General features: G+C 46.4%; 9 protein-coding genes and 2 non-coding genes across 24 annotated transcripts in view; 3 read left to right on the top strand and 8 right to left on the bottom strand.

The window, feature by feature from the left end:
• Window positions 1–3,567: 3,567 nt before the first annotated feature.
• On the bottom strand, window positions 3,568–20,319 carry LOC135249986 (CAAX prenyl protease 2-like). Of its 4 annotated transcripts, none has more exons than XM_064325737.1 (8): window positions 16,959–17,456; window positions 15,943–16,045; window positions 15,453–15,536; window positions 14,662–14,740; window positions 13,821–13,988; window positions 13,226–13,297; window positions 12,780–12,842; window positions 3,568–3,632 (listed from the first exon to the last, which is right to left on the bottom strand). In XM_064325737.1, the coding sequence occupies exons 1-8, from the start codon at window positions 17,111–17,113 to the stop codon at window positions 3,583–3,585; spliced, it is 774 nt and encodes a 257-aa protein (XP_064181807.1). In that variant the 5' UTR covers window positions 17,114–17,456; the 3' UTR covers window positions 3,568–3,582. The 4 variants fall into 4 exon arrangements, with proteins under 4 accessions (XP_064181807.1, XP_064181808.1, XP_064181806.1 ...); XM_064325738.1 differs by lacking the exons at window positions 3,568–3,632; window positions 16,959–17,456 and adding exons at window positions 7,893–11,931; window positions 20,123–20,319; XM_064325736.1 differs by lacking the exon at window positions 3,568–3,632 and adding an exon at window positions 7,893–11,931 and having other exon boundaries at window positions 16,959–17,455.
• Window positions 20,320–21,307: 988 nt separating this feature from the next.
• LOC135249985 (E3 ubiquitin-protein ligase pellino homolog 3-like) lies at window positions 21,308–34,998 on the top strand. Its single transcript, XM_064325735.1, is given in 8 exon segments — window positions 21,308–21,389; window positions 29,150–29,350; window positions 30,703–30,832; window positions 31,290–31,391; window positions 31,713–31,770; window positions 31,773–31,939; window positions 33,073–33,261; window positions 34,385–34,998. Coding segments are annotated over 7 exon segments (1,410 nt in total). The 5' UTR covers window positions 21,308–21,389; window positions 29,150–29,177; the 3' UTR covers window positions 34,976–34,998.
• Window positions 34,999–41,404: 6,406 nt separating this feature from the next.
• On the bottom strand, window positions 41,405–46,729 carry LOC135249984 (ras-related protein Rab-1B-like). The gene is made up of 6 exons (XM_064325733.1): window positions 46,405–46,729; window positions 44,402–44,474; window positions 44,107–44,202; window positions 43,592–43,687; window positions 43,027–43,158; window positions 41,405–42,336 (listed from the first exon to the last, which is right to left on the bottom strand). The coding sequence occupies exons 1-6, from the start codon at window positions 46,416–46,418 to the stop codon at window positions 42,142–42,144; spliced, it is 606 nt and encodes a 201-aa protein (XP_064181803.1). The 5' UTR covers window positions 46,419–46,729; the 3' UTR covers window positions 41,405–42,141.
• Window positions 46,730–47,607: 878 nt separating this feature from the next.
• On the bottom strand, window positions 47,608–59,316 carry si:ch73-40a2.1 (tyrosine-protein kinase receptor Tie-1). The gene is made up of 15 exons (XM_064325732.1): window positions 58,960–59,316; window positions 57,483–57,544; window positions 56,328–56,958; window positions 55,836–55,991; window positions 54,881–55,213; window positions 54,012–54,168; window positions 53,125–53,222; window positions 52,278–52,376; window positions 51,905–51,985; window positions 51,616–51,708; window positions 50,963–51,090; window positions 50,249–50,358; window positions 49,874–50,033; window positions 49,533–49,666; window positions 47,608–49,134 (listed from the first exon to the last, which is right to left on the bottom strand). The coding sequence occupies exons 1-15, from the start codon at window positions 59,075–59,077 to the stop codon at window positions 48,831–48,833; spliced, it is 2,664 nt and encodes an 887-aa protein (XP_064181802.1). The 5' UTR covers window positions 59,078–59,316; the 3' UTR covers window positions 47,608–48,830.
• trnar-ucu (transfer RNA arginine (anticodon UCU)) lies at window positions 57,887–57,979 on the top strand. The gene is made up of 2 exons: window positions 57,887–57,923; window positions 57,944–57,979. It is a non-coding gene; the product is annotated as a tRNA-Arg (tRNA).
• A 3,272-nt stretch (window positions 59,317–62,588) lies between the features above and the next one.
• On the bottom strand, window positions 62,589–108,623 carry ehbp1l1a (EH domain binding protein 1-like 1a). Of its 7 annotated transcripts, XM_064325725.1 has the most exons (31): window positions 107,837–108,623; window positions 101,428–101,485; window positions 100,147–100,242; window positions 99,693–99,746; window positions 99,088–99,266; window positions 98,176–98,315; window positions 97,328–97,414; window positions 95,194–95,427; window positions 92,626–92,820; window positions 91,795–92,022; window positions 90,347–90,925; window positions 88,932–88,991; window positions 87,948–88,164; window positions 81,574–85,653; window positions 80,960–81,028; window positions 80,277–80,714; window positions 76,594–79,671; window positions 75,688–76,107; window positions 74,586–75,203; window positions 72,354–74,051; window positions 71,514–71,625; window positions 70,663–70,844; window positions 70,331–70,379; window positions 69,615–70,136; window positions 69,145–69,214; window positions 68,674–68,732; window positions 68,260–68,371; window positions 67,894–67,993; window positions 67,697–67,770; window positions 65,338–65,452; window positions 62,589–64,576 (listed from the first exon to the last, which is right to left on the bottom strand). In XM_064325725.1, the coding sequence occupies exons 1-31, from the start codon at window positions 107,938–107,940 to the stop codon at window positions 64,489–64,491; spliced, it is 14,115 nt and encodes a 4,704-aa protein (XP_064181795.1). In that variant the 5' UTR covers window positions 107,941–108,623; the 3' UTR covers window positions 62,589–64,488. The 7 variants fall into 7 exon arrangements, with proteins under 7 accessions (XP_064181795.1, XP_064181796.1, XP_064181798.1 ...); XM_064325726.1 differs by lacking the exon at window positions 80,960–81,028 and having other exon boundaries at window positions 107,837–108,622; XM_064325728.1 differs by lacking the exon at window positions 81,574–85,653 and having other exon boundaries at window positions 107,837–108,612.
• trnag-gcc (transfer RNA glycine (anticodon GCC)) lies at window positions 66,607–66,677 on the top strand. Its single transcript has one exon. It is a non-coding gene; the product is annotated as a tRNA-Gly (tRNA).
• Window positions 108,624–114,817: 6,194 nt separating the features above from the next.
• Window positions 114,818–117,413, bottom strand: kcnk7 (potassium channel, subfamily K, member 7). Of its 2 annotated transcripts, XM_064325722.1 has the most exons (4): window positions 117,225–117,413; window positions 116,853–117,072; window positions 115,931–116,326; window positions 114,818–115,259 (listed from the first exon to the last, which is right to left on the bottom strand). In XM_064325722.1, the coding sequence occupies exons 1-4, from the start codon at window positions 117,273–117,275 to the stop codon at window positions 114,940–114,942; spliced, it is 987 nt and encodes a 328-aa protein (XP_064181792.1). In that variant the 5' UTR covers window positions 117,276–117,413; the 3' UTR covers window positions 114,818–114,939. The 2 variants fall into 2 exon arrangements, with proteins under 2 accessions (XP_064181792.1, XP_064181791.1); XM_064325721.1 differs by having other exon boundaries at window positions 116,853–117,403.
• A 119-nt stretch (window positions 117,414–117,532) lies between these two features.
• Window positions 117,533–125,415, bottom strand: taf6l (TAF6-like RNA polymerase II, p300/CBP-associated factor (PCAF)-associated factor). 4 transcript variants are annotated; one of them, XM_064325717.1, is made up of 13 exons: window positions 125,308–125,324; window positions 124,937–124,984; window positions 123,530–123,703; window positions 123,345–123,431; window positions 122,789–122,939; window positions 122,367–122,417; window positions 122,062–122,156; window positions 121,654–121,728; window positions 120,993–121,213; window positions 120,355–120,487; window positions 119,818–119,946; window positions 119,156–119,670; window positions 117,533–118,646 (listed from the first exon to the last, which is right to left on the bottom strand). In XM_064325717.1, exons 3-13 carry the CDS (start codon window positions 123,674–123,676, stop codon window positions 118,295–118,297), a joined length of 1,956 nt encoding a protein of 651 aa, XP_064181787.1. In that variant the 5' UTR covers window positions 123,677–123,703; window positions 124,937–124,984; window positions 125,308–125,324; the 3' UTR covers window positions 117,533–118,294. The 4 variants fall into 4 exon arrangements, with proteins under 4 accessions (XP_064181787.1, XP_064181786.1, XP_064181785.1 ...); XM_064325716.1 differs by lacking the exon at window positions 124,937–124,984 and having other exon boundaries at window positions 125,308–125,415; XM_064325715.1 differs by lacking the exon at window positions 125,308–125,324 and having other exon boundaries at window positions 124,814–124,951.
• Window positions 125,416–125,615: 200 nt separating this feature from the next.
• On the bottom strand, window positions 125,616–127,934 carry cth1 (cysteine three histidine 1). Its single transcript, XM_064325719.1, has 2 exons — window positions 127,666–127,934; window positions 125,616–127,209 (listed from the first exon to the last, which is right to left on the bottom strand). Exons 1-2 carry the CDS (start codon window positions 127,678–127,680, stop codon window positions 126,172–126,174), a joined length of 1,053 nt encoding a protein of 350 aa, XP_064181789.1. The 5' UTR covers window positions 127,681–127,934; the 3' UTR covers window positions 125,616–126,171.
• Window positions 127,935–129,329: 1,395 nt separating this feature from the next.
• mta2 (metastasis associated 1 family, member 2) overlaps window positions 129,330–141,400 on the bottom strand; it is a 33,418-nt gene continuing 21,347 nt past the window's right edge. Inside the window, exons 9-19 of the mRNA XM_064325723.1 lie at window positions 140,031–140,119; window positions 138,927–139,115; window positions 138,606–138,680; window positions 138,163–138,221; window positions 137,418–137,518; window positions 136,393–136,532; window positions 135,633–135,861; window positions 134,852–134,941; window positions 134,364–134,482; window positions 133,978–134,120; window positions 129,330–131,913 (exon numbers count right to left, since the gene is read on the bottom strand). Of these exons, the coding sequence (XP_064181793.1) occupies window positions 131,760–131,913; window positions 133,978–134,120; window positions 134,364–134,482; window positions 134,852–134,941; window positions 135,633–135,861; window positions 136,393–136,532; window positions 137,418–137,518; window positions 138,163–138,221; window positions 138,606–138,680; window positions 138,927–139,115; window positions 140,031–140,119 (1,388 nt within the window). The 3' untranslated portion in view covers window positions 129,330–131,759. The remainder of the gene's footprint in view (window positions 131,914–133,977; window positions 134,121–134,363; window positions 134,483–134,851; window positions 134,942–135,632; window positions 135,862–136,392; window positions 136,533–137,417; window positions 137,519–138,162; window positions 138,222–138,605; window positions 138,681–138,926; window positions 139,116–140,030; window positions 140,120–141,400) is intronic.

Here is a 141,400-nt window from a genome sequence, read left to right as displayed (position 1 = left end):
ATCTGAAACATATCGCCTCTTTGTCGCTGTAACCCTTAAATTCCCTGTTGTGTGAGGCATCAACAGCACATCACTCTACACCTGGAGTGCTAGTCATGCCTCGCTCTGAGGCTCAATCAAGACAAAGGCTCTTAGAATCAGGTTGTTCCTCAAGTTTATGCTTGTGCAAAAGTGACAAGTAGCCCCTAGACCTCTTCTTTTTTTAATTTATTTTACCCACAATCCTGTCCTGAGTTGTGATCTGTGCCATTATTTGCAGTTTGCTCTCTAGCCAGAGAGATTGGTTCCCTGATTCCTCCAGTTTAATTACTGTTAATTCACCAGTTCATGTAATTCACGGCACCCTGCTGTTGGTGAATGGGGTTCTTAATAAAGGCGTCTGTGTACACCGGTGAGACCTGGGAGACTGCGGCATGTCGGAGCCTTTCAGCGAGCACTCCTTTTATTATTCGTAAAATTAATATGCAGAGTTTAACAATCACCGTACTGTTCCCACTTCCTGCCTCTCTCTGCTTCCTTCCTCTGTCTCATTTTCTCCTGCCGTCTTTCATACCTCACACACACACAGACACACACACACACACACAGGCACACATGCACACACACAGGCACACACACCACACCACACACACACAGACACACACACACAGGCACACACACACACAGACACACCACACACACAGGCACACACACACACACACAGGCACACAGGCACACACACACAGGCACACACACAGGCACGCAGACATACACTCACAAACACACACACATATGCTCCTGTTGTATTGGACCTCAGATCACCAGTTACTCTTTACATCAACAGCAATTAATCTGTGTGTCTGTGGTCTGTTTTCAGAGATGGGAAGGTGTTTTTGAAGCAGTGTTGTCTGCACTTCCTGGCCACATCAAGGCCAAAAACAACACACCCCAGATCCCCCCGGACACCAGCAGCAGGCACAATAACTGCAGCTGCATGTGCAATGACTGCAGCGGGGCATGGGTAATGTGCAACGGAATGCACAATGACTGCAGTGGCATGCACAATGACTGCAGTGGGGAATGTGCAATGATTGCAGCGGCATGCACAAGGACTGCAGCGACTTGTGCAATGACTGCAGGGGCATGCACAAGGACTGCAGCGGCATGCACAATGACTGCAGAGGCATGCGTAATGTCTGCAGCGACATGCACAACGACTGCAGCAGCATCCACAGTAATGACACAGCGACAGTATCTTCTCAGTGAGACAGCTGCAAAGTAAGGCAACACTCATCCACACAACACGGCAACACGTCCCTCATGCATTCTGCGTAGAATCGGCCTCACTGAATCCGCTTATCTTCCAAGAACCAGCCAGCTGGAAGCTCTGATCTTACATAATGTCATGTTATTTCAAATGCCTTTTGCTTTTTATTTCCCATTTTATTTTTATTTCACATTATGGATTGGTGTTGGGGGGGGCGGGGCGGGGGGGCAGCCGGACAATACACAAATCTGGAATTCGTCATGAATTATTACGCACACAGTAGCAAAGTCAACACAAAGCCCAAAAAGAGAGGAAGAGAGAGAGAGAGACTAATAGATGGCTGGAGGAGATTGCTGGGGAGAGTGGAGCAGGGAGAGAGAAAAACTGAGAGCGGAGAAAAACACGTTGAGGAAAGAGAGATAAAGGAGAGGGGGGGGGGAGGGAGGGAGAGAGAGAGAGAGAGAGAGAGAGAGAGAGAGAGAGAGAGAGAGAGACAGAGAGGGAGAGAGAGGGAGAGGGAGAGAGAGGGAGAGAGAGAGAGGGGGGGAGAGAAGGAGGGAGAGAGAGAGAGAGAGAGAGAGAGAGAGAGCCTCCCGCTCTAAAAACAGGGTTGAAGTTGGCTGTGTCAGACTACTGCACAGCATCCTCTCAGAGGCTAATTTAATCAGGGCTGAAACACGCATTGATTTAAAAGCTGCTGTACGAGGAACTGAACTGATGTTCTTCTGGGGTCTGTTTTGGGGCCTGTTCTCTAAGAGATTTGTTTCTCTGCCAGATTGCAGAGAAATCCTTATTTTGTTTTTAATTTTAAAGTTATTCTCTGAGAAACTTTACAATAATAATAATAATAATAATCATCATCATCATCATCATCATCATCATGCTCATATTTAATAAATAATAATCGCTGAATTGAATAATAAATATCACCGTTGGCTTCTGCCTCGTGACGCGCTCCAGAAAGAAATCGCACAGAATTTACACGCCCAGCACACCAATGAGGTGCCGAGCACACGCATGACCAGATCGGAGCAGCGTGGCGAATGCCCCCCCCGCCACCCCCGCCCCCCCAACCCCCCCGAAAAGAAACATGTCTGGCGCGGGACCCGAGAGCGCGAGGCTCTTTTAGCACGGGACACGCCGGCTTGGCCTCCCCAGGGCACACGGGACACACCGGACACACGGGACACACGGGACACACGGGACACACGGGACACACAGGACACACGGGACACACGGGACACACGGGACACAGGGGACACACGGGACACACGGGACACACGGGACACACAGGACACACAGGACAGACGGGACACACGGGACACACGGGACACACAGGACACACGGGACACACAGGAAGCGTCCGCCTCACACGGTCACGGATAAGCCTCCGTCCGTCCTAATCTTCTCCTCTCCTCTCCTCTCCTCCAGCCTGGTTTGAAAGCCAGCCGCTGGGGTCGACAGCAGGTTTAAGAAAACAATTGCACTTCCCTCCAAGTAGGTGCCGATATATTACATATTATCTTTCGGTGGAGTGTTGGGTTAGGACGGAGTGACCTCTATTAGGGGAAGAACTAATTCCACAGGCGGAAAAGCACTTCTGCGTGTGTGGCAGACTGCCGGATGATATGGCCCAATCGGAATGGCTGTGTACAGTGTAGAATTCGGAATGTTCTGGAACACGGAAAGGTTCCAGAATACCCCAGAAAGAATCATTTCCTTTGAACAATGAGACGGTTGCTGTCCTACGCAGCAGTGCTTGCAGAAAAAACCAAAACAAACAATAGCCAACAATAACCATAATTCACAATATGACAGAATTAAGCAGAGCAGAACTGAACAGGCCACAGTTTTAATCATTCCCCTCTAAGGTATGACATCAGGAGCCAAACAAACGAAGCATGACATATAAGATGGTCAATGAATAATTTCTTCATTTCAAAGTACGTGATTGGGTGCGGTCGCACTGTCGCCTCGCAGCAAGAAGGTCCTGGGTTCGAATCCGGCCTGGGCCTTTCTGTGTGGAGTGTTGTGTTGCATGTTCTTCCTGTGTCCACACGGGCTTACCACAGGCCAAAGACATGCAGGTAGGCTAATTGGAGACTCTACTGTGAGTTGATCATAAGTACGAATGTGTGATTGAATGGTGGGTGTGCCCTGTGAGGGATTGGAGACCTGTCCAGGGTGTATTCCTGCCTCTTGCCCATGCTAGGATAGGCTCCAGCAACCCCCAACCCCCAACTCCCAACCCCCCCCACCCGTGACCCTGCTCAGGACAAGCGGGTAGAGATAATAGATGGACAAAAACTACATGGTAAATGATTGAATAAATATTCTTACCAGGAGTCGTGATATTTTCTGTCCGATATGAAGAAAACCATGGTCTCTGCCAACAGCCAGATAAGAAGCCGATCATTTAAAGGTGAAAAGCAATTAAAAATCTGAAAAGTACCAAACCTGTTTGAATAGAATAAATCAATTTACCCCATGAGTCATTTCTGGGGTTTTCTTTGCGCATTTTAAAGACTGTCTGCAATAACTTTTTTCTTGCATTTATAATTTAGCCAAAAATATAAATGAATAAAAACACTCACATAAAAAAGTATAAACAGGAAAATGTTAAAATTTAATTTTGATGCAAAGTATGGCATTTCATGATAGGAGATCTGGAAGACTGACAAAGCATATGCATTATGTACAGATATTGATTTCAAGTTCCCTTTTGATTGACAGCTCATTAAACGGGTGCTAATTAGTTAAATGCCTTGTTAGTTATGCTAGGAATATGGGCTCAAAATCATCAACACCAGCTCCTGTTGTTGGCTGTATTATAAAAACTTTGGTGCTTTTGGGATAAAAAAAAAAACATTTTAAAATATCATAATAGCATTAATAGCTATGTATTTTTTGTGCATAACGTAACCATTAAAAACAATGGTCTTGATTGAACAGGGCCTTTAACATTATTGTTGGCTTGGCTTGAGCTAAGTAGAATTTCCAAGAGGAACAAACTTTGGTCTCTGTTCTGTCTGTTTGATACGCACAATAGAATTTACGATTGGTTTTTGTCCGTAAGGAGTATATGGAGAAGAGCTTACTCAAACACACACACACACTCAAACACACACACACACACAGTCTACCCTGCCATCGCTAAAAGGCTTCTAACGGGCTGAAGCGAAGGAGACAGAGGACACAGGTGACCTGTTTAAAGGGGTCACTTGCACAGTCGCGCCGGAGGTGAAGGGCTGAGTGAGGTCAGCTGTGGATCCCTGTGTTTTGCTACCCAGCAGGCACCGGGAAGGTTCACACCGCGACTGTTTTGCTCATTAACGGGGAAGGGTCCACCTTCTTAAGGGACTGCCCAGATCATCTGCTTGCTGAGAGCTTTAATGATTTTACAACACACAGGTCGGACGCACAGCCAATAATGCCCAGAGCAGGGAGAGAGGTTTCCCTGAAGTTCTGGGAAGTTACATGTGGAAAAACTACTGTAATCTGGATGAGCTCCACGGTCTTGGATCGAATCCGGACCAGACCAGTGCTGACCGAGGGCAGTAGCACTGTGGGGGGTGGGGGGGGGGGCGACTGTGTTGTCCAGTGTCTGGGAGGGTTCAGTCAGCTAGGGGTCTGCATTTCATCGTTACCTAGTGACCCCCCGTTGGTCGATTGGACGCCCCTGGACTGCATGCGGAAGCTGAGTCTGGAAGGTCCTCCTCCGACTCCACTCTATGCTGGCTAAGATGCGGTATGAAAAGAGGCAGCCGGCGACGCCGCGTATTTCGGAGAAGAACCGCAGATGCCTCCACAGTCCACACTCACCTGAATCGGCACTGACTGCAGCTGCTGTAGATAACTGCACATTCCAAATTAGGATGGGAACTGTATATGTACACTGAACAATTGTATTTAAAAATAAAAATAAATTTTAAAAAAACGAATGTGATCAGAGTTCAGATTTAGTTCATGAGGACACTTGGGGAGCGTATCGCCTGGCGATTCGATACGGAGCGACCGATGCCCAGCGTGCCAGAGTCGGGCCCCACGGCGTCAGCTCCCCTGTTACATCAGTCTCTTCAGTCGGCTGCATTCGCCAATAACACTTCAGCATCGTCCAATAACGCCTCCCAATCACGCCTCTGTATCCTCAATAAAGCTTCCTGCGGGAGGACTGGTGATGAGAGACGGCCCTGTTCTAAACTGAGGTCCATAACCGTTCAATTACCGCTGATATTGGTCATCTTCAGTCTCCTTCACTTCATCAAGCACGCCATACAAACCATTACTGAAACCACAGAATACACCGATGGGCAAACTCCCGAATCATTGCTAATTCTTGGCGTATACTTGCAAAGTCCAATATTGCAGTGATTCTCTTAGAATGGTGTCAATTCTAATCTCCCATTGCTCGTAGTAAGCAATTATACAGCAGGTGTAATCATATTTAATCAATGTACCCTCGCTGCCTTAAGTTCATACAAGGTTACACACACAAAAAAAAGCAAAGAATGGAGAAACTGACTACATCTCGAATGCAATACACGCCTACACGCACGATTTTTGATACCTTGCATAGAAATATTGCGAGTAATATTTTTTCCTTTGTGGGTGCAGTTCGGTTCCTGCCTGTTTGCACAAGGCCAGCCTTCTGAGAAAGACATTAAAACAAAGACGGCGCTTGGGGGCCCATTACCGTAAATGGAAACTCTGCGCAATTCAGCAGAGGTGGGGATAAAAGGAAATTACTGGTCACAAAAACCTACATTTAACTGCATTAGAGCAGCTCTGGATGACTTTGCTACGTCACTGGGGGCTCGTTATTTTCCATGGCAACGGGTTATCTTAGAATAGCCCCCTGCGGGACTGTGGTAAATATAGTTTTAAATATTAATTAAAAAGTAAATTAATTTTAATACGTGTACCTGAACATGTTCAAAGATCATTTTATTTGCTATTTTAAATATTGGAATTATCTTTTTATTTATTGCTTGTATACACACCCCAGAAAGCAACTCTTGATTCAAAACTATTCTACTGAACATTACACAAGTATTTCAACATAATACATTACGATACAGTTACTGTACTGTTAACTGAAAGCTGCTTATGAAGAATATATGCAAGTATTTTGCATTTGAACCTATTCATTTAAACATCGTTTTGAACCAAAACATTACTATTAAAACAAAAAATGAGCTTTCATTGGGTTTAATTACATTATGCAACCGCTGGTACACGTCCACTGGGTCGACAGTCGCAAGTCACAAAATGTCAAACAGATCTATATTTGCCCACACCTCATCCCCTTATTGACACAGTCAGGTACAATCTGGCAGTGTGCTAGTGTGTTGGAACTTCATTATTAAACCATAAAACTGAATCATACTCTCTTAGGGAGTCTGTCAGTCATGTATAATTTTGAGTTAACAGCATAAAAACTGAACTTTACAAAATAAATAAGGCATTGTCCCCAGCGCACGCAGATTTAGAAGGAAATTTAGCATTGGCAATCATAGGAAACATCACCATCTAGTGGCTACAAGCAATTGCACAGTCTCTCATCCAGGGGTTTCCAGTCTTACCCGAAAAGGGCCGGTGTGGGTGCAGGCTTTTTTGTTTCAGCCCCAACACTATGACACCTAGGCTATGTCACAGTACTTAAGCACATAATTCAGCGTCGCTGCTCTGTCCCGCACACGGAATGTTTACCAAAGTCTGTGCCTGAGCTGAGCGTTCTAAGGATGTGCCAGAGAGCCACAGATGCACCCGTTATACCCAGCACTAACATTCCGCAGAGAGACCCTGCTTTTCAGGGCCCCCCTGTAATATTTTAATTTACTCGCACTCTGGACCACTCAGTCATGTTTTATCAGCCTGCACGGATGAATGATGAAAGAATGAGAGGGCTATTAAGCTTCAACGGGCTAGTACGGGTGGGGGGTGGTCCACACACTCTAGATTAATCGATGAGGCTTAGATATGGATGTACTTTTTCATTAGCTGCTTGACTGCACCCGTTATATCCAGAACTGGCATTCTTCACAGATGCACTGTTTTTGTTTCTAAGCCCCTCGCTGTTTTCATTTTCTTCCAATTTGGAAGGCCCGGCCGAGTCTCAGAACCTCGTCTGGTCCCTAACCCGCAGCGTCCTCCATCGACCCGACAGAGCTCGTCAAACGAGCGCGTCACGTCCTCTTAGTGAGCCGGCCGCCTGCCACTGCCTGCGTCCACCCTGCGGCCCGCCGCTCCAGCTGCGCAGTCGCTGCATGGGGACAGCTGCACAGCTGCGCAGTCGCGGCATTGGGACAGCTGCACAGCTGCGCAGTCGCGGCATTGGGACAGCTGCACAGCTGCGCAGTCGCGGCATTGGGACAGCTGCACAGCTGCGCAGTCGTCACATTGGCACAGCTGCACAGCTGCCAGTTCAGTATAAACTTCCCTCAAAAAAAATGGGAATAGGTTGAACCTCCTATACATATTTCAGCACTGTATATTATTATTATTATTATTATTATTATTATTTCACAGTGGCAATAGTTTTGGCAAAAGCCAGAAGCAGGAAACGGCTTTCCAGTCCTCAGGCATAAAGCTGCTGCATATTCTCACACACACACATTCATAAATAACAACGCACACAAACCATAAATATCACACCATTTACAAAAATTTAATCATATAATTTATTTATGCAAACTACAGCAACTTGGCAGTCCAATTTAATAATCGTAATTCTATAAAGAGAACCTGTACCAGATTGTCAAAAAACAAAAAAGAAGTGATGCCGTAAATTCAATATTTAGTTTCCAAAACTTGCATTGTAACCAAGGGGAAAACATGCACATTCCACAGTATGTCAGTTCAATAAAATAGATCCACTTATCAAATATAGTGCTTGCTAATATAAATATCTTTAATAAACTTCATATACAAGGTCAGTGGTATGGATATACACATGGAATTGTTTGTGTAAAACTTCTCCTTGATATTCCAACGTTGAGCAGAATACACATCAGCATACTTCAGTAAAATATACTTTGATGCATTGTCATTTGCAAAAATATATTCCTATTTCCGTTAAATATATGTTCTTTTATATGCAACTTTCATCTGGACAAAACGTTTTTTTGGTTTTGGCAAGAGGCGTGGAAAAAAAGACCTAAAAGCGTTTCAGAAGCACCTTCGGAAAGGCGGAAGGTTAAAAAAAACGCTCCTTTTCTCGCCAGTCAGGCTCACGACCGGCACTTACGCCCACTTCAGGAGAGGAACGGGCGAGAGAGAGAGCGAGACAAATTTAGACCGTGGCCACGCGCACTCGCTGCACTTCTCAGCAAACAATACAGCGGAGGTGTCAAAGCGTCTGTCGCCAGAACTGCAGTCTGACACCCCCTGAAAACAGACGCCTGGTCTGAAATGGCAGAGGGCGGCGGGGGGCGCTCGTGAGCGAGCAGTTCGGCTGATGAAGATCCCGGCCTGATCAATAACGACATTACCGGGGCCCTTGACAGAGCAACGGCAAACGCAAGTGCTCCTGGGCAGCTTAAGAGACAACAAGCGGGAGCGGGGTACACTTCGGCAGTGCGTTATGCCATTGATTACGGTCGAAAAACACGGGTGGGTGGGTGGTGCCGGACGCGATTCGAGGAGGAAACCATCGACCGGTTAACACGGCGGCCCACCCCTCAGAGCAGCGGACCGCCGCCGCCGGTCCCAGACATCGATCGGCGACGAAGCGCGGCGCGGTCAAATGGCGCCCCCTAGTGTAAACAATCGATACCGCCAAATGTCGATCAGCAGTGGAAGTGCCTCGAAAATCGATGAAGCGCTTCCTGACGGGGGCAGAACGGCGCCCCTGTGCCACGGCACGATGAACCCGTCTACCAGCTCGGGCGGTGCTACAGTACGTACCCCTTTTTTAAAAAGAAACACTAGTGGCAAAACGTTGCTTCAGCCCGAGGGAAAGGCCTTAAGAGTCATGTGTGCAGGCAGGACGTTTAAAAACTAACATTTCTGTTCAACAAAATGCCTGGAAAATGGTCTTTGTGGGCTGACATTGCATTGCAATCTCTTAGAAGTTTTCCCCCACCTCTATGTTTTCTTTTCTGTGCGACGTGTATGACAAAAGGTGCAGGGCCCTGTAGTCACTGCATAGAGCAATGTCACCTAACTGGAATAAAAGCGGTTTTGTGCAAGGAAGAATGTTCCGGAACATGTAGGGAACAATCCTAATACATAAATCTGTAGCTCTCTACTCTTTGTTAAGTGCTTTCTACTATTCTCAGCAAAAACAATCCCTGATTTTAAGCCTCTAGGCAATTTAACCACAATGCATTCTTTTCGTAACTTTTAGTGAGGACCTTTTTTTTTAGAGCAGTAACTTATTTCATGCTCAAAATACTAAGGACTTGGGGTGACAAAAACGGGATTCAAAAAACGCGTAACGAAGCTTTGCTGTGGAAAGGTACCGAAAGTTGAAGACGAAGCACATTGTGGCTAGACTGAACAGGGCCCTGGGCTATTATTGCTGTGGTTTTCAGTGCTATTTAACCCTGCTGTCCTCTCTGCAGTGACTTTCCCTGTGCAGCTTTACGGCGTTCACTCTGCGATGGCAAGAATCATCCTGCCATCGTCTGGAGTGTCGATGCCGAAGGTTTCAGCGAGCAGTAACTTTCGCACGTTCGCGCTCAGAGAGGATGTCGTAACAAAGGGCAGACTGCCACCTACTGCTTCGCTGCCCAAAAAACAAAAACGAAGAAACAACCCAGTCCCTTCAACTCAAGACGTACGAGCTGCCTGCAGACTGTCCTCTCCCCTTTTAACGTTATTTACGGTCTTCCTGCTCCACTTTTTGCGTCCACCGAAAGTGAAAACCATACCACGGCTAGAGTTGCCATGAATTTTCAGATGCTAATATACTGGAATGTAATTGTGAGGGCTGAGATTTATATGGCACAAAAAAAAAGAAGCCAAAGCGGTCCCCCTACTCAGTGGGGTGCATCAATAAAGAATCAATACTGAAATTTTAATATCTGCATCAAAATACCTCAAAATACTTCAGTGTGTAATGGAGTGAGGGTCCAGAGTCAAACTGAACAAACGAAATGAAAAACGTTTCAAACTGAACAGCGCGAGTTGCTTCCCATTTTGCGTTAGCAGGGTCATCCCTGTTCAAAAAACGGAGATCCTTTCATTAAGTTTAAACATTCTACCTGTGCTGTGGGGGGGTAAAATGAGGGCAGCTGGCTTTCCACAGCGAAGGCAAAAATACAGACCACTCAAAAAGCTTCCGCCACAGCTGAGGATACGCATAGCAACCCGTCTGGGAGCACATAACAGCCCTCCAGGTATCATTTTGTGGCAGTGTCTGACCTATAGGGTCACGGGTTCAAATCCCCTGTGGAACATTGCGGCTGTGCTCAAGAGAAAGCTGCCCTACCTCAATTTACATATGTTGTGACAGGCGCACAGATGTGCAACAAAAATGTAACCATTTAACATTGCAAAGTTGCCCTGTCCTCTAAGATAATAAATAATACTACTCAATGGCAGAAACCAGACTGTGAAGGAAAAAAATCAATATGCTAAAAAATATATACTTTTTTTTTTTTTTTTGTGATAAAGCAACAACAGATTAATGATTATCACTGCACGTCACCACTGCTGAGAAGGACAGGAGAAGCAATCACAGGCTTTCCGAAGATAAAGGGAGTAACGTCAGGTGTACGAGTCGCCCCCCTCCTCTTTCAGGGCACCCTGAGCATGTACCTGCACGTATACACCGGATATTACGGTACCATCCCTGAACAGGAAAAGCAGGAAATGAGGGTAAGGGTTGGCATGGTTACCAAGAGAGGGAGATGGAATGCTGGGAAAGTGAGGGTTTTAAGCTGGTCTGCGCTGGTTAGCCTACACACTCAGCCTGGTCAGTGGCTGGCCAGCCTACCCCCCCCGACAGTGAGCACCTAAAGCTTTTTAACAGCACACTGAGGCCTCTGCTTCACTGCATGCTGGAACTGGTACTGGCTTTGGTACTGTAGGCCTGCTGAAGTCCCTGTATTTATGCGCGTGTTCGCGTGTCTGCTTTTGCGTGTGTGTTAGATCTGTGCACACGTCTGGGTGCATGCATGCATGCTTGTGCGTATGTGATTATATATGCGTGTGTGTGCCTGTGAGTTTGTACGTGAGTATCAGCTGTGTGTGTGTGTGAGAGTATGTGCGTGCACATTTGTGTGCGTGTGTGAGTACATAAGTGAGTATGTGTGTGCGTAAGTGTATGTGTTTATGAGTAGCTGTGTATGTGTGAGTAAATGTGTGTGTATAAGTATGCATGAGAAAGTGGGTGTGTATCAGTAAGTGTACGCATGTGTGTCTGTGTGAGTAAGTGTGTGTATGTGCATGAGTAAGTGTGTATGGGTGTGTGTGTGTGTGTGTGTGTGTCTCAGTGGGGTGGGGCGGGGCGGGTCAGGAGCAGACGGACCCCAGCACGGTGCTCAGGCTGCACGCGGGTGTGGGGGGGCTGTAGAAGGTGGGGTCGGTCATGGGGAACAGCAGCAGCAGGAACAGCAGCGCCCCCAGCAGGTAGGAGGACAGCAGGGTGAGGCGGCGGGGGTGCTCCAAAGCCGTCGCCACGGCCGGGAAGCCCATGAGGTTACAGAAGGAGTGGCACAGGACCGGCCCCAACAGGTGACCTGCGCGCACACACACGGGTCAGAGACATGGGTCAGAGAGACGGGTCAGAGGGTCAGAGACATGGGCCAGAGGGTCAGAGACATGGGTCAGAGGGTCAGAGATATGGGGCAGAGACATGGGTCAGAGGGTCAGAGGCACAGGGCAGAGAGACGGGTTAGAGAAACGGGTCAGAGAGAGGGGTCAGAGAGACGGGTCAGAGGCACGGGTCAGAGGGTCAGAGGACAGCAGAGGTCAGAGACATGGGTCAGAGGGTCAGAGAGATGGGTCAGAGGCACGGGTCAGAGAGACAAGGCAAAGACACGGGTCAGAGACATCGTGCTACCGTGTAAAATGTCTTTGCGACACTTTAAAAAAAGCGCCATACAAACAAAATTGAATTGTGGCAGTGCAGCACAGTGGGTATGGAATTCCCGGGTAGGACACTGCCGTTGCACCCTTGAGCAAGGTACCTAACCTGCATTGCTTCAGTATACATCCAGCTGTATAAATGGATGCACTGTAAATGCTATGTAAGAAGTTGTGTAAGTCGCTCTGGATAAGAGCGTCTGCTAAATGCCTGTAATGTAATGTAATGTAATGTACTCACTACTCACAAACAATTTAGAGCTCGCAACCGACAGTACACTCTCACATACACACGCACATACAAACGCATGCACGCTTGCATGCACACACATACAGTAACAGCCCCCGATAGGTGGCCTGTAAAAAGAGAAACAATCACACACCACACACACACACATAGTTTCTGCCTCTCTCTCTCACTTAGTCACACACATGCACACACACAGACTCTCTATCTCACTGAGTCACTCGCGCACACACACACACACACACACACACTCACCTGTTCTGATGAAGATGAAGGCAGTGTAGGCTCCAAAGACGCCAGTGTAGGAGAACTGGAAAACTGCAACACAGACACACACACTTCCTCATCACTTACCACACACTCGCTAATAATGCCACACCCATACCCCACACCTGGGGCCCAGTTCAAATCTGGCACTCAAAGGATAAGAATAAGTACATCCTTCCTGTGCCACGCAGCTGAGGATATGCAGATGTACACCTATCCGGATTATAAATTAGACTGGAGACTTGTTTGGAAAACTAATGAAAACTGGCTCAACATCTGGCCAACCGAACCTGAATGGCTACACAACCGTTTGCATTCTCTACAGGCACAGACTCCCCAGGTCACTGCCAGAGAGAGCCAGAGTGTTCTCAGCTGAGCTCTGAGGTTAAATGAAGTGATAAAACAGAAAACAGTGAATGTGGGGGGGGACTCACTTGCGGAGAGGAAGATGGCCGACACAGTGCCCTGTCTGAACCGCAGCAGCTCGATCACATGATGGAAGTGCGCTGCAGGGACACAGATGCGCTGTCAGTAAGGACACACACACACACACACACACACACAGATACGCACACACGCACACGAACACACATGCACACATACAAACACACACACATACACCTGCATGCACACACAGACACGCACGCACACGCTTACAGGAACTCCAGGACCAGCACTGAGAACTCCTGGCGTACGGGACTAAGACATTTTAAAATGCTGAAAGCATTTCTCAGCGAGATAAGCATTCACACTCTGACATGTAACTCAGACAGCCAGGCAGACGCAGTACTGACACAGACACAGAGAGCCGGACGCAGTACTGACACAGACACAGAGAGCCGGACGCAGTACTGACACAGACACAGAGAGCCGGACGCAGTACTGACACAGACACAGAGAGCGGGACGCAGTACTGACACAGACAGAGAGAGCCAGGCAGACGCAGCACTGACACAGACAGAGAAAGCCGGACGCAGTACTGACACAGACACGGAGAGCGGACGGCGGACGGAGCAGACCGCGACTCACCGACGCCGAAGAAGAGCGGGCAGACGAAGATGGCGGCGTTCGGACCCGCGCAGGGCACCAGCATGGGCAGCATGCCGGCGCGGAACACCAGCTCCTCGGTGAGCGGCGCCACCACCTGGTTCCGCAGCCAGCGCATGTCGCTCACGCACAGCGCCCAGAACGACGGGTCTGCGGGCAGAGAGAGAGGGAGAGACGCCGACCGTCACGCCAACCCCGGGCGGGCGCGAGCTCGCCGCGGCGGCCACGGGGAAAACGCTGCACCGTGTCGCGATTCACACGCCACAGTTCGGCTTCTGCCCGCCTCTGGCATGGGTTACATGCTTTCGTTCGTCTAAACTGAAAATGGCTTGAATTGGCGAGCACACGTATTGGCTTGACAAACATTCATTCACAAAAAAAAGTCAAATCATCCATGTAAAATCGTTTCTGTTCTAAAATTACAAGTGAGAGGGAAATTTGCAAATACTTTTAATTCATCAGACGAAAAACACTACACAACAACAACACAACGCCATTTGACATCAGCTCAGCTGTTTAATGCAATTTACAACATTTAACTGATTTTTTAAAAATCCTAAACACTTACCAAAGATTGCAATTCAAATTAAAATTGAAAATCGGCTAAATATACTAATCAAGAATGCAGGCTAACACAAAAAAACAGGGCAGAAAGACCTGCCCACAAGGACAAAATAAACACACAAACGTGTGCGTCCTCACAAACACACATCTACAACCGCACATAGTGCGTACACACAGGCCCACGCAGGGAAAGAGACTGTCGCTGATACACACACACACACAAGCATGTATTAATCTCACACTGTACAAACTGACTCACCGATCCCCACTTTGATTCCATCAATAAAACTCCAGGGACAGTCGATCGCTAACTGGATCAGAGGGCCAAGGAACAGCACCTGGCAGGTTGGAAGAAGTTGTGAAATAGACATCACTCCTGCATAGATCACTATGGGAAATACATAATTCATGCTCCACTCAGACCTCAAAGCACATTTTAATTCTTTTATGATTGATCACAGCAAATTATGTCCCTCAGTAACAAAATCAATGTTTCGTTTTTGAATGCCGTTGTAGAAGGCGAGAACATGCACCTAACATCGACCCACAGCGCTGATTCACTTTCTTTTAATAACTACATGAAACCAGACACAAACCTTCACAGCTTCTGCAGCTGCCCTGATCTCACGCATACAGTGTCCATAATGTGATACATTACAGGGACCGATAACTGCAGTCCGCTAAAATCTTCCAGCAAACACTCCAGTGCAGTTATCCAACTAACTAAGTAATCCTGCTTTGTGAAATGCCCCCGAGAACAACTAGCTGTTTAGACATGAGAAAATGTTGGACGGAGTGTAGCACAGTGGGTAAGGAACTGGGCTTGTAACCGAAAGGTCGCAGGTTCGATTCCCGGGTAGGACACTGCCGTTGTACCCTTGAGCAAGGTACTTAACCGAAATTGTTTCAGTATATATCCAGCTGTATAAATGGATACAATGTAAAAAAAAAAATGCTATGTAAAAGTTGTGTAAGTCGCTCTGGATAAGAGCGTACGCTAAATGCCTGTAATGTAATGTAATGTAAAAAATATGAGAGATGTGTATTTACCATGGTGAGCAGCAGGGGGAGGATGGCAGCGGGCACCATTCCCTCCAGCCGAATACCCATCAGCGCCAGCAAGGAGTGCCCGCTCTATGGATGCAACGATACAGGGAGTTTATCTCAAAGTCCCGGGACGTGAATAATATTTGTGCTGCAAGGCGTACGCATATTATTTCTGACTAAATGTGGCGTCAAAAGAGTAAATCATCCTTCAGCAAACAGTAAACGTGTCATTAGGAGTACATTTAACTGCTCGTTACAAATGTGTGGTAGCAAATGTAGCAGGAACAATAGCTCTGTATAAGGCTATTGTGAAGTGGTAAAATTATTCTAATCACTACTGCAACACAGTAGGATGCAATCAGTAAAGTCTGTGTTGTGCAGTGACTAGTAGTACGGTGTCTGGTAGATATTCTTACTGCACACTAATACCATTCAATTCTGCACCCTGCCATGCCACCCCATACCAGGAAAGACTTTAGTGTGCTACACTCACCCTCACGCCAGTGACCTCCTTCCATGCCCACACGAAGACAGGCGACAAAGCAGAGACAACTAGCACACTGGTGAAGCGCCGCTTTATCACAGACGGGTGATCCCTGGAGCAGATTGACACACACAGACACACGCGCACACACATCAATAAAAAAGCTCATGCAAAACAACGGGTTTTGGAGTCCTGCCAACTGAATCTGTTCTGAACATCAGGTGCTCAAGGACCTCAGAATATAGCACATATGTTGCACACTATGCTGCAAGATTGATCCGTCTCGCTAGCTGTGTTTAGGAAAATTATGTGCAGATTTGCTGATCTTAACTTGTGGATCGGACAATATTAAGGCACAGATTAAGACGAGATATCCACAAGTTAAATGCACCTGCATCACATAAACGTGGATGATTGTTACATTTTTTTCTGGCGTTTCTTCATAACTGTACTTCCGTTATTGTCGAATACCGTTCAGAAATCAACTGATATATCTTAACAGCTCTGTTTTAAGAGAACAGCCTGTACAGTTGCTCTGCTACTCGAAACTGAAACAAACCCTTAGTCAGTGAAAGAGTAGGCTACAACTGATGGGAAGGCGCAGAAAGTTGTAAACAAGAACATTTTGTGTCTTGACTTCTAATTCCTCAATACAAAAGGGAACAAAAACTTACAAGACATTATATTCCACTGTTAGCGAGGCTTAGAAAGTATTATTTAATCAAATAAATTGAGGAACCTGCTAGCTAGCCGTCTATTCGTCGGTTACAGTTCGAAACGCCTATTCGCGAGAATATGAGGAGTAGCCTATAACGAAAAAGCATTGCCATATTTCATACTGAGGCTGTATTTTATCTTAATAGTTACTCATGGTGTTGGCTCACTAACTGGTTAAACATTGGCTCTTACTATACAATTAATTTAAATCTCATTAGAAGGATACTGACTTTCTTAATGATTTAAATTAAGATATCATGAGATATCAGTAGCTAGTCGTAATCCACTGAACCAAAAGATGTCGCTACCTTGGTAAATCGCTGCGCCAAACGTATAAACTTCCGACGTAAGAGCAGGCAAGTACTAAACAGGACAGAACAGACAACCAGCAAAGTCCGTCCGGAGGCACGAAAGCGCTATTGCGATTTATTTCGTGGGAAAATGTTAACTCGTCATCTGACATGGCGCGGGGGGGCAGGGACGAGGGCTGCGTTTAACGGGGAAACCAAATTTTAACTCTTATCCTACTTTTACAACTTAACTCTTGATAATTAGAAAGAGAGCATGTTGCGATTATATTCCAAGTAAACATAAAGTCCCGGCGCCGAAATTTAACGTCATCGTCTGTGGTGTTCGCCCCCGATGGGCATGTATAACACGTACAAATCTTAGCCTACAGATTATTATTTAAGTCCCAACATAAAGTAGGCCTACGTGTTGATTATATAACACTAACGAAGCAACGTAAACTTTGGCGCTAAAATATCCTGGCTCCGTCAATAGTGCTCTCCAAAAAAATAATAATAACTTAATGACGCCATCAATTTGCGCTTCAGCTACTGAAAGCCCCCTATGTTTAGGTTTTCAGAGTAAGCCAGTAATGATAGATTGTAAAGTACTGCCATCTACAGTGCAGGAGTATTTTAGACATGCTTGTGTACATTCTCAATTTCGTTACAGGTCTTTTTCTACCAATAGTAGAGTTACAGTATTTTAATTTATTATACAGGATTCATATAAAACATACACAACATTCGACGAGACATAATTACAAATAGTCCCTTTCAGTGAAATGCAGCGAGGTCCAATGTCACGTCTTTACATATATTTGGGATTGGGATTGGGATTATGGCTAAATAAAAGGTAAGTTTTTTCAAGTCATGACAAGTCATCGTGTAAGGCACTCGGAATGTTTACAACAGGAGGTTTCACAATGCATGGTTGTGTTTTGTTATTTGTCATCAAGGCAGGCAAGGTACTGGGAAGGGCAAATAGGGAACATTTTGTTACACAAGCACCTTTAAAGCAAGGATTATTCAAAATTTCATAATGCACATATTTCAAAATATTATCTTTTCATGCTTTACAGTACAGGATATGAGAGATTCAGTCAAGGCCAGCTATTGCAGAGGGTAATTGTTGAAAAGTTTTTTGTCAATATTGACATTTGTGTCTCTCTTAACACAGCTCTGTGACTTTAATTAGCACAGATCACACAATTCTCTAGCTCCAAAGTTCTCAACCCCGGCCCTGAAAGGTCACATGGTTTACTGGTTTTCATTACCCAGCACTTAATTAAATATTTAATTTTTTGTTGTTACTCAGCGCATAATTAAATAGATGCATCATCCATTAAAGTAGCTTATTACACTTGACTCAACTCACCTGAGTCTGAACCAGTCTCTGTTCTGAACTTGCTGAGCTTTTAGGCAAAAAAAGAAAATAATTGAAAAAAAAACGAGCAGACTTTAGGATCGGAGCTCAGAAATCCCTGCTCTGTCTGAACCAGATTTAAAATTCCCCTGTCTGGACCAGAACCAGATTTAAAATTCCCCTGTCTGGACCAGAACCAGATTTAAAATTCCCCTGTCTGGACCAGAACCAGGTGTGGCAATACCAGTCCCATGTTTTCTCAGCTCAGTCTGTGGAATGGGTGAACATGTACAGTCTCTACTTCATTGCCCTCAGCTGGAGGCCATAAGCCAGTGGTCCCGAGACAAAACAGAGGGCCCTGTGAATCCCAGACGACCGTCCAACTGCCAACTGAGAGCTACAAGCACTTTCCTTTTTTAATTATTAATCCTGATTTAATCAAGCCTGATTCATTATTAAGGACTTACCCAGCCTCACCATGTCAAAGGTTGCCGCAGTCTTCACACCCTCTAGGATTGCAATATTAGAAAGCTACATTTTCCTCTCTTTCTCCTCCTTGTCACTTATAGCAAACTATTGTATATCCAAGATACTCAAGAGGACCAGAAGAACTTTGGAACAGTACTTCTAGCACAGAGAGCATTAAGTGAATCAAAGCTAAGTGACATCTATTTTTGATAAATGTCTTGGTATGCTGGCACAAATACTGGTGTTGTTGCAGCCAATTACCCTTGGTTTATATCTTCCACCAATTCACACGCATGAAACAGTGAGGATTTCATTTCACAGGTTAGCATATTTGTCACTTTTCACTTAGTGTCAATTTTTACTTTTAGTTTTTTATGTTTTGGGATATGTTTTAAGGGTTTGCCATATAAAATGCCATATAAATTGTATTATTTTAAAAATATTGTAAGGGTTTAATATGCAAACTCTACAAGTGCGTTGTGAACAATGTTGTGCTCTATATACATATTCATTTTTCCAATTGTACGGGAGTAAGAACAGCGTTAGATGAGGACTAGATCGTTTATGCACGAAACAAATGCCGTTTTAGAGCAATCCATATTTCTCTTTTCTCCTTTAAGGTTAATTTCACTGTTAAAGAGAGTTGGCTACCTTAAAGAGAGGGAGAGATGGGGAGATGGGCGTGACGGGCGTGACGACAGATTGCCTGAACCACTACTCGTCTCCTGGAAAAGGAACGAACGTGCTGTTTCCAATATAAGCGATGACAACGCAGAGGCAATGCAGAAGGTGTTGTTCCTAACGATACCGCAATCAGACTCAACACAGCCGAGGGAACAGTAACATCACAACGCCCGCATCGTACACCACAACAGGGGGGTGGACATCAAACGGAATTAAAGGCAGACGGTTCTCCATCGTCAGACGTCACCGGGTATTTATTTATAGATTAATCTACCTGTTATATTGTTCATCCCATGATATGGCCAACACATACCTACAGCGCTTCGGTGATGTGCGTCAGCTATGTTGTGGGCAAGTTATTCTCGCATTGCAGTCTGGGTGCCATAAAAACAAGATGTAGCCTATTCCGCTCTGTATTTATTAGCTATTGTCGCCCCTCTTCAGTTCGGCGTGTCTGCGCGCGTGACGACGATCTTCTTTTAGTCTAACTGTAGAATTTGTTATCATGCCTTTTCTTAGCTCGGAGATTCTTGTGCTGTTAAGCCGAAAGCATCTGAGGAAGTTAAATAAAAAATGAAAATATAAAAAAAACATACGGACGCTGATGTTTCTATGTAAAATAGATGCCACGCATATTTACATTTCAACATGAATAACATTTACTCACCGTCATGAGTAAAAAATCAGTGTCAATCCCAATTCCTGCATCAATCGAAATGTTCCTGTAGGCTATATCTGGCATTATCGATATGTTATTTAGTTCAATGTGACGTAAAGAATAAGGTGTCTCTTGTGTGCCTACCCAGCTTTCTTTTATTGTTATTCGATGCCAATGACAAGGCCAGTTTGCGATTTCGCAGGCGACTGCAACCGTATCCCGTGGGATGGAGCACTAGTAGCCGACAGTTTGAGTGTGACAGCGGGACACGCAATCCGCTGCAATATAGCAGGTGAAGGGACTGAGGACAGCGGAACAGGCATAATATTTAGATGTTATGGGGGAAAAATACTCGACCTAAAACATATAAACTGCCTAAAGTAATTTCTCTCGATTTTTTATTTCATTCTTTTTTTGTGGGGCCAAAGTATTAAACCACATAACCGCCTTTCTGTATGGTCAATATTCTCACATAGACTACTCACAAAACATTTTATAAAACTTATGTCAGTGTGGAAAGATGTTGTCAGATTTGTGTAGGGCTAGCGTGATATCAGCAGGTTCAATTTGTTGCTTCTAAACTCCTGTTCAAACAACGTACTTCAAAATAACAATCTCGTATTTGAGTGGGTGCTTATGAAGTGAACGCGAATGTACAAATGCGTCAGCAGCCGAATATATTTGCAAAATATGAGTGCATTGTTGTTTGATCGTATCCTTATATTAATACCTCCTCTATCGCCCTTCGTGTTAAGTGTCAGCATCCTCCGATCCCACTGAAACTTTCATCTCTCCGGTCTCTGCTGTGTCATTGCATTGCCCTATCTATGGTTGTGAATAGGTCATACTGTCAACCTGCTGTGTCATAACTGCCAACTGCTCGGGTTTTTTTTCCTGTGATGCTTATCATATCTATTTTTAAAATTATTACTATGATCCCTATTCTAATGTTCATTGGTATTATTATAATGATAATCATTATCATTGTCACCGTTACGCGCAGAAATAGCACATCTGCAAAGCAGAATCAACTATTAAATATTTAGCAAACCTCAAGTCAATTATGACTTGAGGTTTCCTAAACTTAAGTGAAGTAAGTTTTACACGACTGGCAGACGTAATGTAGAATTTCTTAGCAGTTTGAAAATTTTTTGAAATCTTTTTCTTTTTTTGGGGGGGGGGGGGGGATTCTGAAAAATCAGGAAACAACATCATCAGCGTTACTCAGCGGGGGCCAATCGTCTGTGACAGTGACGCGTGGGTTGAGCTGGAATGGGTGAGTCAGCGAAGCTGCTCCGTAGGCGGAGGAGCTGAAGTTTACTGGACTGCCCACGTGCACGCGCTCCGAGGGTCCCAGGTGGAGGTGGGGGTGCAGCGGGCGGCTGTGCGCGGGAAGGTTTCGTAATAATAGCGGAAGGACGAGAAATTTGCTCGTTTTCCTCCACTTCCTGTTCGCTTTTAACCAGGGGAGAGTGTCGCAATGCGAGCGTTGACTTGCGTAGTTATAGCTCAGTTTCCCATTTAAGATTTTGAAAGGTCCAAGTCAGGTGGACATTAGAACAAAGCTTGGGAGTGATGGGCTTGAAAGTTCTGTGTCTGAGACTTAAAAGTTCAGGGGAAAGGTCAATGAATGAAGTCTAAGACAAGACTGTTTGTGTTATCTTTATCTGAGAATATGCATGAGGGGAACATTCATTTGTCTAAAAGACAAATGATGAAAGATATATTTTCATATGCACCTATAAGTACAGTATGACTGCATTTACTCTCCAGTCTACCAGTTATGTGCACAGTAAGATATCAAGTGTTAATTCAATGCTAAATTGAATCTATATGTGTCCGGTAGGGATCACATGTACTCCCGTTAGAGCGAAACTTTGCCTGTGATTTAACACCGAACAGTTCACTGTGCTCACTATTTACGTGCAAGGCCTAAAGCTGTTCAAAAGAGACAGGACTACAGAGTGTACCTTTTGAAAAGGCTTCTTGTCTATTCATTGAGGGGCAAGAAGTGTACCTCCTGATTGTATTTGCATGACTCCCGAAGGGAGTCTTTTTTCTGCTTTGAGAAATCGGATCCTAGCTTTCATGTGGGTTCAGAATGGGACTCATGCAGATCCTTTTGTATTTGTTGTGTTTTGTTATGGTCTGTGTCGCTTGAGCAAAAAATTTCCCATCCTTGTGCAAAGATAACATACATTAGTCTTGGATTGGTGCTTGAATAATGAGGAAAATTGCTTCAACCACTTATTCCTGGCCGAGGTCATGGGGGAGGGGGCTGGTGCCTATCCCAGCATGCATTGGGTAGGAAGCAGGAATACATCTTGGACAGGTCACCAATCCATCGCAGGACACACACACTGTTCACTCATACCTACAGGCAATTTAGACTCTCCAATTAGTCTAGCCTGCATGTCTTTGGGCTGTGGGAGGAATCCGGAGTACCCGGGGGAAACCCATGTGGACACGGGGAGAACCTGCACACCCAACGCAGAAAAGATTGGAGCTGAGGACCTTCTTGTTGTGAGTCGACAGTGCTATCCATTGCACCACTGTGCGACCCTAATGAGGTGGTTCCTTGTCATTTCTCACATCCAAAAGAAAGAGATGGGAAGGCACTCTTTGGTCAGAAGTTAACAGCAGGTAGAATTTTGTACATGAACGTGACCGTAGAGTGAACACCTTCAGGTTAAATTTAAACTACCTTCCTAAGCACAAACTCATTTCCTCATGATCAACGGGACCAATGATGCCACCAAAAACTGCCTCGTTACAAGTTGGGATGTTAAAGATTTGCTATTAACCGTCACTGTCGGGAGGGGGAGGGGGAGAACGCAGAAAACAGAATGCTTTGTTTTGAACAGGAAGCAGTTCCTGTACGAGGAAGAGGGTCAGAAAGGTGCACTTCCGGGGTAGAATGCCAAAAAGGGCCAAAGAAGGAATGGAGGACGTCAGAAGTGACGTTCAGATATCGGCTATTATTTAACTGCTATATAGTAATGAATCGTTGTAGAATATCGCCTCCTATTTTCAGGTTAGTTCACCTCACACTGAACTCTGCAGCGGAGGAGAGTGCCGCCGCAGCCATGTAGATTTATGCTAATTCCGGATGGGGGGGGGACGACAGAGAGATGTAATAATTATAGTAATTAATTGTTTTACTGCAGCAAATGTCTTGTTCCTGTCTGATGTACCATGGAGTGCGGTGTGCCCGTGTAGTGCAGTGCAGTCGAGAGAAGGGTACTGTGGTGTAATAATGTAGTTTTACTTACTGTAATGCTGGGCGATGTAGTTTATGAAGTGTCATTATATGGAGAGAGATCTCATGCTTTCCCCTCAGGTGCTTGTACTTACTGCTGCGCAGAGCTCTGTTGAATCTCATTTTTTCTCTGTTTATACTCCCTCTGTTCGGGCGGTCTTTTTTTCCCTTCATAACCTTATTTTAAAAATGATCCGTTATCTTCACTAGCATGCTACTGTATAGCATGCAAACCGATCGCCGCCAAGTCTGATGTAGGCTCTGTTTGTGCGGTTATGCTAGCATGTTTCTTTTGACCTCATTAAAACACTGTCCCCAAATAACTGCCATTTCCACGTCAGTGGTGCTGGAATTGTATTGAGTGAATGCCCCTCTTCCTCAAAATTGGCAGTGGATGAATCTGTGCCAGTAATTCATAAATTTTGATCACTTCGATTGATTGATTGATTGATTGATTGATGGGTTGGTTCACGTTTGTGGATGATGTCCATATTCAGCCTCCTCACGCACGCACCCAGCCGGGTTCTGCTATGCCCCATCACGCCGTCTCTGTCCACCTCTCCACACCCTGCAGCCCTGAGGACCAAGGCCTGTCTCAGCCTCACCGAAACGCGAATGCCGTTCCCCTCATTTTTCATCAGGCTCCGAAATTAGATTCCCGTCCGCCTGCGTTTCTCAGCGATGGCTCGAGCCGCCCGCTGGCTTTGAGGTAGACGGGGCAAATCCGACCAAAATAAATAAATAAATAAATAAATCGGAAAAGAAATTAAAGGTGAATATGATGTGGTTTCCGACGTCTTGAGGTGTTTTTGTTAGGGTAGCACAATCCCGCAAAATGGTAGAAATGCATCTTCTGTGTCCAGTGGCGGTAAAGGGCGGGAAGCAGGGGTTGATGGGAAGGGAGCGTAGAGTAAAGTAATGGACTGTCTCTCCGGGTGGTGGGGTGATTAAATGGCTTGTCATCCCTTCTCCCACATTCACACTGGACCAGCGAGGCCAGACTAGGCCCGTGGACACTGACTATTCATTGCTGACCTACGCTGGCACAGGAAGATTACCCATTCTACTGCAAGGCTGGAAAGCAGTCATTGAAACACAACGCAGCCTGTTCTTCACTAGTATCCCCTATAGTCGCAGCTTTCTTAATATTTCGTAAACTGTTGAGTATTTTAATGGTTCAAATAAGTAATGGCTCCTGAGATACTGTTCCATGAGGAGCCAGAAAGATGACAGGGCCAATGTGACTTTGTGCCCAATGACAGCATGCATGTCTTCAACCACTGAGGTCACATGACATCCAGCATTGATATTGTCAATCACTGGGGTCACATGACCTCCACTGGGATGATTGACAGCAGGCAGCTCGCCCTCGCCCAGCCCTTTAACCAGGTGCGTGCTGATTAATCCCATGATGCACTACGCCATGGCGCACGCGAGCATCCTGCGCTCAGCCGCGTACGAAAGGGGATACCGTGGCGAAAGTCTGCTTTTAAATCGGCCCCAAGGCACCAAGCTGCCAAATGAAGACGTTTAATGCAACTTCTGCTGATAGATATGCTTCTTATTATACCACAGGCAGACTGCCAGTCTCGTATCCCTGACCGAGCATGTGAGGGGAGGGGTATTTGTAAGGAGATGGCGGAGGGTCTGAGTATATCCCCAAAACGGTTAGAGCCTCCCGTGCATTTTCTGAATGGGCAGGGCTGCCTTTGCCTGGTTCTCGATACCCCGGACCTTTGGCCTGATTTTTCTGTTGCGTTTGAAATTTTGTGACGGGGACAAAAATGTGCACGCTGCCCGGTACGTCAGGAGTAATCTGTGCCGGAATGTTGCCGCGGACACAGCCTCGATGGGTCAACTCTTACCGAAATGGAACATGATACTATACACAGCACTGCGCATTCTGTGAAAATATTATCTGGTGTGATATACGGCAAAAATGCAATGGATGGGTGACCTGTCCAGGGTTTATTCCTGTCTCTCACCCAGTGAATGCTGGGATAGGCTCCAACCCCCTGCAACCCCAGAACAAGAATAAGCGGGTTAAATAATGGATGGATGATGGATGGATGGATATTGCAATAACTTAATGTGGCAATGATTTGTATATTTGTTTAAATATATTGTGGCGTGTTGCAGTACATCGGTAGGATATTTCCCAGCATGTTTTCAAATGTGTTGCCTGGGGAGAGTTTCACAGACCTGTTTTAAGTTTCGTGCAAACTGGGTCTGGTCCAGTGGTCCCAGTGCTTCCCACGTATTCCAGTCACTAGACCACATCCTGGGCAGGATGTGCACAGGTTCCTGCTCTGCAATGGGGGACGTACTCAAACTCCCAACACTGGACTGCTGTTACGTGTATCACTAGGGAAGAGATGTAGGGCAGAGGTTTTGCTTTAAACAAAAGAGAGTCGTGCCCAATATTCAGAGCACTGTCTGCAGCTCATGCAGGAAGTCCATTGTTTGATTGCCTGTTCAAAGTTCACCATTTGAATATCATTTGAATGTTATGCTTTGGAAAATCTCAGAGAGAGAGAGAGAGAGAGCAAAAGAGAGAGAGAGAGAGAGTCACCAAAACATTTTCATTTGTTACAGGAGAAATCTATGCGGGTGATTCTTTGTCTCACACATATCTACATATGTATAAAGAAGGGACCCACGTGGACAGTCTCTCTCTCTCTCACACACACACACACACACACACACACACACACACACAAACAACCACACGTAAACACACACACACACACAAACAACCACACGTAAACACACACACACACAAACAAATACATGCAGACCATTGCACACACCCTCCGGTGGGAAGGCAGAGAGAAGGCATGTAGAGAGTGATGAAGAAAAGGAGGAGAGGAGAGGTGTGAAAAAAGGAGAGAGGCCAGAGCAGCAGGCAGAAAACAGGAAACGGTGGAGAGATGTTACATCCGGTGCTGAACAATTACGTTCAGTATTTCACAGGTTTTACTTTCATTATTGTGTATCTCTCCATCTCTCTGTGCTCTCTCACTCCCTCCCTCCCTCCTCTCCCTCCCTCTTCTCTCACTCCCTCTCCCTCTCTCGCTCGCTCTCTCTCTCTCTCTCTCTCCGCCTCGCCTCCCCCTGGTTGATTAGAAAGTGCCAGGCACAGAGCAAGTGATCCATCACCCTGTCAAACGCTTGCACATGCGCACACACACATGCGCGCGCAGACACACATGGGCATATGCATGCACACACACATGCACACCCAGAGACACACAGGCATATGCATGCATACACACACACACACACGGTGATGCACACATGCCCGCACATACACATGCACACACGCACACAAACACACTCACGCACATACACATGCACACACACATGCACACACACACAGATTCAGACACACAGGTGCAGACATGCACACAAGTAGACACACCATGCACATGCGCACACACACATATAGACACACAGATGCTCAAATGCACACATATAGACACACACACACACACAAGCACACGCCCCTAACACACGTGATCTCCTTATATTGACTTCCTCTCTTTGTCTCTTTGTCCTGCTCTGGCTGGCTCTTTGGCGGCTTCACACTCTTCCACCCCCCCACCCCCCACACACACACCCCCCTCCCTTTGTGTCTGTTCCCCTCTTCTCCACCTTCCTTTGTTTTCTCCTTTCCTCACCTCCCCCTACTCTCTTTCTCCTCCTCATCCCCCTCTTATCCCCAAGCCGCCATGCCTTCTGTCCCCTCCCTTCCCTCTCTCCCTCCCTCCCTCCCCCACACGCTGCCCCTGTGTTCTCCATTACAGCATAACACATCCCCGATAACTGACATCTGATGGAGTCCATTTGTTCTCTATACTCATTCGTTTAATAATCAGAGACTGGAAGGATGGTACCTGATAGTGATTAATAATGGAATAAGCTTGGCTGGTTAATGCAGAATGTAGACCACATTATATGCACATATATTTACACTGTATTCATGAGAGAGATGGATTTTGATTGCAGTATATAGCATGATGTGTGTACATGTATATTATATATTCAAACCAATATTCATATGCAAATACTTCAAAATTAAGTCTTTGGTCTGGTCTGTAATTCAGTTTAGTGATTTCTGTAAGTTAACTGTCTGTCTGTTGTCGTGCACATAGAGACAATATGTAGATATGCATTTGCAAGCATTTTACAGTAAGTTGTGCGCTAACGTTGTTCGCGTACTTTCTTTAGCTCTGACACGTCGGTTAACACACCAGTGTATTTTCTCGGCACCGTTTGTGTGATCGTCAAAGCCTCGGTAAATAATCTGTGGCAGCGAAAGTGAAATCCGCTCCTTCGGCAGCACGTGCCGAAACTAAATCTCACCCACTTTTTAAAAATTAATTTTAGTGTTTTACATCAAATATTGGCCGAGGGCCCCTGCATGTGTCACTGCCCACACGGCCACATATCTGGGGAGTTAGCTTTTATTAGCATTTCTAAATATTAAACGCACGCGTTTCTCTCTCTCTCTCTCTCTCTCTCTCTCTCTCTCTCTCATGGCTGCGTCCTCTAAAAAAAAATGAAAAGCTTGAAACGTGAATTTATTACGAGTTTATTAGGTTTGAGTTTTGAAATGAAATCAGCCCTTCGCCCTCGGGATGAACCGCAGCACGTTCTGCTGCTCTGGATTCACAGTGGGCTAATGACCCCAGAATTCATCGGCTTTTTGGGGGTTCCCGCCTTTGTGGTGACAGGCAGATGTGGCCGTTGAAAAGCTTCTTTCAGCTCCTTTTTCCCCCCCTACAGCCCTCCAGGATTACAGTACATATTTAATATTCTGCATTACACACAGAGTATATTCGTCAAGGAAAGGGATTCATTTTCCCAGATGAAATGGGAGGCTATGTGTTACAGTAGCTCTCTGCTCACACTGTGTTTGTTGGGGTTAGGACGGAGTCCAGGCAGGAAATCGTTTCAGTTTGCTTTGCTGAGAAGCAAACCACCCCTCCAGTGTGATGTAGGCTAATCTCACGGTCCGGTTTTTTGATTCCTCGAAATGACCACTGCCAAAGCCTTTGGAGAAGAGAAAATCACTAAAAGCTGAAATTTACGTCGCGGCAAGCGTCTAACGTGTGTGTGGGCTGGCCCTGATTCTTATTGGAAAATCGCAAATACCAACGTGGCATTTCCTAACGAGACGCACTGTAAAGTCAATCGGTTGCCTAGTGATCCCCTTTTAATATTATGGGCTTGCCTGGAATAGGCCTCTGCGGCAACAGATCATTTTGGAAGTCAGATTAGTGCAAATGCACATTAGCAGAGCATAGAGCAACCGTGTGACTGAAGCAAGTGAGCGTGGTGTGGGTGAGCCCTAATTCTCTAATTCTCTAGTCTCAGTATGGGTTTCCTTCCCTCTCTGACTCTTGCGCTACGTTTATCTTTTTCTCATACTCTTTTCTCTCTCTCTCTTTCTCTGGTTGGGCATCAGTTTTTGGGGGGTGGGGTGGATAGGGGTCGGTTTTTTTGGGTTTGTAAATAGATGGTTGGCATTGGTTTTAATTTCAATAAAGGAACATCAAAAGTCAAAAGTCTCTTCCTTTCTCTGTCTCTTCCCCTCCCTCTTTCCATCTCTCCCTCGCTCTCTCATACCTTCTCTCCCTTTCTCTCCCCCCTGTCTGTCTCTCACCCTCTCCCCCCTCTCCCTCTCTCCCCCATCCCCCCCTCTCTCTCCCCCTCCTCCCCCTCTCTCTCCCTTGCTCCCCTCCCCCCTCTCCCCTCCCCCCCCCCCCCCCCAGCTGTGTGCCTGTGTCCCGGCCGCTGGGCATGGTTTTGGAGGGAAGCACGGAGGCCCTGTGTCCCCCCTCGTCTCTGGAGCTGCGCCCCTCTTGCAACAAGAGCCAGCACTCCTCCCCCGTGTGCCCGAGCCCGCAGTCCCAGGACGGCCTCTGCCCCGGGGAGAAGGAGCCCGTGGTGTACGGGGAGCTCATCGTTTTGGGGTGAGTCGGGCCCTCCCGCGGGGGGCCTTTCAGCCCGGGGATTTGGGGTCACTGTCAATCACAGTCACGCTCGCTGTGGCCCGGGACCCCAACCTGGACTTCATGACCATATAAGGGTCGCCCCCCCCCCTTTTTCCCCCTGGCTCCATTTAATACAACATGGCGGCACAAACACTGCACTTCCCTGGCATCAGAACACTTTTCCCAAGCTTTTCTTTCCCGGAATGGCAGGCACGTGGACGGACACATGGGCCGAACAGGGATGTTAGGAATTTGCCCTGGAATTTCCAATTCCCGGTGGAAATTCCCAGTGAGATTTCAATGGGGGAGGGGGGAGGGGGGGGGGCCTTGACGGTTCACAGCCAGAAATATTCTGTGTACTTTCACTTTCTGACCCCCCTGGAACTGGATCTGGCCAGTCTAACACAGGACGGCAGTCCATTATAACAGCTACTCAACTGGGTTTGTAACCCAGGGGTTGCTGGTTCCATTCCCAGGTGGGGGCACTGCTGAGCCACCCTTGAGCACGGCACTTAACCCAAAATGGCTCAGTAAAATATCCGACTGCATAAATGGATATTATGCAAAAATGTAACCTTTGTAAATCGCTCTGGATAAGCCTGCCTGCTGAATGGCTGCAATGTAAATGCGATGTAAAATGTGGTTGATAGCCATCAGGCCAACAGAAGGGTAATATTTACAGCTGAGAGACAGTGTGCTGGTGACAGACCAAAGGGGCCAAGACCGGCCTTCCGTTTTGAAGCTCACTTCCTGGTCTTCCTCCATGTGCTGATTTTTAAAATATTCTGTGGACTATTCAGGCCATTCAGAGATGGTTTGTGTCACTCAGGCGGGGGGGGACTGATGACAGACAGAGAAAGGGTGAAGTGTGTGGGTAATTGTAAGATGGAAGTGTACTGTGGACAGACAGACAGACAGAGGGGTGAAGTGTGTGGGTAATTGTAAGATTGAAGTGTACTCTGGACAGATAGACAAGCAGACAGACAGACAGACAGAGGGGTGAAGTGTGTGGGTAATTGAACAGTAAATGCTCACTCTGGACAGATGGACAAGCAGACAGACAGACAGACAGAGGGGTGAAGTGTGTGGGTAATTGTAAGATGGAAGTGTACTGTGGACAGATAGACAAGCAGACAGACAGACAGACAGAGGGGTGAAGTGTGTGGGTAATTGAACAGTAAATGCTCACTCTGGACAGATGGACAAGCAGACAGACAGACAGACAGACAGACAGAGGGGTGAGGTGTGTGGGTAATTGTGCAGTGAAAGCTCACCCTGGTCAGACGGACACAGGGACTGTGAGGTGGACACGGTGTCTCTGTGCTCCTCAGGTACAACGGCTCGTTGGCCAATGGGGACAAAGGGCGGCGGAGGAGCCGCCTGGCGTTGCACAGGAGGCCCAAAGCCAACGGAGTCAAGCCCGACGTCATCCACAACATCTCGACCCCCCTGGTGTCCAAGGTCAGAGGTCACGCCTTCAAGAGCACCCTGGCTTTTTTCAAAAAAAAAAAAAAAACTTTTTATATATATCAATATTTAACTTTTTCAGCTTAACGTGCAGATGCGCTTGAAGCTTGAGATGAGACCTGAATTCTTTGGAATTAAAAAAAAAATGGACAAATTATTTGATGTAGTGACCAAATAGCCGGGCTATTTTCAGAGGCTGATGCTATCAATCTCCTGTAGCCTGTAGCTCATTAGCGTCCCTCTGTAGCTGGGCCTCAGAATGTGTCATTAAATGCAAGCTCAGGGGTTCACTTGGTGCAGCTCATCAATGAATGTCTGGCCCAAAATAAAAGATGCTTCCTTTGCTTAGAGCCCCAGCCAAGTCAATCACAATTTGAACATGAGTACATCACAGTCTCTGATTTTGTGTGTGTGTGTGTGTGTGTGTGTGTGTGTGCGTGTATGTTGACAGGCCCTAAGCAACAAAAGCCAGCACAGCATCTCCTACACCCTCTCCAGGAGTCACTCAGTTATTGTGGAGTATACACATGATACCAACACAGATATGTTCCAGGTGAGCTTCACACGCTTTCTCGTCGCACACACACACACACACACGCACAGACACACACACACTGTCACACACACACACACACACACACACACACACACACACACACACACAGACACACACACTGTCACACACACACACACACACACACACACACTTTCTCGTGCACACACAGACACACGCACACACAGACACACACACTGTCACACACACACACACACACTCATACACACACATGCAGCACAGACACGATGATTCAGATTACGCGGCGCGTGGATGCCGTCTGTCCCTCCACCCTGTCCGTCTGTCCCCCCCCCCCCACAGATCGGCCGCTCCACGGAGAGCATGATCGACTTCGTGGTGACGGACACGTCCCCCAGCGCGGGGGGGGCCACGGGGGCGGGGGCGGGGGCGGGGGCGGCGAGGGGGGCCAGTCGGCGCAGAGCACCATCTCCCGCTACGCCTGTCGCATCCTGTGCGAGCGCGCCCCCCCCTACACCGCGCGCATCTACGCCGCCGGCTTCGACTCCTCCAAGAACATCTTCCTGGGGGTGAGTGGCCCTGAAAGGGGGGGGGAGGGGGGGGGGTCCGTACACTCTCAGAAAAACAGCTACGAAAACAGGCCTGAGAGGCACAGACACTGGCCACCGGGGTGGGACCCTGTGGGTGCATTTAACTGTACCCCCAAGCCAGCAACGACCGGGCTCTATACGGTGCAACCGGACTTGATACGGTGTGACCAACCGTCATGTTACACTGCCCCCCCACCCAAATAGCCGTACAGCACATGCCCTGCAGTAGGCCTGCTTCCCCATGTAACTGGCACACGTGCCACGCCCTGGCACCAACAGCTTGTTCCGGTGGCATCCGTATGACAAAGGGAAGATAAAGATAGACGTGTAGATCCCTCCTTCACAATAAAGAGAAAGGAGGAGTAAGTTGCGCTCACTCGCACCCAAACTCTGAAGGTGTAGGTAGCGCCTGTCTCAGGTGACCAGGATCAGACGGGGGTCAGTTAGACTCAGGTTTTGGGGGTCGAGGGGCTTCTGTTATTCATCATAGCGCTCATTAAAGCTCTTCATTAGCCTGTCAAATCCGCTGGTTTTGTGTTGTAAAAAATCACAAAAAAAAATTATTGTTGCTTCTAAGAACTGGAAATGCCTGCAAAACCAGTTGCAGACCATAACAGTGGGAGATGGAAATAAATTAAAACTTCCTAAGTACCTGTGCGCATGTGTGTGCATGTATATGCATGTATGCACGTATTTATAGGTATGAACAGGGAGGGGTGTGTGTGTGTGTGTGTGTGTGTGTGTAAGAATGAAACTTAAATGTATGCAAGAGGGAGGAAAGATTGCGTAAACTCCGTATTGGCTGCCAGTCACACACTTGTCATAACGAGTCTTTTCGTTTTTGCGGTAGACAGTAAAACTGGTTAAAGCAGGAACTCACTGAACACTAGCACAGGATGTCCCAACCCATGGGTACATCCAGGGGTGAATTTATTCCATCGGAAATTTTCAGGGAAATTAACATGCATTTGGTGTGCTGAAAATAAAGAATAGAGTGGACCTTTCCTGCTTTTCTCACTCTCCCCCGTCTTTGTTGCACGTGTGTGTGTGTGTGTGTGTGTGTGTGTGCGTGTGCACGCGTTCACCTGTGTGGTTGTGGGCGGGTCCATCAGGAGCGGGCGGCCAAATGGCGGACGTCCGACGGCTTGATGGACGGGCTGACCACCAATGGGGTGCTGGTGATGCACCCGGCGGGGGAGTTCGTGTCGGAGCCGGCGCCAGGTCTGTGGCGGGAGATTTCGGTGTGCGGGAACGTCTACGCCCTGCGCGAGACGCGGTCCGCCCAGCAGCGAGGGAAGCTGGTAAGAGGGGACGGGGGGATGGCGGGAAGGGGGGGGGTGGTTGCCAGGTCCGCGCCTCAGGGAGACAAGAGAGAAACCTCCGCCAAAAACTCATCAGCGCGTCCGAAACCTCATTTCCGAACGGCCCTCTGGCTGCTCTGAAACAGATTTCAAAACAAATGCGCAGTGACCAGAGTCGATGGAGGCAGGGTGAAGCTAGATGAGAACAAGATCAAATAACTGCGAAATCTTGGGGGTGTTTTACCTATTTTACCTAGAAGTGGGGAGGTCTGAGGAAGGAGGGGGGGGGGGGGTGGCGGGGTGGCTTCGGGGCTGAAGGGCCTGTCCTGTTAAGTCAATCTGGTATCTTATTCTTAAATGAAATCATGATTGGGGGGAGAGTAAATAAGTCCAAATAAGGGATAAGACTGGGTAGGCGTTCTGATAGAGCCACCTAGTGGTCACAGGCGGGACTAATGGTTTTTCCCTGCCACAACAACAAAGGCTTCAGCATCAGCTAGTGATGGGGAAACAGAAAGGATGCTGGGAAACAGATGAATCATTCTAGATCAGTGCTTAACCAGCATTACTCAACCTAGCGTAGTTCTAACGGCAGGCTCCACCGCTGCCTCTTCCTCCTCAGCCCTCCCTCTCTCCACTCCTCCCTTCAGTAGCATCAGCTCCCCTTTACTCTGTTTCCAGAACCTTCCCATGTCATAAAATAGGGCAGTTGTCTGGTCTGTTACATGTACTGGGTTCCCTCCTTGCTGTTTTAATAAAGGGGTATCAAAGGTCAAAGGTCAAATGTTTGATGCCCTTTCTCCATGCAGTACCATCAGGCCCTTCTTCTCCCGTTTCCAGAACCTTCCCATCTTACAATATGGGAATCGTCTGTTGCATTTACTGGGTTCCCTGCTTCCTGTTTTAATAAAGGGGTATCAAAGGTCAAAGGTCAAATGTTTGATGCCCTTTCTCTCTGCAGTAGCATCAGGCCCCCTTTTCCTCCAATGTCGTTTCCAGAACCTTCCCATGTTGTAAATATGGCGTTGCGTGTAATGGGTTCTACCCTAAAAGGAGGGCCAAAGGTGAAAGGTCTCCCTCTCATGTGGGTCCCCCTCTGTACCCCCCTCCCCCCCCTCCCCAGGTGGAGAACGAGTCCAACGCGCTGCAGGACGGCTCGCTGATCGACCTGTGCGGGGCGACGCTGCTGTGGCGGACGCCGGCGGGCCTGCGGCGCACGCCCACGCTGAAGCAGCTGGAGTCGCTGCGGCAGGAGCTGAACGCGGCGCGGCCGCAGTGCCCCGTGGGCCTGAACACGCTGGCCTTCCCCAGCCTGGCGCAGCGCCCCACCGGCGTGGACAAGAAGCAGCCCTGGGTCTACGTCAACTGCGGCCACGTGCACGGCTACCACAACTGGGGCTTCCGCCGGGACAGGGCGCCGGGGACGTCCCCGGCCGCCACGGGCGACAGGGAGTGCCCCATGTGCCGGCGGGTGGGGCCCTACGTCCCGCTCTGGCTGGGCTGCGAGGGGGGGCTCTACCTGGACGCGGGGGCCCCCACGCACGCCTTCTGCCCCTGCGGCCACGTGTGCTCGGAAAAGACAGTGCGGGGGTGGAGCCAGATCCCGCTGCCGCACGGCACGCACGCCTTCCACGCCGCCTGCCCCTTCTGCGGCACCTGGCTGACCGGGGAGATGGGCTACATCAAACTCATCTTCCAGGGGCCGCTGGACTGAGGGGGTGGGGGGGGGTGTGTCTGTGTGTGTGTGTGGGGGTGGGGGTATGGGCTACATCAAACTCATCTTCCAGGGGCCGCTGGACTGAGGGGGAGGGGGGGTGGTTGTGTGTGTGTGTGTGTGGTGGGGGGTATGGGCTACATGAAACTCATCTTCCAGGGGCCGCTGGACTGAGGGGGGGGGGGAGTGGTGTGTGTGTGTGTGTGTCTGTGTGGGGGGGGGGGCAGATGGCAAATGGGGAAAGCTGGACTGAAGGGGAGGGTGGGTGTTTCTGTGTGTGTGTGTGTGTGTGTGCATGGAGGGGGGAGATTGGCTACGTCGAACTCATCTTTCGGGGTCGCTGGACTGAGGGGGGAGGGGGAGGGGGGAGGGAGGAGGGGAGTGGGCAGGGTAGGGCAGGGAAGGGGGGCCAGGAGAAGGAAGTGGGTGTTGTGTGTGTGTGTGTGTGTGTGTATGGGGATGGGGATGTCGGTGGATGAGGGGTGGTGTTGATGCTGAAGATGAATTGGTGGGGTTTGTGGGTGGGGGGAGGGGGGTGAGGGTGGGTGGGTGGGTAGGGGTTGTAAATAAAAAAAGAAAATTGGGAAAACAAAATGAAGCCACTGGGCGTTTCTTCTTGGGGGGGGGGTCTCTGTTTTAGGTATAAAAACTGGGTCAGTCAGTCATATGGGCGTCTGGTTATAGCACTGGCACTTTGAAGGAATTCTAACCTACCTTTTGTTTATTTGCTTGCTCGAGCATCATTGGCCAGGGTCACCGGGCACGTTTGTACTCGCAGAGCTGGTTTTCAGCTTCTCGCTCAGGGGCGTGAAATCCTTTGCCTCACGGGGGTTCGTACGGGTTCGAATCCGGGCCAGACGCCCGCCGTGACCCGTGCCGGTCGGCGTTAAACGCGGCCGACAAGCCGTGAGGATTTGGCGCACCTCCGAAGCGTCACTTTAAAGGTCCTAAACGCGCCACAGCCTCACGTGACTCCCAAGAAGGAAATGACCCCGGGCCGGCCCGTGGCATAAACGCCCTATGCGGTTGTTTAGGGCCACGACTGCCAGGGGGGGCCCTGAACATGACCACAACGGGGGGGGGGGAACGATCCATGTTTATCTAAGGTAAATAACGTTATTTTCGTAAGTACATTATTAATCCCCTATCGCGAACTAGCGGTATACATTTTGAATGCCCCATCACCCCCCCCCACCCCCTGCTGGACAGACTCCAACAACCCTAACCCAAACCCACAGATTAGTTTAAGGCCACCAAAGTCCTAGGGCCAGCACCGAAATGACCAGATGAGCGTGCTCTGAAGGTGACCCCGCCAGGATAAGGGCAGCCTCCATCTTTTATCTTTTTTTTATTTTTAATGCCCCCGAGTGCACCGTCTGCCCCTTCCCCGAGCGAGCGAGCGAGTGAGCGAGAACGGGCCTGGTGCTCATCGGCGGCTGCCTGGGCTTGTGGCGGGTGATTACGGTGCGCCCGGCGTCTGGTTCAGTAATTAAGGTCCCGGGACGACTTCAGAAAAAAAAGGAAACTCTTTCCACCCAGGAGGATAACAGGTCTCTCTGCCCCAGTCTTCAGCCTATATACCACAGCATGTGTTTCTGTGTGTGTGTGCGCGTATGTGTGTGTGTGAGTGTGTGTGTGAATGTAAGAGTTTTTGTGAGAAAGCGTGTGTGTGTGTGAGCCCGAGGGTGCGTGTATGTGTGTGAGGATGAGTTTGTGAGGAAGAAGGTGTGTGTGTGTGCGTGTGCCCACGCAAGAAAGTTTGTGTGAGGGCATGATTGCGTGTGTGTGTGTGTGCGTGTGTGTGTGTGCACAAAGCACACAGGTTTTTACACACACACATACACACACACACGGCTCACACCCCCGTGTCTGCAGCGCACGCTCACGCCAGCCTGCCACCAGAGCTGGAGCTATAAATAGCTGAAGGTGACCCTGCGCCTCGCCACCAGACACCCAGGAGACCCGGCGGCACGATGGCGGAGGAGCGGAGGAGCGGAGGGGCGGAGGACAGAGAGGCCGTCTCCACACGCGCGCGGCAGCTCAGACTGCGCAGTCCCTGCGGCCTGCGTCGCTACGGCTGCACACTCAGAGCCTCACCGTTTAGCATTTCGGCGCTGAAATTAGCCAAGTATGAAGACTGCGGTTTGAGATTACGCGCCTCGCGAGCGATCCTGAACTGCAGTTTTTAAACGGGGAGGGGCTTGAACGTGCGGCTGTAATGAGGTTTATGTAAATCCTACAATTCCGTTTTTTTTGTTTTTTTCTCTCCCAGGGTTTCCCCGCATGAATTTAGCCGAGCACCAAAATGAAAAAAATGTCCTCTGGAAAACTCATAGCCAGCCACCGCGTATTTACAACACACTACTTATTGCAGTTGGTGCAGGCAGGCTGCAGTTTCCAAGCTTGCCAGAGGGGTCACTGTTGCACAACGTGGGAAACTGGAGCACCCTGGAGACCACAGTCCTCCCTCTCTGAGACATACGTGCACGCACACACACACACACACACACACACACACACACCTCCCTAAGTGGCTCTATAGTCAATACGATATATACATACACACACACACAGGCGTGCGTACGCACACACAAACAGCACACGCAAACACACACACGCATACACGCAGAAGCAAAACCAACACAAACACACCAACCAAGGGACACTACACACACCAAAAGATTGAACATCAAAAAATAATAATAATAATAATAATCACCCAGTGTGGCTTTTGTAGATCAACATTGATATCGTTTTTATTTTAATTATATATAATATTTATAATATATACAGAGAACAATCAGGATCAAATTCAGCAGTGACTGCAAGAGCAGCAGTACGAACAGGCAAAGAGGACAAAAGTCTTAAAAAAAAAAAAAACAATAGGAAGGAGAAAGTACCAGCTTGGTGCTCAGTATTGAAGAACTTGTGTCTGTCTTTATTTTGCAAAGAAAAAGCAATAAAGATGGGCACAAACATGAGTAGACATGAAACCCCCCCCACCCCACCCCTCTCCTCTTCCACAATCAAATTTAAAACAGGGCAAAATAAAGAGATTATAGCAAAGGTTTAATTTTCATAATCATAATGACAGTACTGACCCCCACCCACCCGGTCCACTCAGTCCCCCGTACCAGCGACCGACCAAACCCCCCCCCCCCCCCCCACCTTCCTTAATTGGCCAGGACACAAGGTTACCACAGAATATATTAATATATTAAAATTAGCATAATATCGAGACGTCTGTGTGGACAGGAACAGCGTTCGGAGTCGTTCGGCTCGGAGACGCGCGTCACGGTGAGGCGTCCACGCTCCGCGGGTGAGCGTCTGTGACAGGAAGTGCGCGTCCGGCGACAAAAATCCAAACCAGACCTCTCCTTCCGGGACTCAAGTGACACGAAGGACAAACCCAGAAAGCCAGTCTGCACTGAATACATAGGAATGTTCGAATCAACACCGTCACCAACCCCTTCCACCCCCTCCCGACCCCCCCCTCCACTACATTAACCAGCTACTGTTCCCTCTGCTCAAAGGCAGCCGGCTAAAAACTAAACTACATTTCCCATAAACCTCTGAGGGAACTGGCAATCATAATCCCCACTAAACACACTTAGGCAAACAAGTGGCCTCACATGGCCGACATAAACCACTCCTTTCCATCGGAGGCCAGAGGCTGCTGCCCCACATAAAGGACTGCAGGCCTAACTGGCCGTACGTACTTTCCAAAGTTTCAAACAAACGGTGGACCAGTGCGCACGTTCTAAACAGGTAACATTAAATCGGTGAATCATCTGCTTTTCATTTTGTGCAATTTCCATGACCGCGGTGAACGGCACAACCGGGTACCACTGAGCATCTTCAGCCCGTTTGAGGACAATCCTGCTGAGTCCACCAGCAGCGCGGCAGAAAAGCGCACAGACGCCACATTTTCAGGTCCGCCCCGAAGGCTAGCGTGGGATTCCGACTGAATCACTTCTGGGTGTAAGCATCACCAGCACAGCTTGTCACCAGGTCTGCATGATCTAAACATTGTGTGTTGCGTGCGTGTGGGGGCACGCACGTGTGTGTGTGCGTGTGTGCGTGCGTGCGTGCGTGCGTGCGTGCATGCATGCGTGCAGTGCATGTGGGGGTGCGCATGCGTGTGAGCACGTGTGTGCACGTGTGGGTGTGCGCACGTGTGTCCGCGCATGTGTGTGTATGTATGTAATAGACTGGCCCAAAAAAAGGCTGCAAGCGCCTGCATCACAGGCCGTCGTGCCCTTCAACCCCTGGGTCTACACCGAGAGCAAGAGTCTCATATCAGAACAACACTTCCCAAGAGCCTCTGTGGTCGCCGTGGAGACGTCCGACGTCAAAAAAAAAGTTTGTTTTGTTTTTTGGAGAGGGGTGTGTGGGAGATCATTTCCGGCCTCCTTGTTCAGACCAGTCCATCCCTGCAACCCCTCCCCAACATTCCCAAATGTGTCCCCCCCCCCCCACTGTTAGGAACGTTCTAATCTGCCCTGTCGTTTCTGATAAGGCATGCTGCTGTAAGCAAGTTTTTAAGGAGAAAATACGGCTTTTGTGTCTGGTTTTGGCAGGCTAGCCGCACGTAGCGTTACAGTACTACTGCTGAGAAAAAGTGCTCGCAGAACAGACCAACGCACGTTCAGGAGGGGTAACATAAAAATAAGAATAACAGTCTTCTAAAACTGAGCAGGGCCATTTGGGAAGAAAAAAAAGAAAAAAAAAAGCCACCCCCGATGATCTCTGATGTCACTGTGAAGAGATAGGTCTATCCTAATGCCACTCCCAGTCCAGGCTGGTGTTACTGGGATTAGCAGACTGGAGCCTGCTCTTATGCCAGTGTAGGACGCTGCTGACCAGATCCTTCTTCCTCGCCACATCTCTCTAGTGTTCACAGAGACTACACTGGCTACTCGAGGGTCTGCTCTTCTTCCTGCAGTGACCAGGACCAGTGACCAGTGACCAGTGACCTCCAGTGATTACCACCCAGAAGAGAGTGTGAGGTCTGCAAGTGAAAGGCTACTTTCTTGCACTGTCTTGATGAAGACCCTGATTAACACCCCCTTTCACAAAGAGCGGAGAAGTCGATGCGTGAGAATGAGATTCAAGGTGGCATCGCCCGTCACGACTGTGCGGCTTTTAAATTTACGATTGCGGAACGGAGTGATTTCGCCGGACCTGGTTTTCGATAAGCATTTCATTAGAGCGAGAGCGAGAGAGAGAGAGCGAGAGAGAGAGAGAGAGAGAGAGAGAGAGAGAGAGAGAGAGAGCGAGAGCGAGAGCGAGAGCGAGAGAGAGAGAGAGAGCGAGAGAGAGAGAGAGAGAGAGAGAGAGAGAGAGAGACATGATGATGCATTCTGTGAGCAGCCCCTGTGAACGAGCTCTCGCTACGTCACCCAGCAGCAGCAATGAAGTCTAAAAGGGCGGGGCTTGCAAGCGGAGGCCACAGATTCCCCACCCGCCCGTCAAACCGGGGGAATGCTTTCGAGAAAAATGACAGGAGGTCGCGAGAGCCGGAGAGGGGGTCGACATGAGAGGAACTCCGCCCAGAAAGAAGAGAGACGGTGAACACACACACACTCACACTCACACACCACCTCAACCCCTACACTCACAAAAACTCAAGACTTTAGACTGGTGACTAAAAAAAGAGAAAAGCTAACGGGTTCAACGAGTGCCGAGAAAATACCACAAAAAGGCTGAAAAAAATTTTGAAATCAAAAAAAAAAAACACGAGCTCACTTAAAAAGCCTAGGATGCCAGCCATCGGTTTGAGCAGAACAGATCTGAAGAACTGCCGTCTACATCTTGAAGGTAAATTCCAGTGCATTTTCAGCTGGACTCAGTGGAGCGAGAGGGGAGCGTACGTGCTGGCCGGAGGCAGAATACCCAGAATTCAGTGCAGCCCTTGAAAACCCGGAAACCCCTTCAGGAGCGCGTGGCTCGGCTCCACCTCCGCAGCAACAAACACTTCGCCCCACGATTGAGCGGGTGGGGGGGGGGGGGGAGCGCGCACGGGCGCAAAGGACGAGCGACATCGCGCGAGAGAAAACCCAAAAACCCAAAAAGCCACAGATGCCGGCAGATCCAACCGCACCGTCTAAATGCGGTTTAAACCGGATCTATGCGGTATAAACCGGATCGATGCGGTATAAACCGGATCTATAGGCAGGTCGGCGCTCTGTGAGCCGTTCCCCTGCGACTCGGTGGAGGGTCCAGATCCTTCCGGAAACCGGAGTGGCGTAGCGCCGACGGGAGCAGGGTAACGGACACGCTATCTGCGGGGGACTCGCTCTGGGCGGTACCGGAGAGAACAGCACCCGTCACTCACAACTCGCGTCTCCACGGAAACAAAAAAAACAAAAAAAAAACAAAAAGAAAAGACAAAACAAAAAAAGCCTGAAGAATCAAAACCTCCAAATGCCAGGTTATGCAAGCTTATTTGTGAGCAGTACAAGCATTCCAGATTTAAAAACAAATCAGAAAAATCAGAAATAAAAAAAAACATCACAACTGCAATAATAATAATAATAATGATAAAAACCTGACGGTCATGATGAGAACGCTGAATATTGCCGATTTCTTCTGCAACCGTTTTCTTTGAGCTGAATGACATGTACGCTAATTTGCTGTCACCCAAAAATGTATGCATGTCAGTTAGCAGGCTGTGTGTGTGTGTGTACAAGTGTGCATGATATGTAAAACGGAATTTGAAACTAATATATGGCATCACCCCTCTCCCAAGTCCAATGCATTTCTTCTCTTCCCTCGGTAAAAAAGAGGAGGGCTAGACCAAAATGGGGTGGGGGAGCTAGACAAAAATGGCTGAAATGTGCACCCTCCCATGTCTCTCTCTCACTCCCTCCCTCCCTCCCTTTCTCTCACTCCCTCCCTCCCTCCCTCTCTCTCTCAGTCTGTATAGGGGGACAAAATGGAGATGGCAGGCCGGTAAGTCAGGAGCCCTTACCCATGACCTTTCCCACTCATACTCCTCTCTCCAATCTCTCCAGGAGAGGAAAGGGGGCGGAGGAGGGAGAGAAGAGGAGGAGGAGTAGGAGGAGGAGGAGGAGGGGGGGGAGCGGAGAGGACGGGCCAGGGCAGACGAAGGGGGGGGGGGGTGGTGGTGGTGGTGGTGGTTGTGCTGGTGAGGGGCAGAGTCTCTAGCAGCAGCCCCCCCCGGACTGCCTGACGGGGGTGCTGTCGAATTTCAGGTTGGGCTTGTCCCCGCCGGCCGTGGCCCCCGGCCCCATGCGCTTCTTGATCTCCGCCGCCATGGTCATGAAGGCCTGCTCCACGTTGGTGGCGTTCTTGGCGCTGGTCTCCAGGAAGGGGATGGACAGGGAGTCGGCAAACTCCTGCGCGGGAGAGGAGGAGAGGGGAGGGGCGAGGCCAAGGGAGGGGAGGGGAGGCGTGAGACCAGGTGGTACCAGGTACAGCCCGGCACTCAGAGCTTCAAAGCCACTTTTTTTTTGGCTGGACCGCAACAGCGGGGCCAGCCCTACAAACGCTAATGTCTGTGACTGACTGACTGACTGACTGACTGAGTGATGAAGTTACACCACTGGTCGGCCGAGTTATGAAGTTACACCATTGGTCGGCCGGATCACGTGTGTTAGGTCCAGCCATATACTAGGTTTTAACCTGGTCTTGTGTTTGTAAATAATGAGTTTGAGTTCAGACTTATATTCCCAGTACCACTGACATAAAGAAATGCCTTGCTTTTATGCAGCTTTCTGGGCAAATAGTGTAATAAAAATAAACAGTACCAATTTTACACTAAATAATGTGGTAAATTACTCAGTGCCAGTTTTTATTTTTATTTAACGTCATTTTATTTTAAAATTTGCTTCAGGATGGAAAAACCCATTGACATGAAACATCTAGTTTCTAAACTAGTCTTGAAAGGTACAAATACATACAATATAAACATTTTTTTTAAATGGTTGAATTCAAAAGTGCGTGTAAGAAAGTTGTGTCTCTCGCTGCGTAAACAGACAGCTCCCCCACCCCCCCCAGGGTCGCGTCGGCCTTGAGGAGCGCCTCACCTTGGCGGTGGTGTAGTCCACCACCTTCTTGGTGGTGAGGTCACACTTGTTCCCCACCAGCAGCTTGTTGACGTTCTCGCTGGCGTAGCGCTCGATCTCCTGCAGCCACTGCTTCACGTTGTTGTAGGACTCCTGAAGAGGAGAGGGAGAACCATGAGCCCCTTAACACCACGCACATACCTACTGAACACTGTGTACACTGAACACTCCGAGCGTTAAGATGCTGGTGTTCTGTTCCGTGATGGCAAATTATCCAGGGCAGTGTTAAATTACGGTGCAAGGACCAAATGGGTCACAGGTGTGTATAAGGTGGGTCCCGGAATGAGTCTGTAATCCACTAAGCTATGCTCGTACGTGTATTAGATGGGTCCCTAAATTTCTCATTTTGGTCCCGATATTAAAAAGTTTGGAGGGAAACAGAGTTGTACGTGCAAGAGTGCACATGTGCAGTGCGCAACCTCTCTCATACACATTCTCCTGGCACAAATAGATCCCTAGCCCCTCCCAGCGGTTCCTCATGCGCCGCTGCCGCTAGCCCCCCGCCGCGGTGCAGCTACATACTGACCTGGTCCGTGACGTCGTACACCACGATGATGCCGTGGGCTCCCCGGTAGTAGCTGGAGGTGATGGTGCGGAACCGCTCCTGGCCGGCTGTGTCCCACTAGAGAGAGGAGGAGATCCGATCTGGGAGTTCAAACGCGGCACACATTCTGATTGGCTGACCTTTTCCCATTACAGCAGGGCTGCCCAATCATGTTCCTGGATATCCACCGTGCGGTAGGTTTTCATTCCAACCCTGATTTGGCACACTATTTTTGTTTACTAGTTTACTATGCACACTTGATATAAACTTAAATTACACTTTATAGTATAAAATAGCTTCATAATAACTTCAGCATACTATGTTTTCACAAGAGAAGACTATCTCCAAGACAACGCCAATGCCTCCAACCCCCTTTCCATGACATGATTCTCGGAAACATACAGCACCAAAACCTTTGGCTACCATGACCGTAGTGTCGTAAGTGAACTTTGGTTAGGGACGCATCTGAACACGTTTGGTCAGAGTACTCCACTCACAATCTGCAGTTTGATGGTCTTGCCATCCAGCTCAATGGTGCGGATCTTGAAGTCAACCCCAATGGTACTAATGTAGCTCTCTGTGTAGGTGTCATCCTAGAAACAGACACAAACAATCAGGAATAAGAACGTGCAACATGCCCATCCTGAACTAACCCCAGTCTAAATAAATGAGGGGCCATATTGTGTACCAACAATATACAATACAGAAGCAAATATAACACTGACAGTGAAGCCAACTGGACAAAGAATGAACAGCCCAAGAACACAACGGCCCATGATTGACAGGACTTACAGCAAATCGAAGCAGGAGGCAGGACTTGCCAACACCAGAATCACCAATCAGGAGGAGCTTGAATAGATAATCACTAGAGGACAAAAAAAAAGTGTGAGAAGAATAAGTAGGCCCTAAATACACACATGTGAGTGTATGGATAGAGGGGACAATACATAAATTCAGGAGCGCTGACAGATAAGACTATGACTTTAACCAGGCTTAACTTAGCAAGGGTGTGGGGGGGGGGGGGGGGGGAAGAATTTACTTTAACAACAGATGGACGTCACACTGTTCCCAAACTGAAAATGGCATTGAAACTAGTCGCAGGCATTGCTGCTGTTCAACAGACCTATGGAAAACCATATGAAGCTTTTATTTTACATGTCAAATTTAAAAAACTTGCATATTCCCGGACATGAATATATGCAAGCTACTCTAAAGCTTCTTCCCCTTTGTTCACCAGTCCTGATGCAGGGGACAGTGTGTATGCTGGTCTTTGTTCTAGCTGACCTCCATTAATTAAGCTTCAAGAGGAAAAATAAAGGACACATTAAAATAAGCAATTCAATAAATCCAGTTTTCCTTTTAACCCCGTTTTTGTTGTTGGTTGTATTATCAAATCAGCTCTACCATGTTACCATAAACCATAGAAGCAAAGTGGCAAAAGGAACCATAGATACTTATGGAAGTTATTCAATTATCTAAAATAAATTTCGATACAGTATTTTGATTAAGGGCGTTTAGTACTGATATAAAACTAGCATTCATACTGGGTGCCTGGCGCACCGGATGACACACTACGTTTCTCGGATGCCAGAGACACGTAGGAGGTTTGTAATTCTTTGCAATTCCTTTCTCTCGTAAAGCTTCTTCGCGAACCCGAGGGGCGAGAATCCTGGGTTCACACCCTGTCTTCAAAACGAGGTTAAACACCCCTTCCCTAGGACTTCGGGTCAGCGTTGTCTTGTTAGTTACAGTTTTTCAGCTGAAGTACAAGTCATGAAAAAGAACAGAAAACAGAATATCTTGCAAGGTAAAGCGTAATGCGACACATTACACCCTACAAATTCGCACCCATTTTACTAATAAGTGAAGGTTGTGAATGTCTTGCATTCCTACGCAGGCAAGATTTTGCAACTTCGTATATACCCAAACCATACCCTACGTCCGAGGTTACACTACGTCAGAAATAAAGTGGTCCAAACTGTACATATTCAGAACATAACGTAAAGTTGGTGCCTCGATGTTTTACTGCAGAAAACGCGACTCGTCTAGATAGGCCAGGAAATAAGCTCGGCCGTCTAGCTAGCAGATTGCTGGCGAGCTGGTGCTCGCATCATGCGCTATCAATAAAACACACAGGCCCTGTGTCACTAGAGTTGAATTACTTAATTGATTCAGAAGATGGGTCTGGCTACTGGATCTTCCCAACACAATGGCTGCAGATTAGACTATCAAAACCACTGCCATCTGTTCAACATACATGTCAACAAGCCAGCTAGCTAACGTTAGCTTCGTTTAATAAACTAGCAGGTACTCGTGATTCCAGTACATTTGATGCAACTAAATACAAACTATGCAGCTATTCACCTATAACACCGACGACAAAACCGAATTGCTGTGCAAATCTGCTTATAACTAGACTAGTGAGTTAACTTGCCCAATCAAGCTAACACATTTAGCAATTTACGATAGTTGGCTAGGCAATAGCTAGCTGGGTGTCCTCAGCTGGTACTCGTGCTACCTCTCAAGACCCCAGATGTTTCACGGTTCAAAACATTTGGTGGCCTAAGTTAACTAGCTGGCTAGCTAGCTACTAACGTGACAATAGTGGTTTTGCAACACTGGACATAGCAAGCACAACGTTCGTGTTGCCAGCTGGCTAGCGACCCTGTGAAATTAGACTTCTAGACTACAGCCATCCTCTCCCGGCTCTAACGTTAATGGTAGAGACATAAAGTAGCTTGACACCATCAGCAGCCTGTCACACATATGCCCAGGCGCTGGATGAGTCTACTCACTATTCGGGATTCATGGCGTGTCTCCGGTCAGACTCAGTTTTTTTTCAGTCGATGGTTCGTCTCCTCAGTTCCTCTCTTTCTCTCCTGCTGGAAGCAAATGAGTCGAATGGACGCGATATGTTCAGGTTAGGTAGATAGCTAGTTAACAATATACTTATCACACTCTCTTCACCTGTCCTTATTTACGTTTTACAGACATGTATTTACAAAGGGCCTTTTAAAAATGTATCTTCTTCTCAGACAGGTTTATTTTTCTTTTTTCTTCCCTCTCCCTATCGCTTAGAATACAAGATGGCTGCGCAGGTGCGGCAGTGACGTCAGATGACGTGACGTTACGCCACGGAGATACCAAAGATTGTAGAACGGATGACAAGATGGAAAGGTGAGAAAGACACAAACAGAAAGGTACATAACAATTCTCGTCTGATTTTAGTTTGTCTACAAAATTCCGAATGCGAGTTTGACAATATTGAAAAAAATAATTAAATATTTGTAAGAAAGTTTGACAGTAGATAACTTCCAGAATGTCGAACTTACTTCAGGAATATGCTTATGTGCAGATCGTGCAGCACTGTGCCTCTAAATTTAAAAGTTGTTTAATAAAGTTATTTTCACTAAATGGGACTTACTGTCACGTTTTCATTTCTATCACAGTATATAATTTCCACCAACGCATTGTAGCCAGTCATTCAAAAATATGACTCATTTAGTCGATGGAAAAATAAATCACTTTTTACATGCCTGGAAAAAAAATCAACGTTGCCTCCTTAGACTGGGTACTTCCACGAAGTTCCGCTGTTGTTGTTCGGTGTGACGGAAAATCCAGTGAGTTGGCACTCTCTCGCCACCTCGTTTTGCTCCCTGTGGACGCCTAAAGTCAACACGGATGTTGTAGATCGGGGTGATGTGCGGAATTCGGGAGTGCTGAGCGTAAGCTCGCGTATGTAGGCTGCATGTAAGCTACTGTGTTTATTATGGTAAAAGTGCTGTGCTTTTCAGTATTACTTTCCTCGCGTTGTTCTGACAATATGACAGCACAAGCCTATCCGTGAAGTAGTTTTTTTGTTTTTGTTTTCGATTTTTGTGTATAAACTCTACTAAATCGCATTGTTTCCAGTGGTACGGCGTGAAATGTTTTTGGCTTCAGATGTGGCTTTAAATTTTTTACAAAAACGTGAATAAAACGACTCGTCAGCAGTAAGCTACACGAACAAAAACTTTATTCCAATTTTCCTAATTGATTCCCGTACAAAGGAATCTTTAACAATTTTATCTGAGTACAATAAAAATGAATGATCATTACGAAAGTCTTCGTATTTTAGTTGCGGCAGGCTCTCAGAAGTAGTCTATCTGTGGTGTTTTACACACCCTGAAAGACAACATCACGTTTGCACGTTTGCTATGCAAACGAATAAAACTTTTAATTCATGCTCTACTACGTCTTCCGGATGACAACACCCGACTTTTTATGAATGACTTTCTAGTCGGCCTCCTGCAGCTCATTATTAAGGAAAATTAGCCTATAGCAAACGTGGAAACGGCGAGTGCACAAGGTTATGCATTCCAACACTTAAAGGGTATCCACATTTACAAAGAACAAATTATCATTTTTTTAATACCAAACTTTACGTTTTTACAACAGACACACATACACGAACGCACGCGCACGCGCACGCGCACAGACACAGCAAATGGAACTGGCATCTCTTCCCCAAACATGTCCTTGAGCTGACTTGGCATTAATCTAGAACTATATCAGACACTGGAGCCTTCGCCTCGCGTAAACGTGTGATTTACTCGAACGACGTGCCCTCAGGGGTTGCATAGGCTACTGTCCAAACCTCCAGTCGAAGCACTAACCCAAACTGTCAACTGTCAGAGGCTTATAAAAGTCTTGGTGATTGGAAATCTGAGTGGAATCACCAAGGGTACCACTAAACTATGCAGAGTTGTTAATATCACAAAAAACAACCAAAAAAAAAAAACAGCAGAATAGACTTTGAGGTATGTACACTGATTGTTGATTTAAAAAATAATGCCCTATTTGCACACATTTCTATACAAGATACATTTTTAAAGACTTCATTCAAACGCATTTAGCCTACATAACTCAAGTTGTGGTGTTTTCTCTTACATTTTGTATTTTATGTTGCATATATAACTTCACTGTCAGACTTCAGCCCTCAAAACATTACAAGTCATGAGTTGTCAAAAGAAGTCATTGACCGTTGGTTTACTACCAAAGCACATCACTGGAAGCTTGGCGGATTTACAGGGAGTCAACCTGTCCAGGCCAATGGTGCCATAGTGACAGGTGAAGCTATCACTCCTAACCTGTCTCGGTATTCTGGTTGGAAGACGCATCAGGCTGTTTTGCGATCTAAGGCAGTTTATGATAACGGCGATTTCAGTGTAAACCCCATTGATCAGTTCGTATGTGTCTGACTCTTGAGGTACTGCAGGTAGCCTTCTTCGTCCTCCGCAGAGGGGGGGACGGCCACAGGGCTGGGCAGGTAGACGTTGCCCGTTGCCCCTTCCTCAAACTCGGGGTCCCCTCCCTCAGCGGCCCTCTGGTCGGCGGCCGTCAGGCCCTGGTTGATGTAATGCACCTCTTCGCTGGCCTCCAGGGGCGGCAGCTCGGAGAGCAGGGCCCTGAGTGTGTCACCCAGCTCCCCAAAACCTGGCCTCCGTGCGGGGTCTCTGCTCCAGCAGCTCAGCATTACCTCATAGCTGACAAAGGTCGTGGGGGAGATTGATTATAGTGAGCCATGTAATGTGGTTAGAAAACATTTAACTGCCTCTGAATTGCATATATAGTATTTTCTGGTACAGGGCTTCGTGCAATTAATTGCTAAAATTAGCATCTTCAAAACCTTGCATAGGAATAGTAGAGAGCTAAAATCACCTGTACAGTTCTATTTTAGGTTTGCAGCTAATGCCGGCTGTCTCACAGTTTACGCCCGTTCACTCTGGAAGTAAACCTACTGACTTCACTCCTTCTGCTTTGAGTCATTAAGAACATTAAAAATGATTGATGGTATACGGTGCATGGGCCTGGGAATCTTACTACATAACTTGGGAAGCACTGGCTTTGACTGGGTGATTTGCATGCAGTGGGGTGAACTCACAGCTTAGGGTCACATTCAGGCTGTTTGAGCCGGTGGCCAGACTCCAGGAGGTCCAGAAGCTCGTGGTTGTGGACCCCGGGATAGGGCGTCCTGCCTCGGGAGGCGATCTCCCACATGGTGACCCCGAAAGACCACTGGGACAGGCACACACACGGATACATACACACACACACACACACACACGCCGTTTATTTCAAAATAAATTTTTGAGTTCGAGAGGGGGAAGAAAATATTTAAGTGAATATCTACTTTTATTTCTGGTGCCTGAAACGACTCCCCATTCCTGCCCCCCCCCCCCAAAAAAAAAAAAAAAAAAAAAAAAAATAAATAAATAAACGCACCACGTCACTTTTCACGGAGTAGATGGACTCTGAAAGGCTCTCGACTGACATCCACTTGATTGGCACACGGACGGCTGCCGTCTGCCGGTAGTAGTCGCTGCTGTAGATTTTCCTGGAGAGGCCGAAGTCGGCCACGCACACCCTCAGGTCATCACCCAACCTGTGTGCGTCAGAGACGGTGCACTGCTTTCACGTACATTTGTTTGTGATCTCGGAAAATTTGGAAAACTATAATAAACATTATCTACTTGGTTTATGCTCTGTGCAGAGTATAGAACACGCACACTTCAAAAACCTAAAACGATGAGCTAGTTCATAATTCAGAGCCTGATGATGAATCTTGGCTGATTCAGTGGCGCCACCTGTGGGACTCACATGCAGTTGCGTGCAGCCAGATCCCTGTGGACGAAGCTGTGGGAGCCGAGGTACTCCATTCCAGCTGCGATGTCAATCATGAAGCGCAGCAGACTCTGATAGGGCACAAACTGAGACAGGGACAGGGTCATATATCTGACTCCTCCCATATTATGGCACAAGATAAATAAATTACTAGAATTATTACCACACTTGGGTAAATGATCAATTTCTAAATTACCTAGATTATTTTATTGTTATTACTATTTATTTATTTAATCATTTAATTATTTATGTGTATGTGTGTATATATATATATATATATATATATATATATATATATATAATTTTTATTTATTTTACTGTTACTGTTTTTACTAATTGTTTTATTTCTACCTCCACTGTTCTAATTTTATTACTATTTCTGTCATGTAAAGCACTTTGTGCTACAAATCTTTTTATGAAAAGTCCAATACAAGTTTATTATTATTATTATTATTACTATTAAATTTATTTATGGTACATCTGTAATTACGCAATTGTTGCAACAGTAAAGTTGATCTATCATGCATTTATTGTAGCGACGGCATCAATTTCTCAACTGTTTCAGTGTATACAGTATTCTACCACTACGAACTAGTGGCTACTTCTCCAAAAACCCATGCATAATATCAAAATGCGTCCATGCCAGTGTGTGCGTAAGAGGGAGAGAGCATGTAGACCTAAGTGTGTTACCATGGGTACATCGTTGTAGCGAGTGGCGATGAGAAAACGTCTGAGGTCTCCGTGCTTCATAAACGGCAAAATCAGCATTGGCATGGGGACAGAGGAATCCTGCTCTTGCACCTGCTCCAGGGTGACCCCTGCAGGACACAACCAATCATTACAGCCACTTTGAAACACAGAACACACTTGGGTCTGAAGACCTCTAGGGGTACAGCAAAATGGCAAACATATTTTTCCTGTTTAAGAATATTTCAATTTCCCCCCCCCCATATTTGATCAATTAGATATTTAGATTTTCAGATAAAAAAAAGTGTCTGTTTACACTTTTTACATTACACTAAATAGCTAAACGTCTTGTTCAGGCTGGTCATTTTAGAGGGCTTGAAAATGTCTGGTAGCCTCTACTCTGCTGATATTCAGCATTCACTGTCCTCTGAAAAATTTATTAACTGAAATTTATTGAAGATCATTGACCACTTCACTATGTGCTGAATGAAACATTTAAAGTGCCAGAGTGACATGTACTTAGAGCCAATTAGCATCGCCCTGTAGATGCACTTCAGCCAATGAGAATCACCTGGTAGAACTGGGGGCCGCCTTGCGACAGACACTGAGAACCCACAGTGTTTTGAAGGGTTAACACAGAGACGGGCTTGTCGTACCGAGTAGTTTGACCACATTATCATGATCGAAGCCTTGCATGATCTCCGCCTCCTTTAGGAAAGATTCTAAGTCATCTAGGCTGTGTATTCCCACTGAAAAGAAAACACAGGGAAACCAATGGGTAATTATTATAATTATTATTATTATTATTATCTACCGAAATATTAATATTATTTATTCCGTTGCGATCCGTTAATGAAATGCAGCATTAATGACAGTCAATGTAAAGGCCTACACCTCAACAATAAACTGGAGGCTGAAAATAAATAAAGGTAAAGGTAAAGGCACCTTTCATCGTCTTCACTGCAACTTTGACGTCACCTCCTTCCTGTGGGGAGAAGACTCCTTCGTAGACTGACCCAAACTCTCCTGAAAATGTACAAAAAAACACAATCTTTTTGTTTGTTGAATGGCAATTCAAAGAGATCAATGTGACTGGTTGTGACTGAATGTGACTGGATGCGACTGGATGTGACTAGTTGTGATTGGATGTGACTGGGTGTCAGTGGATGTGACTGGACGTGACTGGATGTGACGAGTTGTGATTGGATGCGACTGGGTGTGAGTGGATGCGACTGGATGCGAGTGGATGTGACTGGATGTGACTGGGTGTGAGTGGATGTGACTGGATATGTGGGTGCCAGTGGTGGGCATGACCCACCTGCACCCAGTGGCTTTCCCAGGGTCAGAGACCCACGATCCACCAGCATGTCCTTCAGACTGGTCTGTAGTCGGGTACTCAGGCCTTCCGGAAGCTGGCCTGTGGGGTGGGGGGGGGAGGAACGACGAAGGAGAAGTGTAAAAAATAGAAAGATGAACAAGAAGAGTGAAGAAGAAAGGATGATGGGGGAGTAAAGAGTGTACACCCAGAGGAGAAGTGAAAGTTAGGACAGGGAAGGAAAGAGGGGAAAGAAAAATTGATTAAAAAGACAGAGGAGGGCAAAAAGAGAGAAGAAGAGGAAAGGAGTGTTGTAAAGATTCATAGAAGGGAGGGAATCAGCAGAAAGATAAACAAAAGTGAGAGATCAGAGATGCGTAATGCGATCATCGAAAGAGGGGAAATCCAGAACACAGGGCCGTACAAATGCGAGAGAGTGCAAGCACAGGAAAAGGAAGCCGTGTATACAATAAAAGCAATCACTGTAACACTGTCTGTGTTTAATGTGAGGGAGTTATCTCTGTAATGTGAAATATCTCTAAACAAATATTTACCAATCACCAGAGTGTTTACACTAAGGGCGGTTATATGGTGTAATTATCCAAAATGGCAACTTTAAAAAAGAAGTCTACGTGTTCTTAAATTTTCTGAAAGAAAACCTAACTCATAAAGGAGTGCCAAAATATCTTAAACATGAAATATGATATGTACAAATAAATCCAATGTAAAAATGAAAAATAGCATGTTTATTATTTATGTGTACAACAACTAATATGAATTTTTGTACTTATGTACTTACAGTTCAAAACAAGTACAAGTACAGTAAAAAGCTTCAGGGTGCCCCACTCACCGCTGATTGGCTGGGGGGCAGGAGTGATGTCACGTTGCTCGGGTCGACGGTACCTCACTACTGTTGACATGGGCATAAGAGGCTGCTCTTGGTCTTGGCTTGATAAGTGAGAAAAAAAACAAATAAATAAACAGCAACATAGTGACTGTACAAGATCTCATCTGCAAAAATTAGTGACAGTTTTCCATTGACACACATTTTGCACAGAATTGGCATTCAACACACTGGACTTATAGAGCAGCATGTAAGTATTATTCTGAGTGAAACAATTACTCTCTGTCTGCAATGGATTCTCCTCTCAATCTGTATTGACATAGATGACAGCAACCTTCAATACAGTTAAGGGAATTCTAATGACACATTTGTGATCTTACACCTTAAAAGGTTAATACTGAAAACCAATTCACGATAAACAGAACATACTTATGGTGTACAATAGTGCTCACCATGACATAGTGCGGTATAAACACAATGCAATAATGCATGTCTTTGAAATACACTCAAAGGCCATTGTTATTAAATATAATTGGATTTTACACAGATTCAAAAAGCAGGGGCTTTCAGGTGAATCCCCGTGTAACTGTCTCAGACTGACTGCATTGGGTTTCACAAACACAAACAGCCCCTGAATACCATGTACTGTGTACACAACGAACCCCGCTGTGTTCTATTGCCACATACTCCACATGACTTTAGTTCCTCACGTTTTACTTTCACGTGGTCAGGGAACTTGCCTGGCCAGGATGCTTGTAATCTGAGGGTCTGACCGCACTGTAACTGGACACTAATCTGGTCCTGTTGTTTGCTGGATGAGGGAGAACCGTGATCCCAGATGGGATCTGACCCTTCAAGACATTTAGCTGAGGGCTGGATGAGAGTGTATTCACCTGAGCTTGACGTAGCGGCGGCGCTTATAGCAAACGCCCAAAATGGCCAGGGCCAGCAGCAGCCCTCCCCCACAAGCCCCGCCCACAACCACCCAGAACGACGGAGGACCTCCCTTGATGGTGGCAGGGACACTGGTGTGGACGACATCGTATTTCCCTGCGTGCACAAAATATATTCACGGACATAAACACACATGCGCAGACACGCGGACATACCCAGCAAGGGTGCACATACACACAGGAACACACGCAAACACATGCAACGAAGACACGCATGAAAACACACATACAAATGAAGGCAAAGAAATACAGACACACAAAAATGATTCTATTAAATAATATCAACAGATTCTCTAAGATGTTTTTTTAAAGAAAAAGAACATTTTTTTTTCAGTGGGCTAGAAAGAAAAACAGGCATGTCTTCCTCAGGACTAAGCATATCTCCCAGTGCAGAACTGGGTGGCAGTGTGGTATAATGGGTGTGGAACTGGTCTCGTAACCAAAAGCTCACAAGTTCGATTCCTGGCTAGGACACTGCCAAGCAAGGTACTTACCCTGCACTGCTTCAATGTATATATCTGGCTGTATGAATGAATGGATGCAATGCTTAATTTTTTTATGTAAAAGTTTGTAAGTCACTCTGGATAAGAGCGTCTGCTAAATGCCTGTAATGTAATGTAAGATCAATTCCACCCGCCAAATCTTGTGTAAATGGAGCAACGTTATTAAAATAATAAGGAAGGAATATTCTCCTTGTTAACGAGGAAAACCTCAACAGGTAACATTGATTGGAAACGCCAACAGCAAAACAGAAAAACGAAGCAAAACGGAAAACAGCAAGCAACAGAAAACGTGTTTCCACGACGCACATCTGTCAATGGTGATGGAGTTGGCGGAGTCCGCCCCGCTGAGCACCGCGGACACGGCGTTGGCCGCCACCACGGACAGGTGGTAGTCCGCGCGCGGGTCCACCCCGGTGACGTTGACCGCCGTGTCGTTGAGCCCGCGCCGGCTCGGCGAAAAACGCACGGCGTCCCCGCACGGCTCCCACCGCCCCCCGGGGTCCTGCTCGCGCTCCGCGCACCGCACGTCGTACCACAGCTCCGCCCTCCCGCCCAGGTCGACGGGCGCGTCCCAGTGCAGCTCCAGCCAGGAGCCGCCCTGCCGGTGGATTCTCACCTTCCGCGGGGACGAGGGGGGCTCTGCGTTGTCAATCAAAAAAAAAAAATCCATTATTTTACACAACTTGAAAGGGTGAAAGCATGACATGGTCTGTATTATTATTATTATTTGTAAAGACATGGGTGGGCATGGCTATTTACTATATTATTCCCCAATTAATTGTTTTTTAATTCACAGATATTAATGGGTCTACCTCTGATTAAATGGTAAATGGACTGCATTTATATAGCGCTTTTATCCAAAGCGCTTTACAATTGATGCCTCTCATTCGCCAGAGCAGTTAGGGGTTAAGTGTCTTGCTCAAGAACACTTCGACACGCCCAGAGCGGGGTTTGAACCGGCAACCCTCCGACTGCCAGACAATCAGTCTTACCTTTTGAGCTATGTCGACCCCATTATGTCGATTACATTTTGAAAACGCACTCCATAAAAAATCCAAATTTTTCAGGTCTAGTGCCTTTAATTTTATTTTGGACGGTTGAAAATATATTTTGCTTTATGTTAAATTACAATCACAACTAAAAGGTACAGAACCCACGGTAAGCAAACAAATCCATAAATAATGCAAGTTCTTCTGAAATACATTTTCATAAGGTTTAAGAACATTAAGTAAAAAGGTATTTTTTATAGGCAAAAACTTACTTGTACACCCCATTTCAATGGGGTCACCTGACACACGAGAATATCCCTGCATACATTCACACTCCACTGCCCCCTCGCCATCTGATTTGCTATTGGGCGGACATGGGATACACGCCCCACTCCCATTGGTTGGTTTGTACGTTCCAGCTCTGCAAGCTAAGTGTAAAAAAATACATACATTAGAGAGATATGTAAGAATGACTGTCTGAAACCCCTTGAATCAGGATAAAGGAGTCTCCATATGTGTGTGTGTGTGTGTGTGTGCGTGTGTGTGTCCTGCGTGTGTGTGTGTGTGTGTGTGTGTGTGAGGAGGGGTGGTTGTAGACATTGCAGATTTCCATTGGCTCAATCTCTCATTTTGCAGCAGAGTTTCAAGCAATGTGACGTGATACAAGCGCAATAAAGTGTGTTAAGCCGTTGTGCGGTTGCTATTTTCCAAATGCAGATCCATTACTTTTGTCCCAGATACCGCATGTTTGATGCCCCACTTACCCACACAGAGTTCCCTGGCCTCCTGGTGCCCTGGAACGCAGTCACACTGGCCCTCCAGAGGACCCCATAAACCGTTGGCGTGACACTCCCTCTGGGGCGGTGAAATCTCCACCGAATTCTCCACGCAGGCACCGCTCACCGGCCCTGTCCCTCCGACCACGCTCCCAAAACCGGCCCGGCTTTCCACGAAGCCTGGGCATCGCCTGGAGTAGAGCCTGACGGAAGCGATGAACACGCAGGGCCCGGAGTAGGCAAATCCCAGGTGGAAGCCTTTCCGCGAGAGATGGCCTAGTGGTAGACCCCGACTGAAGTTGAGGCTTTGCTCAATCCCTTCCGGTATTTTGGCTGTTGGGCTGAAGGGACGTGGGGCACGAAGGGCGTGAACAAGGGTGTCATTATCGCCGGAAAGTCGCTTAACTGGGCGATCCGATTCTCGGAAAAACACCAGCAAGGGGCTCAACTGAGAAGTGCCTTCAGCTTCCTGAGTGAAGGTCAGGTCCATGAAGAGCGTGCGGCCATCTTTCTGTGGGATCCAGTCGCTCCAGAGGGTTCGAAGGTCACTGTTTGAACTGCAAGCTTGGTAGACAGTGTTTGCAGTCTCCGATCCCAGTTTCATTCTAACCTCACTCCACTGTAATGAAATCCGGTAAGAATCAGAGCAACTTGGTACACTGCAAAGGAATAGCTTACAGCAGTGGCAACCAAACCCTGCTCCTTCGAGATCTACCGTCCTGTAGGTTTTCATTTCAACCCTAAGAAAACACGCCTCATTCAACAGCTAGAGATCTTAAGATGCTAATTAGTAGAGTCAGGCGTGCCAAATTAGGGTAGAAAAGAAAACGAACACGATGGTAGATCTCCAGGAACAGGGTTGGTTACTTCTGGTTTACAGAATGCACGTGTTAAGTGTGGTCAGGATAAAAAGGGAAGCAAACGAGCTTCTTGGTTTCTATTAGCTTCTGAAATATGTTTAAGACAAAGGACAGATAAAGTTGTTCTCTTTTCTCTTAGGACTGACTCTTTGAAGAGTCAGTGACTTCTTTCGACGGACTGAAGACTCAAAGCAACGCCCCAGAGCCATGTCCTTTCCATAAATGTTCGAGTACAGAGCAATAAGTTATCCGTGGTGTAGAAGTGATGTAAATGAATGCTTACCCCCTTTACTGGAAAAGACGTCCACTGCAGTTCCGAATGTTTTACAGTACTGTACAACTCCTCTAGAATGAGAGACGGAGAATCGAGGTGGAGAAAGAGAGAGATGGTGTTGGAGGTAGTGAGTGAGGGAGAAATGGCAGTTGTAACAGTTTACAAAAACATTGAAAAGTATATTTAAAATATTACACAAATCTCACATAACAACCTCAGTCTCTTTCACCATACGAACGTCCCCATGAAAACTGGACTTGGCTGGAAAATGGCTCAATGTGTCCAATAGGCCAGACAGCACACTGAGAAAAGCGATATCACACTGTCGCTTTCTGCCTGTGGGAGGTAGTTGCAGCGTAGCGTGGAGGTAGTGTGCCCACTGGGAGGATGCCGTGGCCCATCGCAGAGCAAGGGGCTCTGTGGCGCAACGGATAGCGCATTGGACTTCTAGACTGTGGCTGTGTGGAGTCATTCAAAGGTTGCGGGTTCGAGTCCTGCCAGAGTCGAGGTGTTTTTACTCTAACGTGTCTGGTGGCATTAACATTGGATATGTGATCATAACTGATCCTACTCTAGATGCAGAGGAAAGTAGCCTGTTCCTTATCAATCTACTATCACTCTTATTCCACTTGTATTTAGAGTTGGTTTAAAGACAACCTACACCGCTACCTCTGGTAGGGCAAACCCATTAAATACCACTGCATTGACTCCAGCAAATGGCATAGCCCAGACTCAAACCAAAGAGCCAGGGCTAGCCAGCTACACTCGTGTTCAAATAAAGATTTTTACTCTTTAATACAAATTAACATGGAAAGGGATAAATCAAAATGTATTATTGTAAATATATTTCATGACACAAAATGTTTTTTTAAGATACTGTATTTTCCTAAAGCATTAAACAGTATATTAAACCAAAGGCTTTAAAAAGTTATTTTTAAAAATAAAAATAAAAAACCTCTGCTCTAATTTTTTATCTGCCAGACAAGATAGAAAGCTGTGAACAAAAACTTTTGCACAATTAAGACATTTTGCAAAAACTTTATACAATCCACCATATTGTAAATAAAACATTTTAGTTCAAGCATTCAGAAATATTTTTTTCCTCAACACGAATTGAGTCCGCCCGCGCCTCAGTCCCTCTGGTTGAGGAATCTGTGAATACTGTGATTTAATTTATAACGTTGTTATTCAGAGCGCGCGGCTGTCTTAAACCGGATACTTCCATGCTCCGAAGTACGCGGTTTCAGAGGCTGCATGTTTTCGCGTGACTGAGAACGAACATAAAAGAATTTCTGATCAAAACCGATTTTAAGTGAATGACCACGGTAGTTACTTTTATCGTTAAAATTGCTTTTGGGTTTTGGGTATTGGTGTTATTACGCATAGCAAGCTACTGTTAGCTGATTTGCAGAGAAAATTAAGGTGAAATCGACATAAAGTACGTCCTGCCAAATAAAGTGGAATTCAGAGCACCCGAAAAACATACCTTCCTCTGGCGAAGGTTGCTCGCATGCTACGAACAAACACATCCATAGACACAGAGAGAAACGCAGGAGGACAGTGGACACAGCTGCCGTTCCCATATTCACAACAACTGGCGCCATCTAAAATGAGGTTTATTAGACTCCCAGCTCGGACGACATAAGACAACACTCAACGATTAACCAATAGCGAAAAAATACTTATTTTTAGTATGGAATCATACAAAATAAAAGATCCCTCAAGTTAGATCACGACACTTCACTGTATGCCTTTCATTCGTCCATTTTCGTAGTTTCCAATACTTGGTGTTTACGAAGGCCAACAATCCGTGCCACTGAGGAATGTTGGTGTGCCTGTAGCCTAATAACTTATTCGAGTTCCCTCCCACGTCCGGCAGGGTTGAAGTAGGCTACGTGTTTTTATTTTTCAGTAATGTGTATACATTTATATACAACGAATGACATCATAATAGGGACGATTAATCAACTATTATATTGGTCGAACGAATCTTTAAAATTACGTGATTCAGATTTATATGTACCCATATTTATGTGTAAAACCGTATAGGATTATACGTGACACATCTTTTTAATAGGACTCTTTAAAAACAATTTAAAAACACGTTTGGTTTTGACCACATTTAATGGGTGCGTTATATTATTAATGTATATTCTTTCTTCGGTCATACTTTATTTGGTGTATTAAGATTAAGATCACTTTTTTGCCAATTAAAGTAAAGTAACTGGAATGGTCAATCACCAGAGAGTGTATGTGTGCTCTATCTGGACATCCAAAAGTATATTTTAAATAAAATGAATGGGAAATAGTTATGAACTCCACATTACATTACATTACAATCACATTGCAGACGCTCTCAACCAGAGCAACACACAGTAGGCTAGTGGGGAATATTGTTACCCTTAGGAACACAAAATACCGTAATACCAAGACTGCACAGAGTGCCGTTTTTAATCAGTATGTGCAATGTTAACAAACAACACTGTTGTAACTAAAGGAAGCGGCACTATACAGATAAGCGATCTTTCACAACGGTAGCAGGAAATCCAAACTCCACTGAGGTAATACTACTGTGCTTTTCAGGAAATTAGCGCACACACTAGAATGATAGTCTTACAGTGCTGTGAAAAAACTATTTGCCCCCTTACTGATTTCCTCTATTATTGCATATATGTCGCGCTGAATAGTCTCAGATCTTCAGGCAAAATGTAATATTAGACAACAAATGTAAAAAAAAAAATTAAAAAAAGAGCATTTCCTTCATATGAACCTTCAGTTCAGAAAACTGAAAAATATTCACCGAAAACCAAAAATAAAACTCAGAAAAATGTGTGACAAATTGAAGTAAAAAAAAAAAAATTGGTTTATTCAAGGAAACTTTTTTTTTTCCCAATGTGGGGGTCCTGGTTCAAGAATTTACAGATCAGACGGTATTGCATGTTGTCCACAAAACCTAGCTTTGCATCTTTCGCAGATTTAAACAGTTGGATATAGACTGAGGCACTTCGGTATATATCCGTTGGCTGTGTCGTATCTGGGAGCTGAATCTGCAACCCTTAAAGGTCGAGTCCCGACCTTTCTTCGCCTGTGGTCCTAAGACCGCTCTTTTTCACATTTTCTTATCAGGAGTAAATATTTCACAACATATGGGCCCAAATCTGTTTCTCTTCTTGTTAACCCTTGTGCACCTTGTTGGTGTTTATTATTATTATTATTATTATTATTATTATTATTATTATTATTATTATTATTATTATTATTATTAAATAATATAATAATAATAATAATAATAATAATAATAATAATAAAATAAAATAAAACATTTTGTCAGCCTGGCCACTTTTTACCAACTGAAAACAATACATTGTGTGATTTCTAGAAAGATGAGTAAATCAGATGATCAGTGAAATTAGGAAAATCTGAGACTAGACTATGTCCAGGGAAGTATACAAAAAGTGTTCACAATATATGAAGTGAAACTAATTTTCATATCACTCTCAGAAGAACGGGTTCCAGAGGAACCCTAGTCAAGCTCACTGGTTCTATGTTGGGCAAAATGGTGAAAACACTTCACATCTACAAGAGGGTTCCGTAAAGAACTAAAAAGGGTTTCCCTATGGAGACACTCAAAACAACCTTTTCCCATAGCATGCAGGAACTGGGGCCTTGGGCTATGCATGGCAAATTGTGGTCACTCACTCACGGACGACCTTTCAGGGACATTTTGTGGGACACATGCGCAGATGGTGCTTCGTTTAGTAGGACGCATGCGCAGGTGTGCCAGCTAAAACGTGTCTGCGGAAGTGAGTTGCGCCGTGGGTCTGGACGGTTCCGTGCTTGTTTTTCCCGAGAGTGTACAGTATATGGTTAAAAAAAAAAAAACATACAAAATTAATCTCAATTATTTTTCAACTTGACATCACTTTTCCTCAGGAACAGTAGGCTGATGACAGTAGGCTTCACTCCAGTTTCGATGTATTTACGTTTCCTCTGCAGACACAGCAGTGGGAGCCATGGGAACGGACAGGCCAAGCTGCACGGCCTCATGGGTACACTGCGGAAGTGAAAGTGCGTGCTCAAGCACTTTAACGTTAACATTTGCGCACGCTTTGAGTCACTTCCAAGTCAGCGCATGTGAGTCTGGAGTTCTAGAACAGAACAGTGCGAATCCTAGGAAATTAAAGACATCAAAGACCAGTTCAGGTCAATTGCAGAGATACATAAGTAAGTAAATGCAAGAGCAAATGTGGGGGAGAAAAAAAAAAACTAGCATTTTATTTGAACTCATTTACCTATGATTATACCTTGGGTCAAGCAAGGGCAGGGGTGGGCAATTCTGGTCCTGGACGACCTGTGTGTATGCAGATTTTGTTTCCACCAATTACCCTGGCTGAATGGGCAAATTGACTGTACAGAGCAACACTGGTCCACTCGCAGATTACTGCACAGTAAAGCGTTTCATATACGGGCACAAGAACAGTCTTCGGCTGTCATTCATTGGGTCATCAAGAAATGTGGCTGAAATGATTGATGGCAAAAGTGTTAAGCCTAATTAATGTTCAGAAACGTTTGGTAAAGCTACATTGTTTTTTTTACCCTGGGAGTGTTTATTTTTGAGAGCAACATAAAAAAAAATGTAGGAACATTGTTACCAAGGGTGGGTTGAACTTTGTTAGTTAAAATATACTTCCTTTTTGGACAGGAAGATTGCATGATTTCATGCTGGACATAAATAGCACTTGAAAAGGACAGAACTTGTTGTGGATCCTATGTTCCCTAGCGCCACACACTAGAGACTCATGGCTGGCTTTGCTCATTGGCCAGGGACTCACGGCTGACTTTGCTCATTGGCCAGAGACTTGTGGCTGGCTTTGCTCATGGGCCAGAAACTCCTGGTAGGCTTTGCTCATTGGCCAGGGACTCATGGCTGGCTTTGCTCATTGGCCAGGGACTCATGGCTGGCTTTGCTCATTGGCCAGAGACTCGTGGCTGGCTTTGCTCATGGGCTAGGTTTCTTGCGATGTACTACCTGTCCAGTTTCAACTGTCAGCCACAGTGTACATGGGCTCATTGTGAACATGCAATGCAATGAAACGCACTCAACAGAACAGAGCATTCTTGGAGTATTCAAACGGATTTATTTCCCCAAACGATATTGTTTTTTTTAAATATATAAATAGTGCAAATACAATATTTAAAGCAAACGATGAGATTTTCAGAACAAAGAAACAAAACTAAACTTCACAACCGAACGGCAGTAAATTCTCCCCCACTCAAAGTGTAAACATGCTGCACCATTTTAGAATAAAACCAACTGAAGGTCTCTGAGAGAAACAAACAAAAATATTTTCAAAAATAAAACATTCACTATTAGTTTATCCACACTTATCTTTCATCAAATCAGTTATTTTTCATTAAGTCTGCTGTATGTGACATCACTAGTCTGTCCTTGCAATTTGCTTATATTTCAAATTTACTGTTTGGCATCATATCATATGAAAACTATGAGGTAATTACTGAACTTAATTTGTTAATGTAATAAAGGTATGTTGCTTGAGAATAACTATTAATGTTAAAACCAGGCACTCCACTACAGTGGAGTACAGATATAAGATTCATATTTTTAAAAAATGCCTCAAATGGCGATTTTCATTTCTCAACTGGCAAGAATGAGAATTCTGTTTCTGTGCCTACACGTTCAGCTAATTCACAAGGACATGTAGGGATTCTCTATGAAAGAAAAATAAAATAAAAATAAAAAAATACAGAACACTGAACCCAGGAACAGTATTTGGTTGCGCTTATCATGCATTTCTCAGGCAGAGTATACTTGGTGTGCATTCACCAGGTTCATTCCAATTTTCTCTACTTCAGATACTCAGTGCACTGTTCTTAGACTGTAACATTAAGGCAAAAGTAAATGAATCCTTTTGATAGGACACCCCCGGGTGCCGGGGCTAAGAGTGAACAGTAGCAGGTGGACAGAACAGCAGATGTAGATCATCCTCTCTGTTATGTAATGCTATCTGTGGCTCTATATGTTTACCTAACTTTCTCTCCTTACCAAAGCAAAAAATAAAAAGTCACAAAACACTTGCCCAGTACCCTTTATATTTTTCCTCTAATCAGTGTGAATCTATGGGGCCTCGAGGGTTTATAAAATGACGAAAACACTTTTCTCTTTTTTCCCCCCCCAAAAACAAAGCAAAAACATCAAATAACATCAGTTTAGACCAATAGTTGTTTGACTTTGCGGCGTGCTTTCTACAGACCTGTCCACCCAAGAGTCGCTCGCGGGCATTCTACAAGAGCTCTGCGCCAGAGATTTGTTCAATAAATAAAAACAAATAAATAGACGTGTGATGGGTTAAGATGACTCCTTGTGAACTTGTCAAAGTTAATCCAAAGCAAAAAATAAAGTCGTCACCTCCATATTTTCCACCTCAGACTGTCAGGTATATGCAATACACATTTCTAAATGCCTGTCCACATGCACAACAACCAAACTACTGGTGTGGCTAGCCCATTTAGGACTACCATTTAGGCACAAAAATGTGTTTGTTTGATTTGAATAAAAATGCAGTGAGCCTACTGCATATTTAGAGTACAGTGTGTTTGTGGGCTGCCTGAGTTCATTACCCAGCATTCCATGGCATGACCTTGGGTGTGACAAACTCTCCACACCAACATATATATATATATATTTCTTTTTTTTGTTCAAAAATAGTCACTTGCGGAGTTGCGCTGCAACAGATTACGACAGCAGGTCAGTTTATGTGCAGAAAAAAAATCTTCACCCATTCAATGCTGACTGTGAAATGGGGGGCAGTAGTTGGGGGGGGGGCGGGGGCATTGGCTGATAATCTCCTAGCCCCTAGGAAGACATGACCGTGACGTTACGGTCAAATTCCAGGCACATGTATGGCAGATGTGAGAGAGGGGAGACTGGTTATATTCAGGGGGGCAAGGGGCAGGGGGCAGGGGCAGGTCAGGGTGTAACACAGGAACTGCTCCCTCACTGCAGCAGGCATTTCTCTTTGCGGCTGTACTTCTTACGCCGCAGCTCCAACCCCCGCTCCAGCCTCTCGTCTTCTTCCAGCGCCCTGTGTACCAGAGACACCGTCACGGTGGAGCGTGCATTTTACACAGAGATATTCTCAGTCACAGTGTAGCAGAGATATTCTCAGTCACAGTGTAGCAGAGATATTCTCAGTTACACTGTAGCGGAGAACTATTCTTATTCACAGTGTAGCACAGAGATATTCTCTGTCACAGTGTAGGATGGATATTTTCAGTCACAGTGTAGCAGAGATATTCTCAGTTACACTGTAGCGGAGAACTATTCTTATTCACAGTGTAGCACAGAGATATTCTCTGTCACAGTGTAGGATGGACATTTTCAGTCACAGTGTAGCAGAGATATTCTCAGTTACACTGTAGCGGAGAACTATTCTTATTCACAGTGTAGCACAGAGATATTGTCTGTCACAGTGTAGCAGAGATATTCTCAGTTACACTGTAGCGGAGAACTATTCTTATTCACAGTGTAGCACAGAGATATTCTCAGTCACAGTGTAGCACTGAGATATTCTCAGTCACAGTGTAGCAGAGATATTCTCAGTTACACTGTAGCGGAGAACTATTCTTATTCACAGTGTAGCACAGAGATATTCTCTGTCACAGTGTAGGATGGATATTTTCAGTCACGGTGTAGCAGAGATATTCTCAGTCACAGTGTAGCACTGAGATATTCTTAGTCACAGTGTAGTACGCAGACACATGTTCGGCTGTGTGCGACACTGTGAATGTGTGTGCTGCTGTGGTCTTGGGGCAGCCTGTGTGTGGGCCAGCGTGTGTGTCTCACCCCCTCTCTTTGGCATCCATGTCCCGAACTAGCTCGTCCCTCTGGTTGACCAGTGACACCAGCTCCTGCAGCAAGAGCTGCTCCCTGTGTTTGTGGGCCAGGGTCTTCTTCCAATCTGGACAGAGAAAGAGAGAAGGGTGGGAGAGGGAGAGAGATGGTGGGATGGAGGAAGAGACACATGCATAGGGAAAAGGGAGGAGCGAGAAAAAAGTGAGAGACAGGAGAGGAGAAGGAAAGGGAAAATACAGAAGAAGATACAGGGGAAAAAAAAGAAGGGATGGGAATTGCGGAAAATAGTTGAGAAGGAGAGAGAATGTTGGAAAAGGGTTCAAACACTTTTTCAAACATTAGATTTTAAAAAGCATTTGGAGCCGATATTTTCAACTGAGGTTTGAGTATGCAGTGTTTTTTTTTTTTTTGTTCAAACAAATTCTTCTGGACTTAATTTACCGAAATAGTCAATCAGGCATATATTCATTTCATTCAGTTACTTACTGAAAGAATGAAGACCCTGAACCTTCCATGACTGACTCAAAGGGTCTTACAATAGGACTACTATTGTTTCTGTGGTCCAGAAGATAACCCAGGATGTGAACACTGCGTAGCGCAGTTTCTCTACCTCAGATCGCCCACCTCCCCACCACCCAACCACCACGTAGCCACTAGTAATAATAATGAATGGACACTTTTTAGGCTATTTTAGGAAGTGATTCATAGTTGAGAAATAATTTCTCTAAATACCCAGGGTTTTCCCTGCAATGAAATGTCTAAGGAGGACAGCCTAGGTGTTTATTCTGAGCCACCACTTACTAATATGTAATCCTTTAATAAATATTTCAATTGTTCCTATTTTTTTTTTTTTTTTGTCACACATTTAATTTTTTTATAGCCTACATCTCAATGCTCAAAGAACAGAACTTTAAATTCTAAATGTAGCTGAATACAGGGAGACAACCTGTTGAGTTGACAATGGCTGTAAAGCCGGACTGATTGCAGTCGCTGTCACACAAAGTCGCCACCTAAGCCTCTATTTTAGGCCAGGAAAAAGGGAATGCAGACCATGTGAAACAAGTACTTTCTTTTTTTCATCACGTCCTCCCAAGATTATCATTCTCAAAATTCAGTGGAAACAGCACCACAATGCATTCTGGGAACTACCGAGGTTCCAGGTAGTTCTGGGTACGGATGATTCCTGGAGATGATCTGTGCAATGGAAAAGAGGCTTTATTTCCCCTAAATTCCCAGCCTCAGTGTGTCACAGTATCAGAAGCATTGGCGGCTCAGTGGTAGAGCTCTTGCCTGCCACGCTGGAGGCCCGGGTTCAGTTCCTGGCCAATGCTCCAACAATGTGCAAGCCAGTGCATTCGCAGTCCTGGAAAAATGGGAGCGTTGCAAAACGTATACCCTAACGGTAACAACATTGGTCAGCCCCAGAGGCATTGGTTCTACTTGCGTTAAACTAGATGTGCTTCGACAGTAGCTTGATAGACGGGTAGGGTGTCCCGCGAAGATTGTTAAAGGGGTAGACTGGTAGCCAATAGGGTCCCCCTGCTTGTCCATCAACAGTAGAGTTGAATCTCTGTTTATTTAAAACTTTGCTGTACTCTTCACACCCTTCACTTTGCAAAACTCAACTTCCCCATTCTGCATACGGGCTGTCAATCAACATGTTGTGCAAAAACTATTTTTCCAGGATAAATATAGTACTCATATTTCTATGGAAAATAAGGCTTTAAGAAATGACACCGTCAACAAAAAGAAACCCATGACTGTGGTTATTGGGTAACTTTGTGGCTAACATCCCTGTAGCCACGACAGCACTCATGACCTCCCATGTCATATTCCTTAATTAAACCACAGCGAGGGGTTGAATCGGCATATTGCATAGCATAAACATAGCCTAATCATCTATTTTTATATCAACTAAGTTTTTTTGTTTTGTTTTGTTCAATAGACCTGAACGCAATGGAATTGAAAGTAAAATGCACGACAGTTATAGGCATTCATACAGCCTGTCTTGAGAAAGCCTGCCAGCACCCCTCAGTCTACTTTCATGCACACTTCGTAACACTGCATAACGTCAATGTTAAAAGAAGTCGCAGCTCAGAAGGTGCCATGGCTGGGGTTCGAACCTGGGCTGGGGGGAGGGGACGGGGGGAGAGGGGGGGGTGTGTAAATCATACACGGCTCCGGAGTTGACCACTTGACAGACTGCAGTGTATCAGCCTCGCGTAGTGCAGGTTGTGTATTTTTGTAAAGGTACGAGTATAACAAAAAAAACAGCTCATTCACTCATGACCAGGATTAAGGTGGAGTGAGCTAGTTTGGGCCCTGCGTAGTGTTCCGGCGGTCTTCTGACCTTCGACGGCCATCATGGCTCGCAGCTCTTGGGTCAACAGCTCAAACCTCCTCTCCAAGTCCTGCTCCTCCTGCCTGTGGGGCAAAAGGGATCAGCCTTTAGGGAGGGAGGGAGGGAGGGGGTGAGAGAGAGAAGGAGAGAGAGAGGAGCGACCGCACAGAACAGTAACCGCATGCAAGCGGGGCGGGGGAGCTCACAGCAGCTGCAGGTGGTCCTGTCTCCGGATGAGGGCGTTCTTCTTGTTGACGAGAGTGAACCACTCCTGAATCAGTCTCTCCTCTTCCACTCGGTCACTGCCTGGAGGAGCAGAACTCACGCCATCACTAACCCTGTGATAATGCTAACCTGTCACATTTAAATTTATGTAATATTTTTTTTTTCTGTTTCATTAAATTACAAGGTATTATTTCTAAAAGCAGTTTGTTATCCGGTCTTACTGTATTCTCTGGTTTTTTGGCAGTTTTGTCCAGCACCCATGCTGCCTTTGACGCCAACTTAACTTTGATTTTAATCTTAGATCATTATTATTTTTAAACATTGTGTCAGCCGCCCCCCCCCCTCACCTGACTCCATCAGGTGTCTCAGGGCTCTCTCCACAATGCCTGCTCTGTTGTCTATGTGCCTCTGTTCATTCTCCAATGCCTGTATCTCATTCAGGACATACTGACTGGTGTCCTGCATCCACGGAAACACACACACACACATACATGCACGCACCCTCACACACACACACACACACACAGACACACACACATGCACGCACACGCATAAATACACACACACACAAACACAAACGTATGAAGAGGCGCAGGTATGCATATTAAGCATGACATACACACAGACGACTATAAATACAGTGAGCTACAAAGGCGATTCACGGACAAGTGGACTGAGATCCGGTGCCAATTACAATTTGGAAGTCAACTAATTTTTGAGTAAAAAAATGGGGAGACCACCTTGGCAACCAATCAACCAACCTGGTTCTCTTCCTCAGCCAGGTAACTCCTCTCACCGGCGACTCCAGCCTCTGGCTTTTCTGCAACACAGAACACACATGTGCAAAGTGGGTAAACACACACACACACGTAAACACGCACACACTCATACAACCTGTTTCATTGGCCTGCCTGCCACCTCTAACACCTCTACTATCTACCAGCCTAAAAATTAAATATTGCGCTTGGAAACTGTACTCTGGGACAGACACTTTCGTACGGAAAAGACCGTGTTTAAATGTACATTTGACTAATTCACCATATTGCCATTGACTACATACATCATCAGTACTGAGTCAATATCAATCTCTATATATAAATTGAATCAGCCAAGAAGTATACGTTGGTAGAAAAACCATCACATACACACACAGCACTCCAGGAATTGAGTTTTATCACGAGGATAAAACATACTTGGATATTTGACCATGTTCTTCACAGAGTTCTTCGTACCTGACTGCTGAAGTCCCCTCGTGGACGGAGAGGTGTCAGTCGCTCCACTTTCCGTCTGCCCTGGAGCGCCCTACGAGGTGACATCACAGGGTCATTTACGTCCCAAAACGCACAGGGAACGACAGAGGGACACAGGGTCTGCTACGTGAAGAGGGTTGAGAGAAAAGCCTTGTTCTGACGGGATTAGTTTTACTCGAGGAAGGGCCTGTGATGTATTTTTTTTCTTATTATGCGGGTAAATCCAGCGTAGCATTCTGACGGTATAAAACATTCCACAGTAACCCCACCCTAATCACTGACCGTGTCCCGGATGTTTAAATATCAAAACCTCCGGCATCTTAAAAAAAAAAAAAAAGTGGCACATTTTGCGGCAATGAGGAGGGCATTGCAGCTGGCATAACATGCTTGTGATCTAAGCAGGAAAAAGATAAGAGGGCTAAAGAAACGGGAGGAGAAAGGAGGCGCAGTACCTCAGCGCTGCTCTGCTCGGGAGCTTCTTCCATGGATTCGCCCTTCAGCTTCGACCGCCGCTTCCTCACCAGGTCGGCGTCCTTCACGCGGGCGAACTTCCCGGCGGGGTGCGCCCTGGGCGGGGCGACGGGGGGGTGCGGCGCCCCCGGGCCTCCCGCCTGGCTCGGCCCGCCGCCCTCCTCCGACCTCGGGGCCCGCTTGCCGCGAGGGGGCGGCACCAGGTCCGCGGCCCTCTCCGCGCACTTGCCGTTGGCGTCCAGGGAGATGCCCCCCGCCTGCAGCCTCTCGGTGCAGTAGCGGACCGCCGCCTCGGCGTCGGGGTCCTGGGGCTCGCCCACGGAGTAGCTGGACTGGCTGCTGTTGTGCTCGATCTGCAGGACGCTCAGCTGCTGCCCCGTGAACTGGGTCCGGACCTGGTTCAGGTAGGTCATCACGATCAGGCGGTCCGGAACCTTCAGCATCACCATGTCCGTGGGCTCCAGCAGCCGGGAGATCCCGAGCTCCGCAAACCCGTCGAAAGCCTGACGGATGGGCAGAGGTGGGGAAAGAGAGTTCAGTTTTACCATTCAAGAGTTTCTTTTAAAACATTTTTTATGGATTTTTTTTTTTTCCGTCTTATGTTCTCTTGCTGGGAACGCCTGATTAATGCATAAAAGGAAATGCAAATTATGAGGACAGAGCTGCTGATGGTCAGAGGAATAGAGGATTTAGTCACCTTCTTGTTGTTCAGCTTGATGTCGTAGGGATCCAGCATTTCAAAATTTCTAGGAAGTAAAGATTGTGAAATGTGGTGAAACAAATATTTTGTTCTTTTGTGGGTGAGTTGTGGGTGGGTCATGTCAACATAAAACTGAAAAGTTGAAAAATATTTTCACAAAAAAGTTTAAAAAAAATTGACCCCTGAAGATAAATCTTGAGAGAATCTTGTGAAATCATAAGAGAACCTTGAATTGAATTAGCTCTAAAGGAACCATTTTTACTAAGAAGGCTGTCATTTTGTTGCGATAAAGGGGGTTGTTTTCATGACGCTGCTCGAGGGCAACTTACACCTTGTCTGGATGGAAGTGGTGCAGGATGGCGCAGAATGCCAAGCCATTGCGCCAAGAGGTGGTGAAGTTGGAGATCTTTACCCCCTTGTGGTCCTTGGTGACCTCCTGGCACCATTGTAGTAGGGACAGAGTGGAACTGACCAGGTCAGTACCGGTCATGGTGACGTCAGGACTCGACATCTTACGAGAAAAGAGAGAAGTGACAGTGATTCACACTGACTGCGCAAATGGGCTGATTCAATTTAGGCTGAAAGTTTCTTCAGGAAAAAAAAAAGTATTTTTGCTGTTCTCCCCCCAGAAGTAAACTGAAATAAAACAATGGATGTGCAAGCAGAAATGAATTACCTTCACCAGCACAGAGCCCAGTTTGATTCGGACTTGAACATAGCCATAAAAAATTATTTTGAATAAAATGTGGGGAAGACAATATAAGCTAAATAAACATGACAACATAATTCTGTAAGCAGCAGAGCTACTGTTATCACATTGTGAGGCACCCAAAAAGTGGTAGGGATACATTTTATGGAATATAAAAATAAAACACACAGTATGGATGCCCTTTCAGTGCTTTCAGACTCCATTATTCCTAACTCCCAAGTCTCTCCGGGTAATGTAGTGCTATATCCTCCTAAGACCCAGCAGAAAACAATTTTGAGCATTTAAGTATTGCCTTGGATGACAGCGAAAATATTCTGGAAACATTTCATTTCACCCCTTGTAGTGTAGGTTTCATAATGGTGCAATACATGGTTTATGAGATTAAGGCCAGAGACTAGAGATGTCCAAAAAATAAGTTGCCAGGTCTTAGGATGACACGAGTAAATGTATTAATCAGATAGAAATACACACAGTGGCTGGAGGAGGGGTGTCGTCTGAGTAGGAGCCGCTTAGTCGTTTCTTCACACGGGGCATAGGCACGGGCAACTCTGTGCTCTCCAGCGCCCTCTGCTGGCCCCCAGAGCTGAAAGGAATAAACAGAGCGGTGTATCAGCCTGAGAAATCTGCCACAACTCCTCTTTCTCACCATCACCACTACAAAAGGAGTTCAAACGGTTTTCAAAAGGACACCAGAGTCTGATGTTTTTGTTACAGTGACTCCTGCTAACGACGCAGCTGGATTTGATCTACTTCTTCTTTGACCTTAAGTATGAATATCTTGAATTTCTACTGTATGTTGTGTGTCCATAATATCATTACCACTGCATCAGTTAAATAAGATTCATTCAAACATTGCCATTGGAGAGCTGAAAAATGAAGCATACGTAAGAAAGGAAACATCAATTAAGTCAGTTTAAATGACACTTTTATATTTTAACTTAATACACAAATGAATAACCAGTTTTGACTTGAACATTAACCAAGTCAATATTCAACATGAAATTTTGGTGTTTCCATAAGTTGAATATCTAATAATGACGCCATAGTAATCACAGTAAGCATACATTTTGTTTTCCCAGGTCGGTTACACTGTAGTCACAAATATTTTCGTAACGCCAATCTACACTGTAGACTGGGTGCAGCAGCATAGGAATATAAACATACACTATATGTACAATACTCTTTCATGTTGCAATCAAAACACATTTTTGTCCCAAACCAAATTTCAAGATTATTTTTTGAACAACTGAGACAGGCATTAAATGATCATAGTGCATACTGGATGCTAGTGACTATGCATCCATAACTTACCTGTCTTCACCAAAGGTAACAGTAGATGTACTCATTGTTACTTTCTCCCATCCTTCAAACTCCATCTCCTCCCTTTCAGTATCTGCTTTTGACACCATCTCTGTTTCTTTCTCCTCATCAGCCCTCTCCTCTGTGGAAGCAGTCAAAGTGAGGTCCTCTTCGGTTTGGGGACAGAGGGTTGAGTCCAGCTCTTCCTCACTGGCTTCCACGTCCGCACCCATGTCTGTCAACACAAAACCTTCGCTCTCCGTCTCCAGCCCCTTCAAATGAACATCCGCATCCACGTCGGAGTCTGACAGGAGAAAACCTTCACTGCCGCCCGAAACAGAGAGCTCCTCCTGATTGGAAGACTGATCGCTGCCCCAGGCAGAGGATCGCTTGCTCTCGTTGTCACCTATCACAGAAAACGGGGATGAACCGAGGATTTGGGCATCTTCCCGAAACGAGGCACTCGGGCGTTTCTTCGCACGAGGCAGAGGTACCGGGAAGTCTGAAGGCTCCTCTTTCGTCTGCCGCATTATCACCACCGAGCTCTCCACTTCCTTCTTCCCGTCCCGGAATTCAGCTTCAGCCAGAGCGGCTGGACACGAGGGGTCCAGCTGTTGGGTATCCATCTCAGGCAGATCCTCACCGGCAGCATCCCCAACCTTGGGCAATTCCCCTGAAAGAGGCCTGCCCTTTTTGCTGCGCCGGGGTGGAACCAGCTCTGGAGCCAGCAGAGCACCAGCGGTCTGACCGATGCCGTCTTGGGCTACTTCCTGTCTAGGCACGCTCTTTCTGCTGCGGCGAGGTGGTACCAATCCTTTGACCGTCGTCATCGAATCCACCTCCTGAGCGGTAGGTTGTTCGGCCCCCTGGAAGGGGACTAGACTACTTTCGGGGACACCAGGCGGGGACGTTCCAGAGGGGCTTTGGGGCGGAGTGTCATCCGGGAAGGTGGCACTCAATCGTTTCTTTACCCGTGGCATTGGGACTGGCAAACTTGCGGGTTCCCGGTGCTTCTTCCGCATTTTCACCACCGGCAAGCTTTCCTCTGCAGCGGGCTGTTCACCCTCTGAGCCGCACGAGGCCTCAAGAGGAAGTGTCTGTGATTGGCCCGTTATAGCCTGGCTCTCCAGGTACTCTGGCTGCAGGGTCTCTGGCTTGGCTGGAGACGTGGTGAAGAAAGAAGATTCTTCTCTCTCGTTCTTCAGTGTCTCCGGGGCAATATCCACATGCACAGCATCCCCTGCTTTATTCAGTCCCTCTGCAGGAGGGACAGCCTTCTTAGTGCGTGGAGGCGGGACCAGCTTTTCAGTAGCCAGACCAGAGGCTGACTCCTGACCAATGCCGCCTTGGGAAACTTCATGGAGGGACATCTCAGGAATGTCATTTTTCTTCTTGGAACGGCGAGGTGGGACTGCTCCAACTATGACGGAGGCTGTCTCCTGATCAACCCATTCAGGGGATAATTTGTGTTCGGACACCTCTTGCAGGATGTCCTTTGACTTTTTGCGACGTAGGGGTGGAACTATTTTGGTAAGTGAGACAGGGGAGTCTTTTTGATGGGAGCTGTCGGAATCTATTTCCTGTTGTTGGGTTATTCCATCCGCTCTTGGTTTCCCATCCACCTGGGACTCCTCCAAGGCAGGCTGGCCAGTAGGGGTACTGGAAATTTTTGGATCAGTCAGCTGGGATACGGCAGTTAAAACCTCAGGGCTGAAGGACAGGGACACAGAACCAAGTTTTAAGGTCACAGCGGTCCCTTATACATTACAAAATGTTCATGCTGCTTCATGCCAATTTCATGAAATGGCTGTGGCATTCATTAGACCGTCATCACTTTTCTTTCAAATAGAGGTGAAATGGGAACGCAAAACAGCACAACCTGTTTACTCATGAAAATTATCAATATTACAAAAAAAAAGACAATACAGTTCGCACACCCAAGTCTTCTCTTTCTTATTGAATCACACACATGCAGTTGACTAACCCAGCTGACTTATCAGACAGGGAAGTACACACTGTGAATTAGTTAAAACCTTAGAGTGCGCCATCAAATCCATCATGTCCAGTGTAAAACCAACAAAGTGTTCAGCTCTTCACACACAGAAGTGCAGCCACCATTTTATTAAATCAAAATAGAACAAAAATGATTAATTGTTGGTTAGTTAATGTATATGTCTTCTCAAGCCATGCAGTCAAGTAGTGTTGGGGGGGGGGGGTGAGGGTGAGCCCCCTCAGGACACTCACCCCCTGTCCAGAGGTAAAGATGCTGATATCACTATGCCCACTTCCTCGTTCTCCCTCCTAAAATCGGCCTCCTCTGCCGTGTCCCTCACTCCCAAAACTGGCTCCAAGTCCTCTTCATCATTAGATTCTTTGTCCTCCTTCCAAGTTCGACGGTCAAAGATTAGAGGGGCCTCCTCATCATCAGTCTCCCTGCAGCATTCATCATCAGACATTTCATCCAGGTCAGCTTCAGTCAGGGGTGGCCATTTTTTCATGCAGCCCTGACCTCCACCATCAAAGAATGCACCTCCTCTCTCTTGAAGTGGTGATGGAGATGGAGGAGGAGACTGAGATTCCTCTCCTCTCATTTCCTCTTCCAGGACACATGTGTCTGGTTCAGCAGCAGCAGTGTGTTCCATCCAATCATCTTTGGCAACCTCCTCATGCCCGGGTACCTCTTTCTCTTCTGGTTCCTCCCTAAACCTTGAGGACTTGTCAGAAGGACTACAATGGTCTTCAGGTGACAGAGTCCCAGGTTGGGGGAACAAAGCCTCTGGCTCTCCTGAAGAGCTGTCTTTAGGGCTGTCTGCAAGATCATCTGAGCCAGATGACTGCAATATTGAAGCCATTGTCTCATAACTGTGAGACAGGAACACTTAAATCAGTGACTAGATATAAACTCTTACAAAAATATTTACATATACAGTATATATTAGATTATACCTTATTACAGCATGCATCTACAAATTGTTTTTATTATATATTTAGTCGTATTCACAGCTATATTGGCTATTATAAGTATAACAAAATTATATTTGTTTGAGAAGATTGCCATTTTTGACTGTCTGCTTCGTTTTCTGTTATGAATATGAATAAAGACTAAATGCTACTGCTTAAAATGCGGAAGCTGGCTTCACTAATGATAAAAAAAATAACATTCTGCATATCAGCAACATTCAGATTATAAGCCACATCGTCACTGCTATACACGAACCTCAGTAAGAGACACAACTCAAAATGTATAATATTCACTCTAAACTTCAAACTAATGTTGAGTTTACTACTGTGGAGAAAACATGCCAGAGAGGTGCTGGGTAGAGCTTCATTTCTAGCTCAAACTCACCCTCTGTGAAAAACGCCAAAAAACGCTCCCATTATGCCGACAGATTCAACCTTCTCCTCCTCATCCTCATCTTCTTCTTCTTCCAAGCCTTCTACCTCAACTACCTCCCACTCTGAAGCCAGATCTAATGCTGGCTCATTATCATCCTCTTCCACTGCCCATTGACTCTCTGACTGGTCAGCAGTGAAAGGGGAAGGCTTGAGGGGACTCTCGCCATCTTGAAAAACATTTTCACCACTTATTCCAGGATTAAAGGCATGACCCAACACAGCCCGTGCTTCCTTCTGGGAACACTGGGCCTGGGAAAATGGCTCAATTTTAAAGCTGCTGAGAAATTCGGGAGGAATATCAATGGGATCCACATCTGTGCCCATTTTTACAACCATCTGGACATCCTCTGATGTGGGCTTCCTTGAGAATCTGTCAGGAATATTGAACATTGAACAGGGCATACCATTAAAATGATTGCTGTTCCTAGTGTCACACACAAGCTGGATGCTGTCAGAAAGCACTAAAAGGCTGCATGCTCAGATCATTTAATGAGTTAAATAACTTTCAGTTAAAATCTAACTTTTCACAGGTTGACATCAAACCTGTGAAACACAAATACAAATTTAATAACAAAACAGGCCAGTATATGATTGGTTTAAGTGACAGTTTCAGTCTACATGGTTACAATTATGTTGTTTCACTGTAACGTGGACATCTATATAGGTTAGACTAGGCTGGGGAAACATGCAGATTTCCAGAAACCAGGAAAATGAGTACTGGCGAATGCCATTGAGAAAGCTGAATAAAACCAAACGGCAAAACACACACCACAGACACACATGCATTTGTGCTTGACAGGCCCTATTTAATGCCTCTTCTGGCCATGCTCTGAGCTAACGATCTTCTTAAACTTACACTGTATCCAGGGGGCCTTCGTCTGGCCACACAAAGCCCACGCTCACTTTCTCAACACCTCCCTCTGATCTGCTTGGTCGTCTTGAGGGGAAGCCTGGAACACTAGCTTGTCCAGGGCAACATGGTGCCAGAGCAACATTTTTAAAAATCTCTCCATTTTCATCTGATGTCTGTATTGCTGACAGGGACAGCAGATCCCCTACATGCCTTTTCTTCAGTTTATACTCTGCCATCCCTGTCTTGCACAGTTGCCAGTCTTTGATTCCATCTTTGTCAGATTTCACCGGCTCTCTTGAAGGAATTCCAGGAATGAGACTAGACCTTGGGCAAGATGGCAGTAGAGAAGTCATAGTCTGCTTTTCCACTATATTGCCCTTTGTATTGTTGATCTGTGGGGCAGAGGGAAACCCGGGAATTCTGGCTACATGTGGGCAAGATGGCGTCAGAGCGGACATACCATCTGTAATTTCTCTGTCATCATATTTTTGATCAAGAGCTAAGCCTAGTGCTAGCCCTTCCTTCTTTTGCTTCACCCATAATGGCTTGTTGTCGATTTGCCACACATCTATGTGGGCCTCCTCAATATTAGGTAACTCTGTGGATGGGAATCCTGGGATGCTTGCTACTCTTGAGCAAGCTGGTAGAAGGTCCACCATACTTACAGTCTTCTTTTTGCAGACAGCGTATATTTTAGGCCGAGGCGCAGAAGGGAATCCAGGAACACTGGCTAATCTTGGGCAAGAGGGCACCATAGCCCACATGTCTTTCCAAAAATCTGTGTGTGACTTCTGAGTTGAAAAAGAAACCATTGATATGTCCTTGTCAGGTCTTCTCCATAATTCTGTCTTGTCCACGGGCCACTGTTCTTCACTCTTGGGGAAATATGTTGATGGGAACCCAGGCATACAGGCAGTTCTTGGACAGGATGGCAGGAAATTCACCATACTCATTAACCTGTCCACTTTCACGTCTGCAGTTTCAGGCTGTGGCGCAGATGGGAATCCAGGAATACTAGCAACACCTGGGCAAGATGGAGTCAGAGCTGACATACCATCACATTTCATAATGTCTAATAATGGTGAAAGAACTTGAGTCATCATTTGCCTCTTTTTCACAGGTGTTCCACATAATGGATTCTTATCAATATGGCACCACTCTATGTGGGTCTTGTCTGTATCTGTTAACTTCACTGATGGGAATCCAGGTATCCTGGAAAGTTCTGGACAAGATGGCAGAATATTTACAATATTTTGAGTTTTCTTTATCAGAGTTGTTGCTGCTTTAGGCTGTGGTGCAGATGGGAATCCAGGAATACGAGCAGCACTTGGGCAAGATGGAGTCAGAGCTGACATACGTTCATATTTCATATCTAATGAGGGAGAAAGAAACTGAGACAGTCTTTGCCTCTTTTTCACAGGCATCTCACACAATGGTTTCTTACTGACTTGCCAGCGTTCTACCTGGGCCTTGTCTGTATAAGATACTTTAACTGACGGGAATCCAGGTATCCTGGAAACTTCTGGACAAGATGGAAGAATATTTACTATATTTTGAGTTTTCTTCATCAGAGTTGTTGCTGCTTTAGACTGTGGTGCAGATGGGAATCCAGGAATACTAGCAACACTTGGGCAAGATGGAGTCAAAGCTGACATACCTTCACATTTCATATCTAATGATGGAGAAAGAACTTGAGTCAGCATTTGCCTCTTTCTCTTAGGTTTCCCACACAATGGTTTTGTATTGACATGCCAGCATTCTACCTGGGCCTTGTCTGTATCAGATACTCTGACTGATGGAAATCCAGGTAGACTGGCAACTTCTGGACAAGATGGAAGAATATTTACTACACTTTCGGTCTTCAGTATTTGAGTAACTGCTGCTTCAGGGTGGGGGGCAGATGGAAATCCAGGAATACTAGCTAATTTGGGACAAGATGGAACCAGAGCGAACATTCTTTTCATAACTTCTATTTCTTTGTGTGATCTTTCAGTGTTTTGACAAATGAATAATGACCTTTTCCTTGCAGGTTTATCCCATAATGTGGTTTTGTCCAATTTCCATTCTTCCAGCTGCTGGTCCTCTCTTTTACTCAGAATCTGTGTTGAGGCAAAGCCAGGCAGCATGGCAGATCTTGGGCAACATGGAAGGATATTGACCATATTCTGACTCTTCTGTTGCAGTACGTCTATTGCTTTTGACCGTGGTGCAGACGGAAACCCAGGAACACTGGCTGCTTCAGGACAACATGGTAACAAAGTGACCATACCTTTCATAATTTCTTTGGCTGTCTGTGATTTCTCAAGCTTTGGAGAAGAAAACAACTGTCTAATCTTCTCAGGCTTCTCCCAGAGTGGTGTCCTGTCTACTCCCACGTCCCCTGAATTTAAAATGTGTGTCGATGCAAACCCCGGTACGCTGGCAATTCTTGGACAAGATGGCAGAATATTGACTATGTTGTGAGCTTTCTCTTGGACATTACCTGCTTTGGACCGAGGAGCAGAGGGAAAGCCGGGGATTCTGGATACTTCGGGGCAACATGACACTAGAGTCAACATACCTGCCAGAGCTTCTTCGTCTTCGTGTGGCCTCATGAGGCTTGGAGAAGAAAGCACTGTCCTCTTCTCAGGTTTCTCCCACAATAGTTTCTTATCCACTGGCCACTCTTCCACCTGAGAGTACCCTCTACCTGGTGTCTTTGAGGATGGAAACCCTGGAATACTGGCAACATGTGGACAGGATGACAGGATATTGGCCATATGTGGAGCCTTCTTTGGATCACCTTGTTTAGGTTTTGGTGCTGATGGGAAGCCAGGGATACTAGCTGTATATGGGCAAGATGGCAGTAAAGCACCCATTCTTTTCAACATTTCTTTATCTTTGAGTGATCTCTTTAGGCCTGGAGAAACATGTAACATCCTTTCTGGTCTCTGTCTCTTTGGTTTTTCAAACAAAAGCCTCTTGTTTGCCAGCCACTGTTCTAACTGAGCTTCCTCAATGCTGGACACCTTTATGGATGGTAACCCAGGGATACTGGACACTCTTGGGCAAGATGGCAGCAAAGTGGCCATGCTTTCCGGTCTGAGGGAGAGGGACACTGTACGTCAGAGGTGAGGCATTATCACACTACTACAGTTCAGAACATGTTACTAAAAATCTTAATTTCCTGGGAACATGACAAATCACACACACACACACACCGCACCCGCACACACAACCTGGGTCTGCATGCTTTATACAATAACTATGTCCAATATATCTGCATATAATGAATTAATAATGAACTGCAATTTATTCTTATTAATTGCTCACATTACTTCATTACTTAATCTAAAGATAACCACATGCATTTCACATGCCTTCAATGTTCAATGTTTAGTCAATCCATAAAATCACAAACACAGCCAAAGATTTTTTTGTGATTTGTGAATTGTGATCCTTGCTTGAACACTTCACGTACGCCAAAAGCATCAAAATGCAGTGTTAGGATTAAGTAAATGAGCCAAACAATAAGTCATACAAGGACTGCTTAGTTACGATAGTAGACAGTCAATGTCGGACATCAAGTCGCATCAAAAAGCAACGAAAAGACCCTTTCTACATTTGATGAGCTGAGGTTCCCAAACGTACAGCCTAAAGCCATGCACGGCAGGGCTGCTGAGTGCTATGTTCAGAAACACTCTTACCCCCGTTTCATGTATTCCCCTACAGCCTCCAGTACGTCATCGTACATTTCCACCTGCCTCATCATGGAAACTGTCTCCACCTTCATGGCCTCTAACCCAGAGCCTGGCTTTAACTCTTCTCCCTTAGTTTTCCCGCCAGATTCTCCCAGCAGTGGGCTCTCGGCCACGGACAAGGCCGCGGTGTTGGGAAGCTCGTTCCCCTCGCAGATTTCCTCCCCGTCTGCAGTCGCGGTCCCGCCATGGGCAAGCTCCCCCAGAGCCCGGGACTCCGCCGCAGGGCTGAACAGGGTCTCGGGTTCAAACGCGCAGGGACGAGGGGTACAGGGGCGCTGGGGTACCTCGGGGGCTCTCAGGGCGGTATCTGAGCTCATTTCCTTTCGCTTCTCAGCCTTATAACGCAGGACGGACCCAGAAGGGTCAGAAGGGACACCTTTGGGGCTGAGGGTGAGTAGCAGCGAATAAAGACAATGGGCAAGAGAAGGGTTGTACATGAGTTGTATAGTCATGTATATACTATATTATATATAGTTATATACGAGTGTCACAGAGGTCTTTGCTTTAGGCCAGAAAGTACAAGCACATAAGCAGCTGTGTAGACAGTGCTAATGCACTGAAAAGGTGAGCAGCGTGGCATTATTAAGGAAGCCCGTTCACAACGTTACACAGCAGCCACTCTGACTCACCTTGCTCTTACGGTCAAGAATAAAGGCAAATCTGCCGGTGCAGGGTGCCAGATTCTGCAGTGCAAGTGCCTGAAAACAAGTGTCAAAAGGCAGAATTTTTGACCCTCCACGCAGTCCAGCAGGCATGAGATCGCAATGCGCCTGCAGTCTCTTTTAACAATGTGCAATGAGCGCTATATTCAGATTTGGGGAAATAATGTATTAATATGTAAACATGTAATTTAATGGAATTATATTAAGAGACAATGGTAAGTATATTTAGTATGATTTTAAAGTGACATAAGCACATATTAATAGAATGTATTTGTAAAAATGGTTATTTTTCATCATTTTCTCTATCTCGTTTACCAGATTTCCAAGTGTAATAGAGTTTAGATTAACCAACACTAGTCTATAACTTGGATCGAATCTAGAAATTTCAGTTATGTTCTGATTGAAATAAACAGGCTGAAATACCTACAAGGGACAATATTTGACTATTAGAAAGAGATATGATTTCAGGTGGAGGTAAGGGCGATTTTAGGCCTGATATCAGTCCAGCACTTTCACTGCCAAATCTTGTTTTTACGTAAAAAGCCGTGCTGCATGAGAGCGATGTACGCTCTCACACTTACCCCATTTCAAAAGCGCCCCCCTCTGGGTCCTCTGATCCAGCCCCAAACCCTAACTTCTCCTTTATGTCTTCAAATCTCAATACTAAGTCAGATCTGAGTTCTTTACAACTGTCCATGATCGCATATGGTGTGCTTTCTGTCTGACAGGGCACAGTCACAATAGCAAGGGTCTGAGATTCAGGTTCCACCCCCATACTTGTTTCTTTGACAGCACCTAACTCCTGGAGGGCAAGAGAAGACTGCAGATCCCATGCAGGATGTTTCTTTACTGGCTTTTCGGAAAGTGACACCTTGTCCACTGGCCACTCTCCTATTCCATCCTCGTCTGATTTAGCTGATTGCATAGAAGGGAGGTGAATGGCTTGAGCTGCATCTAAACAAGATGGCGGTACAGCTGCCACCATCAACTGCTTCTCCTCCACTTCAGCCTTCCCTGAACTGAGCTGTGTTGCAGATGGGAAACCAGGAACGCTAGCCAGACGTGGGCAAGATGGCAACAGAGCAGACATATTTTTCAAAACTTTTGTGTCTTCACATGTTTCACCCCAATTCAGGATCGGTACCAGCCGCTCCTTTGGTGGTTTATCCCAAAGTGTCCCCTTGTAAACCACCCACTGTTCCATTTGGGCCTCCTTTGGGCTAGAACCCTTTATGGATGGGAAACCAAGAATGCTTGCCACTTGTGGGCATGATAATAAAAAGTTAACCATATTTAAGACCTTGCCTTCATGGAACTCCTCTGCTTTCGGGCATGATAGAGATGGAAAACCAGGAATACGAGCTTGTCTTGGGCAGCATGTCACAATAGTTGCCATATTTTTTATTTTTTCTGTGCTCTCAGCTGAACTATCCAGGACTGGAGAAAACTGTAGGGAAAATTCCTTCTCCACTTGCTTTACCCACAATGGTCTCATATCCACTGCCCACTCTTCTACAAGACCGTCATTGGCATTTGTTGATGGGAATCCAGGAATAGTGGAAACTACTGGACAAGATGCTATAAAGCTTATCATATTTGCAGTCTCCTTTGAGGAGGGGCACTGAGAAGAGGGAAAACCTGGAATCCTAGCAACTCTTGGACAAGATGGCAGCAGATCCACCACACCTTTATTATTGTATTTGTCTTTGTGTGACATCTCAATGGTCGAAGAAGAAAACAGACATCTCTTCTTCTCAGGCTTCTCCCACAATGCCTTCTGATCTACAGGCCACTCTTCTACTTGAGCTTCCCCAGTGTTCAATATCTGTATGGATGGAATTCCAGGAACTGTGGACGTCTTTGGGTAAGACAACAGATTATTTACCATACAATGATTCTGCTTTATCTGAAAATCTGCCACTTTGGATTGTGGTGCAGATGGACAGCCAAAAACACTGGAAACTTGGGGGCAACATGGTGCCAAAGCCACCATACTTTTCAACAGTTCTTCATCTTTCTGTGAACTCTCCACGTATTGTGTAGTTTGTATAGTTATTTCTGACCTCACTCTCAGTGGCCTCTTTATTAATATCTTTTTGCTCTCTGACCATTCTTCTACCTCAGCCTTGTTAGCTTTTCTTGATGGGAAGCCAGGAACACTGGCTAAATTAGGGCACGACTGTAAAAGCTTTACCATGTTAAAGGCTTCCTTCATCTTAGGCTGTGGAGCAGATGGGAAACCAGGAACACTGGCTACTCTTGGACAACACGGTAACAGATATGCCATACTTTTAATAACTTTGTTATCTTCATACAATCTATCCATATCTACATTGGTTTGTTGGGTTAAAATAATTCGTTCCCTCCCTGACTTCTCCCACAAAGACTTTCTCTTCCCAAGCCACTCTTCAATCTGCCCCTCCTCTCCAGGCACCATTATAGACTGAAAACCACAAATACTGGAATATCTTGGGCAAGATAGCAGAAGATCCACCATACCTTTTGTCTTCTCCGTTTGTTCACATGTTGCTTTAGATGAAGGTACAGATGGGAAGCCAGGCACACTAGCTACACTTGGGCAGGTTGGCACTAAAGACACCATGCATTTTATAGTTTCTTTATCTAATGGAGAAATATATTGAAATGTAGACCAAAGAATATGTTTTGACCTCCTTGCATTTTCCCATAATAGCTTCTTGTACATAAGCCATCTTTCTGCATTAGTCTCCTGTAACGTCGCTGTTTGACTAGAAGGAAAACCACATACTCTGGCTGCTCTTGGACAAACCGGAAAGAGATTCACCATTTTCAGCGACCCTATTTGCGTTTTATCTGATTTACAAAGTGGTCTGGATGGGAATCCAGGAATACTAGCTGCTCTTGGACAACATGGTGCCAAATTAGTCATACATCTAATAAATTCTTTGCCTCCATATGCACCCAGTGCCTCTGATAAAAACATAGTTTCCTTTTCTGGCTTCAACCACAAAGGCCTGTTGTCTAATCTCCACTCCGCCGCTGCATCTTTTTTGGTGTATTGAACATTTTTTGAAGCAAAGCCAGGCACCCTCGCAACTCCTGGGCAAGACGAAAGGATATTTACCATACTATGATCCCTTTTTATCTGGATATTAGTAGCTTTGGATTGCGCTATACATGGAAAACCAGGGACACTAGCTACATGAGGACAGGAAGGCACTAGAGCAACCATTCTCTTTAGGATTTCTATGTCTTTGAATGACATATGATGTGGTAAAACATAAAGTAATAATTCCTTTTTCTTCGGTTTCTCCCACAATAGTTTCTTTCTCTCTTGCCACTTACTCATCTGTTCATCCGCGTGCAGAATCTGTATGGATGGAAGTCCAGGCACACCGGAAGCTCTCGGGCAAGATTCAAGAATGTTGACTATACATCGAACCTTCTGCCCCTTAAAACATGCCGCTTTAGATCTGGGTGCAGAAGGAAAGCCGGTGGCACGGGCTACACGAGGGCAGGATGGCACCATAGCCACCATTCGGTTCAGTTCTTCTTTGTCAGTGAGTGACATTCCACAGACTGGAAGAGCATGGAAGTTCAATTCCGGTCTCATTCTTACACGCTTCCGTAAAAACAGCCTCTTGCCTGCTAGCCATTCGTTTGTTTTAGCTTCCTCTCTGTCTGGCATAGTTGTGGATGGAAACCCACAAATGCTTGCATGTCTTGGGCAAGACGGCAGTAGATTCATCATGCCTGTTGTCTTGTTCATCAAATCATTTGCTCCTTTATTTCGAGGTGCAGATGGAAAGCCATGAACACGAGCTATGCTTGGGCAAGTTGGCAGAAGATACACCATGAGTTTAATGGTTTCTTTCCCTAAGGGTAATTTCCATGGAGTTGCAGAAGACTGAAGGGCATGTTTTGATCTCTTTGAATTTTCCCATAATACCTTCTTGTCCGTAAACCAGCCCTCTGCACGGGCACCTTCTGACATCTTAGTCTGTTTAGAAGGGAAACCAGATGCACCCGCTGCTCTTGGGCAAACTGGAAATAGATTCACCATTTGTAACCTGGCCTGTCCTTCATCTGGCTTGCACCACGATTTGGATGGGAATCCAGGAATACTAGCTGCTCTTGGACAAGTTGTTGCCAGAACAAACATATTTTTCATAATTTCTTTGTCATTGTGTGACCTCTCAAGTTCTTGAGAATAGACCACTTGTTTGCTCTTCTCAGGGATCTTCCAAAGTGGGTTTCTGTTCACTTGAGTTTCTCCTGTAATGGGTATCTGTATGGAAGGAAGCCCTTGTGTACGGGCAACTTTTGGACAAGACGGCAGAGTAGCATGCATACTTCTGGACTTTTCCTCCCATAAATCTGTTGATTTGTAACATGATGTGGATGGAAAACCAGGTACACTGGTTATTTGTGGGCAAGCCGGTACCATTAGCATCATGTGTTTGAACATTTCTTGTTCTTTGAGTGATTTCTCCAAGACTTGACTCCTCTGAAGCTTCAATTCTGGCTTCCCTCTTACTGGCTTCTCCAGGAAAGGTTTCTCGCCCACTGGCCAGCCTTCAACCTGAGTACCATCAACTGTGTCCAGCACCTTTGAGGATGGGAATCCAGGGACACTAGCAGCTCTTGGGCAAGATGGCTGCAGAGCAGCCATATTTTCAGGGCTGAGGGACAGGGACAGGGACTGGTGTAAGAGGCCAGGAAGGTCGACAGAGCAATACTACATATCTATTTATGAGTACAGCAGGCAGATTCACCCAGCAAATGTCACAAGATTGCCGATCAGCCAAGCACAATAAACTCAGGGCTCCACAATTTCATGCTGCCACTACAGCTCAGAAACAATCAAGAGATTCGTGGTATTTGTGTATGTGTCAGAAAGAGGATGTATGAATACACTTTCATATTTACACAAGACTGAGCAGTAAAAACAAAACTGAAGAAAAAAGCGTAGTTTTTCCCTTATAAACCAAGACTTGTGTGATCCTACAACAGAGTTGATGAGTAATGTCAACCGCATTCAATACTTATTTTTTTCATGAAATGACAGCAATACTTTTAGAGCATATAATAACTTCAGTCAAAACCTCAACTTTGTGCGTTAAATTAGGTTGACTGGAAATCTACTAGAAATATTACTGAACTTCAAAAACTCAGCCATCCACATGTTCCACTTCTGTCATCATGACCAATGTCTATCACTGACCTCTAAATGGCTTTGTCGAGGCAAGACTTGTGTCAGCTAACGTAAATTTTTTGTTGATTTGTTCTGTTGAAAAAAAAAAACCTATTCTGCAATGCTTGCAGACTTACTCACTCTGGTACTCACTGCTTATATAAAAAATACTGGGACATGTAGCAAAACACAAATAATTATCCAGCAATATAGCCTTGAGATAATGTTAAATGGTTTTCTTGAGAATCAAAACAAGCTAGAAAACAACAAGACCAGGTCAAAACCTAGTATATGGCTGAACCTCTCCGCCCAACCAATGGTGTAACTTCATAACTCGGTCGACCAATGGTGTAACTTCATCACTCAGTCACTCAGTCACTCAGTCACAGACATTTGTGTTTGTAAGGCTGGCCCCGCTGTTGCGGTCCAGCCAAAAATGAACTGACACACTACAAAAACAAATTAAGCACCAAAACAAACTACTCATATAAAAGTACTCAAGAAATTTCTACACTCATGGAATGTATGATTCATCCAGAGGAATTCACATTCATGACATTTTTAACAGTATCTGAACCTCAGACTGTAGCTGCATCCTAAACAGTTAGAATGGATTTGAATGCCTAAAGACCAAAATATTTGGAATTATATGTTTACCATCATATGTTTAAGCTGAGGTGCCGTTGGAATGTAAATCATCTAGACCTCTGTGGTGTCCATCAAATATATATCATGTACTTGTCACATGGGGAATGGACCAGCTCAGTGTGGTATAAGCCTATCTGTAATGCAATTATTTTTCAGTTCATTGATCGCTCACATTTCAGTAGTTTGCCGCAGAGAAAGCCAAGTTGTCAGTAATTAATACATTAATGACTGGTCAGTAATCAGTACATTCATGACTGGTGACCAGAAAATCCTTAAAACCCTGTACCACTCTAGTAGTAGCAGAAATTGTACTGCATGTGGAGCAAAACATGCTGCACAGGTAAGAAGTTAAGAGATCTGAAAAGTTTTGAAAAGCACATCACCCTGAATTAAGTTTTTGTTTTGTTTTTTTTTTGCCTTGAACAAACCATGCAAAAGCAAACATGAGTTTTAATGCAACTTTCAGCATCCACAGGACCAGACAATTCCAAAGAAGATTATTGTCTTCGCAGTTCATTATATCTATCGTTTTTCATTGTAAAAGAAAGTAACAATTCCAAAAGTGCTGTTGGATATACTACACCCATTCATGGAATGATAACTTATGCTCATAATTCTTCTAACCAGACAGGAACATAACATCACATCACATACAATAGCCAAAATGGTGATATACCATATTCCATTTCAGGTTCTTGCATTTTATATTCTGTTCATGAACATGGACTATACGACAGGGGCCTGATTTACTTTCAGCGTATGCAAAACCTTTAGAGTATACAGAACCTTCTCGAACACGCAAAACTAACAACACAACACAACTGGTGCAAAACAAACACCTTGATCAGTCAGTGATCATGTTACTGGTTTTGCGTGCGCTAAAGGGTTTTGCACCTACTAAAGTTCTTAGTAAATCAGGCCCCAGATAGCAGCATTGTTTAAATCAGTGTCAGCCTTGTACTTCTTCAGCGTTAGTCTCGTACCACGGTCATGGTTACGGTTGCCTTCTTAGCCTCAGGCACAGCCGTCTGTTGTAACATGACCGGAACTGTGCCGAGCCAGGAGCGGTATGCGCATATACTACCAAGAAATTTAAAAATAATTTTTTTTTTTTTTTTTTTTTTTTAAACTCACCCTGCTGTCGGAGTGAAGGCCTCAAATCCAAAACCTGGCCCGGCCTCCTGCCTCCTGTCATTGGTTCTCAGCTCAGAAGCAGGAACGGGTTTGACCAATGGGGGGCTCTCGGCAGCTGGGGCAGGACGCTGGGTGACATTGGCGATGCTGATGCTGCCCACACGACGGGAGGCCTCTGGCCGGCTGATGGAAAGGGGTGGTGCTGCCTCCTGTAGGCCTGGGAGGGAAATGCATGTCAGACCCGGACAAAGCTGGAGTCAAAGTTGCATATGCTATGAGGTTCCTCAGGAATGACTGATCAGAGGTATTAGTTAAGACTCAAATTTACTTGCTCCCAGAAAAATGTAATAAGCGGTCTGTGTACATTTTAGGCATTTAGCAGATGCTCTTATCTACAGTGGCTTATACACATTACACAGTATTTTATATACAATCCATTTATACAGCTGGATGTTTACTGAAGCAATTCAGGTTAAGTACCTTACTGTGGTAACGGCACTCCCACTTTGGCTAAAATATTGGACAACCCAGCGAATATACAGGACTACTGGCAACCCTACTTGCAAATTTACTAATCTTTAGTTTTAAGTTTTTAGCTAGCTTGCTAGCTTGCCTCTAGTTGGCTTACTTGCAATGGCAAGCTCTGAAAATGTGCAGCTGCAGTTTGCGTGTTCTCCCCATGTCCGCGTGGGTTTCCTCCGGGTACTCCGGTTTCCTCCCACTGTCCAAAGACACGCAGGTAGGCTAATTGGAGACTTTAAATTGCCCGAAGGTATGAGTGTGTGAGTGGAATGGTGTGTGTGCCCTGCGATAGAGTGGCGGCCTGTCCAGGGTGCATTCCTGCCTGTCACCCAATGCACGCTGGGATAGGCTCCAGCACCCCACGTGACCCTGCCCAACATAAATGGGTATGGCTAATGGATGGATGGATATTGATAACCAAAATACGGACATAGTTAGCAATGTGACCATGTGACCACTCACTCTGAGTTGAGGAGCTGAAGTTCTCTTCCTCCATCAGTGTGCTTAGCTGCCTCTGAAGCTCTGGAGAGAAGGCAAGCAGAGATCAAGGTCAAGAACAGCCATAGCTTTAAACACAGTCAGTAAATAACACATTGCCCCCACAATGCGGTGTTTGGCCGTGGGTGGCTTGCAATTTTCCCAAGTTTATATTAAAATCGTTCCATCTCTGGATCGCACAGCCACATATTTACAGTGGTAATGGTCGTGTTTTGCTTTAAAGGGCCAACTGACCACTGTTGTGCTTACAACCTGAAGACCCTATAAACAACCTTCTACATTACACAGCATGCAGTGGCTATAATATCAATGCATTATACATTAGCTCTGTTGCGCACATTCATTTGATTAATTCCTCAATTACAGCATTAAAACAAATTGCTTTTATTTCACTGGAAGACCTACTTCAAGCTAGTAGTTCATTAAAAAAAAAAAAAAATGTAGAAGTACACTAATGCAAAATGTACTCCAAACGCAGCAAATCCCCTGGCTGCTGCCACATCAGTATTTCTTGTAAAATGCTTCTGCTTGACTGATGGGTTATTGAAGAGGGAAGACGTTTAATTTCATGCCTGCGCAGACTGGAAGGCTGACAGACGTTCCCAAAGATGCTGTTGAATTAAAGCACGCCGTAGACGTAACAGCAGACTGGGGCGATGCATCGGCTGCACCGCACATTAATTAAACAGCATCGTCGACTCCTTGGCAACAGCCCAATGGTGTGCTGGCTTTCTGTTATATCCCCTGTTTCATTTTAACTTTGTTTCCCCCTTTAACTTGAGCAGCGTATTAAATGGGATACGCCTACACTATGTCTGTAAAAAGAATCCACATAGAACTGAAATGACTTAGAGGGTCTCTTATACTCACCGGCATAATGTAAAATGGAATTGATTATTTTACATGTGCTGTTGTGATAGGACTTACAGAATATCTAACACTCTCAGGGTTCAAATATATTATAACTGCTGAAGGTGTTCATTTATAACTGCCACTTCCACCGTGGGCAGCAGTGTTGTGTAGTGGTTAGGGAACTTAGCACAGAATTTGGAGGTTGACAGATCAGTTCCTAGGAGTAGCACTGCTATTGCACCCTTGAGCAAGGTATTCAATCTATCTGCATAAATAATACATATCATACACATCCAGCTGTATAAATTGATCGTATGTGAGAAGACATGTAAGCTGTGTAAGTATTTACTGTGTAAGTATTGTGAATGAAATGTTTGAAAGCAGCTGTTTATCCACACAGTAAAGCAGACAGAGCTTGAGGTTGAAATGAAGGAAAGCTGAGCAGTCTGGTCCCCTCACGCTGGTACCTGTGTGGGGCTCAGAGGGGGTAGTGGGGTCCGAGTGAGGTTGAGTATGCTGCAATGTACCTGACTGGGTGTCATTGTGTGGAGAAGAATCTCCAGCTGCAGGAGGGGGAGGGGTCACGGCTGAAGAGGGGGCGGAGCCTGGGGCAGGAGCAGGAATAGAGATAGGGGCTGGGGTGGGAATGGGCAGAGCAATAGCAGCAGGAGAGGGGCCTGGGGCTGGAGCGGGGGTAAAGACAGGGCCAGGGGCACAGCCTGGGGTGGAATCAGGGTAAAAGGTCGGAGCAGGGGTGGGAACAGGGGCAGTGACAGGACCAGGGTCAATGGTAGGGGCAGACTCAGATTTAGGGGAAGGGGCATAAACAGGATCATGCAGAGCAGGGGTGGGAGCAGGCATGAGAGGAGGGGCAGAAACACGACTGAGGGCAACACCAGGGGCAGCTTCAGAGGCAAGAGCAGAAACAGAAGCAAGAGCAGGCACAGGGGTGGGGGCAGGTGAGGAGAGAGCGACAGGAGCAGGGTCACACAAAAGCCCTGAGCCTGGCTGAGGCTCCAGAGGGACAGGAGCATGGGGGTCAGAGGCACAGAATGACAGCGGAGCATTCTGGGATCTGGGAGGCCTCCATTCACTTTGCCAGGGAGCTGACAGAGTGATGGAGGACAGGAGAAATCAGAGGATTAAAAATGCAGAAAACAAAGAGGAGGTGCGGAGAAGATAGCAGGAAAGGAAAGGTGTTTCAGGTGAGGAAAAAAGGAGGGGAAAGAAGAGAGAAATAAGGAAAAAAACACATTAAAAGAGTATGCAGGAATAAAGCTTGTTGTACGTCGCTCTGGATAAGAGCGTCTGCTAAATGCCTATAATGTAATGTAAAGGCCGATCAGTGTAGTTTATAAAGTCAGCACAAAAGAAAGATGAGCAGGCCGAAACAGACCATGGCTCTTTGGTCTGTTTTGGGTATTTACAAAACACAAATCTGAACATTCCTAACTGGGGAGTATCAGTATCAAATAGTATCAAATTCAGGCCAAACAATTCAGACCACAGATGCATTGTTGCTTGAGAAATGGCAAACACGCTTTCTTTAAACGATAGGTTAATTCATTCTGTGCTCATCCAGAAGTAAAATCTGACTAAATCAAGCCAGTCCTGTGGCTGCCAGACAGGCAGCAACCTGGACCACCGAACCACAACCTGGGCTCCATAGTTACGGTTACCATGATGGAACAGGACAGCTACGATCACCATGGAGATGAATGTGTGATGACCACACTCCATACAAAATGGCTATGCACAGCCATGGTCACCAAGGTGACAGATCTCCATCGTCAGGGTGACAGAAATGAAGCTAATTAGTCTCTGTCGCCATTTCAACTGCATGCAGCACCTGCACCACACATATCTGCTGCATAGCATGGAATTGAGGAAATGTGGTGAAACCGGGGAGATAAAAAAAAAAGGTCTACATCCTCATGGGGGGCAGCAGGCTTGTTTTGGCCCTCGAATATTGTACCTGTCACGGGGGCCGAGGGTAGGCTGGCTGGCCTGGTGAGGGCGGAGGCGGGCTCAGAGAGGGAGGCCGAGGGGGTCATTGATTGGTGGAGGACAGGGGGAAGCGCAGTGCCGGGAGAGGTGGAGGAGGAGGAGGAGGAGTAGGAGGAGCTGAGAGAGGAAGGAAGGAAGCGTGCCGTGGAGACACTCTGAGGCCACCAGACACTGGATCGGGCGGCGGAATAGGAGGCTAGGGCAGGGAGAGAGAGAGAGAGACAGAGAGAGATGAGGATGGAGGAAAAGGAAAAATAAAATGAGAGATAAATGAAAGGCGAGAAGGGGAATTCATCATGGGCAGCTACTGTTCAGCTTACCCCTGAATGCTGACTGTTTATTACACACCTCTGTACATCTCACACTGTATGCTCAAACCCATTTATTACTTAAAGTGCTGCATCCGGAGTCTCCCTTCTTGCACCAACTATGACACCTAACCTGTGCCATTTGAGCCTATTACTGTTATCGGTTGTGACAGTGATGACTAGTGATCAGATGTCTAATGACCTGCATGCAACACATGACAGGAAACTGGGGAAAAAACAGCTAATCAGAGGCTGCCTATCCAGTCCACAACACTTGTAAGGAAACTGGGAAAAAAACAGCCTATCAGAGGCTGCCTACACTTGCAAGGAAACTAGGAGAAAAAAGAGCCAATCAGAGACTGCCTATCAATCCACAGCACTCATAAGGAAACTGGGAAAAAAACAGCCAATCAGAGGCTGCCTACACTCGTAAGGAAACCGGAGGGAAAAAACTAGCCAATCAGAGACTGCCTTTCAGTCCACACTCATACCTGAGAGGGAGACACCTGACATGGGGTGGGTAGAGGGGAGCGAGCTGGCAGGCTGTGACAGGGAGGAGGAGAAGGAGGAGGAGATCGGTTTTGGCAGGGAGAAGGTAGGGGCGACGGGGGCCAGTGCAGGAGGACCAGCATCCAGAGAGGGATCACTGGGGCCGCCCGGGGCCCTCCTCACCGAAGACAAGAGCGCTGAGAGCGTACGGAGAAGAAAGGAGGAGGGATGACAGGTGGAACGGAGAGAGGGAAAGAGAGAAAGGGCCAGGAAAGCGAAAGAGAGGAAGGAGGAGGGATGACAGGTGGAACGGAGAGAGGGAAAGAGCCAGGAAAGCGAAGGAGAGGAAGGAGGAGGGAAAGCAGGAAGGAAAAAATAAGAAGCTGGACTTGGACTTGGCACAGAGATGGTAGATTTTACATTTGCCTGTAGGGCTCATAACTGCACTCGAATACACTGACTCAAGTTTGGAAATGCCTTTTGTTTCATGTGTTCAGTCAAAACACTGTTTGAATTCCACAGACTTGTCAGTAAGGTCTGTTAAGTGACCTCTCACTACTGCTGTAGTAAAGTAAGGCACTAAATCTGAACTGCATCAGTAGATATGAAGCCATATCAATACATACCATAAAAAAATATATTTTGTCAGACAAAGGTATTTAAGTCTATATATAAAGGTATATCATTTGTTCAGAAATACTAAAAAAATAATACAAACAAGAATGTCCTTGTGAAAACTTAAAGTAATACTGCAATACTGGTTTATTTTTGTGCTATTTTCATGGATTTGTTTTTCCACAATAAATCATATCTTGTTCAGTAAGGAGCAATATGCACACCAAAATTATTCAGTGTGTGTTCTCAAAATCGTTTGAATGTGTGGCCACTTATACATATACTTCATGCCCATTACTGGATAGATCTTTTTCTCATGTGTTAAACATAATTAAACTGGAATCCTTTATTTTTTAAAAATCTATAGTGGCATAGAAACCACTAGCCTACAGGCAAGCATCCTTCCAGTCTGAAAGTACACTGTAAAGTTGTTTTAAGTGTGACATCATTTCCTAGCAACAGTCATGACAACACAGGGTGTGAATGGGAAAAGGCGAGAACTATAAAATACGCTGCTGCTTTGATTAACAAAGTCCCCATTGGTGAAGCCAGTTACTATGGAAATGAGACAATCGTCTTGGTGACATCAACAATAAATGTCCCATTGTTGGTCTCTCAGCCTACACTAAAAGTAACAATGTGAGGGACTGTGGGTTTTACCAAAGATATACTTTCATGCAAAGAAGGCTAGCCCTTCCCCTCCAGCCTTCTATACGCACTGTTTATACTACACTTATCGTGCTTACACTGCCTTTGAACAGCAGGGGGTGCCACTTGATCAAGTATTACGCAATCTGTAGGTTTAGTAAATGTCATCAGATATGGTAGTCTTAAACCTTACATATTATGTGGCCCTTTAAAACAGCTAGATATTTACTCAAAGGTACAATGGCAGTGCATCACCCAACGTCTCCTAACAGCAGTTGACAGGCATTGATCCTTTATTACTGATATCAAACTGACTTTCTGGCAAATAGACATAACATAACATAAGATAACGATGAAAACAGGCCAACAGTGCCCGCCATTTTGCTATCACGAAACTGTACCTAGTGTTCAGTTTACCTGCAGCTAGATAGTATCTAGCACCTTATCAGCTCTGGTCTTGAAAACTCCCAGATTTTCTGCCTCTACTGCATGACCTGGCAAACTATTCCACACAGTGAATACTCTCTGTGATAATTAAGTTCCTAACGTCTCTGCGGAATTTACCTTTTGCTCATTTCCATTTATGCCCCATTGTGACCAATCAATTGGCAATAAATTAAATGAAACCTGTTCTTTCTTCCCAGAATAAAATACTAAACAGGAAGCTCCCAGGCGAAGCCATGTCACAAACGGCAGTTGATCTATTTAAACTTTCTGAGCAGTTTTGGCAGTTAGAGAGCCAGCTTCTATGCTAATGCGATCAAACACAGTGCTGTAGCTCCAGCCAATATTCCACATAATAGTCCCTGAATTATTTGTATAGACAGTAAAATAAGGCTTCGCCTGAATCATAGGGCTCCACAACCATTATACAAATATTCAGCAAAACTGGGTGGGATTCAGTCAGGTGGAAGACAGCTAGTTTTTGTGATTTAGGTTCACCTGAGAAATGGAATACACAGCAATGCATGGTAAATATGTGGACTTTTTTTAACGCAATGATAAATATATTCGACAGCAGTGTGTAATATTTTGCAACGTACAGACACTGCAATAATTAGCACAGTGCCCAGGTGTTGCACCTAATTTGTGTGTGGGATGCTGTTAAGCAGCCACACTGCCTGGGTCAAGCTATTAACCTGCCAGGCAGTGGCTGTTAAACAGCCATCCCACCCACATATTTAATTTAATTATATTTCCTGTATATTCCACTTCCATCAGGGAACGGCTGGTGGTGGATTGGCAACGGTCAGAGGTCAGAGGTCAGAGGTCAGGGTGCGAGTCTGTCGGGGCTAGTCTGGCGGTACCTGAGCCAGTGGTGGGCTGGAAGATTTTGGGCAGTGCAGGTGGGTGGGCGCGGGTAAATGCTGGCACGGTGTAGGCGTAAGGGGAGGGGCGTGGCTGCTGAAGGCCACGGTCGGGTCGGGCAGAAGATAGGGGCGGGGCGGAGGGTTCAGAGGGGAAGGGCACGGGGAGTTGTGATTGGATGACGGGGTTAGACACGGCGCCAATGATATCGCTTCCCCTCGTCTCACTGGCCACTGCACGGGGGGGGGGGAAGGGTGAGAGAGAGAGAGAGAGAGAGAGAGAGAGGACGGAAAAGAAGAAGAGAGAGAGAAAACAAGGAGGAATAAAAGAAAGGGGTGAGAAAGAGAGAACAGTGTAGAGAGAAGAGGACAGAGACAGAAAAGAAGAACATGACAGAAAAAAACCATAGAGGCATTGAGATGAAAGAGGATCAGAAACAGTAAAGAGAGAAGGACAGATGGAAGGTAAATAACAGAGAGAATAAAAGGAGAGAGGGTGATAAAGGAAAATATAGGCAGAGAAAGAGAGGAAGAAAAGGTAGGCAATTGAACGTGTGAAAAGATGGAAGGGTGACATAGACAAGGATGGAGGCAGGACAAATGGATAGAAGACATTAAAACAGACAAATAAAAAAGAAAAGATGAAAAGAATGAGGTGATGCAGCGAATGAATGAATGAATGAATGAATGAAGGATGACTGCACTCAGATACATATCTCAGATCAACAACAACTAATAGGACTGTACTGGAATGTCATGCTGAGACAGTAAATTATGACAGGAGAAGATGGCTGCCCCCTACTGGGCAGGTTTATAAATCTGTGGTGCATTAAATCAAGAATATTCAGGTTTGATTTTCTCACAGCGCCCCCTACAGGGTGAGTGTGATGCAGCGCATACTGCATATCCTCCATGCCTTTGTGAACACCATTAAAAGGCGCAGCTTCCTGTGCTACGAGGAAGTGATGCAATCTTATCCGAAAAGGGCCGGTGTGGACGCAGATTTTCTATATAGCCCAGCACTAAGACACCTGATTCTGCTTATTAAGGTCTTGAATGAAGACCGTGACTGGCCAAATAGTCGTATCAGGTGTCGTAGTGCTGACATAATCTCCAGCCAGCCATGCAGTAAACCACAGACTGGAATAAAAGCCTGCAGAACAGGGCTGCCTGGCCCTGTTGCTGGAGATCTACTGTCCTGTTGATTTTCACTCCAACCTTAACAAAGACACACCTCATTCAACAGCTACAGCAGGGGTGGGCAATTCTGGTCTTGTATGCACCAACACTGGCTCACTCACAGATTTTATAGGGACACAAGAACAGATTTTGGCTATCATCAAATGCAGCTAAAATGTCAGTTGGTGTAGATGTTAGGGCTAATTGAGTAATTAACGCTAGAAGTGCACATGAAAACCAGAAACGGATATTTCCTGGTTATGGTTGTACACTTTGTTGTACGTCGCGCTGGATAAGAGCGTCTGCCAAATAGCTGTAATGTAATGTAATACAGCCTCTGTGGCCCACCTCTGAGCTAGAGATCTCGCTGAGCTGCTAATTATTAGTAGAATCAGGTGTGCTTTGTTAGGGTAGGAGTGAAATCCTACAGGACGGCAGATCTCCAGGAACAGGGATGGGAAGCCCTGCTGCAGAGTCTGGGATCCTTCATGCCCAGGGCTCAGCAGCCATGACTTCCACCAGGCCCTACAGCAAAGTATCTGATTCTGCGTTTCAGATGTGTAAAGAATGAAACCTTTGCACCTTTCATTTGAAACACTATGGTGCAATATGGAGAATATTCATCATGTTTTTCAAAACGTTTTCCATCAAACTGCTCGTTGACCAACGATCTTGTCAGGTTTGATGACAGCATATCCCAGCCACTTGTCAGACAGACTCCATATGCCCACTAAAACCCGATCGTTGACCAATAAGAGCAGTTTAATGCAAAATATTTTTTTTTAAAACAGTTACGTCCTGAATATTCAAATGAATATTCTTATTTCAAATGAATAACACTGGCACAATGTGGCTGTATATGAAGCACAGTGAGAGGGGAGGTGGGGGGGTGGGGCAGGAGAGTAAGGGAGGTTGCTTGATTGGTCGAGGGCGGAGAGTGACAGGGAAAAACTACCTATCGCAGGAGGGCTGGAGCCAACCACAGGTCTCCACTCCATATCATGTACCCTTCCCTCTCCAGGAGGAGGGGGTGCTGATGGAACTAAAGAACGAGGGAGAAGAGGAAGAGAGAGCAAGAGGACAGAGGAAGAGGGGACAAGGAACAGAGGGAAAAACAAGGAAAATAAGGAGGGAAAAGGAGGAAGCGGAGAGGAAGAAAGTGAACGTGAGAGAGCGCAGAGACAGCAAAGTCCAGTAACCGAGAGGCAGGAAAGGCAGCACGGAGAGGCAAAAGTGTGTGCAATCGGCATTAACCCTTTAAAGGGCAGGAGTGTGAGGCAGTGCATTCTGGGATTGGCAGGATGCAGGGTGTATCACCGTACTTTAGTGCGAGTGTAGACTATGCTCAGGAACCCACGTTAGCATATGGAAGGGTGTAGCCAGTGTGTCTGAATGCATCTATGCAGTCCACAGGGGGTATCGGGTTAGTGCCTAAAGGTGCATTACAGGGGTCTGCAAATCTGGTCCAGGAGCGCCTCCGGTTCTCACTGTTACTCTGCACTTAATCAATCAATGAGAGCAGAAGGAAACACAGTTAACTCCTCACTTCACCTGGTCACCCGGGTCTGAACTGGGTGCTGATATTAAGGTGAGAACAAAAAACCAGCCGAGTGCTCATGGCTCTCTGGGACCAGGGACGCAGACCCCCCGGTGCACTGGGTAGCGTGCAGCCACTGCAGTGACATTGCGGCCGCGACCTAAATGAGTTTTAACGCTGCGTACAGCGATATTTGTGTGAAGGTGTGTAGGGGCATCGCTTCGCCGCGCGCTAAGGCGCGTTAGCTCGTTCCGCAGGTAGAGTACCTGTGGCGCCGGTGAGCAGCCGTGGCCCCGCGCCGACCCTCCTCTCGTCCTCCTCGTCGCTGTCGTTGAAGTCGTCCAGGTTGCCGATGTCGCTCTGCTTCAGGCTCATCAGGCTGGCCAAGCTCTGCATGTCTTCATCTCTGCGAGTGGGCGGGGCCTCATTAGTCAGGCCACACCCCCCGCGGCCCATCGCAGATTATGCCTCCGTCCACCCATCCATTATCTACACCCGCTTATTCCCGGTCAGGGTTGCGGGGCGGTGGGGGTTGGGGGTATGAGCCTATCCCAGCATGCATTGATCAGATCAAGATCATACACGTAAACCGTATTGGCTGTGCTATGACTGTGTGTTATATGTAAACTGTACTGACTGTGCTATGACTGTGTGTTATATGTAAACCATACTGGCTGTGCTGTGACTGTGTGTTATATGTAAACCATACTGGCTGTGCTGTGACTGTGTGTTATATGTAAACCGTACTGGCTGTGCTGTGACTGTGTGTTATATGTAAACCGTACTGGCTGTGCTGTGACTGTGTGTTATATGTAAACCGTATTGGCTGTGCTGTGACTGTGTGTTAAAATGTAAAGCGTATTAGTTGTGCTGTGACTGTGTGTTATATGTAAACCGTATTGGCTGTGCTATGACTGTGTGTTATATGTAAACCGTATTGGCTGTGCTATGACTGTGTGTTATATGTAAACCCATGCTGTGTGACTGTGTGTTAAAATGTAAAGCGTATTAGTTGTGCTGTGACTGTGTGTTATATGTAAACCGTACTGGCTGTGCTGTGACTGTGTGTTATATGTAAACCGTACTGGCTGTGCTGTGACTGTGTGTTATATGTAAACCGTATTAGCTGTGCTGTCGCTGAGGCGATGACGACGAGCAGGAGGGGGGCGGGGACTCACGTGGCCTTGCCCTCCTTCAGGAAGACGCAGGACAGCGACAGCTTCAGCGTGGCCTCCACCACCTTGACGGACAGCGGCTTCAGCTTCAGCACCAGGTCCACCTGGGAGGGCGTGGCCGTGGCGTACTTCTTCATGTTCACGTTCGCGGACGCCAGCACCTTCCTGTGGCCCTTCGACTCCTGCGGGAGACGCCAAAATCACCGCTCGCGAGATTCTGAGAACCTTGCTGATGTTTTTTTTTTTTTTTTTTTGAAACCTGTTTTTTTCTTTTTTTTCCAATTAAGGTATTTACATTACATTACATTACAGGCATTTAGCAGACGCTCTTATCCAGAGCGACTTACACAATTTTTTTTTTTTTTTTTACATAGCATTTTTTTTACATTGTATCCATTTATACAGCTGGATATATATACTGAAGCAATTTCGGTTTAAATACCTTCAAGGTACACGGAGTGTCCTACCCGGGAATCGAACCTGCGACCTTTCAGTTACAAGTGCAGTTCCTTACCCACTGTGCTACACTCCGTCCCATTTAAAAACAGAATAGCAGGGATTAAAGGCCTATCGAGGTCTAGATGGCGGGTAAAGAGGCAGGCACGCACATTCTCGATGACGAAGGTCCAGTCCTTGTCTTCAAACTCCTCGGCGCCGGGATCCTGAGAGAGAGACGTATGTTAGCATCTGGACCATCCCCGTCCCTGGAGGGCTAATGTCCCGGTAGGTTTTCACTTCAACCGTAATTTGGCACACATTGTTCTACTAATTAGCAGATCAACGAGATCTCCAGCTGTCGAACGAGGCGTGCTTCGTATTGGCTGGTGTGAGAACCTACAGAACGGTAGATCTGCAGTTTGGGGAACCGCTGTCCTACAGTGAGCTCTATGCGCAGCCGTACAAACTGGGCCTCGTTTCTACCCAGCCTGGTCACAGCAGATCACCCTGTGATTACAGTTTCTCAGAGCTGGTGCCTGCCACCGTTCCCCATGGCTTGAAGGGACTGACGAGCGCCTGATGTGCCTCCGAACGAACGGGGCGGGAGGGTTCGCGATAGCGTACCTTAAAGAGGGTGACAGTGATGTCTATGCTTTCGGGCACCTGCCACATGACCATCCCCCTGTAGGGGTTCTGGATCCCCGGCTGCCATCCGTGAAGCTGGGGGGGTGGGTGGAGGCAGGCAAGGCGGGCAGGTGGGGTGGGGTGCGGTGGGGGGGTGCAAACAGGACAGAAGAGAGAAGCATTGTTACATTATGATGAATAAAAATTGAATGCTATCTTTTGTGTGCTATGCTCAGGACATACATAAACGTAGGATAAATTCGAAAATTTGCCATTTTCAATGGATTCCGCTTTTAATGATTCCAAAGTCTTGAGCTGGGATCCAATCAAACTTTGTTGCTCTTAACTTTGAATTTGAATTCAAGGCAAGAAATTTCACTAACACACAGAAATCACTAAAAACGAACGTGCCAAAGTGAATCTGCAAAGGCTTGCAGGAAGGAAAATATTCAACGCCGACATTCATTTGCGAGATGACGTTAAGAACAATTACTGATTGAGTCTGTCTGGTAAATCATCTCAGATTAGGTTCAAATTAAGGTCAGATTAAAACTAGCATTCCGGACCTGTGTTTGACACCGTCAGAAAGGAAGAGAAACCTCGACGCTTTCGCTCTAGTCACTAATGAAAAACCGCACTTGTGTGCACAGACTCGCTCTCTTGTGCAGAAATGAATCTGCAAGCGCTGCATCTTTTTTTAAGGAGAAGTCATTAAATTCTGCTTTTCTGACCGCCGTTCGGGCTAAAACACTTTCGTTCTTGGGCAAAACTTTTTTGGTTGTGTAACCGTGACTGTGAGGGAAGGATCTGCGTCCGTGCGTTTGAAGTGGTGTTTGCTAAGTGGTGCGAAAGGCCTGAAGGCTTCGAAATCTACATACGGTGCGCCGAACAGACGAAACAGCACCCCTCCTCCTGCAATTACATAACCGCTCTAGAACTACTCAACCGAAGAAATCTCGCCGGAGGAACAGGGCTGGGACGACGGTAACAGCGGGGGCGGCTGTTTACAGAAGCAAAGTCTCAGTCTCGGTTAACACTAAAGACTACCTTATCGCCCCCCTTTCCTGAGGCCGGCCCTTGAAGTACAGAAGTGACTCAGGGCCACTCTTGAACTCTATCGCGGTGTTTTTTTTTTTGTTTTTTTTTTAAGAATAAAGGCACGTTTATTAACACCAGGGGTGCTAGGTCAGTTACAATGGAACGGCGCCATTTTGGCTCGGCAGTTTTTAGTCCACCATTTTGAGTCCGTTCGATCTGCAGCGGCTAATTGCGACGCCTTACCCTGGAGCAGATTCGCCTGTTTCTCCGGGTCCACACCACTCTCAGTTTGTCCGGCTGCCTGCAAAGACACACAGAGAGATCCCCACCGATGTTAGAGTAGCGTCGCCATTGACGACGTGAAACGCAACGACAGACCGCGTACCACAGTCTGCCACAGGCCCAGGCTGAGACTCCAGAGCAGAAAGCACTGCCTCACTCAGGAAGAGAAAGCAGAGAAACACACGAACAGACTAATTAGCATTTTTTTAAAGTTCTTATGTTGGGTTTATGTGAGGAGTACTGACCTACTCGTACTGCATGTAATATACCGTATCTACCGAGGAGGAAAAATAAATGCAGAATCATATTTCTTTTCTGATGCAGCCGGGTCTGTTTGATATTAATCTGATTTTGCCTTCAAAGGCATTGCATCAGTTTGCTTTCAAGAAACAAAATCAATATGTGCATACACACAACCGGAACAATCTCCCTATTGATTCCTCTCCATCACCATTGGATACGCCGCCAGAATTTAAATGAGAAACTTTCTTAAATGTTCAACTGTATGGCAGAAATTGTAAATTTTTACGGACACCTATTTGGTTTCATTGGCCATCTAATAATTACAGTAAAAAGCCCAGATATCATCCCATAGAAGATCTATGTTTTTTGGCAATGGCATAGAAGATCTATGTTTATTGGCAATGCCAGTAGGGTGGGACTTTTCCAGAAAAAAAAAAATATGGGGCTGAACTCCAATTCCCATCCTAATTTGGAAAGGGAATGCACAGCCGTATTAATGCTTGAGCCCCACTGGCGATCGAGTGTAAACATCCACAGTCCTCCCCCGAAAAGTGTGGTGTCTTCAGCCTGCCTCATTTCACACCACGGACTGCAGCCAAGCTCACACAGAGTGGAGTCGGAGGAAGACCATTCATATGTGACTTAGTCCACGGGCACCCAATTGACCAACAGGGGTCACTAGAGAGCGATGAAAAAGTAGACCCTTAACCGATTGAGCGCTCTCATACCCATCGCCAATGGAGCTACTGGCCATAGTCAGCACAGGCATAGCACAGATTTAATCTGGGATCGCAGAGCTCATCCAAGAGCCATGGTGTGGTGCCACAACCAAATGAGCCCCTCAGCAGCTGCTTTTTTTTTTTTTTTTCAGTAATTCCTCCTGTTACTTGGGTTTAGCTCTGTAATTACAGATTCATTTGCTCGTAAAATGACGGGGTTTTTTTAACCTGTGAACAGTGCCATGTAGGGGCTGGAGATATACAAAGCACCAGCCATAATAACTGAGGCCATGTCTGGTCTTGGTAACGGTGTAACTGGGCGGGGGGTGTTTATTCACAGTTCAAAAACTGGGGTAGCCATGGGGACCTAACCCCCCACCCCCCACCCCCAGTCCAGCACCACAATTCCTCCTCGGTCCACACACATGGCATTCAGAAAGTTCCCCCAGACCCTCCCACCCCAAACATGGGGCTAAGCTTCTGATCTTAAGCAATCCTACAAACACTCCTGAGTCTGAGCCTGTATGCTACAAGGGTTTTGAGTTTCAGGTCTTGGACTTGAGTTTCCACATATCAGCAACATGACATTTTGATTCAGCAGTAATAAAGCACACCAAACCAGATCATTGCTCATATTTTAGTCACTTTTTAGGCTCAGAGCCATTCGGAGAAGGAAATAGGTACCTATTTAAGCTTCTTGGTATGACCCAACTGGGAATTGTATTCTAGGATAACAACAGTAACTCAAACCGCAGTATGGCTGTCGCTGAACCTGTCATGTCAATAGATACAGGTACTGTACACAGAAAAAATCACACACACACACACACACAACACCACACAACACAGCACAACAAACACACACACAACACAACACAACACAGACAGGAACAAGAACAAACACACACACACAAACACAAACATATAAACAAGCAAAGACACACACTGTCCCAAACACAGTGATGATCTATACGAGAGCATCCGTGAGGATGCGATTACTGGAAGAAAGTGAGATGTTGTGATACCCTCCTCATGAGCAGGTGCCAGGCACTTATGGACAGTGAGGGGGCACTTAAGGACTGGCATGCACGAAGAAACCAGATGTGCACATTCTATTTAATGTACAGAAACACTAGCCTAATACACACGCGGTAAGTATGTGCTGACAGTACGTCCCTGACCACCTGCCAAGGACACTGGACACTGACCAGTGGACGAACCGTGACCGCACTGTATGTCACATGGCAAAACTCCGGAATCCAACGGTGCAAAGTCAAATGAAAACATGTCCCCTGAAGTTCAAGACTGATCTCTGATTGGCCAGATTTCCAGGCAGTCGTTACGTGACCACAGCGACCACAGCAAAGTTCGGCGAATTGAGAGGGTGTCCTCACCTGACCTCGTCCCACGAATAAAGATTCAATTACATGATATTTTAAAAATATCTATAAAATATCTCCAAATGGACAGGGGGGCATATTCCTTCGGGCATGTTCCAACATGGCAGCTGTGAGCCAGTAGCTGTGTTTACAGGTAACAGGGCGTCTCTTGGTAAAACACTCTCACCTCATTCCTGGCAACAGAGTGAGTCACCGGGAAGCAGTTACATGCAGGCCCTATGTCAATGACCAAACCAGAACAACAGTGCTAATGTGCACTTCACACTGAGGAGATGCTATTGGGGACAACCATCAACCACCATACTAACTCATATGCAACACTGGACCAACCAGGTGACTTTTTCTAAAGGGTTGCAATACCTGTGACCTCACATTCTAAATATCCTGGGCTGCTCTGCCTAAGCATTTTGCTGATCATTGTCCAGGTTAAGAATGAGGAGAAAGGGTTGGCGTACCTGGCTCACGCATTTCTGTATCTGTTCTTTAAGTAATTAACAGGTACAGAAATGTGACATTAACACCCCACAGGGCACAAGAGAAAAGAGAAGATAGTTAATTCAACATTGACAGAGAGTACATATGAGTCCAATAGGTACCATGTAAGACTTGATTTAACACCCAACATTTTACTGTGTAAGAGGACCCAAGTGGGACTCCCTCTGTTTCTCTCTCTGGTATAGCAGGAAAGAGGGAAAGGTAACACCGAATGTGAGGGTGGGGGCTGGGGGGGTCACAAAAATAGACTGGTGTTCTGGCTGACTCATGCAGTAGGTCACTGTTCATACCACCTCACAATCAGCTCCAAGCCCACCACCATCAACAGCAAGACGCTACTCTGTGTATTGCAAAACACTGATCTTAGCCCCACCCACCGCTCCCCCCCCACCCCCCAGCCCCTACCCCAGCCCTACCCCCATCCCGGCAACTTTAACTGCAGCTTGACAACAACAACAACCACTATTCAGTTACTGCATAATGAGCACCCCTTGCCCCTTAAAGGGTACCTATAGAAGCCTCCACAAAAATAACTAGTTATTTGCCTAACAAACAATACGTTAATTTATGTATAAACATGACCAAGAATCTTTTTGTTTTTTTTTGTAACTCAAACTCAAACTAATGGGAGGTGTTTAATTGGTCCATGGATCTGACAATGAGCTCTGATAGGCTGATGGGAAACTGCATGCTGCATCAAAACAAACTCAGCACCACAGAGTTCAAAGTTAACACCAGAGCGGTCCCTGCAAGGGCTGCTGTGACATCAACACCACTCCAACCACCTTCTACCCACAAAACCTCACGTTCTATCTCTTCCATATCTGCCACAAATTATTTGTTCGCCTAGAAGAATTAAAGTATGCAAACAGTCGAATAAAACTGTCTTCCATTAGACAACGTCTTCAAAAATATAAATACTTAGGTAAATTAACTTTTACTGTCACACCTAATTTCCATTGCAAATCTTATATAATATAATCATCTCTTATTTTAAAACCCACATTACATATATGACACATTTGTAATATAGATAACCGTATAAGCTGGTTGTATTTTTCCCAAAGAAAATTGGAATGTGCAAGTAAAATGGCTTTTATGGAATTCCCTTTGAGGACAAATAATGGATTATATTCCACTCTATTCTAAACTCCACAGTCAGACCCGTCCAACGGCATATTGCTCGATTACACAACACAAATTCAAGCCGTAGGTCTATGCTGGCACGGTTGTGAAGCGAACTGATCGGCTCAGAGATATGAGAGAAGGTTTTAAATGATTATCACACATATTTGTCTGGTTAAACACAAGCAATCAGCCATTTCTCCCATCAGGTCTACCAGAGGCCCAGTCCAGCCAATCCACATTTTGCACATTCTTGCAGACGGGTAACACAAACCCAGCTCACGGAAACAAGCCGTCTGCTACTTTCAGGATGTGAAGCACCTTAGCACATCTGTCTAAAACCACGCGAGAGGAGCACCGTTCATTTTGTTGCCGTCCTCAATAAAACGCACCTCTAAGCCACTGCTGTTTCAGCACAGGTTTTACTTGTTATGTGCTCATGTATATGAAGGACATTAAACAATATAACATGGACATCAATCCACTGCAGGACAATTCAAGTAAGAAATCCTAAAGAAGAGGAGGAAGTACATAAATTTATTCAAATGTGTGTGTGTGTGTGCAGCGATGCGTATGGGGTACGGGGCGGGGGGGAGGGCCAAAAAGCCCCCCCTGTGCACCCCTGCGTGTGTATGAATGTATGCACGCCTCTGCCTTAACCCTGTAGCTGCAGCAGCTGAGACGAAGAGCTTGAGATCTGGAACTGATGGGTTCGAACAACAACTGTGATGCAGCTTCCTTCAGCGACGCAGCTTCCTTCAGCGACGCGGTCTACACTCACTACAGACATGCAGTCCTGCAGTCAATCTATGCGTACTGTGATTTCCCAGAGCACAGGATGCTGTGGGTTTCAATACCTCAGAAGCTCTCGGCAGACTCACCTCAAGAATGAAATGCATGGTCTAGCGTGTGTGTCGCCCAGAGTTGAGTGGGTTACTTGAAAAATGTAATCCGGTACTGGCTACAAATGACATGACTAAAATGTTATAATTAAACATAATCTGTTGGATTACTCAACAAACTGTAACCTAATTACTGATTTTGAATTACTTCCACTTTCATTAGCCAAGTATATTCTAGAATAAACAGGGGTTTCAGTTGATTTGGCTTAATTAATTGGCACTCTTTGCTACTTTTTTTTATTTTTTACTTTTACGGATCAATTACACAAAATCTACCGTGATCAATAACCTAGAACACACAATCAGTTTTGTTCCACCGTCCAAAAATGACCGACAGAACTTTAAGACCAAAGCACTACCCAAGTAGAGGACTCAAGGAACCATGATTAGCTCATGCCCTAGAAATAGAACCAGAACATTCAGCAGTCCACCCAGAGCATTATACTGAGAAACGCAGCTATAAGTTTAGGTAGAATGCGAGTACTCAATTGGGCACATAAATGACAACGTTCGAAAACCTTCAGGCACAATGTGAGTCCTGTATTAGGCACGTGAATGACAACGTTCGAGAACCTTTCGGCACAATGCGAGTCCTGTATTAGGCACGTGTATGACAACGTTCGAGAACACTTGGGAGTCACTAGCTACGCCGGTGAAGGGCAATGGCACAGCACTTGGAAGGAAACAGACGACACAGCTGTACAATGTGACCTTTAGGAGAAGCGCCCCCATATGAATGCAACACTGGCTGTCATAGGAACATACTGTTCAAATTTTATATCACTAGTTCAATATGGCGAAATATATGGGGGCGGGGGGGAGCAATCATCATCATCAATGACTTATTCAATAAGATGCATTAACACTTACAGCGCCGTCACGTGGGTCATGAGAAATACGGATGAGGTTATACTCATATTTTTTGCACTGTCAACCAGCGTTATCAGTTATGTCCTACCACTGTGGAAACTGCAAGCGCAACTCAAGATTATTAGAGCTTAGTTTTGCCGTAAATGTATGCCAAACCACTGACACTCCTCTCGTAGTGAATATAGCGCATGACTATGATTAAGAAAACCTCGAAATGTTTAGAGGCAACGCGGAAGTGCGTTCACTGTTAGACAAGCTACAGCACGACCCCAATTCCAAAAAAACTGCAAAAAGCATATGATATTAAGAAGACAGCGGCTTGCCACAAGTTTAGCGACAACCATCTACTGTCACTTGTTTTGGAAATGCGGATTCCCCTCGTCCCTTCCGTGGCATAGGCTTCCCAATAATGCCTATCCCTCCTGTGACAAAAATTAATCTGAAACCTGTGTTATTATTACCACTGCTACTAAACAAAGAGTGCCAAGGGAAACGCCCTCGGTGCACCCAAACACTCTTCAAAACACCATTTAGCGGTGTATAACTTTTCAACATTCGTTACGTAGTTCACGGGCTAGCAAGCAATAGCTCGGAGTTCGTATCGAAAGCTACTAACCATTTATTTGTGCACTCTATCACCAGCTCTTGGTAGGACGCTGCGAAATGAAACTTCGAGGCTTTCTTGCCAGAGCGTTGAAGTCTCTTCCAAACCGATGTCATGTTTGTCAATACAAAGTCGTTTCTTTTACGGAAGCTTTGTGACAAAACGCGTTGAAGACGGTGGTAATGACAAACTCGTGCACTGTCCGCCCGGTGCCCCCTCCTCCTCCAGGGAAAATGTCAAAAATCTTTGACAGTTGCTCTCCCCGCCGTTCCTACCGTCCAGCTTCGTATCGCGGTGTGGAGACTGTCAATATTCGCACGTTGAACAGCCCCAGCGAATGGAAAACGGAACCACTCGGCCACAGATCCAAACACCTAAAGACCTCCGGAACAGCGAGCTACATCTCAACTGTCGCCTTCATCCCCTGCGCTCTGACAGGGGAAAAATAAATTATGCACGGAAACCACCGTGGAGTCCGCTCATAAGACGAATTGAGTCCAAATCAGCATATACTGCACTGGGTTAACTCTTTAGCGTGTCTTTGTGGTAAACATCCAAATGTATGTGCTCCGACTTTCATTCAGAGAAAATGTGCCATAACTGCACGTTAAGTGGTTCAATTTATAGACACGGATCCTAATGTGATGTTCCTTTTCCTTTTCCAAAATAAACTGTAGTACACAGCAACTACGTAGTTAAAAGGTAACTGAATACCTTAAGCAGCGAAAGTGTTAGCTAATTCAGTATTGTAAATAACCACCTATAGCCGCCCGCGCGCCCCAGTCACCGTTTTTTTACTGCTAGGAATCTATCTACTGGGAAAAAGCTGGGTTAACACGGGCATGCAAAACACTGATAATGAAGCAATATGCAAAATTTAGCCAGGGCATGCCCTACTCTGAAAACAGTAACACCCACAGGTGTAACTGATTGTTCTACTCTGAGGTGGTTGTATACCATGGTTTGAGTTTACGTTGATTGATAGCGTCTAGGCCTAATGCCCGGTTATCGTGTTGGAAAACTAGTCAAAGTGTGCAAGCAACCTAACGACAACTATTATTTGTTGTTGCTATTATTATTATTATTATTATTATTATGTTGTTGGTGGTGGTAGTGGTTGCTAATATGCTACATTTATTTATTAGTTATATCTTAAAGTGTCTCAAAAGCAACTGACTGGAAACAAGGACGACCCTAAGGGGCAAAAAACTCTCAGGATACCTGGATTTTCCTGACCGTTCCTGCGTGCATTTATATACCCTAACAAAACAGACAGACGCGGGCAGCTGGCCCCTACTGCCACAGCAGAATAAGCAGCAACATCTCCCCGTGCGCGTGCTGCCCAGTCAACGCGCGCTCCTTCTCATTCGCACCTCTCCTTTTATTCCCAGTCACATTGCCGTCAGTGACTGCGCCTCTTCCTCCACTTCACCGATGGATTTTCCGTCTCACAGTAGTAACAGGTGTAGATTGGGCTTAAATGCTTACATGTATTGCAATTCGAGGCAATGTGGTTTAGGTAAAGGTCATTTTATACGAAGTATACATTTGCTAGACTGCTGGATTCCATAGCCAATGTATAGGCTATATGTATTAGTTTATGTATTGGGGATAGTGCAGGTAATAAAAATAAATAAAAACAAGTAATAGCTGCATAGTATCCCCTGTTATAGATTGCAAAAGGTGAAAATGTTATTTTGGGGAAGGCAGGGCATTTAAACAAGCAATCATTCAACTACTTAAAGTGTTCTGGCTCACACCAGATGCATCTTTTACATTACTATTCGTTGTGTTACAATAGTCATGAATGTGCCATTTTCAAAAATGTGTTTGTTTGATAGTTTGGGCTACTTTGTGCGGCGCCCATAAATTTTACGTTAGAAATATCTGGGGTCTACAAGAGTGCAAATTTCACCCTCCAGTGACCAATGACTTTTGTAGTGAAGTCAATGCAACAATAGGTTGAGTGTTGACTGCACTATAAACCCATTCCAAGACCTGACAGTAAATGAGGTCAAGCTAGTTGCAGGAAATATGGACACATTCACTCACAGTAAAGCTATTACATTTTTTATTATTGGCGAGTCGGGTATACGACCACTTTCCATGACCTTTCTACAACTTTCCAGTATGCAGATATTTTAAAGGATTTTCCTGGAGCATGGGAACCCTGCACAATATAGTTTGGTAAAGAATTGGGATTAAGCTAGCCTGCTTATTTCAATGCAACTTCCAGCCATGATTTCCACCGCCCTAGACGTCTGTACTCTGGCTTTTGCTCACTGGGTTGTCCATCTGTTTGTTTGGCATTCAGAGGTTTTATAGCGACTCTGCCTGTGCAGGAAGTCCTCTTCCTGTGTGGAGTTGGGCTTCTGCCTGATGGCTTTAATAACATTCATAATGGCTTCCTCTACTGTGTCACTAAATGAACCACAACAGGTGGGTATGGTGGTGTAGGTCGAGTTCAGCGATCCAATTTTTTTTTAACTCTGCCTCCATGCCGATTGGCTGGACGTCAGCTGGCCACCAGAAAGCCTGGTGATTGGAGTCTGCTCACTGTCCCTGTCCCTCGATCAGATGTGGAGTTTGTTATTGCGATGTCAATGTCCCACAATGCTTTGCGCTGACAAAGTGTGCGCGCGCAAACATTTCCCGTCTGACGGCCATGCTTTTTTCGACCTTGAGCAGGCGTCGAAGAAACGTGGGGCGCGCGTTGCGCGAGCTGCGAGCCGAACGTTCGCGAAAAGGGCGCTGTCGGGAGACGGCCCGCTCACACGGTAACGGGCGACAAAGCGAGGACACCCGATACGCGCGTCTTTCTAGGAGCAGGAAGGAATGTTGCGAAGGCCTCTCGTCTCCGCCCTTCCCGCAGTCAGTAGGACCTGCGCTCCTCCGGGCGACGGGTCCCGCAGTGCTAACCTCGATAAATATAGACGGCGGTTTGGTCGGCCCGTCCACCTGCCACCTGTCCGTCAAAAACAGAAGGGGGGGGGGAGAGAGCGAGGGAGACGTTGGGAAACCGAAGACACGGGGGGGAAATGTGTACAGGGTCGCCGAAAACATATTTACTCTCCAGAGCGGCGCGTGCACGCCTATACCACATGATATGCGTGCATATGCGCTGAGCTGAGATGTAAAGACGTGTGCAGCGACAGGTGCAAAAACTGCTGCCGTCCGTAGGTTCGAGGCAACAAACACAGCCGTGTTCTTAGCCGTGCTATAGCTGGCGAGGTAATTTGTCATCCGAGCCGGTATCAACACCCGCCTTGGACGGTTGCCCAACCGTAGATTGAGCAAGCCCTAGCTTATGCATTAATATAAGATGTGGGGCCTGTGGAGGCCTCTAAGTGGATTTATGTTTAAGTGGTGGCTTCTCAGGATCATTTTTGTGGATCACAAAGGACACAATATATGGTGCCTCGCAAATTAACTTCTCCTGAACACATGTCCGTGGCCTTTTTTGACACCTGCAAAGTTCAGCCATTAGGAAAACAATCATTTATGATAGCTGCGGAAGTCTCGTGTGGCGCTAGTGATTGTCATTTTCCTAAAACTAAATAGTCTTGATTATTCAGACTCAAATAATTACGATCTTAAAGTCACCCGAGGGGATCTCAAGGCCATCCACCGTTCCTCCAAGCAAATCTCTTTCCCCGATCTATTTGACACCGCTGGTGTAGAGCGAACAGAGTTCAAAATTAAGTAAGCTGCAGCTGCATCATGTTTGTGATTGACACATCAGGGATTCAGTGCGGTGGGGAGGGCGGGGGAGGGGGGGGTTTTAGGTGACCTGGTGAGGATACCCATGTCTGGGCCAGTGGCAGCATCGCTCCGGTCCATGGTGGGACGGCAGCTCTCCGGTCCATGGTGGGCCAGTGGCTCTCCGGTCCATGGTGCCCTAGTGACCCGTCTCCAGCTGTCTGCTCAGGGTCAGTGCTCTCGCCACAAGCCGACCTGCTTGACCGACTGCCCAAATTCCAGGGAACCTCCAGTCTATACAGGTCAGTGTGTCCATCCCACCATTTTTCACAAAGATGGACCTTATAAACCTCTGGCCTTTAGGGCAGGTGCATGTCCTTAATTTCTCATGCAACAGCAGACTTAACAGTTAAATACATTCAAAAAGCAAAAAATAAAAAACTTAATGGTACTACAAATGTTTACATATTCACTTCCTGTTGTATAAAAAACTATGATAAATAAATTTGGGGCAGTGCTCTCTGGTTGGCCTTTGATACACTTTTGAAAATATTTTTACATAAATGGTATATTTTTAATGTGCACTGTACTGTGGAAAAGGTCTGAGACGCTTAGATTTCGTTTCTACCTTCGTTGCACAAGAAAACAAAAAAACGTGTGTTGCTGATGCTGATGGGAATTTGGAACAGAGCATAACAAGGCAACTTGAACAAACAACAGGAGGATTCATTATACAGTACCTCGCTGTCCCTTTCCCGACTTCAGCTAAGGGCCCGTGTCATGTGTTAGCTATCCGGGAAATCCCTGGCTTCCCGATGGCCTAACGCGCTGACATTATGCTCTGCCGGAATGAGGTGTTTATGCAAGAGGACAAGGGGCATTCTGGGAGGCCGGTCCATACTGGGAACAAGACTCATTCATCATCTGTGCTATGGTGGTTGTTTACAGGTTTCTCCTTGAAGGGCAAACTTAATTTCAGCGCCGCTTGCATTTTCAGGTTTGCCCATAAGCAGTCAGTAAAGGAAGGAAAGACAGCACGGATTAATTTTTTAAACCCCTACAATATGAAAGCAGATTTTGAAGGACACATCACAATGATAAACACCCCATGTACTGAACAAGTTAAAGAACGATAACAGAGACAAGATGGCTGCTAATAAAATTGGCATTTATAAAGGCTCATCTAAAATAGTCGATTTTGAAATCCGAAAAGGTCTTAATAATAAAATATTTTTTATGAATTTGTTTGTCATTTGTAATGATTTTGGATAAGATTGAACAAATACTTTAAATACATTTGGAAACAAATTATGACAAGTCAACACAAGTGTCATAAATATACTTGACAAATATTGCCAATATTATACATATATTTGTAACTAACATGAAAAATCTCAATGAGGTCTCCACCCTCATCAAGATTTCGTTATTTCTTAGATTAGATGCTGTATCTCGTTTGCTCTTTTTGCCATTAGATTACCAGACTCAACCTAGTGTCTTTTTTCTGCACTGCCTGGGTGTAAATCTTCCCAAAATGAAACGTGCATTCAGCAAATGTTATGTCTGCATATTTGTCACATAACATTGTGCACATTTAAAAAAAAATTATTAAACAAACAATTAAAACCTTTATAGCTGAACCATTAGCAAATTTGGCCACTGTCCCTTTTCCTGTTATCTTAACTGTGCTCACTGCATATATGTATGACTGCTATTCATGGGAAGGGCATCTAAATTGCACTTAATTGTGCTTCAAGTTTATTCTTTGGGGAGACCTTTGCACACTAGTTTCAGTTACATGGTAAATCCTTCTATAAACATTGAAAGTGTCTAATTAACAGCTTGTTAAAATTCTGGGTTTGCAACTGCGGTTGGATGGAAAACCAGTAAGTACATGGTGCCCCGGTATCAAGTTTAAAACCCATTGCTGTAAATCAATAAAGCTCTCCTGCCACCTAGTGGTCACACAATAAATGGCAATCTGGGTGGCATACTACTGTCTGATCACTGAACGGCAATGTGGGGCAGACCATTGTCTGGTCACTGATACTGCAGTTGCACTGGGCTAACAGTACTCTAAACTCCACGCCCACAGTTAAAAAGTTATTACGCAATGGGAAGTGAGGGTGAGTAAAATATTGCTGTTGACATGGCAGCAAGACTGTGAGAACGTTTTGTGTTAAACTCGGAACGCTGTTTCCTGTACCCTGGCCACGATTGGAGGGTGGGACAGAGGGGCGGGGCAGCTTGGCTACATGTGGGCGAAGCCAGCAGGTAGTAGAGAGGCGGGGCGCAGAACAGGACAAGCAAGTTTCGGCTGCACAAGCGTACGTCCTTTCAGCCCAGGGGCTGCACCCTGAATGGGGTCTTGGGCCACCTCACACACAGCTACCCCCTCTCCTTCTACTGTGCCCTGGTCCCCAGAAGTCACAGTGAAACAAGTGACAGTATTATGTGTCATCCATTCACCACACACAGTGAGTGAGTGAGTGAGCAACTACTGGAGTAGCAGCATTTTACCACAGGAGGGAGATACATGCAAGTAGATAGCCCTGGCATAGAATACTGAATTATTATGTTCAATATTAGCCCCAGCATGGACATGTTAAGAATATCAGTTGTGCCAGTAATACTTCTGAAATCTGTTTGTTTGTTCAAGACTTATATGTCGTTATGGTGTCTGGTCTGTGGATGCCTGAAAATAGTTCAGGAATAACAGGAGGCACCAAAATATTTTTCCAAAACACGCAAATAAAACTCCAAAAAAGGTCATTTTAATTGTAGAGGCAAATTCACCCTGTATGTCATGTCAATGGTATGCAGTTATAAAAGGCTTTTCCTCAGAGTGGACAGCAATAGCATGTATGAAAACTGTTTTGCTATCATAAGAGCTCAAGCCATTTCCAAATGGGTTTTGATAAGATTTTCTTAGATATTACATAAATATATATCAAAACCAAGAAAAAATGTCATCACAACAATTTTGCCCACATGCGTTGTCAGCCATAACTGTCAAAAGTACTGTGTTATGGCTTCTACAGAGGATACCAAAGAGATCTACCTAGTATCTACATGGACTTCACCACATGCAAAACTGCTAGAAAATTTAACACAGCTCACACCCAGAATGCTTATGCATCTGAGCTACTGTCAGAAAGCTCAGTGAAAAGAATAATATCCTTGATCACTGTGTAAATCCACTGTATGAGGCTTGAATAAAAAATATCTGTAAGGTATTATACTGCACTTAAAAATAGGTTAAATTAGTGTGCAAGTCAAGATATGATTCAGTCGCACTGCACGAGGACTTTTATTTTGTAATTTATTCGCAGGTGGTCTAGGGGTTGACTAAGTTGAACATTTGTGGGATTGGGGTTCATTCGGTTCCCTCAGCATTGAAACAGGTGGACGCAGGTCTAGGGCCCGCACTGGTCTAGGTCTAAGGTTCTGGGGGGCGGTGGGGAGCGGGTGGAGGACGGACGGGGCGAGTCCGGGACGGTCGGGGAGATGGTAGAGATGGGGCAGACGTACCGGGGATCCACTTTTGGGGGGGTGTTCTCCTTCAGACTCAGCGGAGGGAGGAAGTCTCCGCTCAGCGTGAGCTCGTCCAGGGCGAGCCCGTCCAGCGGGCCTTCCCAGGGCCCGGCGAAGAACCGAACGAGGGCCTGGGTCTGCGGCAGCCGCCAGAACGTCTCCAGGACAACCAGGAGAACCATGAGCCCCAGGAGCAGGTAGCCTGCGGGAGAGGGGGGGGGGGCTCAGAAAGAGAAAGCTGGAGTCCATCAACACATCACTCCACCTAGCCTATGTGTATGAATCATGGGATCACAGAATATGGATAAAGATGGTTGTGATGTCACCGTGCTTGTAAAACTACGAAGAATGCAGTCAGTAAAGTACAGAATTCAACCCAGGCACAACAGTTTCCCCTCCCGTGAATGGGCAACAACAAATGCCTTGACAATCCAGTCATTACTGGACTTTCCCAGATATATTTGGCCTGACGGCCTTGCATGCATCAGATTTCAAACTGCCCTACATTTGTGGAATTAGACATCTTTAAAATAGTTGGGGTCAAATCTATTGAAGGTATGAACTAAAATTCAATGAATGTATTTATTTATTTATTTATTTTTAAACGGCCATAGTGTTCTATTAGGAATCATAACCAGTGGAATTTCAAGAGACATCAGAAGTGAGATCTATGAAAATATTTTATGGGGATATTTAACCAACAATGCTTGGAGTTCCCACTTAAGTGCTCAGCAGCACTGCAACAGCTGAGATTTGAAAAACCAGCAAGGTTTCGATTGTTTTCCTCTCCCCAGGAGATCAGGGCCTGGTTCCCACCCTTTAATACAGAACGCGCAGGTAAGCGGTGTTTGCGTTGTTGGTTGTCGTGCTCACAGGAAATGGCGAACTCAAGCCCCTTCCGGGATGCCAGGCTGCGGGTTCCCCCGGGCAGGTAGTCCCCCAGGCCGATGGTGCTGAGGGAGATGTAGCAGAAGTACAAGGACTCCAGGAAGCTCCAGCCGGGCACCAGGAGGCATAGCGCGGTGGCGGGCAGCAGGAAGAGCAGCGCGGCGGTTAGCCCCAGTAGCAAGCCGGCGTGCGCCAGCGACGCTCCGCTGTGGGACAGGCCCCAGCGCGTCTGCATGTAGCGCACGGGCCCCCGGGTCACCCAGGGCAACAGGAGGTGGGTGAGGCAGGACAGGAGCAGCAGGGTTATGGGTATACCCAGGAGGGAGTACGTCACTAGGAAGAGCTTCCCATCGTCGGATATCGGCATGGTGCTGCCGTAACCTGGGCGACACCCCCACACGTGAACAAATTAACATTAGACGGGCAACGCGACTTTCAAGTCTAAGGTTTAAACAGAAGTGGTGCAAAAATAAACCAAGTCTTCTAAAATTATATATTAAAAGAATGAAGGCTGTTTTTTTTCATACTTATAATAGGACAGCTTGCGTATTGCCCACTTAACAGACTTACTGAATGAATTCAGGCCAATGGTTCAAAAGCACTGCCTAACCTATGATTTTAGAAGTACAATCCCCGAACAACTGTTACCAAGTCAGAGGACTGGCGCAAGGAGTGAAACGTGAGGAACCAAGATGCTCAGAGAACACATGCAGGCTAGTTCGGGAGAGGCAACCGAATTAAAACGCATAGCGTTAGAAGGAGCAGCGATTATCTGTTGACACATGGTGTCGAAACACTAGGTGACAATTATTCGGATTCCTTCTTAAAATTTACGTACGTAGCCAACACCTGGACCGAATTACGCCGTCTAGATACATTGCGCGTGCTTTACGGTTGCTTTCCTTACCCGTGGTAGTAAGAAAAGTTGTAACAAAAAACAAGGACGACGAGAAATCGTAGCTGTATTCCTCCCCCTCCGCTTCCAGGACGGCAACACCGCGTTGTTCTGCAAAAAGTGCCTTCTTGAGCAGGTCGTCCAGATGGCTCTCTTTCACACAACGGTGGCGGTCCAGAAACTCGATGCGGAACTGTCGTACCTCGGCTATGAGAGCGTCTTCCTCCGGCTTCTCTAGTGCCAAAAACATGAACCCACCGAAGACGAGGAACAACACATAGCTGAGCACCAAAATCAAGAACGCTCTTATTCGGCAAAACCTCCAAACTGAGTCTAGCCGAGGTACCATTGTTTACAAAAACAAATTAGCAAGATTTTCCGTACCTTACCAAGTATAGGCGACCTGTCGGAGGTAAACCAATACCATCGTCTCATCTTAAGCGTTCACCCCTGAAAAATTAATGACCTTCCGTCAGGTAAGATTATTTTTCAGCCGGTGAAAGCATTATCACGGCGATTCTGTTAGGTCAAGGGTGACTGCGACGACAACAGGCACCGGTCAGCGCGGGGGGAAACGTAGTTCCAAAAACAGTCGTTATAAACGTCACACAAAACGCTGCTGACAGTCTCCAGATATGTCCGCTGTTGTCACAGCATTTTGGTAAAAAGAAAAACTGCGTAATCAGAACAAGTGCACTGTAAAAAAGCCCCATTTTATCAAAACAGAACAGAAGACAACAAACTTGCACTAAAGCACAAATAAGAAAATCGCTAAACAAATATTCACCTGTTCATTTATCCCAAGTTTCTTCCTAACACAGGATTCACAAGAAGAATTTACACGTCAAAACATCCACACTCAGACATAGTAGTGTCATCAGTTAATTTTACGCCGCTGCAATGTACATTGTCCATCGTCGCTGTAACAGATTTTTGTCCATTAAATCATGGGCAAAAATATAAACTGACCAATCAATCAGAACAGACTGACGTGCCATCCTGGAAAACTCATCCTGTACCCCTGTCCACTATAAAAGATCTGTAACATCTGGCCTTGGCCAGTTCAAAACATTGACAAATTGGTGGTTTGTAATGTACCATGTCTCAAGGCCTATTAGGGAAAAGGAAAGAAAACTCTAGAAAACAGTACCATGAATGTTTTTTTAATAAAGTTATTTAGTAAGAAACCACTCTAGCCAGGCAGTAAATGTGAGGAAGGCCTTGGCTGGATGCTCTAGCCTGGTGTGGAGGTGTGGGTCAATTACCATTGGCGTTCTTCAAATTGTTGGTAGCAATGTACCCTGTGATTGGTGGAGCTTCACACTGGTGATGATAAGAATGAGTTGCCGCTATGTTATTCTCCCGGGGTTGCAGTACATGGGAAGCGGTCTGTTCCTGTACGTGGGTGGGCGTGGCTAAGACAGGTGGGTGGGGCTCAGAGATGTGGGCGGGGCTTAGAGGGGCAGGTGGAGCGAATAGTGGGAGCAGGTCCAGCGGCGCACGGGCCGGCCCACCCGGCCGATGACGGGCAGCTTGTGGGCGTAGGTGCGAGGCGGCAGGGCCGCCAGGGGCGGCGGCGGGGTGAAGCTGGTCTGGAAGCGTCGGCCCTGGCAACGGCGGCCCATCTGGCGGCCGCCGATGAGGAAGGAGAAGGCGGGGGGCCCCGTCTGGGGCGCCACGAAGCGGGCCTTGGGGAAGACGTCGCGGGACGGCCCCGTCGCACGCTGGCCCGGCCGGGAGGACGACGACCTGGAGCGCTGGACCGAGGAAGAGGAGGAGGAGGAGGAGGAAGAGCGAGGAAGAGACCTGAGGGGAGAGACAGACGCATTCAGTGAGTTGAGCAATGGAGGTTGGCTAAGAAGCTACTGCAAGTGTTTTTATGGTTCAATCTTTCCTTGTTTAAGAGCTTGTTATGGTGCTGTATGTGTATATTCAGGATTTGTATTTTGGTGCTTGGTTAGCATTGCTAACTGGCATTAGCGCTTTAGTGATGTCACAAACACACTCACTGGTCTGGGCCTGTTGCTCATGTAACTGACGTGGATGCAGTTATATTCTTTTAGGTTTCGAGTTGCTAGATAAGACTTTGTCTTCAAAGTGAATGCAACAGTGAAATTAAATTATTAGTCAACACAACCAAATACTCAATAAAATGAAAGGGGCTAAGTTCTTTATGGGATAAGATTAGTCAGTCTGAATGAGGTGAGGACACTGGAATAAGATGAAGAAGGCCATTATAAAACATGATGTCAGATGGACAGACAACGAACTAAAAACAGACTGTGTAGACGGAGACGGGTGTGTCCCGGCCTTACCTGCCCGTTGCCGTGGCAGCCAGGCTGGGCGGGGCCGGCTCGGTGCGGGGGCTGTTGTCCTGGCGGGGGCTGATGTTGAGGTTGGCGGTGAGCTGGGGCATCTTGCGGGCGGTGTCCATGTTGGCAGCGCCGCCGGCCGCCTCCTTCCGGGGGTCGGGCGGGTGGGCGGGGCCCGGGGGTGGGGGGGCACCGCCGCCGCCGCCGCCACCGCCCAGGCCGGGCCCCGTACTGAAGCGGACAGCCAGACTGTCCCCGAAAAAGGAGTAGAGCTCGCAGTACATGGCCGGCAGGGGCACGGGGGTCCACTCCTCCCAGGGGCACCCGGCCCCCCCCGCCTGCAGGTGGCTGGCGATGCCCAGGCTGGGCTCGGAGAGGGACTCCGGCGGGGGGCTCAGCCCCGGGGAGCTCTCCCTGAACCCCATTACGCCCCCGGACCCCGCCAGCCCGCCGGCCCCGCCCTCCGCCGGCGAGGACAGGGAGAGCGCCTTCATCTTCAGCAGTCTCTCCACCGCCACCTGCGGGACAGGGGGTGGAATTGCACGTCAGCTCACTCGCGACCACGGGCGATGGTAGCGAAGTCGTATTGTCTCTGGATGGGCAGAGCCGAGCCTCCCCCCCCTCCCACCCCCCCCCCCCCACCCCCCGCCACGCGCTGCACCTACCAGGATGGCCCCATACACCTTGTGCCCGTCCGCCTTCACCTGGGCGTTGGAGACGGAGTAGTCGTCCAGCACAGCCTGCAGGTTGGCCCAGTAGGCAGGGAGGTGGGGATACAGCACACGCTCCACAGCCTGAAACACACACACACACATGCGCGCACGCACATACACGCACACACACACGCACACACACAACACACACCCACACACGCGCACGCACATACACAACACACACCCACACATGCGCACACACACACACGCACATACACAACACACACACACACGTGCGCACACGCACATACACGCACACACACACGCACGCACACACATACATACACACAACACACACCCACACATCCACACACGCACATACACAGCACACACCCACACATGCGCACACACGCACGCACACACACACACGCAAGCGTGTACACACACACACACACGCATTTCATTAAATGAATAACATCTGATAAACTCTTGTACAGGCACACAGGCACCGCTGTGGACGGACAGGGCAGGGTGCGTAACCAGGGTTACCTTCCAGCCGAGCGCGTGCAGCCCCACCACGGCTCCGTAGTGCGAGCACAGAGGGCGGACCGGGTCGGACAGAACCTTCTGGAGAGAGAGCAGGATCTGGTGGTACAGGCCGCTCACCAGGTCCCCATGAGTCCTGTCAGAGGCAGACGCGACGGGAGAGAGAAATCAGGCAGGCACCAGACCCAGGTTTTAGATACATGCTTTAAATACATTAAATTATATTTTAGCCCCGACATAACCACTAACCAAGACATACAATTGTATGAACAAACAATTTTGTTATGAATGTTGGTGAAAAGGGGTGTTTCTTTTAAAACTCAAGGACAATCTGCTTTTAAGTTTAACTGGCGAGTCACCCTTTCCTTTAAGTGTCTGAAGAGTAGGTTTTTAGGAATGCTCTTTCCAAGTAACAGAAGTCAGTGTTCTATAACTCCACTGCTTCCAATCTACCAGCAGTGACTGTTACATCAGCATTGGAATGTTCAGTTGAGAACACTGCAATCTCATATTTGTGATCTCATACTTTTAAAGAGTCCACATGGACAAAGGGGACATTATGCATGCAAGTCACCAGCCACCAGTGGCGGTGGGGACAATGACGCTACCGTGTTTTTAAGCAGGCAGTAGGCGGGACCCACCAGAAGATGTGGCTGAGCAGCAGGGCGGCGTAGTCGCGCAGGGTCCAGTGGTCGTTGAGCGGGTTGATGGAGGCGGCCAGCGGCTCCAGGATGCAGTACATGACGCTGGCCACCAGGCTGCGCACGTAGGAGCCCAGGTACAGGTAGGGGTTCTGCACCAGGCTCTTCACCATGTGCAGAAGCCGGCTCAGCTGCTCCAGGTCGTGGCTCACCGACTTCACCTGCGGCGAGGGCGGGATTAGGCACTGACCGGACACGCCCCGCGTCTCAACTGCCGCCGTGCTGGACGGGCGGGATCTCAATCAGGACAGGGGCTCCACACTCACATTTCTTCCAAGGAGCTCACGTGCCCCTAAGTTGATCAGTTGAGGAGCACGCTAATGCATCCCAATTAGCAGATACATTCATTTTAAGGATTTTTCCAGTTAGCGCACACCAAATTTCAGGAGCAAATTCTCCATTAAATGGGAGCACTGTAGAGCCCTGCAGAGACTCTTAAAGTAAGTAAAGTTAGCAGTCCCATCAAAATTTTGAACATTTTGAATTTTTTCTCCCTTCTGCCAATGTGGAATGGCAATTTGTATTCAGCAGCTAGGCTCACTGCTACATCCACTCATCTTCTCGCGCTCATGACCCACCCCGACTCAAGCACATGACCTACCCCGCTGATGACGTACACAAAGTACGGAAGCAGGGCTGCGATCTTGGAGTTTGACTGGAGATCCAGCAGAGCAACCTGATGAAGAGAAGAGAGAAAATGCACTTTATCAAGAGCTAAAGCCAAGAGCTAGTCTCCCATCGCATTACTGAGGGAAAACTTCAAGAGATGTCCTCATAAACTGCAACCATATGCTTTTACTTTTCCCCCCAGATCTCCTGTCTTTGCCTACAGGATCGACAAGAGACAGCTTCCTGCTCTGTGATTAAGACGATGAGGTCGCTGTGGATATGAGCGCATTATTTTTCGTTTTTTTCCCGCTTTAGTTCTGAAACCGGGGGTTTGACCTCGATGGCTTGGGGGGAGGGTGCGGGCTCAGAGAGTGACCCGAAGGGCGTGTCCTGTGCGTACCTTCATCAGGTGGGCGTCCTCTCCGAGGATGGCTCGGGTGATCTGCTGGTAGTACTTCAGCAGGTCGTCAGACAGAGTCTGCACCGCGCTGGGCACTGGGGGGGGCGGCGAGGGGGGGGGGTTATAAGCAACATTAATGCACCTCGCTCACCTGGTACTTCATAAAGAACAGCAGCGTCATTACATTTTAACATTCCATACAGGCATTCGGCAGACGATCTCATCCAGAGCAACCTTCAGCATTTTTCACATACTGGCCATTAGCATAGCTGGATATATACTGAAGCAGCGATTTAGATTCTTACCTGTACCTTGAGGCTCCAGGTTTCCTTTCCCATCCAGGTAGGACACTTGCACTGCCGGAGAAACACCAGCCAAGAGTCAACGTCGCACAATGCTATTGATCACACGTGGAACCAAGGCAAGCCCACACAGCACACATCGATGTCCAGCCCTGATTACCCTCCACATGCTGAAGGCCACTTTTAACATTCACACACCAGGTGAGCTTCAATCAAGCCTGCCCAGACAGCTGTATGTGCATGAACAAGAAACGGAACTGTGCGAGTGAGTGCAGTTATCCCGTTCTCAAAGGCGTAAATGCCATGAGCAAGTGTGTGTGTGTGTGTGTGTGTGTGTATAGACAGAGCAGTATTTAGCACTAAGATGAAAAACGCGGACTCTCCGCCTTTTTAAGCGTCGCCGCACAGCAGCAGAAGCCTCATACCTCGCACCATGGTCTCCGCACAGCCTTTTGGGATGTTGGTGGCCAGCGCCAGCTCCACCAGGTTGATGTCGCGGTCCTCCACGAAGAACAGCTCGCCTTCCTTTATGGGACGGAAGGGCAGGGCGTCCTGGGCCCCGCATCCACAGACGGCCTTTCGGGAGGGGGAAGAGGGCTTAGGGCTCCAGCGATTACGCATTCTACCGTTACGACCACAGAACAGTAACACCCTGCAGCAGTCGACTTGGTGAAGCCTGTCAAACATGGCAAGTCGAAATTTTGCATGGAGTGCCGACCACCATGCTTGTGCTTTTGTGTGTATGTGTGCACGTGAGTTTGTGTGTGTGTGTTTCTGTGTACGTGTTTACATGTGTGCATGAGTTGTGTGAGAGTTTGTGTGTATGTGCATTCTGCGTGCATGTGTGTGTGCGTGCATGTGCTTTTGTGTGCGAGCGCCCGAGTGAGTTTCTGTGCGTGCGTTTCTGCATGTGCGTTTGTGTGAGCGCATGCATGCGTGTGCCTGTGTGTCTATGAGTGTGTGCGTGTGACGTGCCCTCACCTCCACGTTGCTCCACCGTAGCGCCCTGTTGAAGTCCTCCACCGTCAGCTTCCTGCGCTTGGCGTGCCTCATAAACTGGGAGCTACTCTGTTGGGAATGAACGGCACGGGTAAAGCGAGACAGAACCACCGACAGCCAGTTTGTGAGGGACAGAAAGCGCAACAGACACGCGCCCCCGTACGTACCTGCGTAGCCTCCCGCAGGCGATAACACACATCCTCGGCCAGCAGCGCAGCGACATCATCGCTAAGCTCCACGCCCGCACTTTCCGCCATCAGTTTCACAGATTCGCGCGGCACCTCCGCAAAGCGCCGCTCCTCTCTCTCCGCCATGGCTAAAACACTCCTTTCAGCTCAGTTCTGCGCAGAATACAATAATACAACAACAAATAAAATTAAAAAAACGTATAAAACACTGAAATCAATCGTATAGCACACCTACAGAAGCGCAGACTACATGGTCCGGCAAACAGAAACATGAGTTTGCATACAATGTATTTTCCATGCTTCAACCACATTGGTACGTACTGTAGCTTATATTTTACAAATATATATGGCATAAGTAATTTATCTCTGCAAAAACCGCTTGTAATAGACATCCTATTTAAAACAATTTTATTATTATTATTATTATAAGCAATATACCAAGGAGTTTTGAAGGAGTTTACGCTATTATACTGCAATCAAAAGTACGATACTTTCCAGGATTTACATCGGAAACAACCACTATGGCCATGGACTCCAAGTCCGAACAAACATTAAAATCTACCAGCACTCTTACAGATGCTGGTTAAATTTGTTTTAAAAAAACACATGGCATGACAAATCCCATTGTCGTGCATACTGTCAGAATGGAGTATAAATAACTTTAGAATGGCAACAAATTGATTTAACCTGACTTTATGACAACGGAGCGAATTTGACGTGAAGGACAGGTGCAAATGCGTTACTGATGTTGCTACTTTTAGATATTTAAAATGTAACGTCACTCTGGGGTTTTTATATGGAAATTATTTAATTAACTTCACCGAAATACATTTACATTTAATTTTCCTCATGGTGTTGGGGAACAAACTGAAATGTGATGACTGGCGTTGGCTAACTGTTGTACCACATATCAGCAACCCAACTTAAACACCCGAGGCAGCTTCGAAATTTGCTTACGAGAAAGCTAGCAAAGACAGCTCGGTCTAACAGACTCCAAATCATAGCAGGCATTGAATAGTTTCAAGGCTATCCATGGTTGCATGACCGAGTTGGCTAATTAGATTACAAGTAAATTCGCAATTAGTAATCCATTTTTCTGCGTTTGCTGCAACCAAACGAACGCATTAACCCTGGTTTAGCTAGCTAAAGCTAGCTGACTACGTTTCTACTGCTGTGCTATGTTTACATTTCGTACTCATACCGCAAGAACAGTGCTAGCAAGCTCGGTTCAGCCAATAATTACTGCAACGGTCGAGGTCTTACCTCCGGGGAGGGGGAAAACAAAATCACGTTTATAAATACTAAACGTTTTTAGGCTTCATTAGAGTTCTACTGAGCGACACCATTGAAATAAATGACACTACTACGGACTCCAACACCAGTTACCTTCCGGAACTTCACAATCCCGCCCTTCCAAGAGATTGGTCAAACAGCCTGCCATTCAAGATGTAAGACGTCAAGTCATTTGGCGAGAGGAGACGGGACTTGCTGACTCTGCAAACCCATCACAAGTGAGGAGTGCAACGAGCGGACGACCAACAGCGAGGCTGTTTTTAACTTATAGACGCTTGCGCTCGCACACACGCACACTTTAGCTTTGATGCATGCGCAAAATGTATAAACCAGGTCCTTCTGCAGAAGAGGGGGAAGAAAAAAAAAAAAAGTACCATTTCTACCCGGAGCACCTTCACCACACCCAAATCACTGTTAAAACACGGCACCTAGAAACGCTATTTGCTTGGAATTTAATCACATACCTGTTCATGCAAGCAAGGGTGTCCAACCTTATCCGCAAAGGGTGCGGTGAAGGTTTTAAACCCAGCATTGAAACACCGTGTTCTACTAATTGAAGTCTTGAATACCATGATTAATCAGGTGTTGTAGTGGTGCTGGGCTAAAAAACGAAAAACCTGCACCCTCAGCAACCCTTTTCAGACAAGATTGTAATGCAAGGTGTCCAGACTCGACACAGACTTCAAGAATCACACTCGTTACTTCGGTTTGAGTAATTTGTGGCACACATTTCAGTTCAGCACTGCAATAAAGACAACTTCAATAATAGCAGTAGGATTCAGTAGTTTATTGTCCCAGGAGGAAGTTTGAGAGCTCAATAAATTAAACCACACATTAAATTAGAAAGATTAATAAATACTAAAAACCATGAAAATTATATACAGTTAAAGATTAAAATCAGACTTTGGCCCACCCAAGGCTCCATTTCCATAGACATTTTAAGACGCACAGTGCAGCCGGTGTAAGCTCGGGCACAAAGACATTCACAATGTAGCCACAGGCCAATTCAAGCCAGACAAACAGTACTTGGTGCTATTCAGCTGGTGTATGGTTGTGCAAGTAGCCTAAAAAAAAACTAAGACTACACACCTTTCAAAAGTTACAGTTTGCATGCATTCTAGCCAATTCCCTCCCCCAAACACACTGAATAGCCCAACCCAACCACTCAAATCACTACTCAGAATGATTTGGTTCACAGTAATGCTATAAACTTGCCAATATTAAATGAATGTCAAGAATCCATCCCCCCCCCAGCCCCGCCCCGCCCCGCCCCGCCCCGCCCCATTCTGGTACATTGTACACATTAGACATGCAGTCAGGCCAGGCCTTCAGGAACACACGTCGCTGTGGGTTTTGGGCAGGGCAATGGCGGCCTCCCCCTCCACCCCTGGGGAGAGGGCAGGCCAGGCCAGGGTCTTCTCCAGCTGCTGCAGCCTCCAAGCCAGGGGCAGGAGCAGGTCGTTCAGGTGCTGCCCAGAGAAGGAGAAGGCGTCCCCCTCCGGGGGGTCCCCGGACAGCAGCGGGGGGGTGAGCGGGGAGGAGCGGTCCTCCAGGTACACGGGGGAGGGCAGTGACGAGGGAGGGGACGAGGTGGCGGAGGAGGAGGAGGAGAGCATGTCTGAGGCGGCGGGCGAGGCTCTCCCCGAGCCGGGCAGCAGGGGGAGGCAGGGGGCCCCTGATCCGGCCCCGGGGCCCTGGGCGGTACCGCTGGGCAGGCAGTGCTGGAACCGGCAGCGGGTCCCGTACAGGCAGAACCCGAAAGCGCTGAAGGTGCGGCACAGGGCCCCCCGGGGCCGCTGCTCCCGAGCGCCGGGCCGGGCGCCCTTCTCGTCGGCGGACGGCGCGCCCCCGGCCTCGCCCGCGCCCCGCGCCCCGTCGGCCTCCGCGTGCAGGAAGTGGCAGCGCGCGCCGAAGGGGCAGACGCCGAACGAGCGGAAGGTGCGGCAGGGCACGTTCCGGCTGCGGGGGGGGCGCGCCGGCCGCTGCTCCTTGGGGCCGTGGACGAAGAGGCAGCGGGCGCCGTAGGCGCAGTAACCGCCCGCGTGGAACGCCCGGCAGGGCTCGGTCTTGTACTTGGGGTGGCGGGAGGGCACGCGCAGGTCCCGCAGCCCGTGCGCGAACTGGCAGCGCTCGGCGTACTTGCAGGAGCCCAGCTCCGTGTAGCGGCTGCACAGCTCCGTCTTGTAGCGCGCGTAGCACATCCAGGGGGACTGGGGCGGCGGGGTGGACGGCGGCGACTCCACCAGGGGCAGCAGGGCCTCGGCCAGGGACAGAGCGCCCCAGCCAGAGCCCTCGTCGGGAAACAGCGGCTCTTCCACGCCCTCGTCATCCTCAAGGAAGGGGTACAGCAGGAGGTCGTTGCTGGTCTGAGAAATGAGGAGGAAACGCACTGCATTAGAAGAAATTTGATGGGTGTCCTCATAAATCAGAATACCCACTGCTGGAACAGCTTGTCAAACTTGTCATTTGAACCCACCGCTTCACAGGTCAAGTAGGACAGTAAATTGACGACCGACAAGAGTAGATCCACTCAAATTCTACTGTTCAAATTACAAACGTTGGGCTTCATACAAACAAGTATCTTTAAAATCCTGCAACAATGTACCAAAGTAGTACTTGAGACTCCTGAAGCAGTCAATATTCTGGAAGCAGAATACTGCTGGTATAACGACATCTTCAATTTATCAAATACTAAAAGACCAAAATATTTAAAAAGTGTAACAGCAACATTACGAGAGATTCTAGATGAAAAAAAACACACTTAATTTATGCGCAAGATTAAAACCGCGAACCAGACACGCAGTGTAGCAAAAGGAACATACCTCGTATTCAAACATTTCAGTGCTTGGAAGAAGTCTTGTTCAGCTCCACAGTAAGATTTACCACCTGTTGTTAGTACCGCACCAAATTGGCAAAGTAAGTTTCGTGACAGGGCACGCACTCTTTCGTAGCAACTCACTTAAACAACGGGGAAACGCGTCAAATAAAATTCAATACTGGGAACTTCGACGAGACCACCGCTACATTATCGTAAGTGAGCTTCGAGCATCGAGCCTTCTGCAGGCTTTTAACGTGACCCAGTTTCTTGTCCCGCTTTCCCTTTAAAATGAGAATCAGCTGTGAGAGCGACTACGTCAGAAAAGATTTCGAATTCACCAATCAGACATCCAATTGGGATCCGAGGGGCGGTCCTTCGTGCTGCAACGGCCAATAGCATTGTCCCGGACGATGTTGACACAGTTTTAGCGCCAGGTGAGTTGATGCTTTTATCAAATTAGGTTGGAACAAATGACGTTAGGGTGCAATAAACATCCTAAATGGCTCATTCAGGACAGCAAAGGGCTAAGTACACCAACACCCATTGTTTCAACTTCACCGAGCAACTAGAGAGGTAAACCTTAATGACAGTGATTTAATTGAATGCCGTCTGTTAAGTCGGACATTAATTGTATGATTTTAATGGGACAGATTAATTGTATGCGTGAAATAGGGTAGATAAGTTGCCATTGTAAAAAATACGAAATGTCCACTTTGATGGTAAAAGTCTTTTTGTTATCACGGACTGACTACCTGCTGAAAGTGGTACATAGATGCCAGATGACAGATTTGCGAGTGCATAAATAAGTATACCTTGTCAGTCCGAGTTTGTGAATTAAACGCTTGCTCGCACTTGGGTCAAAGTTAAGGACTAATGTTGGATACAGGCCTCTCTATGTGTATGCAAGACCAAATTATTTACCAGCTTATATGCAAAAAATAGGGTGCATGTACGTAATGTATCTCTTTACACACAGAGATAATGAGCTAAACCAAGATATTAAGGTTGTCACCAATTTTGTGGTCATTGTATTACGCTATAAAAAAAATAAATAAAAATTGAATTGTAGAGAAATCAAGGCTACCAGGTCCAGGAAAGTGAGTTTAAAGGCTTTTCCCCTCATTCTTGGCACTTAAAACCCAAATCAATTAAACACATTGCCACAAACACAACTTTACTTACCAGTTCTGAACACAATTAAACACAAATTAAGCACTACCAGCTAAAAGATAACCTGCTAGACAGCAGTCTTCCAGGGCTAACCAATATGTATGCTGTCAAGACTGAAGGTTGCAGGTTCAATTCCCAGCTTTGGTGCTGGATCAAACATATTTGTATGTTAACAAAATGAAAAAAGATTTTCAATCTGTAGTGTCTAGTAAATGTGGATTTGTAAGTAGAGGAGAGAGGCTGCTAGACAATCAGATTTGAGTTGACAACATAAACCTCTTTGATCCACTGCAGGTGAGAAAGCAGCAATTAATTATCACTTCAACAAGTCATCTTCTCTTCCTGGGGTTATATTATGAGAACCTAAAATGAGCACTTCCTCCTGGAACACAAGATACTTTGTGTACTTTGGTGCTTGGATTGATAAGAGAACACAGCAGGGTATATAGTTTATATTTCGGGGGAGACATCAGAATAATGAGAATGTATACCACCACGAAGAAAAAAAATTCTTTATTTCTTTTCTTACTCAAGATACATTAATAGGATACAGAGACATCGGAATCTTTTTTTAAAAAAATGGAGAAAAGGTTGAATTGTAGCATTCTTTTTTTTCCCATTTCGACGTACAAAATTCAAATTTCTATCTCTTCAACCCAACCCCCAAATCCCTCTCCCCCACCCCCACCCCCCCGCCCAATCCCAGCCTGAATAATGAAGAGACATTTGCACATGTACAGTATATGAAACCTCCCCATAGTAAGTAATTATAAGCGTGAACTTTTATAAAACAGTTCTCCATGAAGTTCTTTCAAATGTGTCTTCTGTTCCTGGCTTTTGTTTTTCCAAATTTTTTTGCCTTTTTTTTTCTTCTTTTTTTTTTTTTTTTTGCTATGCGCTCAACACATTCCGCCTCAAATGTCACAACACTCAAGGCTAGGACAGAGCCTGTTCCGGCACCAATTCCACTGTAAACCCATTCCCTGACTGTAGATTATTACTACGCCGAGCAAGAACAAGGAATTACGATGATAACCAAATTAAGTACACACACTGCTTCACCGACTTCCCACCCCTTCCGAGAAATATTCGATCGAACGCACAAGCGACGTCATCCCGATCCACTGACCGATGATTAGTCATCGCCCTTGCCGGGAGGCGTGGCTTAGTGTACCCCCTGCAAAATTGGGAAAGGGCAGATGCGTTTTCCTCCGGGGAGGGGCTAAGAGTGTCGCACCGTTAGCTCTACACAACACAAACCACAAGAACCCCTATGAAACGTGCGCATACACAGAAGCACACTGCATACACCACGTCTCAAACCTGAAGCAATTCAGGTCAGCCAGGGTTTTTTCCCCCCTCTAAACTCAGACAGCGCCCCCGCGTGGTCATTGGCTGTACTACAGCTGACACACTGCGCCTGAGCCTTAATTCATTCAGGTCTTTTCCGGAGGTACCCAGACCCCCGTCTCTCCAATCCCCTCACATGCCATGACACCTTCAAAACAAATCCTCAACAAGCTTACTTATTCTCTCTTTCATATTACATTAGCTTCAAAACTAGATTTTAATAGGGGGATAAGTGGAAATCATCATTGGAACATGAAATCGCACAGAGTCACGCCACAGCTGCAGGACTCCCTCAGTGATCTGATCTGAAATAGCCTTAACCCTCAAGAGGGAAATCCACAAGTTGTGTCTCTAATGGGGTCAAAGCGGGCACAAAAAATATCGACCAAAAATAGGTCTAAACAATGAGTCGGTACAGAACTCTTGGCGATTGGAACGTGCGACGTGACCCACGCAAATAAGGTCACCAAAAATATCGAGACACCTTGTTCACCTGGGTTCAGGGACCACGGTCGGTTGATCACCAGGGGATGGGGGGACCACCGCCTGATATTCGCCACGGCACTTTTCCCCACCCCGCGTGCAACAAGTCAGAGGTCAACCGCAAGCACTGAGCTGGAGACCATTCGCAGTTCATTTCAGAAACCCACTAAAATTACGTTATTAGACCACATATCCCAGAAGACACAGTCACCGTTTGCCTTTGTCTTTACTCTTTACTCAAAATGAAGGAAATGAACCCCAAACTGAATTCCGGTTGGATGGAGTTTCGAGCCTTTATAGTCTTTAACACCAGTGACCCCCACCCCCCTCACTGTTCTCTCTCGACAGGTCAGCGACAGGAACCCAGACTTCAAATTCAATTTGAGGCACATGGCAGCACTGTGCTCATCGCCATGGGAACAGGGGGTTACTCGTGACTATAGCTGTAGCCGTTAGTGATGTTGCCACAGATGATTAAGTGACTAAGACAGTGGGATATAGGACAAGCATACGTTTAAAGTGGACAAGCAGAGGTCCTAGAGATGGGTACGGAAAGCATCTCACTCTTCCTCACTGTTATTAAATATGATTGATGTGGGTGGGGAGATCAATGTCACAGCAGAGACACCCCCCCCCCCCACCTCCAAATAAATCCATATAAATGTTAAAATTCCCTCCCTACCCACCAACCCCTCCCCACAAAAAAACATCCCACCTCAACTGTTGAAAATATTTACAAGGAAAATTAGAGACCTGGAGGAAAAATAAAGTGTGCTTTTTTTCTCAATATTATTTCAGGACGAGCATTATTATCTGCTTTAAATTATACATTTTAAAAATTGTCATTAAAAAAGGCAAGGAAGGGAATTAAACAGCAAGCCAGATTATAAAAACACAGCGAAGCCTTGTGTGTGTGTGTGTGTGTGTCTGTGTGAGTGTGTGTATGTGTACTGGGTTTTTGGGAAGTAACACAACAAAGGAGAAAAAACGACAATAAGGAGAAAAAACTACAAATATGGCGTTTGTTGTTTTTTTTTTTGCGTCCTGCCAGAGGCTACGGCGCCCCCTCCCTGCCCGGGGGACCGCCTGCATGACTCAGTCCTCCAGTACGATGGGCTCGCTGGTGCTTGAGGGCAGGATGGGGGTGGGCAGCACCCGCGGTGGCAGTGGCAGCTTCACCCGGACGGGGAGGTGGGGTTTCCTGGCGGCGCGTCTCATTTCGGCCTGGGAGAGGTGCTTCCGCAGGGCTCTGGGGAAAAACACGGCGAAGCCCGTTACCCACGGTAACCCAGCCACACAGAGCCTCCCGCTGCACGGGTGGCCGTTAGAAAGGGCTTCATCCTCATATAATCCCTGCGGTGCCTCCAGTTCCAGCAGGAGACCACCGCTTCCGCCAAACCACGTTTTACAAAGATCCAAGCAGAGCTTGAGAGAATGCACAGGCAGCGTTCGAGACCACACCCCCAAATACAATGAGGGACATATCGTACGCAATTCTAATTCATATAAATATTAAATTACCTCATACATATGATTTAGTTTACGGTTGTGTTCAGCAGCTTGAAGAAAGGTTGGGACATGAGTTTTATTGATTTTGAATGAAGCAAAAAAAATGTCTAGTAGCATGTGTACCCATGACCATACAAAATGTCTAATACATGAATTTTTTCTTAGGGAGAACATTTTTCTTTTTTAAATGACCTCATACATATGATTTTGCATTTAAATTATAGTATTCATGATATTTACCTTGTTATCCATCCATTTTAAATGGGTTTTCAGGTGTTTTCAATGGTACCAATGGCTTCAAATTAGAGTTAAGGGCTCAAATTAGGGTTCAGCTAGGGTTAGGGTTAGGAAAACGGTAAGTCTGAGGGTTGAGGCAAGTTTACGGTTGTGTTCAGCAGCTTGAAGAAAGGTTGGGACATGAGTTTTATTGATTTTGAATGAACCAAAAAAAAATGTCTAGTAGCATGTGTACCCATGACCATACAAAATGTCTAATACATGCATGTTTTTCTTAGGGAGAACATTTTTCTTTTTTAAATGACCTCATACATATGATTTTGCATTTAAATTATAGTATTCATGATATTTACCTTGTTTTCCATCCATTTTAAATGGGTTTTCAGGTGTTTTCAATGGTACCAATGGCTTCAAATTAGAGTTAAGGGCTCAAATTAGGGTTCAGCTAGGGTTAGGGTTAGGAAAACGGTAAGTCTGAGGGTTGAGGCAAGTTTACGGTTGTGTTCAGCAGCTTGAAGAAAGGTTGGGACATGAGTTTTATTGATTTTGAATGAAGCAAAAAAAAATGTCTAGTAGCATGTGTACCCATGACCATACAAAATGTCTAATACATGAATTTTTCTTAGGGAGAACATTTTTCTTTTTTAAATGACCTCATACATATGATTTTGCATTTAAATTATAGTATTCATGATATTTACCTTGTTTTCCATCCATTTTAAATGGGTTTTCAGGTGTTTTCAATGGTACCAATGGCTTCAAATTAGAGTTAAGGGCTCAAATTAGGGTTCAGCTAGGGTTAGGGTTAGGAAAACGGTAAGTCTGAGGGTTGAGGCAAGTTTACGGTTGTGTTCAGCAGCTTGAAGAAGGTTTGGACATGAGTTTTATTGATTTTGAATGAAGCAAAAAAAATGTCTAGTAGCATGTGTACCCATGACCATACAAAATGTCTAATACATGCATGATTTTCTTAGGGAGAACATTTTTCTTTTTTAAATGACCTCATACATATGATTTTGCATTTAAATTATAGTATTCATGATATTTACCTTGTTATCCATCCATTTTAAATGGGTTTTCAGGTGTTTTCAATGGTACCAATGGCTTCAAATTAGAGTTAAGGGCTCAAATTAGGGTTCAGCTAGGGTTAGGGTTAGGAAAACGGTAAGTCTGAGGGTTGAGGAAAGTTTACGGTTGTGTTCAGCAGCTTGAAGAAAGGTTGGGACATGAGTTTTATTGATTTTGAATGAAGCAAAAAAAATGTCTAGTAGCATGTGTACCCATGACCATACAAAATGTCTAATACATGAATTTCTTTCTTAGGGAGAACATTTTTCTTTTTTAATATAGCATTACAATTGATTTTTTTCTGGAGCATTCTGATTTATGGATTAATAACAAAGTAACTAACTGGGACCTACTGATCTTAGGACTTCTACCCAAATAAAAGACAGTTTGCATTTTCACTGAAGTTGACGTAATCATCTTCCAACAGCAGTGCCATTAAGATACATGGTAGAATACGCTAGTGTTCACTGGTAGCAGCTGTGGAAAGACTCTGGTGTACCTGGTGTCTTTGGTGGCCACAAACACCACGGGGTTGGGGGCGTCTCCCGGGTTGACCTTCTGCCGCTTGATGACGGACTGCGAGGTCGTCCGGATCCCCGAGGTGAACGGCCTGCCATTGGTGGAGAACGGGAGCCCGCCCACCTACAGCCAAGAGGTGAGAGAGTGAAGGTCAAGACTGGAGTGACCAACTGGAATTTTACACAATATGAATACACCTAAGGGAATTTAGAGAGAGAAAGAGGCAAACAGACAGACAGGCAGGCAGACAGACTGGTTAGAGGATGAAGGCGGTCAGGGGGTAATATGCATGCTGTCAAAGATAAAGTGAGACAGGCAGGCAGATGATTGTGAGAGAGGGGGAAACGGACGGACAGCAGGACTCACACTATCAAAGGGCCTCTTGCCCAGGAGGTTAGAGGCGGCCCGGGGCTGGTTGGCCTGGTTACGGTTGATGGGGGTGGGGGCTCCCCGTGGAGCCTTCAGCTTCAGAGGAGCCTGGAGAGCTGAAGAAGAGAAGAGGAGGACAGCGCAGTCAGAGACCACATTTCAGCTAGCAGCTAACAGCTAACGGCTAATAGATAACAGCTAACGGATAATGGCTAACACCTATTGGATAACAGTGAAAAGCAAATGGCTAATAGCTAACAGATATCAGCTAACGGCTAAAAGCTAACAGATAAAAGCTAATGGCCAATGGTACACCCAGCTAGGGGTCACTGAATCCTTAAGACATAAAAAATAAAAAATATTTGTCTATATGCTATATATATATATATATATGCTGTCTTTACATGACTGTAAATAGGAAGAACATGTAATCACATTGACACTGCACGTTCTGTGCAGCTGAACGCTTGTTGGTGGACTGTTACCTAGCTCCTTGACGATGGTGACCAGCGACGGTCGCGCGACAGGCCGGTTCTTTATGGGGGCCTTCGACGCCTTGGGGAGCCTGATCATACCTGTGAGAGAGTCAACAGGGGGTCAGGGGTCACATGCAGCAAAAAAAATCGGTATTTCAACATGGCAAGAGCTCAAACGTTAGCGCACACTGTCATTATGGATTTCCTTTGGGTTTCCCTTATCCAAAGCTGCTTACATGTTACACGTCATCCATTTACACTGCCAGGCACTTGCAGGGGAGGTTAACATTAAACGCCACGGCTCAAGGGCGGTCAGCTGATCAACAGCCAGCGACCCATCTGAACTTTGACCTTTCAAGGCTTTCGTTTGCAAGCCACCTCCACCCCAGACACATACTCGGCTACACGTCTGTCGCAGCTGCACGAGTGTGGCTTTGAAAGTGCTTTTAAGCGTGCTGTACTGGTGCCCCTTTAGTTCGAATGAGGTCTAATTTAATGTGTTAGTCTACAACGTTATATATTATATTTACGTTTGTTCCTATAGACACATGGATGATGTCACTGTTGGGTGTTTTTTATTTTATTTTATAAAATGTTTTTGTCTGATGGGTCATGTGACCTTATACATTAACCACGATACCCGCTTCACAATTCCAGTTGGCACCAGACCTGGGTTAAACACATATCTGAAATAACTTTCAGATTTGAAAAACGTCCTGGTGTGCCCATTCAATTTCCATTCAATGACTTTAAAATAATCTACAATAATATCAGTGACATTTCATCTCACACTCAGCCTTGACGGCGTTGGCGTTGATGGAGGCGTAGGGGCGGCGGGCGGCGCGGCGCGGCTGCAGGATGTCCTGGCACACCCGCCGGGCGATGCGGGTCAGCTTGGTGGTCTGCAGGATGAAGGTCTGCCGGTTTTTGGCCAGCAGCTTGGCCCGCCCCGCGCTGCTGGTGAACGGGGACATGCCCTGCACCTCCTGTCGGGTCATGTGACCCCTGGGGGCTGAATCCTGAGAAGGGGGTGGAAACCGTGCTCAGTGAAATAAACAGCACTTATGCTACCAAACACAACCACATGATTCAGTATCATTTGATCGACACCACTACATACAAGCTGTGCCAGAAAAGCCTTTTCCATGAGGAAACTAAATGTACTTGAACAAATAGAGCAAAAAATAATCAAGCCAACACAATAAATACCAAGTGTTGTAATGTGTTATTTCTCAACTTAAAGAAAATGATAAAATAATTTTTTCCCTGCAAATATAATATACGGACTAGTCCGGTAATCAAATCAGCCCATAGATTAGTCCAACATGGACTATTAGTCTGGATGGTCCAACTCCAGTCTAACATAACTGTGCAACATTAGCAGGTAACATAAAAAGAGGCTAATTTATTGAACAGCTTCTCAGGCTGACAGTGTTCATCCAACTGATCTTTGCCTGAAAGCACTGCTGTCAAAATAGCACAGTTGTAGGTTGTACTTATACAGCAGAGTAACAGAGTAAATGATTATTGGGTTTGAGGCAAAGCCATACCGTGCTGGCTCGGGCAGCGCCCTCTAGCTGTGTGGGGGTCTTCAGGCCTCCGTACTTCTTCCAGTATATCCAGCAGGACGCGCACAGTCTGCACTGCATGTTGGGAGGGCCCCAGGCGTACCACTGCGGGGACTGGATGGCTGGGGCAGAGAGGATTCTGGGATCAGTCCCGACTGGCGCGTATAGATTTAATACACAGCTTTATAGACACATTTTAGCTTCACCTGCAAGGACTTAGAACTCATTCTGGCCTGGTGGCGTAACTGCTACAGCAAATTCTCTGGATGAATTAATGTCTTACTCTTGGGGCAGAGAGCTATTTTGGTGTCTGTGAGTAACAGTGAAGCACCAGAAAAATTCAGATCATTTCAATAACATGGAGAGAAGCTCCATAACTCACTCAGGGATAAGCAGAGCCCTGATACCAACTCAGTAACACTTCAGGAAAAAAATACATTGAGGAACCAGTAACAGTCAGGTCACCTTAATGATGGACAGGGCAGACAGACAGAGTGCTCTGACAGACAGACAGACAGAGAGCACTCAGTGACAGACAGACAACTCAATGACTCACAAACAGACAGGGTACTCAATGACAGACAGACAGATGGGGAGCTCAGTGACACAGACAGACGGACGGCGCACTCTGTGACAGACAGACAGGTAGACAGACAGATAGATGGGCCACTCTGACAGACAGACAGGGCACTCTGTGACAGACAGACAGACGGACGGACGGACGGACGGACGGACGGACGGACGGACAGACAGACAGACAGACAGACATGGATGGGCCACTCTGACAGACAGACAGGCAGACAGACGGACAGACAGATAGATGGGCCACTGACAAACAGGCAGACAGGCAGACAGACAGGCAGACAGACAGGCAGATAGACAGGCAGGCAGACAGGCAGACAGGCAGACAGGCAGACAGGCAGACAGGCAGACAGACAGACAGGCAGACAGGCAGACAGGCAGACAGGCAGACAGGCAGACAGACAGACAGACAGACGGACACTCACTGTGGCAGCTCTCGCAGCTCAGCCCCTTTTGAAAGCCCGCGGCCCCGTTCATGCCAGGCTTGCTCCCCGGGGCCATTATCTGGTTTGGGTTGGGCTTGGTGCTGGAGGAGGAGACGGGGCAAATAAACCATCAAATACACATACGAGCTCCAAATCCCCACTGCTCACTCTGTCCTTCCTGGGACTGCTACAGACACAGTTAGGGAATAACCAGAGGCAGTCTCCCAGAGACTCGTGCCGGCAACTTTACCATGACCTGTCGCACATTTTACAGCGTAATGACAGTTCCTTCATAAGAGTTAACCTCACGAGAGAGACAGAGGACCATCGCTAGCGGAAATCTCCACATTCCTCGAGGAGTCATCAGCAGGTTCATGCATTCACTGGCGTGTCACAACCGAAGCAGTCTTTGGCCAGGATATATGGCACAGACTCAAAGAACGTATTGCCGTAGAATGACATTACGGTCAAAATTACTGGAATACAATGATTTAAAAAAAAAAAAAAACCTGGAAGGAGGAATACTGTGGGTGAGGGTTTTTTTTCTTTATTAATGTTGTTAACTAGGCCTACATTACGCCCATTATCACTGAGAGAAAGGTACATAAGCATGTTTCCATAGTGATTCCATCTTTCGCAGTTCTGCTGTGAGATGTACTCCATAGGTTGGGATGTAAACCTGTTGTATAATAATTCTGTGAGATGTGTACTCACTAGACTGGGGTGTAAACACATATGTACTCACTAGGTTGGGATGTAAACCTGCTTCAGTTTGCTGTCTGCTTCTGCTGCCTTCAATCGTTTCTAAAGGGAATACAAAAACAAAAAAGAAATAAATAGAAATGCCACTGTAACATTTTTACATTTTTCATTACGTGCTTTTGAATGAAACCCACCCAGCAAAAACACCATTTGATAAATCACACCTCCAGATAACAAGCTCTACGTACTGATGAACTTTCAAATTAACTCCAATACAGAAGCATCATCATAGATCACATTAAGGTTTTACAGTCCATTCATTCTGCAGGCCCTCTGACTGCTGCGGTCTCCAGCGCCTGACCCACGCTAAACTTCAGAGCCTCGATGTGAGAAACGGCACTCTCCGGATCGCCAGACGTGACGTAGGTAACCAGGACCAAGACCAGGCGCTGGAGCGACCGCCTGCAGAAAGACCCACAGACATACCTGCTGTATGTAGCGGTCTGTGGTCTTCCACATGTAGTAGAACTGGACCACGCTGGCCAGGGACTTCCAGGGCAGCTGTGAGAGGAGGGAAAGAAAAAACAGGTTTTTAGTTTTTTATAACCACCATGTTAACTCCAATAGAGCTCTACGGCTCTTCTCTCTAATTTCCCTGAGTAATTTCAGCCCGGTTTTGGAAACCAGTGACACGTTGGAAAGTGACTCAGCAGGACGACTGTGCGTACAGACCGCCGTAGCGGGTGTCGGGAGTGGGGGTGGGGGGTGGGGGGTGGGGTGCGATGGCGGAACGCCGGGTGCACTCACAAAGTCCTGGCGGATGTCGTTGAAGTCCTTGCCGTACTTTTCGAGCGCCTCCTCGAACAGCATGGCCTCCGAGGCGCTCCACTCCTCCATCTCGTCCCGGCAGAGGACGGGCCCGCCCTGGGGCACCAGCGTGGACATGGCCCGCGCCAGGTCATACCCGTTCTTCTGCAGCGTGTCCATGGCGTGGAACTGGGCGGGGGGGGTTAGGCGGTTGTGGTGAGTGGGGTTGTGATGGGGTGGTATATGGTGTTGTGTGGTATGTGTGTATGGGTGTGTGTGGTGGTGTATGGTGTGTGGTGTGTTGATGGATGGTAGTGTTTGTGTGTGTGGGTGTGTGTGTGTGTGTGGTTAGGGTGTGGTGTGTGTATGGTGTGTGTGTGTGTGTGTGTGTGGGTGTGGTGTGTATGGTGTGGTGTGTGTGGGTGTGTGGCTGTGGATGCGTGTGTATGTGGTGTGTGTGTGTGTGTGTGTGTTGTGTGTGTGTGTGGTATGGGTGTGTGCTGTGTGTATGTGTGTTGTGTGTAGTGGTGTGTGTGTGTGTGTGTGTGGTGTGTGTGGTGGTGTGTGTGTGGTGTTGTGTGTGGTGGGTTGTGTGGTGTGTGTGTGTGTTGGGTGTATGGGTGGTGGTGTGTGTGTGTGTGTGGTGTGGTGTGGTGTGGTGTGTGTGTGTGTGGTGAGGTGTGGGTTGTGTGTGTGTGTTGTGTGTGTGTGTGGGTGTGTTGTGGTGTGTATGGGTGTGTGTGTGTGTGTGTGTGGTGTGTGTTGTGGTGTGGTGTGTGTAGGGTGTGTGTGTGTGGTGTGTGTGGGTGTGTGTGTGTGGTGTGTGTGCGTGAGTGCGTGCGTGGTAGGTGTGTGTGTGTTGTGTGTGGTGTGTGTGTGTGTTGGAGTGGTGGTGTGTAGGTGTGTGTGTGTGTGTGTGTATGGGTGTGTGTGTGTGTGGTGTGCGTGTGTGTGATGTGTGTGTGTGTGTGTGTGTGGTGTGTGTGTGTGTGTGTGTGTGTGTGTGTGTGCGTGCGTGCGTGCGTGCGTGTGTACGTGTGTGTGTGAGTGTGTGTGTGTGTGTGTGTGCGTGCGTGTGTGTGTGCGTGTGCGTGCGTCTCTCACCAGTGTGATGTCTCTGGAGGCGGCGGCGGCGCTCATGTGTAGGCTGGGCTGGCGGATGGAGCTGCTGCAGTCAGCAGAGCAGTCCCAAGCTGAGCAGTAATCACCTCGTCTACGTCCCACAGCCCTGCAACCCAGCAGTACATCATCATCATCATACCAGTCAATCAGTCACCCGAACCAGTACATATCTACGTCTACTCCCACAGCCCTGCAACCCAGCAGTACATCATCATCATCATCATCACCACCGTCAATCTACGTCCCCACAGCCCTGCAACCCAGCAGTACATCATCACCATCATCATCACCACCGTCAATCTACGTCCCCACAGCCCTGCAACCCAGCAGTACATCATCATCATCATCAGTCTACGTCCCCACAGCCCTGCAACCCAGCAGTACATCATCGTCATCATCATCGCCACCATCAGTCTACGTCCCCACAGCACTGCAACCCAACAGTACATCATCATCACCACCGTCAATCTACGTCCCCACAGCCCTGCAACCCAACAGTACATCATCATCATCATCATCTAGCCACCACTGCACCGAATCTCACCATCGCTAGTCCCACAGCCCTGCAACCCAGCAGTACATCATCATCATCAGTCTACGTCCCCACAGCCTGCAACCCAGCAGTACATCATCATCATCATCAGTCTACGTCCCCACAGCCCTGCAACCCAGCAGTACATCATCATCATCATCATCCCCACCATCAGTCTACGTCCCCACAGCCCTGCAACCCAGCAGTACATCATCATCATCATCATCATCACCACCGTCAATCTACGTCCCCACAGCCCTGCAACCCAACAGTACATCATCATCATCATCAGTCTACGTCCCCACAGCCTGAACCCAGCAGTACATCATCATCATCATCACCACCGTCAATCTACGTCCCCACAGCCCTGCAACCCAGCAGTACATCATCATCATCATCAGTCTACGTCCCCACAGCACTGCAACCCAACAGTACATCATCATCATCATCAGTCTACGTCCCCACAGCACTGCAACCCAACAGTACATCATCATCATCACCACCATCAGTCTACGTCCCCACAGCACTGCAACCCAACAGTACATCATCATCATCATCATCATCAATCTACGTCCCCACAGCACTGCAACCCAACAGTACATCATCATCACCACCGTCAATCTACGTCCCCACAGCCCTGCAACCCAACAGTACATCATCATCATCATCAGTCTACGTCCCCACAGCACTGCAACCCAGCAGTACACATCATCCATCAGTCTACGCCCACAGCCTGCAACCAGTGACATCATCATCATCATCATCACCACTCAATCTACGTCCCCACAGCCTGCAACCCAACAGTACATCATCATCCATC

Source organism: Anguilla rostrata, chromosome 3, assembly GCF_018555375.3.
Source record: "Anguilla rostrata isolate EN2019 chromosome 3, ASM1855537v3, whole genome shotgun sequence".
NCBI classification, from domain to species: Eukaryota; Metazoa; Chordata; class Actinopteri; order Anguilliformes; family Anguillidae; genus Anguilla; species Anguilla rostrata.
Note: the sequence above shows the minus strand (reverse complement) of the source record. Positions and strands in the feature narration are given on the sequence as shown.

Coding starts and splice junctions, on each gene's coding strand:
- LOC135249986 (XM_064325736.1), bottom strand. CDS start 17,113: ATGTCAGATGACGAGTTAACATTTTCCCACGAAATAAATCGCAATAGC. Junction 16,046..16,958: donor TGGCGCAGCGATTTACCAAG/GTAGCGACATCT, acceptor AATCTGCTCCAG/GGATCACCCGTCTGTGATAA. Junction 11,932..12,779: donor CTTCATCTTCATCAGAACAG/GTGAGTGTGTGT, acceptor GTGTGCGCGCAG/GTCACCTGTTGGGGCCGGTC.
- LOC135249984 (XM_064325733.1), bottom strand. Junction 44,203..44,401: donor GCCTCCTGCTTCGATTTGCT/GTAAGTCCTGTC, acceptor GTCTGTTTCTAG/GATGACACCTACACAGAGAG. Junction 43,159..43,591: donor TGTACGACGTCACGGACCAG/GTCAGTATGTAG, acceptor TCTCCTCTTCAG/GAGTCCTACAACAACGTGAA.
- si:ch73-40a2.1 (XM_064325732.1), bottom strand. CDS start 59,077: ATGGCGCCAGTTGTTGTGAATATGGGAACGGCAGCTGTGTCCACTGTC. Junction 57,545..58,959: donor GCAACCTTCGCCAGAGGAAG/GTATGTTTTTCG, acceptor CTCTCATTCTAG/AGGAGTTGTACAGTACTGTA. Junction 49,135..49,532: donor CCTGAATGTGACCCTAAGCT/GTGAGTTCACCC, acceptor GACCTTTGTCAG/CTATGAGGTAATGCTGAGCT.
- ehbp1l1a (XM_064325725.1), bottom strand. CDS start 107,940: ATGACATCGGTTTGGAAGAGACTTCAACGCTCTGGCAAGAAAGCCTCG. Junction 70,845..71,513: donor ACACCCCTCCTCCAGCCACT/GTGTGTATTTCT, acceptor TTTTCTCGTAAG/ATGTCGAGTCCTGACGTCAC. Junction 64,577..65,337: donor ATGGATGCCAAAGAGAGGGG/GTGAGACACACA, acceptor TCTGGTACACAG/GGCGCTGGAAGAAGACGAGA.
- kcnk7 (XM_064325721.1), bottom strand. CDS start 117,189: ATGGTACCTCGGCTAGACTCAGTTTGGAGGTTTTGCCGAATAAGAGCG. Junction 116,327..116,852: donor AACTTTTCTTACTACCACGG/GTAAGGAAAGCA, acceptor GGTGTCGCCCAG/GTTACGGCAGCACCATGCCG. Junction 115,260..115,930: donor GCTTGAGTTCGCCATTTCCT/GTGAGCACGACA, acceptor CCTCTCCCGCAG/GCTACCTGCTCCTGGGGCTC.
- taf6l (XM_064325716.1), bottom strand. CDS start 123,676: ATGGCGGAGAGAGAGGAGCGGCGCTTTGCGGAGGTGCCGCGCGAATCT. Junction 122,418..122,788: donor TGCGGAGACCATGGTGCGAG/GTATGAGGCTTC, acceptor TTTCTCCGGCAG/TGCAAGTGTCCTACCTGGAT. Junction 119,947..120,354: donor TGCACGCGCTCGGCTGGAAG/GTAACCCTGGTT, acceptor TGTGTGTTTCAG/GCTGTGGAGCGTGTGCTGTA.